The sequence below is a fragment of the Salminus brasiliensis genome, chromosome 1 (genome assembly GCF_030463535.1).
Source record: "Salminus brasiliensis chromosome 1, fSalBra1.hap2, whole genome shotgun sequence".
Classification (NCBI taxonomy): domain Eukaryota; kingdom Metazoa; phylum Chordata; class Actinopteri; order Characiformes; family Bryconidae; genus Salminus; species Salminus brasiliensis.
In genome coordinates, this window is record NC_132878.1 from 25,633,553 (window position 1) to 25,777,731 (window position 144,179).

Sequence of the window (144,179 nt, forward strand, 5' to 3'; positions counted from 1 at the left end):
CTTAATAAAGAACAGAGACAGAGAAAAAAGAAGAAATAACATGAAGCGTCAAAGACCCCCGTGAGCAAGCCAACGGCGACAGTGGCAAGGAAAAACTCCCTCAGAGCTGGAGGAAGAAACCTTGGGAGGAACCAAGACTCACAAGGGGGACCCATCCTCCTCTGGTCAGAACTATTTAAACATTAATGATAAAAATTACCAAACCAGATACAACAGAAAGTTAATAGTGGTGATATTAATAGTGTCAGACAGACACGAGTCCATCTAGGTTTCAGCATGGCCACCAAACAGGCAGCAGCGGCTGGCGGGTGAGCCATGGGTGGTGGCGGGTTGGGGGGGGGCCCGCTGGCCGGACTGGTAGGTGGCAGCTGGTTAGATGCAGGTAGAGGGGACCTCAGCGGGCAATCTTCCTGCAGATCGGGCTGGGTGGCCATTTACTCGGGGAAGGTAAAGAGAGAGAAGTTAGTTCTAAGAGGAATTTTATGGAGTGCAGAGAATGTTGAGAATCAGCATCTGGGTATGTCTGATGACTCCGGCAGGTCTGATTATCACAGCATAATTAAAAGGAGAGAGCCAGAAGGTAACACGGACACGGGCGTACCCTGAGAACACCAGCATCTATCTGCTCCACCGTCAACAAACCTGAGTGATCGCGTGTAAGCAGCGAGACGACAGCTCCAGCATCTCAGTGTACTACAATTCCCTGGGTCCGCGAACCCCTGGACCTGCAGCCCTTATCTAAGAAACATTAATTACCAAAAGCTAAACTAAACATATAAGTTTTCAGCTTAGATTTAAAGATTGAGACTGTGTCTGAGTCCCGAACATTATCTGGAAGGTTATTCCAGAGCTGGGGGGCTTTATAAGAAAAGGCTCTTCCCCCTGCTGAGATTTTCTGAATTTTGGGAACGCGTAAGAGGCCAGCACCCTGAGATCTAAGTAGTCTTGATGGTTCGTAATATACTATAAGATCCTGCAGGTACTCAGGAGCGAGGCCATGTGGGGCTTTATATGTTAATAAAAGAATTTTGTATTCAATACGGAATTTAACTGGGAGCCAATGAAGTGCTGATAGAACTGGACTGATATGGTCAAATTTTCTAGTTTTAGTAAGGACCCTGGCTGCAGCATTTTGCACCAGCTGAAGTTTAACTACTTCACTACTACTGGAGGAACTTTGTCTGAGCTAGGCTTCTCTCCTGTGTGTGTGTGGTGGGGGGGGGGTTGACTGTCTAGGAGACTGTGCAGCATGAGTGGGAGGTGGAACCAGGTGTCTGCAAAGAGCAGCACACACCAGCTGGAACAGCAGCAGATGCTGAGTTTGGGGTAAGAGCTACTCTGCCTCGCTGTGAACCATTCTCTCCCAGCGCTTCTCACTCTTCCCTGAGTACAGTACAGGACAGTCATGTGAAAGTTTGTTTAGCATATCTCCAACTACAAGTAAAAGAAAAGGCTGAGACTGGCAGATCTGAGTATGATTTTAAACTGGCTGTGCGTAAAATGGAGTTCGAGTGTGAGAGGGAAATTAAGTAGCCTGGTGTCTCTACTGTGTCGAAGTCTCACATCCCTCCATTTGATCTAGTGTAGTGTATATACATTGGCTCTGCGGGTATTTATAGATCTAAAGGAATGGTATGGAGTCGAGAGACAATATGGTGAGGCCCATGGGTTAGCCTTAAATGGGAGAGCATGAACCATTCCCAGGCCTAATTTGGTAAAGCCATACATGAACTGAACAAACATAGTATGTGACAATTGATTTACACCCCTCATGGAGCTAAACAGTGACATCCTATATATGGAAATAGTGCAACAATACATGACCTGTAGAAGGGTATAAAATGTGAGATGTTCCTCTGTCTAGGGAGAGAGAGCAGAGGGGCACTGAGAATTGGCAGGCTCTCTCCACACTGTACTTTTGAATAAAATGTTTCATCATTGCAATTGAAAGACAGTGGTCACAAGTCTCCTTTCAAGTCCTTCCAAGAACACCACGACACTAGCCAAGTACATTTCTTTAGTACCCTCATTTAGAGAGACTGAAGTGGACACTTTAAATTGGTTTGGGCTTTATTGTTGCAATGTAACTTACAAGGGAAAGCCCAGGAAGTTTCTTCTGCTTCGTCTCTTATTGACAGTTCACAACAATGACATTATAAACGCAGACGTATTGAGTGCTTATGAACATATTCCAGTGTAATAAAACTTGATAAGTGCAAGTAAAGTTCATGATTTTAATTGTTAAGGGAACTGATTATTTTGGAAGAGTTTAAAAATTGTGTGCCAGATCAGGTTGTGATGTACTGTTACAAATGCATCACAAGCTGCGGTTTTAGCAGATGAATTTGTGTTGACCCATAAGCATTTTCAGAGAAGTTCAGATGTCTGAAAATCAATCAAACAGTCTTTTCATGGTCAATCAAAAGTGACGTTAAAGATGCAGTTATTGCCACAAACCAGGACATGTTGCTGTTAATTGTTTGACTTTGATAAAGAAACAGGAACGACAAAGTAAACAATTCTAATCAGTCAAAGGCTGTTGCATTGGCTGGATCTTTGTCTTTTGAGCAGCTACAGGAAGGCCCACATGATGCCAATTCTGAGGTACACCCATGTTACCAGGGCAGGGTTATTTTGGATGGGAACACTGTCTTTAAATCTATTTGGATCTTAAGAGATACTGGTGCTGCACAATTCTTTAACCTGGCTGATATCCTGTCATTTTCTGCTTAAACCTTTTGCAGATCATATGCTGTGTGCCAAGGTCTCAAAATGGGATATGTTAAAGAACCATTGCATTCTGTTTAGTTGTGTACTGATCTGTGCTCTGGAACGTTTAGAGTCTGCCTGTCTGCTTACTCGTGCTCAGACTCACAAGTTGGAAAAGTTGTCTGAATCATTTCTTTCGGATGATGAACCATCTGTTTTGTGTCTTAAAGGTACCAGAGCAGTTCAAGAGGACAAGTGTGGTAACAGTAATCCCACCTAAGGACACTTAGAATTGGCTGAACTTGTGGAAGCTCAAAAAGCTGATCCTGCCTTAAGTAAATGCCTTGTCATGGTAAATCAGACAGAGGTTTCTGGAAATTCGGTCACATATAGTGCATCCGGAAAGTATTCACAGCGCTTCACTTTTTCCACATTTTGTTAGGTTACAGCCTTATTCCAAATTGTATTAAATTAATCTCTTTCCTCAAAATTCTACACAAAATACCCCATTATGACCATGTGAAAAAAGTTTTCTTGAGAGTTCTGAAAATTTATTAAAAATAAAAAACTAAGAAATCACATTTACGTAAGTATTCACAGCCTTCGCCATGAAGCTCAAAATTGAGCTCAGGTGCATCCTGTTTCCACTGATCATCCTTGAGATGTTTCTACAGCTTAAATGGAGTCCCCCTGTGGTAATTCCAGTTGATTGGACATGATTTGGAAAGGCACACACCTGTCTATATAAGGTCCCACAGTTGACTGCATGTCAGAGCGCAAACACCAAGCATGAAGTCAAAGGAATTGTCTTTAGATCTCCGAGACAAAATAGTCTCGAGGCACAAATCTGGGGAAGGATACAGAAAAATTTCTGCTGCTTTGAAGGTCCCAATGAGCACAGTGGCCTCCATCATCCGTAAATGGAAGAAGTTTGGAACCACCAGGACTCTTCCTAGAGCTGGCCGGCCATCTAAATTGAGCGATCGGGGGAGAAGGGCCTTGGTCAGGGAGGTGACCAAGAACCCGATGGTCACTCTGTCAGAGCTCCAGCGTTCCTCCGTGGAGAGAGAAGAACCTTGCAGAAGGACAACCATCTCTGCAGCAATCCACCAATCAGGCCTGTATGGCAGAGTGGCCAGGCGAAAGCCACTCCTTAGTAAAAGGCACAAGGCAGCCCGTCTGGAATTTGCCAAAAGGCACCTGAAGGACTCTCAGACCATGAGAAACAAAATTCTCTGGTCTGATGAGACAAAGATTGAACTCTTTGGTGTGAATGCCAGGCGTCATGTTTGGAGGAAACCAGGCACTGCTCATCACGAGGCCAATACCATCCCTACAGTCAAGCATGGTGGTGGCAGCATCATGCTATGGGGATGTTTTTCAGCAGCAGGAACTGCCAGACTAGTCAGGATAGAGGGAAGGATGAATGCAGCAATGTACAGAGACATCCTGGATGAAAACCTACTCCATAGCGCTCTTGACCTCAGACTGGGGCGACGGTTCATTTTTCAGCAGGACAACGATTCGAAGCACACAGCCAAGATCTCAAAGGAGTGGCTTCAGGACCACTCTGTGAATGTCCTGGAGTGGCCCAGCCAGAGCCCAGACTTGAATCCGATTGAACATCTCTGGAGAGATCTGAAAATGGCTGTGCACAGACGTCTCCCATCCAACCTGATGGAGCTTCAGAGGTACTGCAAAGAAAAATGGGCAAAACTGCCTAAAGAGAGGTGTGCCAAGCTTGTGGCATCATATTCAAAAAGACTTGAGGCTGTAGTTGCTGCCAAGGGTGGTTCTACAAAGTATTAAGCAAAGGCTGTGAATACTTATGTAAATATGATTTCTTTGTTTTTTAATTTTAATAAATTTTCAGAACTCTCAAGAAAACTTTTTTCACATGGTCATAATGGGGTATTTTGTGTAGAATTTTGAGGAAAGAGATTAATTTAATACAATTTGGAATAAGGCTGTAACCTAACAAAATGTGGAAAAAGTGAAGCGCTGTGAATACTTTCCGGATGCACTGTATCTTCTGGAGAATGACATACTGTTCAGCAAGTGGAATTTTATCATGCTGAAAGCTTAGCATTTTAGAAACTGCATCCAGTTCAGTTCCAGTGGCTATTGTACTACTAAGCTTGATATGCCTTATGTTACTAATGATGGTTTGAATTTCCATGGGCCAGTTCATCTTTGTGATAACTCTCAAGCTTAGATTTCAAGCTCTCAATCAGAGTTACCTTCTAGTTTGTCTCATTTATCAACAGCATGATAGCTTGATTAAGTTGATTTTTGATTTTCATTCCATATTAAGTGATGTTCCTTCACAAACTCCAGTATTTCAACATGATATTAAAGTTACTTCAAGCCGCCCACTTAAACAACCCAAACGTACCCTCTGCCTCACATGGATGATTGCATTGACAATGTGGGTGCAGCATGTTATGTAAGTAAGTTGGATTTCTTAAAGAGGTATCAGCAGATCCCACTGACTCCTGAAGCTTCAGACATTTCAGATTTTGTAACGCTAGACAATTTCCTACAGTACACTGTTTTACAGTTTTGCCTAAAAAATCCCCCCGCCACATTTCAACAGCTCATTAATGCTCTAACTGATAATGTTCCCAATTGCTCTACATATTTAGATAACATCTGATTGGCGCAGTCATGTACAAACACTACACACTTAGTTTGAATGTTTGGCATCAAATTCCCTCACTGTTAAGTTTGCAAAAGCTAAGTCACATATTTGGGGAAACTGGTTGGCAGAGGTCAAGGACATCCTTTAGAGGCCGAGGTAGCCGCTATCATTGATTTTCCTATTCCACGCACTAGACGTGAACTTCTTACATTTTTTGGTACGTCTGGATATTATGGGGCATTTTGTGGGAATTTCTCCTTTGTTGACCAACCACAGCCGTTTCAGCTGAAGACTGCTGGGGGAAGACTGTAGAGATGACTGTATGTGTATTTTTTACTTTTTTTGAGTTGTTGTAGATCACTGGCATCAATGTTATGTCCCTACTGTGATAAAACCTTTAATACTTTTATTAAGTCTGGAAGAACTGCAGGACTCATGAATTATAAAAAAAAATAATGGCTGGCATTAGAGTTCAGTTTTGGTTCAGTTTGCTGGCAGAGTGACAAAGTGAACCCTGCACGGTTTTACATCATTTAATAAATGTTAAACCGTCAATCTGACCATTACAAATGTTAAACTGATCTGAATCAGCAGAGAGAAGCTGCTTAGCATGAGCTTAGTTAGCAGGAGAACAGTCTGCTCACCACATAACTAATTCAGGCCTGGCTGCCAGAAAGCCCACTTCTAAAAGTCTAGACGAGAATGACTCCAGCAGGTGGAGACTAATGATCGAGCGGCTGCTGTTGAAAGGACAGAAAGCTGAATTTAAAGGTTTTTCAGATTTATTTTTAGCTCGACTACAACTTTACCGAGCATCAAACAGCCTAGTGCAGCTGCTATTGGCTAAGTGCCGAGCTAACACAAGTGTTGATGATAAAACTCAGGGCTGAGAGTTGAACGACTGGTAATATTTCACTGTAAATCAACAGGGTTCAAGATAAACTCACACAGCTGCTTGATTTGTTGGATGGAGTGCATTTCATATCAGAGTCATATCAGAGAAATATTTCATCTTTGAAATGTAATTTTTCTCTCAGTTTTTTAGTCCAAGTTTGGAAAGTGTAGCTCTTCTGTAGTTTTTCCACGTTTCTATCAGATCTATAAAACATTAATTTTTGTAGACAGTTTTAAATCTGAGTTTAACTGAATGAAATGAGGACGAGTCTGTAGATCTACCCTCTCCAGATGAAGTAAAGACACTGGAAGAAGAGTGAAGTTCACCAGATGAAAGAAGACTCCATCAGGATGTGAAGGTAACATCTCTGACTCAGTAAAACACTGAGTCAGTGGTGAGATTTCTTCTTCTGGGAGAGTTGATCATCCCACAGCTTCCTTACATGAAGTAGAAGATCTGTTGCTACGACACGTTCTATCAAAGATTAGACACTTTTAATCCTTAGTCCTGTTGTCTGCTTCAATTTGACAGTTCTCTGTGACACTCTGAGCAGCAGGAAAGCAGGAAGTCCCTCCTGCTCAGTTCAGAGAAAACGAAAGTGATCTCAGAGTGCTGCTCTCTCTCAGTCTAGAAGTGCAGGAAAATGGCCGAGGCCAGTATTTCAGTAGATCACGAGCAGTTCAGCTGTCCAGTCTGTCTGGATCTGCTAAAGGATCCAGTGGCTGTTCCCTGTGGACACAGTTTCTGTATGGTGTGTATTAATGGCTGCTGGGATCAGGATGAACAGAGGGGGGTCTACAGCTGCCCCCAGTGCAGAGAGACGTTCACTCCAAGGCCTGTTCTACGCAGGAACAACATGCTGGCTGAAGTGGTGGAGAAACTGAAGAAGACACAACTCCAAGCTGCTTCTCCTGCTCCCCGTTACGCTGGACCTGGAGATGTGGAGTGTGATTTCTGCACCGGGAGAAAACTCAAAGCCATCAAGTCCTGTCTGACGTGTCTGGTCTCCTTTTGTGAAACTCATCTTAAACCTCACTATGAAGTTCCTGGACTGAAGAAGCACAAGCTGGTCAAAGCGTCCACCCAGCTACAAGAGAAGATCTGCTCTCAGCATGATGAAGTGATGAAGATCTACTGTCGTACTGATCAGAGCTCTATCTGCTATTTATGTACAATGGATAAACACAGGGGTCATGATACAGTCCCTGCTGCAGCAGAAAGAAGGGAGAAACAGGTGAGAACTGTACATGTTTATAATGAATAAAGCTAACTGGATTGATCATCTGTAATGAGCTGCTTCTCACTATTCAAACTCTTATTTCTGTTGTTGAAGGGATTGTTTTTTTATTAAAAATGTTCTGGATAAGGAAGTATTCAGTAAACAGGTCAGACCAGTCAGTGAACATGTGACCAGACAACACCCACCTTCCAGCCACACAGTACTCCAGTAACAGTCTTCCAAATAATTTCTGCATGTAGCTTAAAATGTTTCCTAAAGTCTTTCACCATTATAGCAGTATTTTATTCTAATGAAAGGTTTATTCTAACTGAAAAACACACGTCATGCAGAACTAACAATGTTCCATTAAAGGAAACAGCTTTACAATATCATTCACAAACATCATAACATTGAGTTCACAGAATCAGCTAAAAGAGATGCAGAAGAAGCTCCAGCAGAGGATCCAGGAGAAGCAGAAGAAGCTGCAGGAGGTGGAACAGACGGTGAACACTCTTAAGGTGAGTACTGAGCAGAGATTTGATATTTCAGAGCTCAGTCTGGATCTTCTCCTCCTCCTCCTCCAGAGCTGAAAACAGTAGCAGCACCTGGAAGCCTGAACTTAGTCAGTGTTCATAGATACAGAATCACAAGCAGGATCAGAACCCACATAAGCCCATCTATTTGAGATGACTAAATAACTCAGTGGGGTCTCTTCACTGTGTGAGGACAGGAGCTCCCATTACCTGTCTTCTACATTTCAGGTAATGTGGGCTCATTCCTTTAACTCTTTAAGAAACTGCCAGCAGATCCAGATTCCACTCTCCTCTCTAATCACTACAAATCTTCCATATTAGCTCCATAGCAGTCCTGAATAGTGTGTAGTAGCTACTATTTAATAAGCCTTAAGACTCATGACTGAATAATGTGTGTGTAACAGTGCTCTGCACAGGCAGCAGTGGAGGACAGTGAGAGGATCTTTACTGAGCTGATCCGCTGCATTGAGAAAAAGCTCTCTGAGGTAACAGAGCTAATCAGAGCTCAGGAGAAGGCTGAACTGAGTGGAGCTGAAGAACTCATGGAGAAACTGCAGCAGGAGATGGCTGATCTAAAGAGGAGACACACTGAGCTGGAGCAGCTTTCACACACAGAGGATCACCTCCATTTCCTCCAGGTAACACTCACTGATCTACAGAGGAAGCTGCTCCTCATCAAGCTTGTAAAGCTCCTCTCAGCAGAAGTTCATTAAGCTCCACTAAATAAAGCTGTCTGTAATCCCAACTTTCTCTTTAGTCTCATTTGCTCTGATCTCCTTCATCTCTCTTCTCCACCTTCATCTTCCTCCATTGTGTTTCTTCTCTCTGTAGAGTTTCCAGTCTCTCTGTGTCTCTTCTGGATCTGAGGACTCAGCCAGCATCCCTGTCCATCAGCATCCCTCATTTGATGGAGTGAGGAAATCTGTCTCTGAGCTGAAAGAGCGACTAGAGGAATTCTGCAGAGAGGAGTTCAGGAAGATCCCTCCACATGGTAAGAGCAGCTGTCCTGCTGTCAGACATAAGGAGACAAGTCATTTCATTCAGCTCACTGTAGAGAAACTTACCCACTCAGCTTTCTTTACAGTGGTGCTGATGGGAATCAGGGGTCTCCATGACTACAACCCTATTCACTCTGTTCTATTCTATTCTACTCTATTCATTCTGTTGGACTGTTGTGTTTGTGTGTCTCCACAGCTGCAGCAGTTCAGATTTTATCCTCAGAGTCCAAAACCAGAGAAGACTTTCTGCATTGTATGTGTAACACACACACACACACACACACACACACACACACACACACACACAAACAGACACACACACTCTCTTTTTCTTTACCTTACACACACACATGCACACACACACACTTTATCTCTCTCTGTCTCTCTCTCTCTCTTACACACACACACACACACACATACAAACTCTATCTCTCTCTCACACACATACATACACACAAACTTTCTCTCACACACATTCTCTTTTTCTCTAACTTACACACATGCACACAACCTCACACACACTCAAACACACACACACACACACACTTACTCTCTCACTCTCTCTCTCTCTCTCTCTCTCTCTCTCTCTCTCTCTCACACACACACACACACGTTATCTCTCTCTGTCTCTCTCTCTTACACACACACTTTTTCTCTCTCTCTGTCTCTCTCACTCTCTCTCTCTCTCTCACACACACACACACACACACGTTATCTCTCTCTGTCTCTCTCTCTTACACACACACTTTTTCTCTCTCTCTGTCTCTCTCACACACTCTCTCTCTCTCTCTCACACACACACACAAACTCTCTCTCTCTCTCTCTCTCTCTCTCTCACACACACTCTCTCTTTCTCTCACACACACACAGGTAAATTATAGACTGTTGTTCTTTTTTCTGGTGTTTTGTAGATCACTGTCGGCTGACTCTGGATCATAATACAGCATTTAATAACCTCAGACTGTCTGAGAAGAACAGAGTGGTGATGTGGAGTAGAGAAGACCAGTCATACTCTGATCATCCAGAGAGGTTTAACTGCTGGGAACAGGTGCTGTGTAAGGAGAGTGTGTGTGGACGCTGTTACTGGGAGGTTGAGTGGAGTGGGGGGTGTGTGTACATATCAGTCTCAGATAAAGGGATCAGCAAGAAAGGATGGAGTAATGAGTGTGGGTTTGGACACAACAGTCAGTCCTGGAGTCTGGTTTGTTCCTTCTCTCTTTCTTTCCTCCACAACAACATTCAGACTAAGCTCTCAGCTCCACCATCCTCCAGAATAGGAGTGTATGTGGATCACAGTGCAGGAACTCTGTCCTTCTACAGTGTCTCTGACACAATGACCCTCCTACACACACTCCACACCACATTCACTCAGCCGCTCTACGCTGGGTTCTTGGTTGGTTATGGATCAACTGTGAGGTTATGTGATAAGAAGTGATCCTCTACTGAATTGTGGTCACTTTCTAAACAGATTGAGAAAATGAGTCACACTGATTTATTAATGAAGCGTGTTTTTATGAAGATCATTTCCAGACTGTGTAAAAGCTGACACTGGTGTTGGGGAGAGGAGGTAAAAGGGAGTGTGAGAGGTCAGCTCAGATCACTTAAACATTGAGAAATAGCTGATGTAGACGACATGGACAAAAGTATTGGGACACCTGCTCATTCTTTGTTTCTTCTGACTTCAAGGATATTAAAAATGATCTTATCCTGCTTTAGTTGGAGTTACTGTCTGTACTGTCCACGTAGGCTTTATACAAGGACTGAACGTGACTGAAGTGATCTCAGATATGATCTAGATTTTAATACAACACAGTAATATTTCACTGTAAATCAACAGGGTTCAAGATAAACTCACACAACTGCTTGATTTGTTGGATGGAGTGCATTTCCTATCAGAGTCTGAAATATTTTAAATGTAGTTTTTCTCCCAGTTTTCAGTCCAAGTTTGGAAATGTAGGTCTTCTGTAGTTTTTTTTCCCACTTTTTTTTCCACTTTTTCCCACTTTTTCCACTTTTAAATCATTCATTTCTTTAGACAGTTTTAAAGTTGAGTTTAATGAGGACATTTCTGCAGTAAGTCTGTAAATCTACACTCTCCAGATGAAAGAAAGACACTGGAAGAAGAGTAAAGTTCACCAGATGAAAGAAGACGTGTGAAGGTGAAGGTAAGATCTCTGACTCAGTAAAACACTGTTTGTGATGAGATTTCTTCTTCTGGGAGAGTTGATCGTCCCACAGCTTCTGCAGTGCTGCATTATATGAAGTAGAAGATCTGTTGCTACGACATGTTCTATCAAACATTAGACACTTTTAATCCTTAGTCCTGTTGTCTGCTTCCATTTGACAGTTCAGTACAGGTGTGTGTTTAATGACGTGCAGGAACTGTGTTTGGAAAGTGATGTTTTGGGGCTGTTGCTGGGCAACACAGACTTTCAACTCCCTCCACAAATTGTTTTTGGGGTTAAGGTCTGGAAACTGGGTAGGCCACTCCAGGACTATGCTTTTTACAGAGCCACTCCCTTGTTTGTTGGAAGACCCAGCCACATTTCATCTTCAATGCTCTCACTGATGGAAGGAGGTTTTGGTTTAAAATCTCACGATACATGACCCTGTTCATTTTTCCCTTAACACAGATCAGTCGTCCTGTCCCCTTCGCAGAAAAACAGCCCAAAGCACAATGTTTCCACCCCCATCCTTCACAGTAGGTATGGTGTTCTTGGGATGTAACTCAGCATTCTTCTTCCTCCAAACACAGAGCCTGGCACTGCAGCAGTTGGGTCCCTCTCAGCGTAGTGTGTTACTGATGGTAGCCTTTGTTACTTTGGTCCCAGCTCTCTGCAGGTCATTCAACAGGTCCCTCCGTGTAGGTCTGGGATTTTTGTTCACCGTTCTCATGATCATTTTGACCCCAGGGAATGAGATCTTGTGTGAGGCCCCATATTGAGGGAGATTATTAATGGTACAATTGCTCCCACAATTTCCTTACTGGTATCCTTCGACAGCTCTTTGGTCTTTTCTGTTTGTCTGACTTTTTGAGGCTGTGGACAGGTGTAATTTATGCAGATAATGAGGTCAAACAAGAGCCATTAATACAGGTAATGAGTGCAGGACAGAAGAGCTTCTAAAAGAAGTTGTTACAGGTCTGTGAGAGCCAGAAATCTTGCTTGATTGTGGGTGACCAAATACTTATTTCCCACATAATTTACAAATAAATTCTTTAAAAATCCTACAATGTGATTTCCTGGATTGTTTTACTGATTTTGTCTCTCATAGATGAAGTGTACCTATGATGAAAATTACAGACCTCTCTCATCTTTCTAAGTAGGAGAACTTTCACAATCAGTGACTGACTAAATACTGTACCCACTGTACTAAGCTTACCACTGAGCTAAGTTATAAGCAAACATGGTGTCAACTTGCATTTTTATTTTTACTTTTACTTTTATACTTTAAGTAGTTTTGAAACCAGTACTTGAGTAAAAAGCTTAAGTTGATACTTCAACTTAACTCAGTATGGTAGCTTTAGCTCATCATGCTAAAAGACTTAACACGGTGTGTTAAGACCTTTTCAGTGTTCATGCTAATTAATATGACATCAGTTGAAGTGTATAATGTAAATGTTTTTGACAATAGTGTAACATTTTCAGAGGGCAGATACCGAAACCCCTTTACAACATCAAGTTGCACAAACCAACCCACAATCAGCAGAAGTGCATTCAAATAACTTTAGTGTTGCAAATCCTGGACAGTATCTTTTAACTGATACACAATTATAATTGTCACATCCAATTTGCATATCTTTAAATTGATCAATTAAAAAAAATCTATTTCATGATTAACCGTAAAATTCCCTTCTGTTTTCTCTTTCAGTGAAAGCTGCACTCTTTGACCCACAAACTCACACAAACAATCAATAGAGAATGAAGGAATAAATCGAGCAACAACAACAACAAAAAAAACTGAAGTGGACATGTCTACTGTTCTCCACTAGAAGGCGCCATCACTCATCACTTTAATAGTTTAGTAATCTGAATTCACACATAATTAAAAACTGATCTGTCTTTAATTATTAAAAAGTTTGCCTACAAAATATCTACAAAAGTTTGCCTACAGAATATTTACAAAATTTTGTCACTGTCCAAAGAAAAACATGTATCTCCAAAATAATGAATTTACAGAAGGCAAAAATGTGCTTATGGCTGAATGAAAGTCAGTGTAAAATAAAAGTTTAGTCAAGTAATTTAGAGCATTTCTATTAGTCTGTTCATCCAGAATGAACAGGTTCAGACCCAAAGAAAGCTAAAAACAGATAAAAATGGAGATACATGTTTTTCATTGGACAGCAGAGATATACCTTTTGTAGAGGTGTAGGGTTAAAATACTAGATAGATGTTCTACAACTTAATGATCTTCTATTCTATCCATGTCCCCTCATTACACCCTTATACAGCCATTAATGTCTAAACCACTGGCAACAAAAGTGAGTACATCCCTAAATGTCCAAATTGAGCACTGCTTGTCATTTTCCCTCCAAAATGTCATGTGACTTGTTAGTGTTACTTGGTCTCAGGTGTGCACAGGGAGCAGGTGTGTTCAATTTTGTAGTACAGCTCTCACACTCTCTCATACTGGTCACTGAAAGTTCCAACATGGCACCTCATGGCAATGAACTCTCTGAAGATCTTAAAAGATGAATTGTTGCGCTAAATGAAGATGGCCAAGGCTACAAGAAGATTGCCAACACCCTGAAACTGAGCTGCAGCACAGTGGCCAAGATCATCCAGCGTTTTAAAAGAGCAGGGTTTACTCAGAACAGACCTTGCTTTGGTCATCCAAAGAAGCTCAGTGCACGTGCTCAGCATCACATCCAAATGCTGTCTTTGAAAGATAGGCGCAGAAGTGCTGTCAGCATTGCTGCAGAGATTGAAGAGGCGGGGGGGTCAGCCCATCAGTGATCAGACCATACGCCGCACACTACATCAAATTGGTCTGCATGGCTGTCACCCCAGAGGGAAGCCTCTTCTGAAGTCTGTACACAAGAAAGCCCGCAAACAGCTTGCTGAAGACATGTCAACAAAGGACATGGATTACTGAAACCATGTCCTATGGTCTGATGAGACCAAGATTAATTTGTTTGGTTCAGATGGTCTCAAGCATGTGTGATGGCAGTTAGGTGAGGAGTACAAAGATAAGTGTGTCATGCCTACAGTCAAGCATGGTGGTGGGAATGTCATGGTCTGGGGCTGCATGAGTGCAGCAGGTGTTGGGGAGTGGCATTTCATTGAGGGACACATGAACTCCAATATGTACTGTGAAATACTAAAGCAGAGCATGATCCCCTCCCTCCGGAAACTGGGTCGCAGGGCAGTGTTCCAGCATGATAATGACTTCAAACACACCTCTAAGACCTCTCACTTTTGTGATACACTGTATGTACACAGATGGACACAATGTTTTGTTGTTTAGCTGCATCTAAATAGAATACTCCAGTGTTCATTTAATGCCTTGCAGACTGTTTTTTACAAAAACTAATTAGTTTTAAATGCAACGAAAAACAAGTTTATGATGTTTAAATATTGATTTTAATCCTCTGACTATTGCAATCCTGACAGGATCAGGCATTGAGCGAGTCACATACTATAAGGATCTTGGCATTGGCTTGATAAGATAAGATAAGATAAGATAGTCCTTTATTAGTCCCGCAGTGGGGAAATTCCCCACTGAATGACAAACACTCTCATCAAATCTCATAATAATAAACTAGTCAGTAAGTACAGACAGGACTTGGATTCCTTTATTAAAATACGTCTTGTATTTCTATGAATGCCAGAAAAGAGGCAACCTTACTATCAGTCCTGGACAGGGTTGACGTTAATCTGTGCCCATCACATATAGAAACAACAAGGCTACACAAAGTGATTCACAGAAACATACCAGTAGAATTTAACAGAATAAAACAGAATAAAAATGTAAAATTTAAAACCACAAAATCTGATTTTTTGAAAATACATGGGTCCTATATGTAATCAATGTCAAAGTCTCCCCTAAAACTGAAATGTAACATAGTTATGTGACTATTTTAGCGTTTCTTAATTCCATTGAGATGAATTGATTTCAGTTTTATGAAATTAGGTACAGTTTCTGCCATCATAAATAAATATATATAAATACATTATTGTGACCTGCCAGGTTTTCATGTAATTGCTCTCATGTGGTACAGCTGCAGACAAACAGACAGCAGCAGAAGGACAGATTTGCAATTTTGTTGTGACATTAAAAAGTGTGCTTGTGTTTGTCCTTGACTTAATCTTGTGCATGCCGATTTTGTGAGCCATATGCAGCAGCATCAGAGTAAAGACCTTCTTTACACTGATTGATTCATTTTGGTATACAGTGTCAGTTGCGTTTTTTTTTTTTTTTTTTTTTTGTGTTTTCTAAGAATTTAGAAACTGGCAAAAATACATGTGCTGAATCTCTCAGTAATGTACTGATCTTGTCTCAAAACTGCTCCCGCAGTAATGGAAAAGTACAGGAATCCTAAATCATGCTCAGGAATCCTAAATCATGCTTAATTGGCTGTTCTTACCTCAATGGGTTGGGCGTATTTGCATTTCAACCGTTTGTGGTCTACTATGGCTGGGGCACATGGAAAAGTACAGCGAATGTGTACTTAAGTGAATAGATTGGTGTTGGATGCAGCGGTGTGTGGTGCAGTGACAAATTTGTATTACTAGTCCTTTCTAAGATTTACAATTAAAAAAAAAAACAGAATGGTTAAAGAAAAATCTATTCAAATCACATTTTAATGTGTTCAATTTGAATAATCTTAAAGAACTAGTCTTGCTAAAGTATACCTGAGTACATGTAGTAGAGTAGTGAAGTATAGCACTCGTATTTCCTATCACTAGTCGACAAGACCATGGCCCAACACTTCTTCAATGGTCTCCATCATTCTTTTTAAACCTATCACCACAAAAGTCCTGTCCCTTTTGATGTCCTTCAAATGTCCAGAGTTACCACTTAGTGTTGTCTTTCACAAGTTTTCCTTAATTTTAGAGATGATTATTTATTACAATGGTCCTGAATTTCTAATAATAAAATGAAAACAATGCATTATAATCAAACAGCTTTCACAGGTAGCTTGATATGGGTTGTTGAAATGAGTCACAGGAGAGGAATGAAAGTGCAGAGAAAAGGCCAAGACATTAACAAGTAAAAAGTGACAAAAACAAATTCAACCTTTCTATAACTGAAATATAAAACAGGGAAAATATATTTGATTCATAAGAAGGGCAGAAACTTAGCACAATCAACCTGGGGAAAATGTAACATGGATGCTTTAAATTTTTAAATAATAGTTAATTAATAATTTAGGTGTTCATTAACCCTACCAGATCTCCAACAATGTTCTTGAGAAAGTCTGCTTTTTAGAATGTTTAGCTTCTAGCATATTCTAGATAGAAATAAGGGCAAGGTTTGTTCGAGAAGGAAACAGAGCAATGGAAAATTACAAGAACTCACGTCATCATATCGGCTCATCCAAACACACGTTCCTAATTGGCTGTCACACTGATGTTTGAGAAGAAACCAGATTTTTGCATCAATGGAAAAATACAAGAACACCCTTCCAACACCCATCATATGAGCTCATCCTAAAATGTGTTCCTAATTGGCTATTGTAGTGGGCAGTCCTCTTACTGTGTGCCCTATAAATTACCATGTAGTGCACATCACCTCACATTTGGACCAGGAAAAGCGAAGTTGCTTCTTCTTAATCAATACTCAACCAATCGTTGGACACAACAAAGATAGCAATGCCTGAAGAGCTCGACGAACCCTATGCAAGGCATCCAGCTTTTCTGTGGCACAGGCTGAGGGACGTCTTTAACATGCTAAGGGGACAGCGACCCATGCTTAACCGCCTTAGAATTATCTGGCAACTTGTCGCTGCTATTTATCAGTTTGAAATTGAATTTGAAATCCTGCAGTGGCTTATGCTTCTGTTATGGGGGTAGTGTGGGAAACAAATAGCACTAGCCTTCAACCGGAGATGGGCAAAAACAACAGGAAAAACATGGCACAGCCTGATACCACCACATCTTCAACCAAGATGTTTGTGGAAATGTTGACAACAACAAGTTGTTGTGACCTCTAAAGTCCACGTTGCAACTATGTCTTTGGCCCAAATTGTTGTGACCACATCTTCAATCCAAATGGTTACAGGCATGTCCTTTTTTTCCTGCACTTCTTTCAGAAAATGCACCACTTCTCCCATAAATTTGTTACAATGACAAATGCTTTGATATTTACATGTTTATTTCTTTTGTTTGCATTGGAGCAACACAGAAAAGTAGAAAATGCATCTGATATCATTCGTCACAGAACTCCCGAAATGGACTGGACTCCAAAGAAGAGCAAAGAACAAAAATTGTGGAAAAGTATAGGCAAGCTCAAGTCCATCTCAACAGATCTTAGTGTTCCTGTGGCAACTGTGTGCAATGTCATTGAGAGGTTTACAGCACAGGTAGCAAATTTGCACTCATCTGTGGCCAACATACCACATGGAATGATGATACAGAAGACAGGCCAGATGTGGTTGCCAGTTTACAGCCACAGTGTCCACTGTTTGCACTGTCACTGTCACTGTAGGTTTACATGGTGCTGTAGATAACCTCTCTGAACAGGAAAAGTTGCTGAAAGATTGCAATGAAGGGATGTTCAAATGGTAGCTAAAGAATTTCAATCAGATTCTGAACAAATTCAACTTTCAGCTCACATTATCAACTGCCATCTGAATGAAAGGGAGCTACAGAAGAAGACCCAATGTTGACGCTCATAAAAAGCTAGAACTTACCTGAGGGAATCATAATCAAACTTAGATTAATTCAATTAAAATAGAGCTTTTTGCACAGCATAGTACAAGTTACAGAATATGAAATGAGATAGAACATCCCCAGAGTCAAACATGGAATCCATTACCTTGACTTTGAAATCTGAAGACAACCAAAGATTTTCAAAGTGCAACATAGCATCCAGTGTGTGAAGCTGGGTCTTCATCAGAGGTCATGGGTCTTCCAGCAGGACAATGGCCCAAAACTTACTTCAAAAAGCACCCAGAAATGTTTTTAGGAAAAGTGCTGGAGCGATCTAAAGTGGCCAGATCTAAATCATGTAGAAACACCTGTGGAGAGATCTCAAAGCAGCAGTTGGGAATATCACCTTTCAAATCTGAGACCTGGAGCAGATGGCAAATGAAGAGTGGTCCACAGTTCCAGCAGACAGATGTAAGAAACACATTGATGGTTACAAAAAGAGATTGATTTCTGGAGTTCTGTGTGGAATGATATCAGATATCACTTTTTTGCTCTGCTTGCTCGTGTTGTTTTGTGCTTTATGTGTCCAATGCCAACAAAATAAATACACACATGAATACCAAAGAATTTGTAACTGCAACAATGTTTTGTGAGAAGTGGTGCATTTTCTGAAAGTGCGGGGGTGCCAATATTTCTGACCATTGGCGTATGATCACTTTGAGATCCACATCCAAGGCACAGTTTGATGTTACTGTGTCTATAGCACAAATCTTTACCCTATTATATACCATATTATAGTTGTGACCAGTCATAGTAGAACTATCATGTAGGCTTAAAATGTTCCCCCTGCCTGTATTAGGTAGTTTGTTTAACCACATTTACTTTATCCCTCATAGAACTGTCTGCTCTTTAGTTGAACATTTTGTTGAACACAATGTGTAAATTAAAATATGTGGATATTTCCTGAATGCTACTGGAAAGAAGATGGAATGAGCTGTTTCATGTGTCCACTGGCACAGATTGCTACCAAAGTTGATTACCATGAAGCTTGCAAGACTTTCTATCATCAAGCAAATTCAAGGAAAAGTTTGGTTTCGGATTTTCACTATAGAATCACATGGCTCTACATACATGCTCTCACTGGGTGGGGCAGATTTAATTTGTTGTTTGAGAAACTGATATTCATTTTTCCAAAATGCATGTTTTTCTGTGTGTGTGTGTGTGGTTCTTTTGCAGTTTCTCCAGCCCGAACCTAGTGCAGCAGACAACAGACATGAGATAAATCTCCCTGCTGCAGCTGAGGCCACATTTTCTTCCACCTGTGAAAAGGCACATTGCGAGGGACACAATTTGCTAAATGGCCGCTGCAGGTGTTATTGTATCGTCTTGCAGTCCATGGGCCACGGCAGCTGTCATAGTGCAGAGGAAAGTCGACGACTAGTGGTTCTACATATATTACCAGTGGTTAGTGATGGTGGTGCTGGCCCCCAAGGTGAAAGTGACTTTCTCAGCTGGAAAAGAATTATTGTGTTACCTGTTGTGAACTGTTAGCAGAAGGAAAGCTGACACTGACCCCCTTTCGTTCCTTTTCACTTATCCATTAATAAACCCTATGTGAGTCTCTAATATTGTGCTTAAAATAATAATAAAAAAAGTATAAACATAGTATAAAAAATCTGTCTGTCTTAAATCAGATTGACAAACAGTACATCTCAATTTTGTTTATGTGCGGAATGGACCGAGTCCGATTCACAGCAATATGATGTAATCGTCACTTCGGATTGCACAAGAGTCCTCTATGGGAGTCCCCCCTCAGAGCTGTCTGACTTCTCCAGTGTCTTCCCTCCTCACCCTCTAATGACTCTTCTGTTTCTATTTTTCATTTTATAGATATTAGAAAGTGTATGAAGCTTGTTACACCTTTTTCTGTTCTGCTTTTCTCAACATTTCTTCAATAATGTGATAAAATAATATTATTTTTACTCTTTTAACAGGTGGACAACACAGAATCTTTCTCCTGCTAAAGGTTTCAGTTGTCATAAAGCACAAGCCCTGCTTCTTCATTAATGTTCAAGCAGTACCTCACCCACTCACCCAACTACCCTTTCTTCTAACCAGTAGAACAGGATCAGGGCACACCCTGCTGGACTCTGGAGAGTTGTTCACATTTAAGGGATTTCATACAGTATGTCCAATAACCAGTGGACAATAAACATGTGAACTCCTCATCCCCCATGTTCCCCACATTAATACTGTTCACCCACCAAGCACAACTCATATGTTCAGTGCAGTTCAGTGCCATTTGACTTACACAGAGCTTTTACAGTACACCCTGTACCAGAGCTGCTTTAAACATATCTGTATGCAGTCCTGTACCATGTGCCAAAGACAAACGCCCTGAGAGAGCATAAGTAAGAAGCATAAGAAGCACCAAGACTCAAAAGGGGAACCCTTCATCCTGAAGGACAATGCAGTTATGATACATGCAGAACAAGCTCATAAGGACGAATAAAAGAGAGACCAGTAGATAAACAATAGAAAATGATGAAAGAGCCCTCAAATCATATTCTCACATCAATTTAATAAAAACTAAAGAAGGTTAAGTTTACAGATTATTTTACCCAGCGGTCAAATATAAAGAGTAAAAAGTAATGGGTCTAGTATTGATCCTTGTGGAACACCATATTTTACTCTAGTGTGATAGGAGCATTTGTTATTTACATAAACATACTGATGGCGATCATTCATATATGACCTGAACCATGACAAATCTCATATTAATAAATTAATCAGTAAATGCAGACAGAGACCAATGTTATGTCCAATTTTAGGTCGAAAGGTTAAAATTTGCTTTTGGCTTTTTTATCCCCTTATTTTATTTAATCTGTGTATATATATTTGTATTTTATATATTTTTTTGCTTATATTTCTATATTTCTATATTTTCATCCTTTTATATTTTATTTTTTAACTTAAATGTAACTTATTCTATTTTTATTTTTTTTATTTTATTTTTCTTTTGCACTTTTGCACTTTACTTTATTAAGTTAAGGTTTAGTTAAGTTTAAATGTAGATCTTTATTGTATAGCTTTGATGTGGGCAGACTGTCATAAAAGCATTTCACTGCAAGTTATACTGTGTATGACTATGTATGTGACAAATAAAATTTGATTTGATTTGATTTGATTTGATTAATAAAATCTTAACTGTTTTACATCATTTACCATTTATTTTTTATGTAGGGTCTCATTTTTAATTCAAAGAGTAGGTGCTTGGTGATGTGTGTGTGTGTGTGTGTGTGTGTGTGTACATTAAATATATATAATATAAGGCTCTGGCTCATTTTGCCTCACAGCCACCCGTTTGGGAAAAGTGTCTAGTTTAGCAACCCAGAGCTATGCTTTTGCTAATCCACTCACATATTCATGTTCTACATACTGCAATATATGGTATAATATGGCATACAGTGTCAGTTGTGTTGTTTTGGTATTTTCAGTGTTTTGTATGAATTTGAAGAGATTCTGGCAAAAATACATGTGCTGAATCTCTCAGTACTGTACTGATCCTGTCTGAAAACTGATCCTGCAATAATGCAAAAGCAAAGGAATGTCATACGTCATATCGCCCCATACTAAAAACATGCTTGATTGGCTGTTGCTTACCTCACTGGGTTGCACTTATTTGCATTTCACCTGTTAACTGTTTGTGGTCTACTACGGCCCAACACTCACCCACACTGCCACAGTTACTTCTTTTTTATCATAGAAAATGGTTTCCATTGATCATTTCAAACTATTCACCACAAATGTCCTGTCACCTTTGATGTCTTTCAAATGTCCAGGGATACCACTTAATCTTTTCAGTTCAGGAGTCTTTCGAGATTTAAGATTTATTGAATCCTTTTTTTTACTCTGTCAGTGACACTGAAATAAACAGAGAATCAATTGTTGGTGTATTTTTTTTCTATCCATGTAAGTCCTTTAAAATATGGTTGTTTTTTTTTCTGGACAAGAATGAAAGAAGAATTAATTAATTCTGAACTGAAATATTCCTTTAAAATAAATATAGTTCATTGCTGGCTTTGACCCCATTGTGTTATCCTATCCTGTCATTCCAAAGAAGGTTCTCCTGGAAGTCTAACAGTGAAGTTACATGAAAATAAATCTTGACCCTCCAAACACGCACTAATACTACTAAGCAATCATATATTCAGTACAATTCACTTCCATTTTATTGACATTGAGCTTTTTAAAGGCATTGATCAACATTTCAGACTGGACTGAGCTCCACTGACAAAGGTCATATTAGCTCACACTAAAATGAAGACCTCTTTGGCAGTTTTTGGGCAGTACCTTTATCCCCAGCTGCTACATGACCTATATATACATTTAGTGAGGTCCTGATAACATAACTTAGTTGTAGAACAAAGGCCAGAACTAAAAAAAATTATTTCCTCAGCTAATTGTACAATGTGTACACTCGACCCGATTCCCTCTAAATTGCTAAAAGAAATTCTCCCAATTATAATCAGACCTCTTTTAACAATTGTAACTTCATCCCTTAGCCTTGGGCATGTACCCCAAACCCTTAAAATAGCAGTTATAAAACCTTTAATCAAGAAACCAAATCTTGATCCTAGCGTATTATCTAATTATAGACCCATCTCCAACTTAACATTCGTATCTAAGATATTAGAAAAAGCTGTGGCCCAACAACTCTGCTTATACCTGAGTAAAAATTACATGTATGAGAAATTCCAATCTGGATTTAGACCCAATCACAGCACAGAGACAGCCCTAGTGAAGATTACGAATGATCTCCTTCTTGCCTCTGATCAAGGCTACTTATCTTTATTAGTCCTACTAGATGCTGGAGCTGTCGTCTCGCTGCTTACACGCGATCACTCAGGTTTGTTGACGGTGAAGCAGATAGATGCTGGTGTTCTCAGGGTGCGCCCGTGTCCGTGTTACCTTCTGGATCTCTCCTTTTAATTATGCTGTGATAATCAGACCTGCCGGAGTCGTCAGACATACCCTGATGCTGATGCTCAACATTCTCTGCCCTTCATAAAATTCCTCTTAGAACTAACTTTTCTCTTTTTACCTTCTCCGAGTAAATGGCCACCCAGCCCGACCTGCTGGAAGATTGCCCGCTGAGGTCCCCTCTACCTGCGTCTAACCAGCTGCCACCTACCAGTCCGGCCAGCGGGTCCCAACCCAACCCGCCACCACCCATGGCTCACCCGCCTGCTGCTGCTGCCTGTTTGGTGGCCGTGCTGAAACCAAGATGGACTCGTGTCTGTCTGACACTATTAATATCACCACTATTAACTTTCTGTTGTATCTGCTTTGGTAATTTTTATCATTAATGTTTAAATAGTTCTGACCAGAGGAGGATGGGTCCCCCTTGTGAGTCTTGGTTCCTCCCAAGGTTTCTTCCTCCAGCTCTGAGGGAGTTTTTCCTTGCCACTGTCGCCGTTGGCTTGCTCACGGGGGTCTTTGACCCTTCATGTTATTTCTTATTTCTTCTCTGTCTCTGTCCTTTATTAAGTACTAATTATGTAAAGCTGCTTTGTGACGACAACAGTTGTAAAAAGCGCTATACAAATAAATTTGACTTGACTTGACTTGACTTGACTGATAACCTGACTCTGACTTTGACTCTAGACTGCACCTAATGTTAATCAAAAAAGCACCAGATCCACCTATTAAAATGCCTAGTGGATATTAAACCATGCAAAGTGTGATGTATCCACTTATGTTTCTACAGATTAGAATGATATAATGGTAAAAATTGAGAGATTTTACCAAGTTGCATCAGCTCAATGACGTTATAGAGGTGTGGCTTGGAATCAGTCCCCAGGAAGAGTTGTTGCTTGGGAAAACCCCCACCAATAAGACCTGGAGGTGTGGTTTGGAGTGAATATAAATGTCCATGTAGCTGATTTTTTTTTTTAGTTTGATGGGGACATGGACAGCTGCTGGTTTCTAATAATCTCCTTGTGTCTCATTACAGTGTCCCTGGCTCGACCAACACCTGACACAATGAATCTTACAACGATTGAAGATCATGGTGAATCCAACACAGGGGAAGGTTCTCCTGCTCTATCTCAGCAGAGGAGTTGGAGAATGATTGACTGGTTGATGGAACTATGGCCAACAGCTAAGCGCATTAAAATTATTTGTAAGCTTTTGATCGCTCTTTATGAATTTCTAGAAGAATTTGGAATCTGGTACTGAGCAAGACTTGAAAATATGCTTTGGTTCCTGTAGTTAATTAGTTTAGTGCTTTATTTTATATAAATAATGGTAAGTTAGAGTAAACAGCCAAAATACTGAGAAAAAAATAGAGGTTGCCTCCCTGTGCTGCACCTGCTCGACCTGTTGAACAGGGCTGTGGTAAACGAGCCTAACAAAGGCTGAATCACACATGACTCTCCCATCTCAACGATGTTTCTCAACGACTACAATGCCTGGGTCTAGTCGACTACAATGAGATCACACCTACAGACGGTGGATGCCTGACTCTGCGTGTCTGTCGTCGCCTCTTTGCTGACACATCTACGCCACATGTCTAAATCACGAGTCTCAGAGATTGCCAACGGTAGCATGTGGTTCACATGTGGTTTACAACACGTTGTCTACGTCACGAGGAACAAGTGCCTCCACCGTCATTATTCATCGTGCAACACTCGATCCCATCGATTGCCATCGGTAGCAGCGCCACATGTTGTCTACGTCACGAGGAACAAGTGCCTCCACCGTCATCATTCATCGTGCAACACTTATTCACATCGATTGCCATCGGTAGCAGCGTCACATGTTGTCTACGTCATGAGGAACAAGTGCCTCCACCGTCATTATTCATTGTGCAACACTCGATCCCATCGAATGCCACCGGTAGCAGCGCCACATGTTGTCTACAACACATGTTGTCTATGACACATGTTGTCTACGTCATGAGGAACAAGTGGCCCCACCGTCATCATTCATCGTGCAACACTCAATCGGTAAAATGTGGTCAGCTCTGAATCCAGCAACTGCAGCCCCAGAGATTGCCATCGTTAGCAGTGCCACATGTGGTCTACAACACATATTGTTTACATCACATGTGGTTTTCAACACATGTTGTCTACATCACATGTTGTCTACAACACATGTTGTCTATGACACATGTTGTCTACGTCATGAGGAACATGAGGACGGTGCCCCCTCGATCCGTAAAATGTGATCAGCTCTGAATCCAGCAACTGCAGGCCCAGAGATTGCCTTCGATAGCAGTGCCACATGCTGTCTATTAAACCCAGGCTGGAGTCTGATCACAGGTCAAGCTGTGTGCAGCCACTGACTATTGATTTTTCAGTCCTTTTCACATATCCATTAATAAACTCAATTATTCACTTGTGTAAGGCTCTAATAGTGTGCATGACTCAGTATAAAAATCTGTCTGGCTTAAACTATTTTGACGGACACCACACCACACCTGCCTGCTGCTGTACAGATTGGACGAAGATGAGACACATTACGCAGGAAGTAACAGACAATGTTAAGACATTTTGTGCTGAGACCGTGTGAGTCCTCCCTCAGATCTGTCCCACTTCTCCAGCGCCCCCCCCCCCCCCCCCCTTACACCTCACTACACCTTCCAACACCTTTCTATTGTTGATTTTTTTCGATGTTTGGAAACTGTTACGAAAGTGGTCACATCTGTACTGCTCTGCTTTTCTTGACATTTCTGCAATAATGTGATTTCTTCTCCACAAACATTAACAGATCTTTTTTTGTAACTTTTTTAACAGGTGGAGAACCCAGAATCTTTCTCCTGCTAAAGGTTTCAGTTGTCATAAAGCACAAGCCCTGCTTCTTCATTAATTTTCAAGCAGTACCTCACCCACTCACCCAACTACCCTTTGTCCTAACCAGTAGAACAGGATCAGGACACACCCTGCTGGACTCTGGAGAGTTGTTCACATTTAAGGGATTTCATACAGTATGTCCAATAACCAGTGGACAATAAACATGTGAACTCCTCATCCCCCATGTTCCCCACATTAATACTGTTCACCCACCAAGCACAACTCATATGTTCAGTGCAGTTCAGTGCCATTTGACTTACACAGAGCTTTTACAGTACACCCTGTACCAGAGCTGCTTTAAACATATCTGTATGCAGTCCTGTACCATGTGCCAAAGACAAACGCCCTGAGAGAGCATAAGTAAGAAGCATAAGAAGCACCAAGACTCAAAAGGGGAACCCTTCATCCTGAAGGACAATGCAGTTATGATACATGCAGAACAAGCTCATAAGGACGAATAAAAGAGAGACCAGTAGATAAACAATAGAAAATGATGAAAGAGCCCTCAAATCATATTCTCACATCAATTTAATAAAAACTAAAGAAGGTTAAGTTTACAGATTATTTTACCCAGCGGTCAAATATAAAGAGTAAAAAGTAATGGGTCTAGTATTGATCCTTGTGGAACACCATATTTTACTCTAGTGTGATAGGAGCATTTGTTATTTACATAAACATACTGATGGCGATCATTCATATATGACCTGAACCATGACAAATCTCATATTAATAAATTAATCAGTAAATGCAGACAGAGACCAATGTTATGTCCAATTTTAGGTCGAAAGGTTAAAATTTGCTTTTGGCTTTTTTATCCCCTTATTTTATTTAATCTGTGTATATATATTTGTATTTTATATATTTTTTTGCTTATATTTCTATATTTCTATATTTTCATCCTTTTATATTTTATTTTTTAACTTAAATGTAACTTATTCTATTTTTATTTTTTTTATTTTATTTTTCTTTTGCACTTTTGCACTTTACTTTATTAAGTTAAGGTTTAGTTAAGTTTAAATGTAGATCTTTATTGTATAGCTTTGATGTGGGCAGACTGTCATAAAAGCATTTCACTGCAAGTTATACTGTGTATGACTATGTATGTGACAAATAAAATTTGATTTGATTTGATTTGATTAATAAAATCTTAACTGTTTTACATCATTTACCATTTATTTTTTATGTAGGGTCTCATTTTTAATTCAACCTAATTAAACTTTATTTAAATTTATGCTCAGTTGCAATGTATTTCCGAGTGAAAATAAAGGTTGATTGATAGAGTAGGTGCTTGGTGATGTGTGTGTGTGTGTGTGTGTGTGTGTGTGTGTGTGTGTACATTAAATATATATAATATAAGGCTCTGGCTCATTTTGCCTCACAGCCAGCCGTTTGGGAAAAGTGTTTAGTTTAGCAACCCAGAGCTATGCTTTTGCTAATCCACTCACATATTCATGTTCTACATACTGCAATATATGGTATAATATGGCATACAGTGTCAGTTGTGTTGTTTTGGTATTTTCAGTGTTTTGTATGAATTTGAAGAGATTCTGGCAAAAATACATGTGCTGAATCTCTCAGTACTGTACTGATCCTGTCTGAAAACTGATCCTGCAATAATGCAAAAGCAAAGGAATGTCATACATCATATCGCCCCATACTAAAAACATGCTTGATTGGCTGTTGCTTACCTCACTGGGTTGCACTTATTTGCATTTCACCTGTTAACTGTTTGTGGTCTACTACGGCCCAACACTCACCCACACTGCCACAGTTACTTCTTTTTTATCATAGAAAATGGTTTCCATTGATCATTTCAAACTATTCACCACAAATGTCCTGTCACCTTTGATGTCTTTCAAATGTCCAGGGATACCACTTAATCTTTTCAGTTCAGGAGTCTTTCGAGATTCAAGATTTATTGAATCCTTTTTTTTACTTTGTCAGTGACACTGAAATAAACAGAGAATCATTTGTTGGTGTATTTTTTTTCTATCCATGTAAGTCCTTTAAAATATGGTTGTTTTCTTCTGGACAAGAATGAAAGAAGAATTAATTAATTCTGAACTGAAATATTCCTTTAAAATAAATATAGTTCATTGCTGGCTTTGACCCCATTGTGTTATCCTATCCTGTCATTCCAAAGAAGGTTCTCCTGGAAGTCTAACAGTGAAGTTACATGAAAATAAATCTTGACCCTCCAAACACGCACAAATACTACTAAGCAATCATATATTCAGTACAATTCACTTCCATTTTATTGACATTGAGCTTTTTAAAGGCATTGATCAACATTTCAGACTGGACTGAGCTCCACTGACAAAGGCCATATTAGCTCACACTAAAATGAAGACCTGTTTGGCAGTTTTTGGGCAGTACCTTTATCCCCAGCTGCTACATGACCTATATATACATTTAGTGAGGTCCTGATAACATAACTTAGTTGTAGAACAAAGGCTGGAAGCCTTCTACCCACTTCCACAGCCAGAACTAAAAAAAATTATTTCCACAGCTAATTGTACAATGTGTACACTCGACCCGATTCCCTCTAAATTGCTAAAAGAAATTCTCCCAATTATAATCAGACCACTTTTAACAATTGTAAATTCATCCCTTAGCCTTGGGCATGTACCTCAAACCCTTAAAATAGCAGTTATAAAACCTTTAATCAAGAAACCAAATCTTGATCCTAGCGTATTATCTAATTATAGACCCATCTCCAACTTAACATTCGTATCTAAGATATTAGAAAAAGCTGTGGCCCAACAACTCTGCTTATACCTGAGTAAAAATTACATGTATGAGAAATTCCAATCTGGATTTAGACCCAATCACAGCACAGAGACAGCCCTAGTGAAGATTACGAATGATCTCCTTCTTGCCTCTGATCAAGGCTACTTATCTTTATTAGTCCTACTAGACCTTAGTGCAGCCTTTGATACAATAGATCATACTATATTACTAGAAAGATTAGAGAAAATGGTTGGAATCACAGGGACAGCCCTATCATGGTTCCAATCATATCTAACGGGACGCTATCAATTTGTAAAGATAAAAGATTTATCTCAATTTGGCTCAATTTTAGGACCGCTATTATTTACATTATACATTTTACCACTATGCTCAGTTATAAGCAGACATGGCATTAATTTCCATTTCTATGCAGATGACACACAGCTCTATATATCAGCCAAACCTGACGATAAATTTAGACTACAGAAAATGGAGGACTGTGTAAAGGATATAAAATTCTGGATGTCACATAACTTCCTTCTCCTCAACAGTGACAAAACCGAAGTTCTCCTTCTAGGTCCAAAAGACTCTAGAAATAAACTATCAGACTTAATGTTAGACTTGGCCGATGCTTCCATCATTCCTGGTTTAGCAGCTAAAAATCTTGGCGTCACATTTGATTCAGATTTATCATTTGAGCAACATATAGCTAATATTAGTAGAACAGCCTTTATGCAGCTTAGGAACATCTCCAAACTAAGAAACTCCTTATCACTACAAGATGCAGAAAAGCTAGTACATGCTTTTATTACCTCAAGGCTAGATTACTGTAATGCACTACTGTCAGGTTGTTCCAGCAGGAATCTCAATAAACTTCAGCTGCTGCAAAATGCTGCAGCCAGGGTCCTTACTAAAACTAAAAAATTTAACCATATCAGTCCAGTTCTATCAGCACTTCATTGGCTCCCAGTTAAATATCAAATACAAAATTCTTCTATTAACATATAAGGCCCTACATGGCCTCGCTCCTGAGTACCTGCAGGATCTTATAGTATATTACGAACCATCAAGACTACTTGGATCTCAGGGTGCTGGCCTCTTACTCGTTCCCAAAATTCAGAAAACCTCAGCAGGGGGAAGAGCCTTTTCTTATAAAGCCCCCCAACTCTGGAATAACCTTCCAGATAATGTTAGGGACTCAGACACAGTCTCAATCTTTAAATCTAAGCTGAAAACTTATATGTTTAGTTTAGCTTTTGGTAATTAATGTTTCTTAGAAAAGGGCTGCAGGTCCAGGGGTTCGCGGACCCAGGGAATTGTAGTACACTGAGATGCTGGAGCTGTCGTCTCGCTGCTTACACGCGATCACTCAGGTTTGTTGACGGTGAAGCAGATAGATGCTGGTGTTCTCAGGGTGCGCCCGTGTCCGTGTTACCTTCTGGATCTCTCCTTTTAATTATGCTGTGATAATCAGACCTGCCGGAGTCGTCAGACATACCCTGATGCTGATGCTCAACATTCTCTGCCCTCCATAAAATTCCTCTTAGAACTAACTTTTCTCTTTTTACCTTCTTCGAGTAAATGGCCACCCAGCCCGACCTGCTGGAAGATTGCCCGCTGAGGTCCCCTCTACCTGCGTCTAACCAGCTGCCACCTACCAGTCCGGCCAGCGGGTCCCCCCCAACCCGCCACCACCCATGGCTCACCCGCCTGCCGCTGCTGCCTGTTTGGTGGCCGTGCTGAAACCAAGATGGACTCGTGTCTGTCTGACACTATTAATATCACCACTATTAACTTTCTGTTGTATCTGCTTTGGTAATTTTTATCATTAATGTTTAAATAGTGTGGCCAGAGGAGGATGGATCCCCCTTGTGAGTCTTGGTTCCTCCCAAGGTTTCTTCCTCCAGCTCTGAGGGAGTTTTTCCTTGCCACTGTCGCCGTTGGCTTGCTCACGGGGGTCTTTGACGCTTCATGTTATTTCTTCTTTCTTCTCTGTCCCTGTCCTTTATTAAGTACTAATTATGTAAAGCTGCTTTGTGACGACAACAGTTGTAAAAAGCGCTATACAAATAAATTTGACTTGACTTAACTTGACTTGACTGATAACCTGACTCTGACTTTGACTCTAGACTGCACCTAATGTTAATCAAAAAAGCACCAGATCCACCTATTAAAATGCCTAGTGGATATTAAACCATGCTAAGTGTGATGTATCCACTTAAGTTTCTACAGATTAGAATGATATGATGGTAAAAATTGAGAGATTTTACCAAGTTGCATCAGCTCAATGACGTTATAGAGGTGTGGTTTGGAATCAGTCCCCAGGAAGAGTTGTTGCTTGGGAAAACCCCCACCAATAAGATCTGGAGGTGTGGTTTGGAGTGAATATAAATGTCTATGTAGCTGATTTTTTTTTTTAGTTTGATGGGGACATGGACAGCTGCTGGTTTCTAATAATCTCCTTGTGTCTCATTACAGTGTCCCTGGCTCGACCAACACCTGACACAATGAATCTTACAACGATTGAAGATCATGGTGAATCCAACACAGGGGAAGGTTCTCCTGCTTTATCTCAGCAGAGGAGTTGGAGAATGATTGACTGGTTGATGGAACTATGGCCAACAGCTAAGCGCATTAAAATTATTTGTAAGCTTTTGATCGCTCTTTATGAATTTCTAGAAGAATTTGGAATCTGGTACTGAGCAAGACTTGAAAATATGCTTGGGTTCCTGTAGTTAATTAGTTTAGTGCTTTATTTTATATAAATAATGGTAAGTTAGAGTAAACAGCCAAAATACTGAGAAAAAAATAGAGGTTGCCTCCCTGTGCTGCACCTGCTCGACCTGTTGAACAGGGCTGTGGTAAACGAGCCTAACAAAGGCTGAATCACACATGACTCTCCCATCTCAACAATGTTTCTCAACGACTACAATGCCTGGGTCTAGTCGACTACAATGAGATCACACCTACAGACGGTGGATGCCTGACTCTGCGCGTCTGTCGTCGCCTCTTTGCTGACACATCTACGCCACATGTTGTCTAAATCACGAGTCTCAGAGATTGCCAACGGTAGCATGTGGTTCACATGTGGTTTACAACACGTTGTCTACGTCACGAGGAACAAGTGCCTCCACCGTCATTATTCATCGTGCAACACTCGATCCCATCGATTGCCATCGGTAGCAGCACCACATGTTGTCTACGTCACGAGGAACAAGTGCCTCCACCGTCATCATTCATCGTGCAACACTTAATCACATCGATTGCCATCGGTAGCAGCACCACATGTTGTCTACGTCACGAGGAACAAGTGCCTCCACCGTCATCATTCATCGTGCAACACTTAATCACATCGATTGCCATCGGTAGCAGCACCACATGTTGTCTACGTCACGAGGAACAAGTGCCTCCACCGTCATTATTCATCGTGCAACACTCGATCCCATCGATTGCCATCGGTAGCAGCGCCACATGTTGTCTACAACACATGTTGTCTATGACACATGTTGTCTACGTCATGAGGAACAAGTGGCCCCACCGTCATCATTCATCGTGCAACACTCGATCCGTAAAATGTGGTCAGCTCTGAATCCAGCAACTGCAGCCCCAGAGATTGCCATCGTTAGCAGTGCCACATGTGGTCTACAACACATATTGTTTACATCACATGTGGTTTACAACACATGTTGTCTACATCACATGTTGTCTACAACACATGTTGTCTATGACACATGTTGTCTACGTCACGAGGAACAAGTGCCCCCACCGTCATCATTCATCGTGCAACACTCAATCAGTAAAATGTGGTCAGCTCTGAATCCAGCAACTGCAGCCCCAGAGATTGCCATCGTTAGCAGTGCCACATGATGTCTACGTCACATGTTGTCTACATCACATGTGGTCTACAACCTATGCTGTCTACATCACATGTGGTCTACAACACATGTTGTTTACATCACATGTGGTTTACAACACATGTTGTCTACATCACATGTTGTCTACAACACATGTTGTCTATGACACATGTTGTCTACGTCATGAGGAACATGAGGACGGTGCCCCCTCGATCCGTAAAATGTGATCAGCTCTGAATCCAGCAACTGCAGGCCCAGAGATTGCCTTCGATAGCAGTGCCACATGCTGTCTATTAAACCCAGGCTGGAGTCTGATCACAGGTCAAGCTGTGTGCAGCCACCGACTATTGATTTTTCAGTCCTTTTCACATATCCATTAATAAACTCAATTATTCACTTGTGTAAGGCTCTAATAGTGTGCATGACTCAGTATAAAAATCTGTCTGGTTTAAACTATTTTGACGGACACCACACCTGCCTGCTGCTGTACAGATTGGACCAAGATGAGACACATTACGCAGGAAGTAACAGACAATGTTAAGACATTTTGTGCTGAGAGTCCTCCCTCAGATCTGTCCCACTTCTCCAGCGCCCCCCCCCCCTACACCTCACTACACCTTCCAACACCTTTCTATTGTTGACTTTTTTCGATGTTTGGAAACTGTTACGAAAGTGGTCACATCTGTACTGCTCTGCTTCTCTTGACATTTCTGCAATAATGTGATTTCTTCTCCACAAACATTAACAGATCTTTTTTTGTAACTTTTTTAACAGGTGGAGAACCCAGAATCTTTCTCCTGCTAAAGGTTTCAGTTGTCATAAAGCCCTGCTTCTTCATTAATGTTCAAGCAGTACCTCACCCACTCACCCAACTACCCTTTGTCCCAACCAGTAGAACAGGATCAGGACACACCCTGCTGGACTCTGGAGAGTTGTTCACATTTAAGGGAATTCATACAGTATGTCCAATAACCAGTGGACAATGAACATGTGAACTCCTCATACCACATGTTCCCCACATTAATACTGTTCACCCACCAAGCACAACTCATATGTTCAGTGCAGTTCAGTGCCATTTGACTTACACAGAGCTTTTACAGTACACCCTGTACCAGAGCTGCTTTAAACATATCTGTATGCAGTCCTGTACCATGTGCCAAAGACAAACGCCCTGAGAGAGCATAAGTAAGAAGCATGAGAAGCACCAAGACTCAAAAGGAGAACCCTTCATCCTGAAGGACAATGCAGTTATGATACATGTAGAACAAGCTTCTAAGGACGAATAAAAGAGAGACCAGTAAATAAACCATACAAACCATATAAACCATACTCAAATCATATTCTCACATCAATTTAACAAAAACTAAACAAGGTTAAGTTTACAGATTATTTTACCCAGCGGTCAAATATAAAGAGTAAAGAGTAATGGGTCTAGTATTGATCCTTGTGGAGCACCATATTTTACTCTAGTGTGATAGGAGCATTCGTTATTTACATAAACATACTGATGGCGATCATTCAGATATGACCTGGACCAGGTGACGGCAGATCCTTTGATTCCTATGATATTTTCTAACCTATTGAGAAGAATTTCATGATCTATGATGTCAAAGGCAGAACTAAGATCTAGCAGCAGAAGGATGGCAGTGCTGCCCCTATGAAGGGAGGAAAGTAAATCCTTAGTTACTCTTAGTAATGCTGTTTCAGTGATATGGTTTTGTCTAAATCCAGACTGATGGATGTTTATGAATGCTGTTATTATGCAGATAGGTGCACAGCTGCTTAAACCTTCTGCTTAAAAAAGTTTTGGCGACGAAGGGTAGATTAGAAATTGGTCTTTAACTGACAAGGTCACGGGAGTCCATATTAGACTTTTTAATAATGGGATTTATAATTGCCAATTTAAGAGATTTAGGTATGAAGGTCATGCCAAGAGATGCATTAACTATGTCAATTAATGGTTTACCAACCTTTTGCAATGCCTGTTTAAACAACAGTGTTGGTACCGGATCTAACATACATGATGCCGATTTAGATGAGTTAATTATATTGAGCAGGCCTTTTTCTGTAACTGGGCTGTAGGTGTGCTGTGGAGCTGGTGCAGCACTGTGGTTTTGGACAGACATTGGATTTTTAGTCTAATATTCTCTATTTTATCATCAAAGAATTTCATGAAGTCGTTGCAACTAATTTAAGCAGGGATGACTGAGCTAGTTTGTTTTTTACTGTTGGTAAGATTAGTAACAGTATTGAAAAGGAAGTTTGGGTTGTCTTTGTTTTTCTCAATAAGGGCTAAAAATTCAGAGATTTGTTTTTAATTAGGGCACAAGACCATACTGCCACTGAAGTTGGAAGCACTCTAGTTTTGTGTGCCGCCATTTACGTTCATAGCTACGAGCGGTTTGTTTTAACATGCGTGTGAGATGATTATACCACAGAGCTGTCTGTTTTTTTCCTAATTTGTTTTATCCTAATTGGCGCAACACTCTCAACATTAGAGCAAAGGACAGAGTATAAATTTTCAGTCACATGCTCAGTTATGCTAAATAAATTTGGATTCTGACAGCGGTTTATGTCACGATACCAGGCTGGCTTGGACATTGAATGGAACCAGTTTTTAAACAGAGGTGGTAAGATAGAAACAGCAAAAACTCTTTAAAAAGACTGACTGATGATTAGACCAACATTGTTAGAGATGATTAAGTGCTTCTGTTACCTGCTTCTGAACATACATTACATTCTGAAGTACTCGCTTGTTTTTTCCAGTCAGGGCAGAACATCGTCACCTCAGTGGCTCTCCTGACTGGTACTGAGCAAGACTTGAAAATGTGCTCTGGAAAAAAGGAAAAAATGGAAAAAATCTGATCTCTATCCACACAGAACTGAAAACAGAGCTTTTTGGTAAAGCACATTGTTGTACCAATAACAATAACTAACAATGACTGGTATTATCCCAGTGGCATTTCTGAAAGAAGGGCTAGCTTGTACATTTAATGGACCCAGTTTTTAAACAGAGGTGGTGCGATAGAAACAGCAGAACACAGAAAAACCATGCTTCCACATTTTAATTTCTGTACGGATGAGACCAAGATTGATTTACAGTGATGTGATGTAATATTTGCTTCGGATTGCACAACTGCCGGTAAGACTAAAGATGAGTCACATCTTTAGTCTAACTGCTTTTGAAGATCTTACAACTGAGATACATTACACAGCAAGTAACAACATGTCTTAAGACTTTGTGCACTGGGACCATGTGAATTCCCCCTCGGATCTGTCCCACATCTCCAGCGTCTTCCCACCTCACCCCTAGGAAAGTGTATAAAGCTTGTTACACCTTTACTGCTCTGCTTTTCTCAACATTTCTTCAATAATGTGATTTCTTCTTCACAGACATTAAAAGATTATATGTTTTTACTCTTTTAACAGTTGCCCCCAGTTTTATTCTCCCAGTGGCCTTTTTTTTTTTGAAAGACAGCGTGCCCACTTTTTTGTCCATGACTGTAATTAACTTGTGCCTTGTTTTATTGTAATCAATCACAGTGAACAGACAAAATACTGAGACAAACATAGGTAGCCTTCCCGTGCTGGACCCACTGGACCTGTTGTACTGTGATGTGGTAAACAAGACTCCCAAATCCTGAGACACACGGCTGTCCTATGGTCTGAGCTAAGTACATTTGGCTGTAATCAAATCTAAGGCTAAACAGACTACAAGCACATTGACAGCTGACTGAATCCACTCTGACAGACAGTATATCTGCCACACATGATCTCCCAATGATCTCGTTTCCACTTCAAGCTAAATTCAAATGCAAACATACAGAGGGGTGGTAGAGAGGCAGGCATTCAGTGAATTCAACAATCTGCAATTATGAAATATGTGTGTGATGGAAGTTCTAACTGAAAAGGATGGCTGTACAGTGGCTTAGTGGTTAGATTGTTTGCCTCTCAGCACTGGGGTATCATCTTCAAGTCCCTATCTGGGTGGAGTTGCCATGTTCTGTGTTTGTGTGGGATTCCTTTAGGGACTCCAATTTCCTGCCACAGTCCAAAAACATGAAGATTCTGAGAATTGGTTGCTCTTAAAAACATTGCATGTGTGTGAACAGTGCTGCTGAGCAGTACAATAGGTCTAGGTTTACATTAGTGGTGAGACAACTCCCTCTAGTGCTGGAAAAGATAAATAGACTTCATGTCTTTATATATTGAAATTAAGATCACATTATCTTAGGCACAGACCTCACAGATTCGCTTTTTGGGTCCAAAAATATAACCAGTGCTGCTAAATATGAGCTGAACTATCTCAAGCATGCACACATTTATATTAAAATCCAAATCTATTGGTATAATAATAATTCATAATCTTAGTGTAGTATTTTTTTGTGTGAAAAGTGTGCATGTGGTTGTAGTGTTGAGGTTGTCTCTGCATTACACTGGCCCTGCAGGTCATTTCCAACCCATCAGCATCTTCAGCTGTTTCAATACTTGCCCCAGTGTCATGCTCCTGTTCAGTTTACTGCAATACAGATTACTTAACTGGTAAGTTGTTCACCCAGAAGGGAATTCTTTGAGGGATATTTCTTTACAAATTATGGCACTTTTGTATTTTTGTATATATTAATCTTTATATAGTTGACAGAATGACACATTTATCTGGACAGTAAGTCTTTATATGTTAAAAGAAGCATAATATATGCAGATAAAAAATCCATTCTGATTGTTGTCTGTGTGAATTCATTAGCTTAATCATTTCCAACACCCTCTTGGATGAGGACTAGTATTTTCATTCACAATTCAACACCTAACTGATCTAATCAGTCCTTCATTAAAGTAAATCAGATCAGATACTGGTGGATCCAATACTTGGATCCAGTATCCAAGTACTGGGACACCTGCTCATTCTTTCTTCCAAACTCAAGGTTTTATTGCTTTTGTTGGAGTAACTATCTCTACTGTCCAGGGAAGGATATCTACTAGATTTTAGAGCATTGCAGTGAGGATTTGATTGCATTCAATTTAGTGAGGTTAGAATGCTGGATGATCACCACCTTGTCTCCTCTCCAACTCCCCAACCCATCCTAAAAGTATTGGATGGAGCAACATCATCTCAGAGAACACAGTTTTCTCCAGCACTGCTCCACAGTTCAATACAGAGGGTCTTTATGCCCCTCTAGTCCACACCTGGCATTAGGCATTAGGCCAATAGGTTCAAGATTTTCTGCTTCAGAGAGTGACTAAACAGGGACTAAACATGCTGTGCAATGGGTGCAACTTAAAGTAGCTGCATGTGTTTATTAATTAGGGGTGGCTCTAGTTGTCTGTGAGATACATCCTGTAATGCAGACGTCTAGACTGTTAAGCCCTTTATAGAAGCTGTGCGCTGGTGGGTTTGGACATGATATATACCCAGTGACACACAGGTCATTAATAAAATGAACAGATTGTACTGACTCCAATTACATATGTGCACACACATATGCACATACTTACACAGTGGTTTGATAATGAGAAGCACAGAACTGTGCAATGCAGGCGTTCTCCAGGGCCATGCTTGGGAAATAGTGATGAGGGGTTCCCATTCCAAAGTCTACAATAAGTATGTCTGCATTCCTAATTCAGTGGTCCTCAGCAAGCTAGTCTCAGTACTTATGTTCACAGTCTGGGGTCAAGCAGAAGGGCACACTAGGAGTAGCCCTAGCTGCCGAGGGATTATAGCTGACTTCACGCAATATGAACCCATGGGATGGTGGTGGTGGTGTGGTGGGGGAGGGGTCAGATGGGGAGGTTGTTCCTTTTAAACACAGCATTTGAGGGCTTTCCTAGCACATTTGAATGAGAAAACACCTGTGATTCAAATAATAATTTTGAGAAAAATGACTGTGTATGAATCAAAAAACTTGACATCTATACTTTCACAAGTAGCTCTCAAATACTCAGCTTCAGAAATGATGCATCCATAAAATGCAGACATTTTTCATTCCATTCAGGCTGGAAAAGATTTTAATGCCATTGCACATTATACAACAAAATTGAGGAGCAATCAAACAGTGCTTACACATATAATAAATAAAAATATTAAAATATATAAGTCTATCCAAAAACAGTAGTGCAGTCATGATAATTTAACAAAATATACAGATTAAATTAAATACTGTCACAGTGAAATGAGTCCAGTGTTAGTTCTCGTATTGCATTGGGGTAAATGCTGTTATTACGTCTGTTAGTCCAGTCTGTGACCAGGCAAGTGCTTTCCTGATGGCAGCAGGTCAAACAGATAAAGTTGAGGGTGAGACCAGTGTTTTAGTATGTTTGATGCCCTGCTGAGGCAGCAGGAGATGAAAAGATCCTCCAGACTGGGCAGTGACAGCCGATGATCTTCTGTGCTGTGTTGATGACTCTCTGACAAGATCTCCTATCTGTCGCTGAGCAGCTACTGTACCATGTAGAGATGCAATATGTCAGCACACTCTTGATGGCGGAGCGATAGTAGGATACCAGCAGCTTCTCCAGGAGATTTTTCTCTGCCTTCTCTACTACTTCCATGGTGTTGGTGGTCCAGGAGAGATCTTTAGAGATGTGTGTTCCAAGGAATCTGAAAGAAGGGGCTCTTTCCACGAAGTCTCCGTTGATGAATAGTGGTGCAGGGTTGGTACACTTTTTAATGAAATCAATTATTTGTTCCTTTGTTCATCCCTGTAAGTCCAATTACACTTGTTTCATCCACAGACTTTCTAAAACTTACTTACTATACAAATGTATTGCCAATACAATAGGACTCACTGGAGTAGATAATAATAAAGCTATAGGAACCATGCCTTATGCTAGGCGTGGGCTAGAGGGGTACAAAGCCCCCCAGCATTGAGTTGTGAAACAGTGGAACTGTGTTCTCTGGAATAATGGTGCTCCATTCAATACTTGACGAGTTGGAGAGTTGGAGTGAGGTAGGGTGGTGATTATCCAACATCCTGACCTCACTAACAATCTTTATGCTGAATGCAATCAAATCTTTACAGCAATGCTCCAAAATGTAGTAGTGAGCTTTCCCTGGACAGTAGAGACAGTTACTCCAACAAAACCAGGATAAACTATTTTTCAGTACCCTTGATTGTCCCAATACTTTTGTCCATATAGTGTATTTAAACATTGTCTCTCCCTTGTCATGACATAAATAATTGGAATAAATACATAACAAGACAACTATTATTAACAACTAACTATTATTAACCCTTTAACAAAACACATAGTAATTTGGATGATGTAATGATTGTAGTTCCAACATTACAAGAACCCACATACATAGATCAGCTCCAACAAGAAAACCACTGAAGTGGTAACATTGATTATTTTGTAACAGTAGCATCTGTCATATTAGGCAGCAAGTGGACAGTCAGTTTTGAAGGTCAATGAGTTGGAAGCAATACAAGCTGTCAAAACGTTGACTAGGGTTGAATTGTAATGGTTAGATAACTGGGTCAGAACATATCTGAAACATCAAGCAGGTTCAGTACCCACCACAAGTGCTTCAAGACACACAATATTAGTATTTAGTGGTTCTAATGTTATGGCTGGTCAAAGCTACTTATTATTTTAAAATTTAACATTTTTGTTTATTTCATACACAAACACATTTTTTTAATATTTATGTATGTCTTAGAAACGACATAAAAATTTTAAGCTTAGGACTATCATCTAATGGATACTTTGAGAATGTACTTATATACACACATCTTCAAACCTACCTAAGTAAATTCTATCCGTTTCCCTATTTACACCTACACTTTCTAACACATTTTCCCAAAAAGGCCTCACTACCTCTATGTAATACAGCTATAACAGTGTAGGGGTGTCTCATTTTGGGGTCACATTACAATCCTCAGCTCTTCCACAACTACTTTTATTATCGCTGTAATAGTGTTCACACACAGCTCCTTCTCCACCAGCCAGTACAACTTCTTATGTGCCTGACACTTCCAATACTGATGCCTGATTGGTTGTACATCCGGGGTGCCACATACCAGCCCAATTAGCATCTTTACTTTGATTTCAAAGCCTGCGTCCTGGGAAAACATATAGCCTGTTGGCATTTGGCTTGCTGAATAGTGAGAAATGTTTAACAAAAATGTAATATGTATGTCCTTGAAAGTGAGAGCTGGTCAGACTGGTAGGCTGGAGGACCCTGGGCACCATTTTGTTTAGGCTTCAATGCGTGTAAACACCTGGCTCAACTGATTGAGTAATTTATTAATCCAAAACAATTAGTATGGAACAATGCTGGAGAAGTGGGCAGTCATTAACTTGGAGAGATACAATTAGGATTAACTAATAGGATTCATGAAGTACAGAGAATCTGAACATTATCAGAGTGTAGCTAAGAACTCCAGCAGGTCTGACTATAACAGCTTAACTCAAAGGAGAGAGTCAGATGGTAATACAGACATGGGAGCACCCAGAAACACTGGCATCCATCTGCTCAACCGTCTATAAATTTGAGTGATCACATGCATGTGGTAGTGCAGCACCAATAATGTCAATGAACCCCTGGATTTGCAACCTTTATCTAACAATAAAGTTATAACAATAATTACAAAAAACTAAACTAAACGAATAAGTTTTCAGCCTAGACTAGAATATTGAGACTGACTGATTCCTGAACATTATCTGAGCTTTATAAGAAAAGGCTCCTCCCACTGCTGGAGTCTTCTGGATTCTGGGAACTAGTAAGAAGCCGCCACCCTGCCATCTAAATAATTGTGATGGTCCATAATAGGAAATGAGATCTCACAGGTACTCAGGAGCAAGGCAGTTTAGAGCTTTATATGTCAATAGAAGAATTTTATAATCAAAACAGAATAAAATCAGATACTAAATATCATAATATTTTCTGTTCCATGGACAGCATTTTTGAAGTTACTAGGAAACATTTTAAAAACAAATCAACAATATAAGGAATTAAACAACTATTTGTGTGCCATATGTTTTCGTTTGTTTCAAATAAACTGCTGTGATCAATACATTTTGGATGTGTCCAATACAATACAAATTAATAGATATATATGCAACATTTTATTTAATTTCTTTTTAAATAATTGGTCAGAAGGTCACACAAACACTAAAAACATTAAATACATTACAATGTTTTGTTATTTGATGGATCAGGCTTCAAAGTGTTAGGACATAAGCCGTTAACAAGTAAAGTTTGCATTTGCATGATATTGTGGAAATTGTAGTGGATTTAGGAGTATCACTGTGGTGCTGGTTGTTTTGTAGTTTCTTCACTGCTCCAGCTCTGCACCCTCTGCTATTCTCTCTGCCATGAGCGTAGAGAACGGCTAATTGTTTATTCTTGAAAATAAACATTATACAAGGATGGTTAGTGGGCAATGTTGAACAGTTGTACAGTGTGTCTGCGAAAACACATTGAACATGTTGATGTTTACGCACTACATGTTGCATCAGCTACCTCTGGGGGACTATATGACACTTGAAACTTGCTCTACTGTCTGTTCAATATAAATAAAATTTTAAAAAAAAAACTTTTAAAGCATTTTGTTACTTCTTTGTCTGTTGTACCAAACTTGTACCATGGTTACCTTTTTTAAATGACCGGTTCCTTGAAAACAGAAAACATTGACTGCATGTGTGCTCACACTTCTGCATGTAACTCTATACATTATTTTAGTCAAGCTCTAATTTTAGTTTACCACTGGAGCAGGGTGTTACATACAGAGCTCTGTGGTCAGTGCTCTCTATGCATGTTTCGCAGTGCTCTCTGTGTGACATCCGACATGCTTCAATGCAACACCATACCTACTCACACCACAAGAATCCCCAGAACATCACTTCACTCCTAAATCTCTCATGCTTATTCAAATGCCAAGAATATTATTAGCATACACAGCTTGCACATGTACCATTTTCACAGCCTTCTCAATGTGCTACCCTGCATGCTCACATATACATATTTTAGTCTTTATATACAGATTTTATGCAATTAAATTATTAAGCTCGACCCATACTTTATTTCCACTTAATTTATCTTAAATAGTGTATGTGTGTGCACAAAGGCTAGCACGTGTTGGTATGTATAGTATTTATACTATTCTCACTCAACCTATCATTAAAGATACTTTCTGTGAAAGTTCTGATACTAATAGATGTTTCTGGGGGCTCGTCCGGGATCAGGCTTGGAAGCAGGATACAATTGTAGGTTTATTATCAAAGTCTATGGAGTGGGTTGCAGGGATTAACATAGATGGGACATTTATGACAAAGACATAAAAGGAAAGACAGAAAACCAAACAAGGCAAAAACTGATAAGTGCAAGAAAATAAAAGTACAGAAGACGTACAATACAAGTAAGGCTAACACAGTTATTTAAAACACTAAATAGGAACAAGAGCCACTTGGGCGTAATGGCAAGAGGGCTGAACCTTAGAGCAGACTTATGTGTGAAATAAAGTGGCCAGTGAGTGGAACAACGTACATGTTTTTAATAAAGTGGCTAGTGAGTGGAAGTACAAAGTTTGTGTTTCTAATAAAGTGGCCAGTGAATGAATGCACAAGGTGGAAGTTTCTAATAAAATGACCAGTAAGTGGAACAACATAGGTGTTCCTAATGCAGTGGGCAGTGAGTGGAAGCACAACGTCTGTGTTTCTAATAAAGTGGCCAGTTAGTGGAAATACTTTCACTTCTCTAGCCGTACTTTTCAATGTATATATCCTCCTCACTCCCTCTGCCTGTCTCTCTCTCCCCCTCCCTATGTTTCTCTTCCTCTCCGGGTTGTGTAAGTGTCCTTTCGTATCATGTGGCAGGAGTAATAGTGCTGGTGGCGTCGATACAGTCTAATTTAGGGAGAGAAGACCCCGCTCCCACATACACACCTAGTCCAAGTTAGACAGTGTTATGTAACGCTCACACACAGTTAAGATGCTGTGTCACACCCACGTGAGCAAAGCAGAAGTGTGAAAAAAAGCTAGAAAGTCTCCTGCTCCTAGTGACTGGTTTATAACTCAGTATTTAAATGTATAGCCTCCACACTTGTCCTTCAGGACATTCTAAAGACAACCCTGACTTCCACCAACTGCAGCACTGCCTTTTCATTTCTCTGTCAGAATTCCGCAGAAAATGTTGTGTTCCACTGTTTTTTACTTGTGTTTCCTTTGATGATAAGCTGATTAGAAGACTTATGACGTGTTCGAGCAGGGAAAACACTTAACAATGTAAAACTTATCCTATAGATCCTATAGATTTTGCAAGCAGTGTGTTGCAGTAATCCGTACAGAACAATAAACAGACCCCACACACTCCATGGATAGTAATTGTTAGATCAGGTAAGTGGTTATTGGGGGAGGGGAGAGCGAGAGATTGAGAGAGAGAGGGTGAAATGTGGGTGGTGTGAATGTGTTGAGGGTGGGACAGTGACTAATTTAGCAAGCAGCCTGTTAGACTGGGACAAGCAGAGAACAGCTGTGTGTTTGCGTTAGAGAGCATATCATTGATGTGTATCATTGCAGAAAACTTTAAAAGAGAAGGCACACACATTCTTGACATCTGTCACAATACAGCTTCAGGAAACATTTGCTTTTCAAAAGTTCTGTTGGTTCATCAGAATCCACTATGAATTATTTGTCACTATGATGACTATTATTATTATTCAATATCTGAATTGTTTCCACTATCAATTTATGTATTAGCCACCACTTTTTACAATTCATTATTCAGTAACTATCATAAATTGGTAACTACTATAAATTATTCAATGACTATTACAAGTTATTCAGTAATGACTATGAATTATTCACTGTTTACTTTAAATAATTCAGTAACATAACTACTATGGATTATTCAATATGGGCGGTGGGTAGCCATTGCTGTGGCAACTGATGAGCAGAGAGGGTGAAGGGCTTTGCTTAAGGGCCCTGTGGTCCAGTGGCAGCTTGCTGAGCCTAGGCATCAAACCCACAACCCAGTCATCATTGCGCTAACCGCTGAGCCACCACTGCCCCAACCATAAATATTACACCTTATTCAATAAGTACCATGAATGAATCCAATTAGCTTTAATGAAGGTTTAATCATTTAACAGACCCTTAAAGTTAAAAGAATAGTTAGTTTAGCCTATGTAAGTGTGTTACAGCATGGCACTATTTTTTGCTCAGAAAATATAAAGTGAAAATGGATCTGGCGTCTCACTAGGTTGTGAAAGTGAGTCGCCAGAGAAAGGTGAGCTGTGACAGGTGTGTTGGTTTGGTGTAGACTGAAGGTTTCCATGGCAGCTGCAGCAGTGCCAACTGGCCACCACTTTGCCTGGCATACCCCGATTCCCTCCACCCACTTTTCCATCTCTCTCTCTTTCTCTCTCTAAATAGACTTCAGACAAAGAGCTAAACTCTGCAGCAAAATTGAAGTTGTCTGAAGGCTTGGGCATCTATAGGTTTTACACACCGTCCACATTTGAAGGATATCAGAAGAAATTGGTCTACAACTCTACAAATTAATTAGTTCTGTTAGTCTGAAGCTTGCCGTGTGTTCATGTTCTTGTAGCTGGTCATTTTTCCAGCAGCTTTTTTTTCCAACCACCAAATGGAGAGAGAAAGAAAAAACACTGTTCAAATTCACCAGCTGAAGCGTCTCCAGTCTTCAGCTTTGGGCTCCTCTGTATCTCTCTGACATGTTAATGTCTGGTTCATTGTCCTCCAGTAAAGAAACTGGAATGTCTTGTAGTGGGGAACAGGAACCCACCTCCACCCTCCAAGGAAGGGAAGCCTTTCCTATATGAATCAACCTGTATGAATCATCATGTAACATCTCCTTTCCAAAGTGCACACATTCACACACCACTGTGATCAGGGCCAGGTCTGGTGGCCCTAAATGACATCCCAACATACCTGAAGCAAGATCTGCTTGCAACAATGAACAAGTATAAATATATAATTTATATTTATCAAAAAAGGCTTAAAAAAGGTAAAGCAACAAACAGTATAACAACAGGTACAAAAAGATAATAGTATTATATTATCTTAATATTACAACTTACTTAATATTAATATTACAATAACAACCCTACCATCTATATGCCTCAGCAGCCATCCAAATTAATCAGACCAGGATGCGTTTCTGCAGTCTTTAACTGTCCAACTGTGGTGAGCCGGTGCCCACTGCACCCTTAGGTTTCTGTTTTCGACTGACAGAAGTGGAACTTAGGTGGCCCTCTGTTGATGTAGCCCTGCATGCATGCATTCTGAGATGTTTTTCTGATCACCACAACTGTACCACCTATCAGTCTGACCACCAGGCCCCCCACCATCGCCCATGCCAGACCATGACCATGTTAACATGTTAAAACCTCAATGGACTCTTAACTATCTGCTCCTATTAATATTGCCACTATTAACTATCATTACTCTCATTACTCTTACCATGACTATTTTAAGTTATACTACACCATGATTTTATATTATGATTATGGATATGTTGCACACCTGAGCAGTGCAACAGTATAGGTGGTTTGGTGACTTTTTGTCAATAATTTATAAATAGATCTGACCAAAGGAGGATTGGTCCCCCTTGTGAGTCTTGGTTCCTCCCAAGGTTTCTTCCTCCAGTCATGAGTGAGTTTTACCTTGCCACTGTCACCGTTGCCCGCTCACTGGGTTTTTATATGATGTTGATTTCTTGTCTTTTACTAATTACTGATTATGTAAAGCTGCTTTGTGACAACAACAGTTGTAAAAAGTGCTATACAAATACATTTGATTTGATTCGATACAGAGTGGTTATCCAAGTTACTGTAGCCTTTCTGTCAACTCCAACCATGGAATGGATGTATTTTCTTTATTACACCATTTTAAGTGAACTTTTGAGACTGTTGGGCTAAATATTGCAGAAAGTTAGCAGCTCTAGAAATACTCAAACCAGCCGAGAACCAACAATCATCCTACACTCACAATTACTGAGATCACATTTCCCCCCTTTAACTGAAGCTGCTGGTCTGTATCTGCATGATGGTATTCATTGCACTGCTGCCATATGATTGGATAATTGCACAAATGAGTATGTGCACAGGTCTTCCTAAAAAACAGCTTGTTCGGTGCGAAACAACATGCATAATGTAAATAAAATGAAAAGGTAACGCGCAGACGTGCACATGCATACACACTGGTGAAATCAGACGTGCTCCACGAACTTGCACACAGGATCATGTGATAAGCGGCAAGCAGATTCTTTTTTCCATGGCCCTTGACTTGGCATGAGCACTGTTGCTATCCCTGGCATGCATGGCAAAAGTTTCACTCAGCCTTTTTAGCATGGGCCACCCCCTCCCACTCGCACAGCCCGCTGGACAGCTATGTATGGGGAGGAGGAGGGGGGGATTTTAGGGAGAGGGGGATGGCCACAGCTGCCAACCCTTCTAAGATGACGGAAATGTAAATGTAGGGCCCTTACATAAGCTAAAACTGGGCATCAGAGACAGGCCTTGTCCAATCGCAATTCAACAGGCTCTAAAATGGACCAGCCAATGGCTACAGGGGTTAGTGGTATATAAAGCCAGTCTGAACCTTTCTCCACTGGGTGACCCCTATTTCGGCTTTGGTGAACAGGAACTGATCCCAAGGACTGTTGCCTCTTTTGTTGTCCCGTGCACAGGTAAAGAACTCAAACAATTATAATGTATGACCCACATCCCTTGAGGGGAAGAAGACTGTTGCTGATTAGGTGACCTAATGTAAAACCTAATGGAACCATAAGAAAAATAGCTAAGCTAGATCTTGCCAGTGCAATACAAAATCGCATTTAATTTTTTCAACTGATTACAGCCTAGCACATGTGTGCAATTGTTGATTGCTAAATGCATAGAGGCATATTGCTTTCTTAACAACTGAAGTGCTGCACACAAGCCATATCAGCCAGGAGGATATTATTTTGCAGTAAATTGAATGATAAAAAAAAAGTTTATTCTAAAGAGGCTTTTAATAACACTTGGAGACACTGGATTCGACATCAGTGCTTTACACATTCACTTTTGGGCACTGTTGGGAAGGCCAGGTCCACGGTTTGGTGCGCTGATAGTATACATCGCTGGTGACAAGCTCTCTGCTGGACAGTTGCAGATGACTTGCAGTCTGACTGGCAGGAACACTGTCATATGCAACTGTAAAAACGTAGATCTATTTTTATCAAGAGGACAAACCTCTGGTCTGGGATCAAGTATCTGCTGTCCATCCAGCTGCTTTCAGATGCACGTAAAAGCCACAAAACCTGATCTTGAATCAGACAGCTGACAAATATAGACCCAGGAGACTTGCTTCGGCCACCATGGACATGCCTCCATTTGGGACAGATTTCTCCCTGCAGCTATTTTTAATCTCTAGTCATATGCTGGTTGGATTGGAGACACTAGCGCCTGTCTGCTAGTGTCTCCAATGGAAGGACTGGAAACTTCTACTAGATACTAGATACACAGAGCTACGGAAAGTCAGAAATGTTAAACGTGAGGTTTCTGGCACTGCAAAGCTCTTGATTTGATTGCTAGCAGGTAGAACTTTATTTTGGATTCTATATGTGAACTAAATTTGTTCTTGACTAGACAGTAATACACTAGTCAGTGCTTTAAAGCAGTCTACATGCAGTTATGTCACGCATGATGTAAGCAACCTGGCTGGTTGATTATGAGGAATCTGGGAACAAGCTGAAGACCAGGTATCCTCTAAAATGTTATAGCAATGACCTTGCGACTTGAAAATGAATGAAAATCTTCAGGCTACAGAATATGGAACAATGTGCCAGGCAATGTCTTTAGAAGCTTACAGGGAGTGCACTAGTATGCTAATTCAGCTCTTGAACACTATTGAACTATTTCTTCAGGTATTTTTAGTTAAACATTTGTGTCTAGGATTAATTGCATTCTGATGTGTTAGATGGAACACTTGCAAGGCTACGGTGAACATGCATGTGACTGGAATGGGTTGGAAGTAGTCTGGTGGGTGAATCTAAAGGTAATGTGAGGATGGTGGGGGCAGGGGAGCGGCACTTCAAAAATAGCCGACTCTGCATATCAAGCCTGGACTGACCCCTCCCTTTCCTAGCTGTATCAGACATATGATATAACAGCTGAGGTCCCAGAGTCCTGCGGGTCGCTAGGATTGCAAAGGACCTTAGACCTGTGTAATTTTCTGCAGCTGTTGGAGTGGCTGTCCTGCAGGCTTTTAAAATCTCGACTGCAGAAAAACACTACAAAAAATAGAACATTCAGTAGTATGTAGGTTTCCAACAAATGATCTGCATACATGAAGCTGAAATATGTTGTGGGAAAAGGTAAAAGACTTGTCAGTGTTGTCAGTGGATTCCTAGACTGGCCTGCCAGGCACTCTTCGAGTCGACTAAATCCTAGGTGACATAAATTTTTTCGAGCCCTCTACATTTGTTCAAGGATCAAAGGATCAACTCTAATCATGTCTCCATCGCTCTCTTCCTCTCTCCAACTTTTCCTACAGTGTCAGAAACGCAATCATGCCTTTCGGAAACACCCACAACAACTTCAAGCTGAACTACAAGGTCGAGGAAGAATATCCTGACCTTTCTAAGCACAACAACCACATGGCCAAGGTGCTGACCAAGGAGATGTATGCCAAGCTGAGGGACAAGCAGACCCCCACTGGCTTCACTTTGGATGACATCATCCAGACTGGTGTTGACAACCCTGGTGAGAACCAATCGATGGATAAATATGCCAGTCTAGGACAGAACGACTTCCTTCCTTACCTTGAAGTCCTGATTTTAGAGATTTGAATGAATCTGCATTCTGACTGGTGGAATGCCTTCTTCCCCCAGGTCACCCCTTCATCATGACTGTCGGCTGCGTTGCTGGTGATGAGGAATCCTACGAAGTGTTCAAGGACCTCTTTGACCCAGTCATCTCCGACCGCCATGGTGGATACAAAGCCACTGACAAGCACAAGACTGACCTGAACTTCGAGAACCTGAAGGTGCCTCAGCTGTTTCAGATAAATGCAAACTTTTACCAAGCTCATATGCTATTTTATGGTCATTAATTTTTCCGTGATCCCAAACAATAGTCTACAGCTAAAACCTAAATAAGTGGTTTATGTGTTTTTTACAGTTCTAAGGTAAAAGGTAATACGATGAGGTTGACAGGCTCCTGAATTGGAGGCTTAGCATTTTCCTTTAACTCACCTGTTTCAACTTGATAGCTTAACCCAAGCCCATGACTTTAATAGAGCGAACACTAACCTCTGCAGTTCTATGGTCTTCCAGAACCTGGTTTTGCCATCTGTGGACTACAGAACTACCAAAATGAATGCTAGTACGGATCTAGATTGAGTACACTGGTTTTAGTAAAGGACGCTTAAATACATCATTCATGGCTTTTCACAGGGTGGTGATGACCTGGACCCCAACTACGTTCTGAGCAGCCGTGTGCGTACTGGCCGCAGCATTAAGGGATACGCCCTGCCCCCCCACAACACCCGTGGAGAGCGCAGAGCTGTGGAGAAACTGTCCGTTGAGGGTGAGCTGAAGTGTGCACAAACACACACACACATACACACACATGCAGAATTAATGAAATTTCATTAACTACTACAGAAGACTAATAATAACTTTTTTGTCTTTAGCTCTGAACAGCCTGGATGGCGAGTTCAAGGGCAAATACTACCCCCTGAAAGCCATGACCGATGCTGAGCAGGAGCAGCTGATTGCTGACCACTTCCTCTTTGACAAGCCCGTCTCCCCCCTGCTGCTGGCTGCTGGTATGGCCCGTGACTGGCCCGATGCCAGAGGCATCTGGTGAGTGAGAGCAGGGTGCAGGGTAAATTGGTAGATTAGGGGTAAGGTATAGGGTATAGGGTGGATGACTAGTATGATCAAGGGGAAGGTGACAAATATTATTCAATGTAGTGTACTTGATTTCTGGCAAAAAGCATGACTACAAGTAACATTTAGAGAAGAATTCACCCTTCTGTGATCCGAGATGTGGTATGGGACATGTCTCTGTTTTTCCCCTTAACCCTACAGGCACAACGAGAACAAGACCTTCCTGGTCTGGGTGAATGAGGAGGACCATCTCCGTGTCATCTCCATGCAGAAAGGTGGCAACATGAAGGAGGTCTTCAGGCGCTTCTGCGTCGGCCTGAACAAGGTGTGGAGCTCACAAGAAACTACACATTTGCGTTTAAATTGCTAGTGATACTTGTAAGAAAGACATTTTTGTCAAAATCGGCAGATATATCTAGAAACCTACTTTGTTCCAGAAGAATAAAAATTTTTAAGCTGGCCTCATTTATGCTGCTTTTTTTTTTACTATGACCAGATTGAGGAGGTGTTCAAGAAGCACAACCATGGTTTCATGTGGAACGAGCACTTGGGCTTCGTCCTTACCTGCCCCTCCAATCTGGGAACTGGCCTGCGCGGTGGTGTCCACGTCAAACTGCCCAAGCTCAGCCAGCACGCCAAATTTGACGAGATCCTGACCAGACTGCGCCTGCAGAAGCGTGGCACAGGCATGTGCACACACACCATACTTAGAACACTGTCATGTGACACTATTGGTTAATACAACATAGGCTACTGATGGTGATGGTGTGTTTGTATGGTCCTCGACAGCAAAGTTTACAAGTTGTGACATATCACCAGCAAGAATCATTTTTGATAGCACAGCAATGCAGCATATCAAGCTGACATTGGTCCAGTTGCAGATGACCACCTGAATCTGGTAGCATTTGTTGGCATGTTTCAATGTTGACTTGATGGTAACTATCTACCAAGACTATTCATATTTGTCTTATGGCGGCCGGGTGGTGCTCATAAATGTCAAATTTCCTAGTTAACGACCAGGTAGAGTTCTGGCATATCACCGGCAAGAATATTTTCTGCAACTATGCGAAGAGTGTGTGGCTACGGTGGGCACTACCCTGTCACCAAATACCCAACCAAACTGAAATTAACATAATGAAGGCCCTTACAGCTAAAACACAGGCAATACCAACGCAGTAGTGTCTTTGGGCTCCCTCTCTTGAAGCCATCCTGGAGCACGCTCTCCTCATCAGCTCTGGTTGAGGCTTGTTAGGAAAGACCTCAGCGGCCCACATGTAGGCTGGACGGGTATCCCCGCCCAACTGCGCCACAGTAGACAGTATAAAACACAAGGGGTAAAATCTGAAATATAAGTTAAATATAATATTATTATTATCTAGTAGCATGTGAACAAAGTAGAGGAGGCTATTTTCTAACAGATATGCCCTTTGATTAGCTGCTCATGTAACATATTTACCAGTTGGCAAACACAAACAATAATATATAGATGTGAAAACTAGGCCTTTTGAGATGATGAGGACTGGCCAAGCTTTCAAAAACAGTTAATTCTGCCTCCTAATTCTCTCCCTTTGCACTTCTGTCTCTGACCTTGTCTTCTGGTCCTTCTAATCAGGTGGTGTGGACACTGCCTCAGTGGGTGGCGTTTTTGATATCTCCAACGCTGACCGTATCGGTACCTCAGAGGTGGAGCAGGTGCAGTGCGTGGTGGATGGTGTTAAGCTCATGGTTGAGATGGAGAAGAAGCTGGAGAAGGGTGAGGCCATTGACAGCATGATCCCTGCCCAGAAGTAAAGAGGGAACCTTTCCTTTTTTCTTTCTTTTCTTTGTTTTCTTTTCTTCTTCTTCTTTTTTTTTACATCCATCCATCCATCCATCCATCGGGCGATTGGGCAGCATATGGAAGACCATGTTGCATGATGAAAGACTCTGCTTTTTGTTTTTTTCTTTGTCTTTCCCCCTTTTTTGTCCAATGTTCAGTCTGTGACATCTTGGGATCAGATTCCTGGCGCGGGCAGGAAAGCCTAGCGTCGCCGTTTCACCTCAATTTGAACTTTGGTTGTAAAAAGTCAATCAAACTGTGATTCAATAAAAGTGTACCCCATGAAATACACACCCGTGGGTCTTCTCTTTCCTTGGCATGTCTGCTTATCTACAAAAGGCCAGTAAGGCCACGCAATCAGGAGCACAGCTGATTTCCACTTGTTTAATCAGTTGGCCTTAATCTTCAACCCCCCGATTAGTTAGATGGGGTGCTTCTGTTAGATTAGAAAGACAACTGGGTGTTCCCTTAAATCCGCTGCGGATAGGATCGGTGACCCCAGCACTATCGTAGGTATTTCTCTGAAGGAGGTTAAACCAAAGCTTTACTTAACCTTTACTTAGCTCTCTCTGTACTCATTTCATTATGGAAAATCTGTTACTCGAACAGTAGTTTCTTGTGTGACTTTACCATGTTCTTCTGTAATCATTTCTCCATTTTGGAAAAGCACTTCCAGTGCTAACTCTTGTTTTAACTCGTTTCTTGTTGTTTTTGTTGGCAGCACATATGCTAATGGCATTGCTAAAAAATGATGTTTTTTTTCGTCATACAGATTTCAGTCTTTAAAAAGCAAGAAAAATACTGCTTTAAGCAAAAGAGCACTTTCAAATGGTAGCACAAATTTACTTCTACTCAGTATATCAGAGAGAAAAGAGATTCACTTTATATTTCAGACAGAACAAACACATGCCATGCCTGTAGGGCCCTAGCTTACAGTGACTGTGTCGTCTGCCTGCACCGTTTAACAGAGCACTCAATCGTTTTCAGCATTCTTTAGAAATCTTCATTGAGCTTCAGCACAGGCAACAATAGGGTATTTAACATGTCTGGAAGTCCATCTTGGCTTTTGCGTGACCCTGCAGCGCACTGTTTACTCCAAGGAGCTCAGAGGCGAGATCAATAAACAGTAAAATCTGGCAAGTTTGTTCTGCTGCCACTTCTATGTAAACATCAGCAGCATTAGCAAGCATATGTAATCACAAACGTCCTGACATACAGCCCTGCGTCTATGGTTTAGATTAGCTCTCATTTTAGCGATCTCCTTGTTAAAAATGACACATGGTGGGCAGATATGAATATTTTGTAACTTGATGGAGTGGAAACTTTGTTGGTACAGCATTGATGTTTGTTACCAGCTTTAGAAAACATACACCATCGTTGTCCAGTGAAAAACATATTTCTCCAAAAAAAATTTGTTACCTTTTAAAGTAAGTCAATGTAAAATAAGAGCTTTGTCTGAGCTGTTTAGAGCATTTCTATTTGTCCGTTTATCCAGAATTATTTACATTTACACTTATTTAGCTACAGGGTTCAAAAGATGGAAAAATACAGAGATGCATGTTTTTCGTTGGACAGCAGCAGTATGTGAAAGGTCTTATTCAAGCTTTAAAAATAAAGAAAGAATATCGGAATTGACCTTGGCCTTGTCTTATGTTATTTATTTATTTAGTTTTAGATGGAAAAGCCAACACAGTTTAATATGGTATTTTCATTGTGTAACTTTTTTACACAGGCATTTCTTGTTTCTCTGGTGTTATGGCCGGTTTATGTGCCTCTTTTAGACAACTTGTAACACTGTATTTAGTTTAATTACTATGCCTTTACTATATATTGAATAGTTGACAAATTCTATGCTATTCTTCAGCGGCTATAAAAATTGGCTGCAAAGGTTCCATGCTGCATAAGAAGACCACACGGGGGGACAATTTCAACATCAGTGAAGTTTTATTTCTCTCCAGATCTTTTGTTTCCATTTCTCTCGCCTGGCCAGAGGTGCACAGACTTCTGGGAACGAAAAAAAAATCCCAACAAAACAAAACAAGTCCTCTAAGCAAACTGCCTCAGGGGCCACAGATCCGTCCTTCCTTTCTGCCACTGTCTCTGACGTGCTCTCCTGTCATATTGCATATAAGAGTAATGCTTTATGAGAAATACCATGCCATCACACACACACACACACACACACACACACACACACACTAAAGCAGTGCATTGCTTTCAGAGCAACTTCCTGCATCCCTCTCACCTACATCCCCAGTTATAAACACACATTTACCCACCACACACACTCTTATTAACACTTTATATCTGCTTTTGCAATACCTGGAAAACTGGGCCTGCCGCACACACACGCACACACATACACACTCTCTCTATTCTGTGTCAACCTCTCACTCTTCCTTTTTCTTTCTTCCCCTCTCTCTGGGTCATGCATGTCTGCAGGTTACTGTTTGTCTTCACCACACACAGAAGGTTCTGGAGAGCTAGCAGAGTAGTTCTGCACTAGCTAGAAATTAACCTGGAGGTTCTAAGATAAATACTATAGTCATATTATTATTGTCATCATCATCATCATCTTTATCTTCTTCATCTTTATATACAGTCAGGGTCTGACCGATATAAATCATGTGATTCTTTTTTTTTTTCTCTCTCCCAAGATAATTATCCTAGAAAATAAATTAAGTACCTGTGCAAATATCCACAAATTGAAGTGTTCACATTTAAGACATTAGTGCCCTCCGGTGGCAGGATTTGGGTGTTACCCAAAAGAGCCATAGGATGCAGCTGATTCAAGTCAAAGCGAGTGCATGGAGGTCTCAACACACGTCTGAACACGCTTAAACACGCTGCCTGGTTGTCCGGCTGTCAGACAGGGCCTTGACTGGTCCCGCGCTCTTCTTTCACACGTGCTGCTCAGAGTTTGAAATCCGGAAGCGTCTCCACTACAGGAGTCCAATCACAGAGCAGACAAAAACGATGAGACGAGGAGTTTCCCATGATTCTCCCATGAGTTGTTCTTCTTTTTTTTTTCTCCTCTTATTCTTTTCGCACATACTGAATACACGGGAAAACAGACGTGAAAAACAAACAGAATGTGGAAAGATAATAACGGGATGAAGGGACAGAAGGACAGCAGGGGTCATACAGTGTATGCCGTTTAGGTTAAAGGTACAGGGTGAGCTGAGCTGAGCTTGTATCATTTAGGTGTTTATTTCAGGGCATTTTCTTTTAGCATTTCGAACGATGCTGTGATTTTAATCATTTTCACTTTACTATTTTCACTACAGCATTAAAACGAAAAAAGAGGGAAAGGTTTCATTTAAATGATTCTTAATATCGTTTTTTAAACAGGAGTGCAGTATCCATGTTCTAGTCCAGAAACCACTAAAACTATTACTATGTTCTCTGTATCAGTCCTGAAGGATCACAGCACTGCACAATGGAGAGTTGTCCCCGTTCAAACTAGAGGTTGTCTACTTGTCCGTCAGGAGCCTGACGGGTCCCACAAAATCATGGGGTTTGAATGTTAATGAGACCCACAAGCCAAGCTTATGCCTTTCGACAGACCATGGTTTGTTCTGTCGCCTAACGTAACCCATAAACACCAGCTCTTGACAGAAATAGGCATCTGAATGACAAATGAACAACCACTGGTTTAGAGTAACATTGTGGGGCAGGCAATTCTTTCAAAACAGGGCTACAACCAGAGGAAATGAATGTGTCAGAGTTTTTTAAGGAACACTCACATAACTATTCAAGTATCTTTTGATCCTCAACCAATCCTGAAAGACTCAGTTGAAGCACACAGAGCAGGTACCTGTCTACTATCAACAAGAGGTTGTCAAAAAGGTGCAATTTTGCCTTTAAATCAGTCTTTTCTTGACATATGATGGGACAATCTGGAGCCAAAGGTCACCATGTCCAGTGCTTAATGTGAACTAGAGGGGTATAGAGCTCTCCAGCAATGGGCTGTAGAGCAGAGGGACCTGACCTCACTAATGCTCTCTTGCAGGTGAATGCAACCAAATCTTCATAACAATGTTCTTTTATAATCTGGTGTGAAGTCTTTCCAGAACAGTAGAGGCTATTACTACAGGAGTTGGGGACAAATCTCCACGAACACCCTTGATTTCACGAGAGTCGTTAGGAAATAGACAGGGCACTTTTAATTACCGATATCAAATTTTGGCCATAGCCATATCCTCTGTAATGATTCTGGAGTCACATGCTGATATGTAAGGAGAGTGGGTGAATAGAGCAAGTCTGCCTGGCTATTGATCAGCACCATTAGAAAAAAGCGAGAAGACAAGAAATCCCCACCGTGTTTTTGAGGATATTTGATTCCCTAGAAGAAAAAGATGGGCCTAAAATATTTATAAGGGATTATTTCAAGACGTTTTGCTGTGCTGTGGTCTCCCAAGACTGGAAAAGGGAAATGCTTCTGTAGACCACTGGTACAGGAACCTTCATAATACTGATTAGGGCTGCACAATACATTGTTTGTTAATCCTTATTGCAATATTGGCAGTACGGAAAACACAGGCCTAAATTTGCACACGAGCCTCTGAACAATCACAGTGTTTTTACTGTGTGCTCTGAGCATCCCGATGTGTTTTTGTGGGCTTAACCGTGTCACACTACTGATTGGCCAATGTCTTTTTTTTTTGCTGTATATGGCGAAGTATATCACCTATCGCAGTATATAGCACCATCGGGCTGGCTCAAATAATCTGAATTCTCAAAAGTCTGTTGCATTGTTACCTTCAGATAGAACAGTCATTGTTTATATACAGAAACACTGAAATAAATTATAGCTGGTTTAGTTTAAAGCATCACAAGTTCATGCCAGATGTCCGGATCCCCTCGCCTCTGAGCACTGCAAACCACTTTCCTTGTGACCACTGAAGCTAAAAGAGCAGATAACTACTACGAAATGCTACTAAGAAATCACCAGTGTGGAGCATTTTACACCTCTATACACTACTACTATTACTATCTGCCCCTACTGGATATATTCGGATCAACAGTAACGAGCATACTCAAAATTACGGTCAATTACGAAGCGGAAATATTGTTTTTAAGGGCGGTTTTAAGAATATGTAATCAGGAGCTGATTTGGAAACACCACTACAGTATTTCTAGCATGTGAAATTCTGTCTGCGCTGGCCCTAAGTAACATAATCGCAACACTAGCATTATCCATATCATGCAGCCCTAATTCTAACCTTCCATTTTTTGGGCCTCTACCCCATTTGTAAAGCCAAGCACACACTCTATGGTTCCTCCATCAAACCAGTGACACTCCCGGCACATTCACAGACAACTCCAGTGACTTTCCTTCCTGTGCCACGATGCTCAGCTCTACTCGGATTAGTTAACAGGAGGCAGGGTTTTCATTGTACAGATTCTTCTCTAGAGATTTCAATGGAATATGTGGAAAAGGGAAAAATCAGCCAATAACAGTCTGCTTCAGAAGGGGTAAGGAAAGTAGGAGTGGTTTCAGAGTTATAATTATGCCTTTTGCTACTTGAACTGCTATGATACAATAAACAATTCCTGATTTATTCTAAAAGGGTCAGGCAGCTGTATTCACAAAGCCATGTATTACACCAAGCAGGATTTCTCAGTAAACTGCACACTATGAGCTTTAAATAGGGGTCGTCCAATCAGAATGTACCTTTCCTGCTGAGCAAGACTTGACTTTTGGATGAAGTTATCTAGCTAACTGAGACATCTTGCATTAGGTAATACACCCTACTGTTGAACACAAAGGAATCTTGCGTTGATAATGTGTATGTAATGTATATGGGATGATATACTGCTGTGTTGAAGGAATAATCCCGGCATTGCTAATCTAATCATCTTTTACCACAGTCATGTGGATGCATTACTCCGTAGAACACTTGAAACACACTGACAATAGAGGCCACAATAAGTTCCAGTGGGTACTCTGAGCAATTCATATTATTACTGCAGTATGGCAGACAAAGATAAACTGTACTCTGATATTAGTCTGTGATTGGTTGGTTTAACTGACAGTTAAATCTGCTAACCAATGGGACTCCAATTCAGAGGTTCAAAAGGCAGGAGTGGGAGATATGAAGTTGTGAGGTTGGGAGTTTTTTTTTTTTCCAGGGCATTGCTTTCAAGTAGCTAAAGATCTACATGACGTGTGGGACTCGGAGATGGCAAAAACAATGGTGAATCAAAATCAAAGGGAAAAAAAGCCAATAAAAACTTCAAGAAAACTGATAAAATAGGCGTTATGTGGTCAAATAAGAAACAGGAAAACAGAATGGCGATAATAATAGAATTTCATGAGTCGAACAAGAATAAAAAAACTACTCTGGAATTAATCCAGGTCCTGTGGATGAGGTTGCTTCAAGGAAAAGTGTGTGTGTGCATTGACACTGTGTGCCAACGTAGTTTTCAGATATGTGTGTGTGTGTGTGTGTAAGGGCTGCACAATATATCACCTGTTGTCTGTTAACGTGGTACTGGTCTTCACAATACTGATACTGCAGAAAGCTACGATATGACTGCATTTTGTATTCTGTGCTGAGAGCATCCTGACCAACCAAGGATGTCTTTGCGGGAGTTTGGGTGAATCAAGGCATCCACATTATTTAACAAACGGAAATCACTTTGCTGTAAAATAATGAAGGCCAATCACGTCAATGCGTGTTTTTTTTTTAGCTATTGCAAAGGCAAAATGCAATTGCAATATGTACCAAGATAATCTCGATATGGTCTTTTGTCCATATCGTGCAGCCCTAGTGTGTGTGATTGTGTGTGTGTATATCAGGAGAGTGTATCAACTGGAGGAGGGAGCAGAGCGTTTTCAAGTCAACGCAACCAGAGGTGGGCGGGGCCAAGTCTGTTCGTCACGATGACAGCGAGGGGAAGGGGCTGTGTCCTGCTCCGGGCCCCCGCCCCTCAGAGCTCCACCTCTTTGGAGATTTGAGAGGCGATATGTCTAAAAGCGAGCGGCGCCCCCCACAAGCGTGTGTAGCGCACGCCGTTGGTCTCAGCCGAGCCCAGGGTCAGCTGGCACACCTCGGCCTGGAAGGCGACTTTTGATCCCGGCGCCTCATGGCTGCAGCGCAGCAGGAAGGGCCCGGCATGGCTCACCTGGCAGCCGCACCCCCGTGCCGCCTCGCGCACGGCCAGCACCACCTGAGCAGGGGGGCGGGGGGGCCGGGAGGGGCGGAGTCTCACATCCCCCCACCACCCCCCTCCCCCGGGCCAGGGCTCGGCCTCTTTCTGATCCCCAGATAGATGGCCACTGAGGGCGAGAGAGACAAATGAGGCACCTTACTATGCAGAAAATCTAAGCTGTAGATAAACAATTCAAATGGAGTTATTTGTGTAACAATGTCATTAATTACAATTACATTTCCATAAAGCATGGCACAAGCTAATTGTCTTGGCTTTCTCCTATTGATCATGCCATAACAAAAATAGCACAGAGCTGAAATTAAAAAGTTCTGCTTCCAACCACTAGCAGTATGCAGGCCTAGCATACTAGGCCTAGGCTGTTGTTTGGAATGCACTATGTTTAGGGAATGGGCAAGTACATTAAGAGCACAGTTAGGATCGGTAGGCCCTTTTCTTCATCAGAGAAATGAGCAAGTAGCTACACAACTATGTGCTTTCTTGTGTGGAATGAGAATTTCAGACCCTAACCCAATAGGAACCTATGCATGTTGGCCTTTGCAGGAAGGAGGAAATGAGCTGACATGGTCTTGGTTACTTTTAAGGTTTCTTTCTCTAGCTTTGAAAGAATTTTTGCCACTTGCCACAGTCGTCTTGGCTTGCACACTTGTGGTTGTGTGTTTTAATTTTTTTGAGGGGTTCTTTTTGTCTTATTTAGCTATTTAGTGTTATAGCATGAGCTGCACAGAGTGCATAAACGGTGAGACATAAAGAACCTCAAAAGCTAATAAAGCTAGTGGGCTACCTGGAATGGAAAGATAATGTTTTTAACCCCTAACAGATTAAAAATCAATTAGAACTGTGGTTGCATTTTTGTTCCTACCAAAATTCTGTTCTTACCACAAGCACCATGATTCTGTGCTTTATCCTTGCATATCTGTGATTACTGTTATTAATGTTGTTTGATGGTTGTCGTCTTTATTATGTTTGTTGTTGTTGTTTATTGCGGCTGCTCACCCTGAGAACGAAGGTCGGCCGACTCTCTCAGGTTCATTTGTGACCCTGAAAGACAAAAGCATGTTTCAACACGCTGAGCAATTCTACAGCAGGGGTACGACCATGCCACAGGACTCACGCAAAAACAAACCAGATGCAAGACAGCGTCACTGCGGAACGAACTCGGCAGTGCAGCACGGTGCACAAACAACACAAACATACCTAAAGGTAGTGAGGCTGAAATTATGGTAGGCGCTGATCATGCAGTATGGGGATGAGTCACGTTTACTCTAGTCTTACATATATCGTAATCAGTTTTTAATAGGCATACACAATAGCCCTTTTCCGGCTGTATTAGTGAACACAAAAATCAGTTGGACCGGACATTACCAGACTTTATCCTGCCAGCCCACTAGTACACAGTCCGGGTAATGTCTGAATGAACCAATGTGTAAATAGAGCAGGTCATTTTCCAGAGAACTCATAGTGGTCATGCAGTACCTACACAGGCGCCACCCTTTGCCTAAACCACGCGGAACATTTCCTGTAATGATAACACGTCAAGGAAAAGCTGCAAATGTACGCTTCATGTGTAAAATAGCAACTTTGGAAAATGTCCAGACCTGATTCTCTGAGCATTTTCCAGAGTTCATATGTAAAAAGAACGAATCATATTAGAATCACATTTGTTGTACAACGGTAGATTTCCACGATCAGGGTTTGGACGTCGTTGATTACCCAAAGAAGATGTGTGATTTCAGATGTGAAATATGGTAGTTGGCATGCAGGGGAGGGTTCAAACGTACTGTCAGGTCCATAAGTATTTGGACAGTGACAATTTCCATAATTTTGCTGCTCATTTGGGGCTAAGGTCATTTAAGAAAATTCCATTTCTTTGCCTTTAAGATTTCTTGGGTAGCTTTTGATGTGAAGTGCGGTTCTATCCTTACACTAAATCTCTATAAAATTCAGAATTCATCCGGGTACTTCCTGGTCAGTAGTTATTTAATCAACAGACACCAGTGACCCAGTTCCATTGGCAGCCATACATGCCCATGTCATAACAGTGCCTACGTCATGTTTGAGAGATGATGTGGAATGCTTTGGATCATGAGTCCTTGATTGGCAAAAACCTTAAATTAAGTGTCTTGCTTTATTTCAAATTGACTGAGGTGGAGTACAAACGCAAAATTGTGTCACTGTTCAAATATTTATGGTTCTGACTGTAGGTCAGTATGTCATACAGTATCAGAAACCACTGCTTAAGAACTTAATGTGCAGTTAGCTCTATGCTAGTTGGCGGTTTATCATCTTTAGCCTCATTGCGACAGTGGAAAATGAAGAAGCAAACTTCAGACATTACATCAAGCATGTCTTGGCCAATCGACTACATCTGGGGTGAGGAGTCACTTTTTTCTCTGAACTGTCGCTTTAAGAATCCTTGACAGACTTGATGTATATAGTCAAAAAAATCCAACACACACAATCCCTACTGCATGCACAGACATGCATCCAAACAGACCAGATGGCACACACACACCCACAGCCTAAATAAACTATACAAAACCAAGCATAGAGACAGAGAGCAAGAGAGCAGAAGAAGGAGGAGAGGAAGAAAAAGCAGAAGGAGGAAGACAGGGCAGACGGGCGACAGGCGTGGGAACTTACTAACTGTTTTGGATCCCTGCGGAAGAGTGCAACCCGAAACTGACTTATTAGAACCCTGCCTCTTAGAGGGGTCGAGATTGACCCTGAGAGAGAAAGAGAGAGAGAGAGAGAAAAGAGGAAGAATGGAGCAGAGAGAGAGAGAGAGAGAGAAAGAGAGAGAGAGAGAGAGAGAGAGAGAGAGAGAAAAGAGGAAGAATGGAGCAGAGAGAGAGAGAGAGAGAGCAGAAGAAGCAGTAGATCTTTAAGAGGTAAGAGCAGCAGCAATATAAACTAGCACACTATTAATGTTGTTCATTCACTCTGTCTCTCACACACACACACACACACAATTACTAGAGTATCATTACTGCCCTCTACACACAGTTTTAAAGGTGAGTTTAGAGGTTTTTATGTGTGCACATGTGGGTGAGTTAGGTGAGTTTTGTGTGTGTGTGTGCAGGCCTACATGTGAGTGTTTAGAGTGTGTATGCATTTGATTGTGTAGTTGAGCTGAATGTAAATGTGTGTAGTTGAGCTATCTGTGTGTGTATGTATCTGCATGTGAGTTTGTTTAGAGTGTGTGTGTGTGTATGTACCTGCGAGTGAGTTTGGAGGTGAGTTTGGTGAACAGGTTTGACGTGGCTCTGGAGCGCGTGTGTGGCGGCAGGGCAGCCTGTTCGTGGCCCAGTGTGGGCGAGGTGGGCGGCGGGCCGTATGCGGCGGGAACACGCTCCCTCAGCTGGCCACCGTGGAAGGTGCTGCGGATGGTGGAGCCGCGGGTCAGCCTGCAGCGCTCGCCTGAAGATGAGGAGGAGGAGGCTCCGGCTCCCGCAATACTGAGAGTGGAGGGGGAGGTGGGGGGGAGACGGTGGGAGAGAGAGCTACAGAGTGAGAGAGACAGAGAGAGAGATAAGAGAGAGAGTGTAAGTTAGACAGTGACTCTTGTCAAGTTGTATGAAAAACAATTATCCCAAAAATGTCATAAACGCTTTTGCAACAAGGACTAGTCAATATTTAGCTAAAAGTGAAAACCTTTCCTGAACAGGCAATAAAATCAGCAAGCAATAAAATCAGATGAACATAATTGACCACTGAAGGCTGATATCTGAGGTTTGGCTATTGTGTTTAGTATAACGCTAGACTGACACCCATCTCCTCTCAGTAAACACATTTTCAAAATGTCTCTCATTACACCTTTAAAACCATATCCAGGTTTTCACTTGTTTGGTGTACACTAGGGATGTCACGATACATGAAATTTGGTAGGCGGTATCAATGCCACTGAAATTCTATGATTCTTAATACAAATTTCAATACTAGAACAAAAAAATAAACATGTCATAAATCAACTTTATGAAAACCACAGAAATATAGAGCTGAACGATGGAGGAGGCATTTTGAGTAGCCATACCATTTGTAGCTTGAATGTATGTCCATGTTGTTCTAATTGTTGTGAAGTTGTTTTCATAGATTCTTGAACAGCATAAAATTCTTCATTGAACTGTATTTACCAAGATGAGATTGGTGACAGTCTAAGTCCAGTGTTAGTTAGCAATGTTAGCCTAGCATCTCACTTTCTGAACTACAAAATCACACATCAGACACCAAACATGTCTTTTCTGACCGAGTGCATTTGGAGTCAGTGATCAATCATGTTCATTTGATTCTTTACCAAACTATTACTTATTTAATTAAAATAGATTTAATTAAAATATTCTTTCTAGTAACTCAAAGTTCATATACAAAAAAGCACAGCATATGTAAACCTAATGTAAATTAATATTTGAATACTGTTATGAAAAATGAGTAATTTTTTCAACACTGTGATGCATGCAGGTCTGTGTGTGTTACCTGTTCTCCTTCCCATTCTGCAGTAAAGAGTGTCTGTCAGTGCTGGGGCGATCCGTACACACGTACGTGTTCCTGCGGGTCATCGCGCTACCAGGGATGTTGTTCTTCATGTACACACATACAAAAACATGAGCACATCAGGCATACACAGCATACAGTCCTGTGGTCTTGCACACAACTTTAATTTAGATACACACATATGGTAACTACAGTTTTACATAGATCAATTCAGCACAGTCGCTACTTCGGTACACTAGGTAGTGCTGCGCATCTTTTACACTCTAGCCATTCACTCACAACTGCACTAATCAGCAGCTAGCAATAACATTTTTTAGTGTTTTAAAAACTAAGGGCAAAAAGACCCTTAGTTTAGGTAAATAAAATGTGAGGGTCTGTTGCAGTGCATCCTCTCCAGTGTGGAAGTGTCCTAGTAAATCTTTCTTAACACCTATTGCTTTCAATAAAGAGCAGAATGCAGGGATAATACACACTTTTACCTATTCATCTCAATAGTATGCATTTATTCCTATAAAAAAGTAACACTAAAATAAAACATAAAAGCTTCAGTAAAATGTCTGAGCAAGCAAATCCCAATTACAAGGATAGCAGACATTAGCATCTGAACACAAGAGGGATGAGGCCTACTTTTCTTACAGTTTCTTGTTTTGTTTTAGAATGTATTTCTAATTCTACCCCATTTTCTACCCAATTTGAAGGACCAGTTGCCAATGCCCATTCATGTGAACACCCCCTATCACTATCAAACACTAGGAGGATGAAGAAGACTAGCACGTCTCCTCCAACACCTCCAACAGCCATTGTCTCTTTTCAAACTGCTGCTGATGCGGCATCGGTAGGCAGCCAGTGTGTTCGGTGGAAATCGCCAGATCCCCAGCTCCGATACAACAGCTAACAGACGCCTGTGCTGACCAACATCACACAAAAGTAGGTGCCATCAACCCACCCCTGAGACATCAAGGCCAATTGTCCTCTCTTTGATTCTGGCTGCTGATGGCAAGCCATCGTGTTGTTTGATTTGAGTGATGTGTTTTAGGTGTCTTTTGTTATTTATTTTTTTATTTTATTTATCCTAAAAAAAAATTGTTTGTGGGTTAAGACACTGTACTGTAATGGCATGTTTGGTTGGCTCCTGCTCATGATTTAGAATCTGTATCTGGTCTGGTCATTTAGCTATGTTTTCGGCTAATTTCTACTTAATTTCTACTCTCTTCTGTTTTTCTCTTTTTTCTGTCCCTCCCACTATTACAGCCCCCTTCTTACAGTAGTAGCAGTCATGTCCTTGCGGCGCTCAGGGATTTCTGCCTTGTTCGGGTTGTTGGCACTGCTGACCATTGGGCTGGACGGAGGCAGGCTGCGGCTGCCCATCACGCTGCAGCTGGCCTTGCGAGGTGGCATCCGGCTCTCACGCAGCTCACGCTCCCCCCCACTCGTTGGGCTACGCTTAGGATGCATCACCGGCATGCTAGGACCACCTGTAAAAAAACATGCCCCCCCCCATTTTTGAGTAAGCCATGCTTGAATGCAAGACGTGTATAAAGTCATAAAGACACTTAGAAGGAAGACATCAGTTTTTTATTTCAGGTAGAGGCTGTAACATGTGTGAAACTGTGTCATACAGCAGTGAGTCTCTTACAGAAGTCGCTGTGCCGTCGCTGGCGGTGGTAGGTGGAGGCGCTGCGCTGGGTCTTGCTGTGAGAGGAAGAAGAGGAGGATGACGAAGAGGCGGTGGCACCACCCGTAGAGTGTTTGTTTGTTCCGTTGGTGATGGGGCTTGGCCGCACTCTTGGCAACGTCATGCTGCCACTGACACGTGACTCTGCGCCGTCCTGTAACCGTGACAACAAGGAGAGAACGTAGCACAGACAGCTTAGAGTATAGCACAGCTAAAATATGATGGTACAGTAGTAAGGAGTATTTTAAACATGGTCTATGACATCCTTAAAGGAGAAGTTTGGTGATAAATAAGATGAACATGATTAATCACTGACCACCACCGATGCAGTCATCAATTATTTTGATTGGTCAGTGGCAAGATGAAGGTGAAGGAATTCTAAAAGAGGTAATGCACAAGCTTTCGGTCTTAATGACCATGACTGCCGTAGTCTTTCTAAACGACTTTCTCTACAGGCCCTAGACCAGATTATGTCCTGGGCTACCCCCTGCTGTCTGCTCAATGCAGGTGCAAGTCCATTCATGGTTGGGTCTGCCCTGGTTCGGGCTCTTCCGCTGTGTAAAATCAATATTTACCACAATCTAAGCCTTTTGTTATCCTTCCTTTCTGTTTTTGAGATGCCCTTTTCCCGATACTGCCCAGCCTCGTTTTGCACTACCCTGCTGCCTGCTCCGATGCTGTCCTGCTCTGGATCCTTGCATTGATTCATTCACACCACTGTAGATACTGCATAGCTGTGCATGTCTGTTTAACCTGCATGGACTTTCACATTAACACCTAGCATGTGTCCTACACTCACTTTCTTCTATAACACCTGCTGTCACATTAGCCATAGCTCTTCATTATCTCACCCTTTCTGTCCAGTTACTCTTCTTGTTCTGTTATTTGTTCTGCTATCCAGTGTCGACCAGAGGAGGATGGATTTCCCATTTGGAGTCTTGGTGCCTCACAAGGTTTTTTTCCTCTAGATCAGAGGGTTTTCTGTACTTGCCACTTGCTCAAAAGAGGCTTGGGCCCTCTAGTCTCGATAAAGCTGCTTTGTAACAACATTCTATATATAAATAAATCTCAACTGAATTGAATTGAACGTCTCAGAGAGAGGATAGGACTCCTTAAAGGGAGAAAGAAAACTGGGAGGCCACGGCTCATAATGGGTTGCCATGGTGACACCAATATATATTTCTGTGTTTTTCTGTAATCCAGGAAGATTTTGTCCAAATTTCATATTGTTTATTTAATAACTTGGCCAGATATATACATGCAAAATATTGGATAATAGCATCAACCCTACAAATGACCATTTTGAATGGCCTGGTGGTTAACTCCTGAGTTAAATCTGTAGTTCTAAAGCAGGCAAAATAACCAGTCTTCCAAGGCTGCTCACCTAGATGATCTAAATTATTCATTTTGTTTCATATGTATGTGTGGGTGTGGCAGTAAGTGTAAATGTGTTGGCATGTCTGTGCATTACCTGAGTCTTCAGGCCCAGCAGAAGGTAAGTTGCAGTGACTTCGTCATATTTGTGATTGAGTAACGAGTCCTTAATCTCCTCTGAAGTGAAGCCCATCCCAACCATAACCTCTGAAGGGAGAGAAAGAGAGAGGGGCAGAAACTACTTTTACCCACAAATTCAATTGAGCACAAATGGGCACTCATGGGCAAAAACATCTGTTAATATTAAACTTTTTGACACAATGTGAAGCTGACAGTTGTTTTTTTTACATTGTGACAAAAAATTCAAAGCGAAAAACATAACGTGTAATTCAATCCTTTCCACTGAAAATTAAGCCTTCAAAGGCTTATTATTCAGTAACTTCAGGGACTTCTGTGCAAACGGGTGGGGCTATAGCTTAGTATTAGAAGTGTCTAATTAAACATTCTGCCCACAGGGGGGGGGGTGTAACAAATAAAGCTGCTGTTGTCAAACTGTTTGCTACATTTGTAATTGAATTCAGCATTTTAAAAGCCTTTCATAGGTTTAAAGAGTCATATGTCATATGGGATTTTTTTTTGGCTGCAGTTCAAAATATACCTATATATACAGTGAGGAAAATAAGTATGTGAACACCCTGCGACTTTGCAAGTTCTCCCACTTGGAAATCATGGAGGGGTCTGAAATTTTCATCATAGGTGCATGTCCACTGTGAGAGACATAATCTAAAAAAAAAAAATCCAGAAATCACAATGTATGATTTTTTAATAATTTATTTGTGTGTTACTGCTGCAAATCAGTATTTGAACACCTGTGAAAATCAATGTTAATATTTGGTATAGTAGCCTTTGTTTGCAATTACAGAGGTCAAACGTTTCCTGTAGTGTTTCACCAGGTTTGCACACACTGCATCAGGGATTTTGGCCCATTCCTCCACACAGATCTTCTCCAGATCAGCCAGGTTTCTGGGCTGTCGCTGAGAAACACGGAGTTTGAGCTCCCTCCAAAGATTTTCTATAGGGTTTAGGTCTGGAGACTGGCTAGGCCCCTCCAGAACCTTGATATGCTTCTTACGGAGCCACTCCATGGTTATCCTGGCTGTGTGCTTTGGGTCATTGTCATGTTGAAAGACCCAGCCACGACCTATCTTCAATGCTCTAACTGAGTGAAGGAGGTTGTTCCCCAAAATCTCGCAATACATGGCCCTGGTCATCCTCTCCTTAATACAGTGCAGTTGTCCTGTCCCATGTGCAGAAAAACACCCCCAAAGCACGATGCTTCCACCCCCATGCTTCACAGTAGGGATGGTGTTTTTGGGATGTTACTCATCATTCTTCGTCCTCCAACGGCGAGTGGAATTAAGACCAAAAAGTTCTATTTTGGTCTCATCTGACCACAGAACTTTCTCCCATGACTCCTCTGGATCAACCAAATGGTCATGGGCAAACTTAAGATGGGCCTGGACGTGTGCTGATTTAAGCAGGGGAACCTTCCGTGCCATGACTTTAAACTATGACGTCTTAGTGTATTACCCACAGTAACCTTGGAAACAGTGGTGCCAGCTTTCTTCAGGTCATTGACCAGCTCCTCCCGTGTAGTTCTGGGCTGATTCCTTACCTTTCTTAGGATTACTGATACACCACGAGGTGAGATCTTGCATGGAGCCCCAGTTTGAGGGAGATTGACAGTCATGTTTAGCTTCTTCCATTTTATAATAATTGCTTCAACAGTTGATCTTTTTTCACCAAGCTGCTTGGCAATTGCCCTGTAGCTCTTTCCAGCCTTGTGGAGGTCTACAATTTTGTCTCTGGTGTCTTTGGACAGCTCTTTGGTCTTGGCCATGTTAGTAGTTGGAGTCTTACTGATTGTATGGGGTGGACAGGTGTCTGTATGCAGCTAACGACCTCAAACAGGTGCTTCTAATTTAGAATAATAAGTGGAGTGGAGGTGGACTTTTTAGAGGCGTACTAACAGGTCTTTGAGGGCCAGAATTTTTGCTGATTGGCAGGTGTTTAAATACTTATTTGCAGCAGTAACACACAAATAAATTATAAAAAAATCATACATTGTGATTTCAGGATTTTTTTTTTAGATTATGTCTCTCACAGTGGACATGCACCTAAGATGAAAATTTCAGACCCCTCCATGATTTCTAAGTGGGAGAACTTGCAAAGTCGCAGGGTGTTCAAATACTTATTTTCCTCACTGTATATAAGTGGTGATGGTGCAAATGAACTGAAACCAGACGTGAAGTGAACATATTAAACATATTCTGCCTGATGCAAACCAAGCATAGACTGTAGGGCTTGCAGATAATAATCAATGTATTTACATATCTGACATGATCCATCAAATCTTTTCAGCTCTTGTGTTTGTCTTGAGTATTTTGTCATTTCAAGAACTCCACGCTGGTCATTTTGATGAGGTATCGTTTAATAAGCTCATTAAGCTTCAGTGGCCTAATGGAAAGTCTAGGTCTAGTTTAGATTGCAATTTTGTTCTGAGGTGTAAATATGTACATGTTAAATCAGCAAACAAACAGAAAAGGTGCTGTGATATTTGCAGAGAAGTGTTACCTGTAGAAGATTTGTTCACTTATTTTCTACCATTTAAAATATGTCCTTTTTACCAAGCAAGATTTCTCCATTTAGAGTTCGAACACATTATCTGGATAACTGATAAATCTGCAAAATATCCCCAGAGCTGTCAAACCTTTCGCATACAACTGAATATGACAACTGACAATCATTTTATTATGCAGAACACTGCTTAACTACTGAATTGTGTCTCGTTTTTCTATCGTATAAAACTATTTTGATTGATGCCAGTTTGATTGGAATGTTTAGCTCCTCAAAATTAGTACTGATGACAACATTTTGATATCAGTCAAGCTATCAGCTGCAGTATCAGTAACAGGCTGTTAGATGCCTCTTTTGAGAGCTCACCGATGCGGCTGGGGTCGCTGTAGTCCTCAACTGGTTCCACGTGAGGCTTTAGCTCTTCACTCTCAAACCCTGCATTCATCCATTTATCCTTCATCACTTGCTGTGGAAGCACAGAGTGGAAAGAGATTATTACCACAAATACTTGCCTAGAGGTCAGACAATATGGCTGGATGTGGCTTTGGAACAATAGGAAATGCACTGGTTCAGTTCACATGTCTTCTTGAAATATTAAAAAAAACAAAAAACCCTAAGTATTAAAAGTTTAATTAGTTAAAAAATATTATAACATATAAAATATACTGTAACCTTCACACATGTCATATTATGTTTTTTTCACAATGTTTGTATAAATGTAAGTCAAATGTATATTATTTAAGACACTGTAATGATGTAAAACTGACAGTCAGTAGTATTATGTTTTAGTAGTCAATAGTATTATTTAAATCAAATTAAGATCTAAAATAAGTTACATAAAAGTTACATAAAAATGAGAGCATAAAATTGTATCGTTTATATGATCATTTATGATGATATTTAAAGCCTTAGGATCTATATTGGAATAGGCATCAAAATGTCTGTATCGATCAAGCTCTAGTAAAGGGATAGTGTAGGTTTCATGACACAAGAAGACCCTGTGGTGACCAGTCTGATATTAGGAACAGACATAACTTCTGTGGCACCTGACCTGAGAATAAGGGTAGGGAAGTAAAGGCAAAGAAGCTTGGTGTGTGTCTGGTGTACCTCCAGGGTGCAGCGCTTGCTGGGGTTAAGCACCAGAAACCTGCGCAGAATCCCCTCACAGTCAGTTGACATGTAGAAGGGAACACGATATTTTCCCCTTAACACACGCTCACGCAGCTCCTACAACACACACACACACACGCATACACATAACACATGAACACATAAAAAAATCACAAATCATTATCAATAGAAAACTGTGAAAATTTAAATAAAGAAGTGAGGAGAAAACAACTGAAGTGAGTAGGGACCTACAATTAGGGAATTAGGGATTAGGGAACTAAAGGTGTGAGTAGGGAACATTGAAAGTTAATAGTGAACTACTGAAATGACTGAAATGATCGGGAGCTACTGAAATTACTAGGTAGCTACTAAAGTGAACAGGGAGATACTGAATTGAGTAAGGAGCTACTGAAGTGAGTAGGGAGACACTAAAGTGAGCAAGGATCTTCTGTGTAGGGAACTCAAGAAGTGAGTAGGGAGTTAAAGTAAATAACAAACTACTGAAGTGAGTAAGCAGCTACTGAAGTGTGTCGGGACTACTGAAGTGTGTCGGGGACTACTGAAGTGAGTAGGGGGGCTACTGAAATGTGTAGGAGACTACAAGCAGCAAAATGAAAGAAGTGAAGCGCACCTTCAGATTTTGCCCGTCAAATGGGAGAGACCCACTGACCAGCGTGTAGAGTATGACCCCCAGACTCCAGATGTCCACTTCGGGCCCGTCGTACTTCTTCCCCTGGAAAAGCTCGGGGGCAGCGTATGGGGGGCTGCCGCAGAACGTGTCCAGTTTGTTCCCCAATGTGAACTCATTGCTGAACCCAAAATCTGCTATCTTAATGTTCGCATCAGCGTCCAGTAACAGGTTCTCCGCCTAGATGGGGGAGAGAGAGAGAGAGAGAGAGAGAGAGAGGGAGAGAGAGAAAGAGAGAGAGAGATAAGGGACAGAAAAAGACAAGAGAGCAAGAGATACAGAGAAAGAAAGACAGAGTGAGAGAGAGAGAAACAGAGCGGGGGAGAGGGAGGGGGGAGAGAGAGAAGGGTGACCAAAGCAAAGTTTTAGGTGAATCCAGAGTTAAAAGCTGGGGTCAGAGTTGTTGTGTGTGAGTGATAGAGAGAGAGAGAAAGAGAGAGAGAGAGAGAGAGAGAGAGAGAGAGAGAGATTAGAGAAGAAGGAGAAAGGAAGGGGAGCGGAGAGTGATGGAGATGGGGAAATAGAGTGTGTTTATATGGATGATGGAACGGTCAGTGTAATAGTCCAGGGATTATGGTGCCTGTTGTGTTTACAGGTTGTAAATGAAAGCGCCAGTAAAAACACTTGGCTTTGAGATGTTCTCCAGCTTACCTTCAGGTCCCTGTGGACTATATTCTTCTGGTGACAGTAATGAACAGCGGAGACAATCTGCAGAGACATACAAACAATGAACAAATAAACTCAACCAAAAAGTGGAAGAATTAATACTGATTCTGTTATTTAATGTATTTAATTATTAATATCAATAATTAATCAATTATACTACTAATAATAAAATATTCCCAACATGATTTAACTTGACTCAACACTGAAGCTATGAACTGGAGAAGCATTTGCCAATAGGATAAGACTCGTTGGAGCATATAATCATGAACCTAAAAGCACTGTGCCTAATGCCTAATGCCCCCCCCCCCCCCCCCCCCCCAGCATTGAGCTGTGGAGCAATGGAACTTTGGAATATTTCCATACTCTGGAATGATGGTTGGTGCTCCAGCCAATACTTTTGCAATGAGTTAGGGAGTTGGGGATGAGGTAGGGTGGTGACTATTCAGTGACAACGCTCGTGTTAATCAAATGCAATCAAATTTTCACAGCAATGCTCCAGAATCTAGTAGAATGTCTTTACTGGACTGTTTAGACAGAAATTGTGGATAACCTCCATCCATATTCTAATCACCCACTTGATTTCAGAAGAAACAATGCATGAGCAGGTGTCCAATACTTTAGTCCATATTGTGTATATTGTCTAACTGTCTAAAGTGTCTAGTTTTTTGATGCTCTTCTACTTGAACTACAGTTAAACTGTTTATTAGGGCTGGGATTCCCGAAGCACCTTAGCACAAAGCCGATTCTCAAATGGTCAAGCGGGCATCACGTTGAGCACTCACTCCACTGGTAAATGCCAAGTGCACACTACACGATTTTCGCCCACAATCTGCAGTAGATTGGTAGAAAGCATGAGCTCCTCCCTGACTGGGCAACAACATACAACAGACAATGAGAGACAAAGCCCACAGAACGTCCAATCAGAACATCAGACATGGCGAAGGGTTTTTGGAGAATGGACGAGTGAATATCGACAGAGGCTGACGCTCCTCACCGCTGTGGTGGCCTTGTTCTCCTCAGCGCTGGAGGGCTGTAGAGCTGGAAGGAGCTTCAATCCCTTTAGAGCTGACGATATTCACAATAGTCTAAGGTAGCCATGTGGTGATGCTTATTAGGATAACAGTGAAATACTGTCATTTTGCCCAGTTCTAAACTATGAACTGCACTTTGAGAAACCAACAGATTGCACTGCCCAACACTGGGGGTCTTTAGAACCTTCTAGGCCATGCTTGGCACTGGGCATGGTGAACCTAGGCTCATGTGCAGCTGCTCAACAATGTTCCGTTCTACTATCGGTCAGTGCTTTTCTATGGAGATTATTCAAGCTGACACAACTCAATACTCATGTCAACATCACTTGAATGTAGCAGATATAATAAAAGGGTGTGTCCACAAACGTTTGGACATTCAGTCATTGTAATCTGTTTCACTGTGCACTTGTACCTGGATGGAATGAAAGCAAAGTAGCTTATGACATGATTCTGGGACTCACCTGTCTAAATTTGGCTCTCGCCTCGATCTCCTTCATCCTCCCATGAGACACCAGGTAATCAAACACTTCACCTGAAAACACATTTATTTCAACACACATGCTAACATGTTTTCAGCAGGCTACAGCTTCATAATGGCAATTAACATGCATACGTTATGACGTTAGGTGCATTTTACAAAATATGCATGTCTTAAAATATATATAGCATGTATATAAAAAAGATTTTGACCTGTAATATTAAACTATTCATTTGCAGATGACTTTAACATACTAGCCCTTTGTGCCCTAAAGGAGTTCATATAACAGGAAGCTGTAAACAATTTAGATGAGCAGATAATTACAGGAGCTTGTTTCTCAAATATTCTTTATTAAATATATGCTTTCATGCTTACACATGCTTACTATTATGATGCTCATCTCTAAATGTTTACACTATGAAGAAAAGGGCATGGTGAAAAGAAACAGATTTGACAGCGTACCTCCACTAGCGTACTCCATGACCAGGTAAAGGGTCTTCTCTGTCTCAATCACCTCAAACAATTGCACTGAAAAAAACACACAACACCTTATATTTACCAAACAAATCAACAAAAACAGCCATCAACCATAACTTTACAATAAAATACCAAATGTCAGTTTCATATATGTTAATGTCAGATAGAAAAGGTGCACGTATTTGTCACTGTACAGCGACATGTGTCCTCCGCATTTAACCCATCTGTGGTAGTGAACACACACACACACACACACTAGGGGCTAGGGGCAGTGAGTACACACACACCCAGAGCAGTGGGCAGCCAACTCCAGCGCCCGGGGCGCGGAGAGGGTAAAGGGCCCAAAAGAGGTAGCTTGCCAAGCCCGGGAATCAAACCCTGTTATCGATAACCCAACGCTCTAACCGCTGAGCCACCACTGCCCCATGACATCACGTAGAAAGGTATACTGTACGGATGAATGCATAGAAGGATTGGATGGATGGATGAAGGGATGTAGGGATGGATGGATGGATGGACAGCCCGATAGATATATAGATCTATTGACAGATACACAGTATGGGTAGATGAACTGATGGATGACTAGGTGGATGAATTAATGGATGGACGGATAGATGGATAAATAGACAGAACATTCCAACAGTGAATATACAGATTCCATATAAGGCAATGACAGATATAATGTATAGAAAGATCGAAGGATAGGTGGATGGATGAATGGAGGGAGATATAGATGATACATAGACAGACAGATATACTGTATGGGTTGATGGATGGATGGGTGGATGAACAGTTGGATGGGTGGGGGAATGGAGGGGTGGGTGAATGTTTGGCTACATAGATAGTCCAATAGACATATAGATTTATGGATGGATGGATAAATGGATAGATAGACAGACCAACTTTTATACAGATGAAGAAAGACAGATATAGTGTATAGCTGGACAGATAAATAAATGGATGAATGGATACCCAACCCAGAAGATATTTATAGGTACACATCTCTCTATCTAGAAGATAGAAACAGACAGACAGAAAGACAGACAGACTGGCAGATGTATAGATGAAGATAAATGAACTGGACCGCAGGATGTTTTTATGATGTGTTGCTAAGCTGAAAGAGGACTAAGTGTTCAATACTCCAGTGCTGATCTCACTGCCAGCTGGACGGGATTCCTTTTTATAAGTGTGTGTGGGTGTGTGTGTGAAAGTATAGTTAGAAGTGAGTGAGTCTGTGCACCAGCATGTCAGTTATACAGTATGCTTATGTACCAAATATAGTCTGTGAATGCATGTGTGTGTGTGTGTGTGTGTTACCTATATTGGGGTGGCGAAGAGCCTTCATGATCCGCACCTCTCGAAATAGCTGCGAAAAAGTACAGGAAGAAGATGAAAACCAAACACATAGGCTAACAGAATGTAAGGATAATCGCTGCACTCTAAAATCTGGTGTGCTGCACTGATCCAGTACACTGGATATACTGGACTGGACTCTGGACACTGATTCTGACCTCATTAAACAGATCAGATATCGGTCAGACGTGACTGACCCACACTCCATTTATGAGTCATGGTTATACAGTTATCATAGTAGTGCATCATTCTGTACTGTATTCCACATGCTTTGTAAATAGATTAGGGGTCCCCAGACCTTTTTTCTTATCGACCCTCAGGGTGAGGCAGTGTTTGCCTCATGACCCACAAATTGTTTCCCACTATTGCGTAAGGTTGGGCAGTATAACAGTAATAATTTAATGTATTTTGTGAAGTGAACTACTATAGGATAAAATGACAAAATCCTGCATCTAATAACGGGGTCCACATCATACTTTGCCCCCACTGGCAACAATATTGGTATTTCGATATTTCAAAATTGGGGCAGTATTTCAAAATTACAACAATGCATCATGAGGTGAATTTTATGTTCTGTGTCTAGTACACTGACACATAAGCTCACCCCTCATTTGCATGTAAGAGGGCCACAGGGTATGGTCTGGGAGCTCACTGATTGGTCCAATCACACTCACAAAACAGGTGGTGAAAAAAAAACACACCCGACTATTCACTCCATTCAAATGCACACAGGTGCTCTTAAACACAAGGCTTTATCCTCAAAACTTTAAATCCGAGCCTCAGTTAGCTGGAACTCTGTCTGAGTAGTGGTGTTTAGCCTGCCAGCCAACTCATCTAAGCCTAACTAGCAGTAGCGTCAACAGCAGTGCATACAGAGTAATGGTTCAACATCAATTAAATGATTGATTTACAATTATGCACAGTGTTCACTCAGTCTGTGAACCTGTGAGCAACTAAACCTTGTATTTGATAATTTTCCTGTTTCAGAATAACACAGGATTGGAGATTGTACAGAAGCCACAGAAACATAGAACCATCTGTGCTACTTGCACAACTTACGCTACTCTCTGCCCCTGGTAATGACATGGTATGGCAGTATGTAAGAAGTGGATATCAGCACCCAAGCCTAATAGGAAGGCGTAGTAGGAGAAGGCGGGGGACCCACTTATATTGAAGCTCGATAGCGCTGCTGTCCAACGAAAAACTTGTATCTCCATTTTTGTCCGTTTTTACCCTGTAGCTGCTTCTGTACACAGTGTAAATAATTCTGGGTGAATGGACCAATAGAAATCCTCTAAATTACTGGTATAAACTCTTAATTTAATCAATTTTTTTCATTGGACAGTGCCAATATACTCTTGCCGTGCATAAAGTTCTGGTGCTGCTGCTCAGTACTCATTTGAATGTTAGGATCACTTTGGCTGATTTTGATTGTACGCCACTGATAAATAAACATAACAACAGTCCTAAATCATGTGATGTGAGAACAGAAGGGCAACTGGGTGATTAAAAAAAGGATTTTACAAATTTAATTACAATTTCACAATTTTGCACAAAGGCTCCATTCACCCATATGCACTGGTCTGTACTGTGTTGTGTTGTCTGTCCGCACTTGTTTGTTTGTGTTGCACTTGTGTCTTGTATGCACTGTCTATGTTGCACCATGGTCCTGGAGGAACGTTGTTTCGTTTCACTGTGTACTCTGTATGTAGCTGAAATGACAATAAACCCACTTGACTTGACTTGACTTGACTTGCATTTTGGACTCTCCCACAAGCGCCCTCTAGTGTTTGACCAACCTGGAACAGGTCCGGCAGCATCCAGGATGAATGTGTTAATAAACAGGGCTTGATAGTAGCGTTTGTTTTGAGAATTAATCATCAAGATCTCAGTAACATCTCCTGATACACTGTGATGTGTAAAATCTTGACCCACATAACGTAATGAGCATCATACTGTGAGCTGATTAGCAGCAAGTCCCCCAACACACACACACACACACACACACACACACACACACACACACATACAGTCACAGTCTGAATAAAAAAACACTCCCCCATCTTTTCCTCTCTCTCTTGCCTTTAGCAGGACCCTATAGATCTGAACTGTTGCTATGGAAACCTCAGCGAGGAGCCTAATGCCTGGCCCAGCTCAGTCGTGGAGGATTATGGGATACCTGCACAGCTGCCAAGACGGCAATCCACAAACACGGAGCTACCGCAGATTAGGCCCGTCACAAACACTAGCATCTTTAGTGTTGTTCATTTTAAGCAACTGTGCTGAACCTTTTTGTTTGTGCTAAATGATGTCTGGATTATTTATGTGGGATTAATACTACATATACATGAACATTATGGACATAAACGGATCATGTACTGATTATTGACTAAAATGATGATAATATCTATGAACAATGTCACAACATTACGTCAAAGCTGGGGTTAGCCGTAACAGGCTGTGGGGTGAGCTTTAATAGTCACTAGTCTTGTGAACTGATATCAACATAATTCCTCTTCCAATGTAGAATAGAATTCCTCATTGCTCGAAGCAGACACATCAAAACACACTATATGGTCAAACGTATTGGGACACCAGCTCATTCATTGTTTCTTCTGAAAAGGGTATTAAAAAAAATAGTTTACCCTGCTTTTGTTGGAGTAACTGTCTCTACTGACTCTACTTTCTACTAGATTTTGACACTGCTAAGAGGAGTTAATTGCATTTAGCAACAAGAGCGTTAGTGAGGTCAGGATGTTGGATTTTGGATAGAGAACAGACACAGATATTACAGAAGCGCTTTGGCCTCCTGTAAACCTAACACTGTCCATTCTTCAGCAAACATCATCCCAAAAGTGAAGTATGGGGATGGTAGAATCCCCTTTTGTAGGGATGCTGCGAAAATCATCACACACTTGGCTCAACCAGTGTAAAGTTGTCAAGTCATTTCTAAGGTGGTTTCTGAGGCTGGCCTACTTACTCTTTGCCATTTTATGTGGGGATTTGGTGAATTATGTACTTGTGCTGTTCGGCGCATATGGTACAAACTCCCAGGGCCCAGTCTTGACCTATTAGACCAGAGTGTGATCACACATTACACTCGGATACACACACCTGATTGACTTTATCAGCTCATTAGCACAATGAGTCAGGGGTGTTTAAGTAGGGAAACCACTGCGCTTTAACATGTGACAGAGCAAACACACGAGTGAAAGAAATGCAGGAAAGCATCCAAAAGCCTCCCCTCCACACACACACAAGATATATGGCCTGGACCAGTGCCAGTGATGATGAATAACTCTGTATATGTACTCCAGCAGCACTGCATTGCTCCCCTGTACAGATGGTCATCAGATTCCTCTGGATTAGAAAGGACGTGCAAATTGTTCCTGCTGGAAGTCATTGCAAACTAATGTGTTCCTTAAGTCAAAGCGCATCATTTGTTAGCAGCTCTTTAAGGAAAAAATGATGAAAAAACAACTTAAAATGATGCTTGCATACTTGGTACAATCACCTTTCTGCTACAATTACAGCTTTGGGTCTCTCAAGCTATGTTTCTATCAGCTTTGCTCACTGGTAGGGGGTGCAGCTGTACTTTATTTTAACTGATTAGTGTGGTGATGTCACCAGTTAGCAGCCAAAACAATTCCACCTTAAATAGTGCAGCAGTTACACAGTTACACATTACAACAGTAGAACGTCACCTCCACATTATTTAAGGTGGAACGGAAAGTTAGGGGAAGAGGAAAATTTAAACGTAGAGTTAGCTTAGAGCCTTGCTGTAACCGCGACACGCGAACTGGGTGACTGGTTATTATTGATGACATGACTGCTGGATGGATTCTGAAGTGCACTGTGAAGAAATCTGTACTTACTGCTCAGATTCAGTCAGATGCTGCACAACATAGGATAGTGCTTCAAAGAACTGATAGAAAATGGGCGAAAATAAAAAACACTGCAAAGTAACTCAAGAGCTTCTTAAAGCAAAGAAATGGAAGGTTCTTAATCAGCTCAAATAAGAATGGGTTTCACTTACTGAAGACAAAAATGAAGACAGAAAGACCCACAAAGCAAGCAGTAACTGAAGGTGGCAGCAGTAAAGATCTGGAAAAGCATCTCAAGAAAGAAAACTCAGCACTTGGTGATGTCCACTGGTTCCAAAAATTAAGACAATCATTGATTGCAAAGGAATCCTTATATGGATATGTTTCATTGTCCAATTACTTTTAAAAATGGAGAGAGACTGTGTAAAAATGTCTGTAGGGTCTAAAAAGGGTCTTGCCATATTTTTGTTAAATCCCCTGAAGGATCTTGAGGTTGTAAACAAGAGAACAAATACTTATGGATCTGCCCGTACATATGAAAGATATGTATGACTCCACATGTATGACTACAAACGTGTATCTGCTAGAGTAAATGCTTCTACATGTGTGTATTTGAGTGTGTGTGCAGCACGTGTGGTGGGTGTGTGTTATCTAGGGCTCAGATTGAGACACCGTGGGGGACTCTAGGCCTGTGGAGGACCACAGCTGTCGACCTTTCTCCTCCAACACACACACACACACACACACACACACACACAGACTCACAGAGGGACTGCTATCATGCATTACAAATAGAGTAAATGTGCATAAACAAATGCTGTATTTGAAGAACATGCTGCCTTATGAAAACTGCTGAGTACTGACCCAGGATCAGGTGTTATCTTCTAGGCTGCAATGATAATCAGTATATAGACATAGGGGAGCTCTGTTGACATTTAGCGTGTCAATAAAGCCTAATTTATGCTCCGGATGAAAAGTTCTGAGCTTGGCTGTGATCAGACAGAAGATGCATGGCTCGCTTTTTAAAAGCATTTAGGATTTGGCAGCGGTGCATGTTGTCGCCATGCCAACCACCCAGGTGAGCTGTTTGCATCCTGGAAAAAGAAAGCAGCGCTGACGTGCAACAACAAACGTGCTGGGGAAGCTACTATACTATATGGGCCGCTAACTTTTAACGAAGGGTTTACAGTTGTGTCCATATATATATATATATATATAAGACAAAGGATCCCAAGGAATATCCACATTTTTTCACATGACTATGTACTTTAACTGTCTTTAAGGTTGATGTATCTAAACAACCCTTTAAATAACTGTAACGGAGAAGTCGATTACATTGGGCTTGTGGTGGTAGTTGAGGTGGAATACTTTTAGGAAATACTGTTATGATTATTGTTATTTGATTAGAAAAATGTGTTTTTTTTTCATTTTTTAATATGTAGTGTTCATGCAGAAACATATACACTAAATGGACGAATGTATTGGGACATCTGCTCATCACTTGTTTCTTTCTAAAATATTTAAATTATTATAATTATTATATAATTATTATTATTATTAAATAATGATCCTGCTCTTGTTAAGAGTAACTCTCTCTACTGTCCAGGGAAGGCTTTTGACTAGATTTAGATAGGAACCCTTAAAATGTACCGCAATGGAGAAGTATTATGAGTGAATGTGATATCACAACCATCAAATTCAGCTGTACTGACAGGGGAGAATAAACAATGTGCTGTTTCAGGCTGTCAGGAAGCGAAAAGGGCAGCGCAGCCTCCGAAGGATCTGTACAGTGCATTTTGTCCCACATTTTCTGAGGAATTTAGTTCTTAAGACTTAACAGTCTGTTTCACTTTCCAGGCTTGAATGCTTGTACCATGTTTTGAACGTGGTACAAAACTGGCTAGCCAACCCAGACAGAGCTTATTAATCTGTATTAAAGGCACAGTCACAAAAAATATCAATTAGGGTTACATTCAATATCATATATTATATAAATGGCTTTAGGTAGGCATCGATGAGTGTTTTTGGGGCCGTTAAAACATGCTTTATTTTTTGGAATCAACACCATTTAAAACATTGTGAAACTCAAAGCACCAGCCGGACAGTTGGTGAATTCCCATGTAGAACAGCACCGTGTGGCTCATCCTGGAAGCTGCTTATCCAACTTAACTCCTTCACTGTGGATGTGATTCCTTCAGCTTTCTGTCTGCTGCTGCAGCAGTTTTGGTGGTGGTTGAATGTGGTCAGCACTGTTTGCTGGTTTGTATGGTTAGTGGTGTTTGCTAGATCTGTTGTGTTCTGATACTCACTGTACTGGGCTGAGTGATGTACTCTCAAGGGTGGGCCCGGTTACTGGTGTTGAAAGTCATGTTAGCTCTACACATTCTACAAATATGTGAGTTTGGATCAGACAGCACACAGCGTGGAGTACAACACTGATTCTAACAGGTTTCTATAGCTGTGCACGAGCTGCGTAGTTCCATCTAGCGGCTGAACAAGGAACTGCAGCATCCTGTGAACGAGGAGCCACGGGTGAGGCTGCACCTTTAACTTGCGAATATGACTTGATTAGATCAATTAGAGAAATATTGCATAATTTGTCTGAAAATCAAATTTGTGACTGAGAAGTGGATTACATTGGGCTTGTGATGGGGTGGAATATTGTAAAAAGGCTCTCTCTATGCAGTGTGTAACAGGGTGTTAAGCTCACGTTATTTATAAGGATAGATACGTTGGTGTGATGGGGTTGACATTAATAATTGCTTTAGTATGCAGTGTAAATGCAGAAACAGACACACTACATGAACAAACGTTTTGGGACACCTTGTCATCTATTCTTTTGTTAGAAATCAAGGGTATTAAAAAAAAAGGGTTGTCCTGCCTTTGTTGGTGTGTCTGTCACTAATGTCCCGGGAAGCCTTTCGACTTGATTCTGGAGCATTTCCGTGGGGATCTGATTGCATTCAGTGACAAGTGCATTGATGTCAGGATGTCTCACCTCATCTCCAACTCATCCCAAAGGTACTGCATGAAGCACCATCGTCTTAGTGAGGTCAGGATGTTGGATGATCAGCACCCCACCTCATTCCTATCTCCACCACCGAACCATCATTCCAAAAAACAGTTTCACTACTCCACAGCTCAATGCGGGGGGTTTAATACTCCTCTATCCCATGTCTGACAATATATATATTGCACACAGGTTCATGTTTGTGTGGAAGAAAAGGTGAACTTTGAACAGTTTTTTTAAAAAGACTGAACCCCCTTATTAGCAGATGTTTCTCTTCTGCTGCAAAGCCACTGAGATTTCTGTACAGTGCCCCAACCAGAGCCTCAACATCACTGGACATTGCGTCAAGTTAAGTGTCTCTGTATTGCTATTCTTCTTGCTCTCTCTATCTCTCCATTCTCCCTCCTGTGTTGTCCTAGCTCTGGGCTGTAAGTGGACTGTTCTACACTAAGGAGAAATGACAGTCCGGTCCATTGTCACAAACAGTGTCCAAACGACATGCTGAAAAAAATAACGACTATGTCCAACATCAGCAAATTCATTTGGACGAGAGTGACGCCAGTGAAGGTCTAACAGCAGTCATTTGTGGGTTGTGATTCTCTGTTACCACCTCAAATGACTGATATGACAGTGTTTAATCACTTCAGCAATCTCACTAAACCTTCACGTCTAAAGCTGTCAACACTAATGATGTTCTGCTCCCCGATCCCATCTGAGTTCCTTAACAATGAGTACCTTAACTGATCTAATTTGAACCGAGTACCTTAATGCTCAGTATCAGTCAGTGACAATCTGGGTAGCCTAATATTGGATTTTGGAGCACCTCTGTGAGGATTTAACTGCAATCAGCAAATTCACTGTTCCACTGCTCCAGAGCTTAAATACCTTAACACCCCTCTATAGTGGTGCCAATAGGTTCATGTTTATCTGCTCCAGTCTCTACAGGGATTAGACAAGATGTGTGTCTACAAACTTCTGGACATATAGTGTATTGTAATGCTCAGTATTGGCCACTGCTGATCCAACATACCTAAATACTCAATACTGGGCAATGCTAATCGAATCTAAGTATCTTTATACATCGTTTCGGTCGCTGCCAGTCCAAAAGTATCTTAATACTCAGTATCGTCGGATGCAAATGCAAAATAAGTATTTAAATACTCAATATTGGGTGATACCAATCCAATCTACCCAATTTAATACTCAGTATAAGCTGACCAACTTTAAACTTAGTATCAGCAAATGCCAATCTGATCCGAGTATCTTAATGCTCAATATCGGCCCTTGCCGATCCAATCTAAGTACCTTAACACTCAGTATTAGCCGATGCAATCCGATTCAAGTACCTTAATGCTCAATATCAGCCAATGCCAATCCAATCAGAGTATCTTAATGGTGTAACTTAAAGTACCAGATGTTTTTGTCTAGATAATACGGCTGCAATGTTTGAGAAAGACAAGCTATCAACTACTACTGTGACATTTGTGGATATATATGTTTTGTTTTTAGGCTTTTTTAAAGTAACCATTACATAATATGCACGTTGAGCATGGCTGACCTCCCTGATCTTTCAGCTCCCTTTAGTAGTTTGTATACTACTTGGGTGAAATAATTATTTTCAGGTGAGGCGAACGGGCTATGATTTCCCCAAAGTGCACATATTAGTTGAGCAGCAGCAGAAGATTAACCAACCCATATACCCATCGTTTTACAAAATAAACAAAGGCACAGACAAAATCCAAACTTCAAGATGCTTTACTTTTGTTAATGTACCGTACTTTAGTTTATGTTTATGGATAACAGTCTCACACAGTGTCAGAAACCACATAAGCGAGTATATTAGAGATTAGTGCACATGATTTAAGATGAGCCACTATAGGTGGTGTTATGAAATAACAAACATATTGCCTGAAACCCTCCTCCAAATCTCATGTCCTACAAATGCAATCTCTACCTAGTTCAGGTGCTCATGACGAGTCTTCACAACCCTCTTAAATTCCTTTCAACCTCTCTTTAACTCTGTCAAACCGCTCATTCCTTCTTCCACCTATCAGAGAAGGGGGACTGGCCTCCTAACACAAGAAAAAGCCACCCGAACTCCAGCCCAAAGTTCTCTTCCCTCTCTAGCAGCCCCCTTCCAATCCAATATGCCCCCTTCCAGTTCCAATATGCTAATAGAAAGGTCCTAACTAGCAAAGTTGCCATTATTAGTTTTTTGCCACCATCACCCTGGCCTGCTCATTTGGGGCTATGCCCCAGATCTCTGTAATCCCTCTAAAAACTTTGGGCAAATTTTATTTCTTGCTATACTACTACTGTACTACAGCTGTTAAATCAACAACATCAAATAACAGCCTATGCTCAAATGTGTTTCACCTCTAATGCAGAGTCAGTAACATAAGCACTGACTGGATCAAAACACAGTATTTGTCCACATCACTGCCTCTATTAACTAAAGCTTTCTGTCTGTGCTAACTGGTTCCGGACACCAGGCTATAGATAGCCCAGTGTGTTATAGAGTGCCACTATACAGTGAATGTGTGTGTGTGTGTTCCAGAAGTGGCTGGACTGTAATGCAGGGCACAGATAATCTAGTGTGAGGGAGATGAGTCACATAGCACACAGCCATGAACAGGGACTCGCTGTTCCACACTTGTGTACAATATACCCATACATTATCTCCATCCAGCCATGCATTCTCTTCATATGCCTATATATACACAGGCCTGCATACACAAACAGACCTACCTGTCCTTCAGTCCATCCTGTATGCATACACGCAATTATCCAACTACCCATATATATATATATATATATATATATATATATATATATATGTACATATATGTACCTATATATGTATACATAAAGAGAGAGAGTATTGCCAATAGAATAGGACTCAGGATAAACAGGAACCTATTGGCACAATGCCAGGCTGAGTCAGGCTTAAAACCACTCTGGAGCAATAGAACTGCGTTCTTTGAAATGATGGTGCTTCATCCAATACTTTTAAGATGAGTTGGGAATGAGGTGGACCGGTGATTATCCAACATCCCGACCTTACTAACGCTCTTGTTGCTGAATGCAATCAATCCAATGCTCCAAAATCGAGTAGAAAATCTTCCCTTTGAGAGTAGGGACAGTTACTCTCACAAAAGCAGAATAAACTCTTTTTAATACTCTTGATTTCAGAAGAAACAATGAACGCACAGATGCCTTTTGTTACTTTTGTCCATATAGTGTATGTAAAATCATCAGTCTGACAACAGATCAGGAGAGAGTAACCGAAATTCCACTAAACATCCTAAGATTTAAAACACAATGACACCAATCTGGAGGACGAAGTCCAGAAACTAGTGTAGAAAGTTCATAAAGATAATTTTTTTGTTTTTTTCTGTGATGTTGGATCAGCTAAGCCATCCACAGAGTGCCACACAGCACAGAGCAGCTGCTATTCTGCCTGAATTGTTGCGCTACCAACACAAACTATGACAAAATAAAAATGTGTGTGTGTAAAAGCAAAGTCAAGCGACTACTGTTGGAGTAAGAGAAGGTCATAAGGGGGCCTGTTCTATGTAGATAGGCTTAGTTCAACTCCTACTAGTTACTTAGAAGGTCAAACATGATAGCACAACGTATTCCCTGAGGCCCGAATTAAACGCATTTAGAGGTAAAAGTGTCAAATCTGAGAGCACAAAGTTGAGATGCTGAGTTTAAAATGGCATATGTCCATGGAAACCACGTAGGCATTAGGGCTTCCACAGACTGATCGACTACTCAGTTTGTAGACTGTATTGCTTGGTGATGAACCCTTTGACAACATCAGTTTATCAGAGCAGTGTTGCCAACTCCTCAGCAAGGAAAGTAGCTACTGGCTGTCCTAGAATGACATCATTGCATAATTTGCTAGTACATTTACATTAACGCCATTTAGCTGATGCTCTTATCCAGAGCGACTTACAAGGTAACTCGTATTACAGAGGTGGGCCAATGTAGTGTTAGGAGTCTTGCCCAAGGACTCTTATAGGTGTAGCGCAGCACCCAGACCGTGAACTGAACCCGTCTGCCACGTGGTAAATAATATGAACTTCTTCTGTTGTTCTTTTTTTTTGCCTTTTAAATAGGCCGTCACTTATCAAAGTAACTTCATGACTTTAATGCTTTTGTCCAGACCCACATTACATAAATCATTTTTACATAAATTACATTAATCAGTTTTGTTATGTGTTGTTAAATGTTAGCATATCAAATTTAATCAAAAGACCCATGTTATGTGGGGTGAAACTGCTACTCTACGTTCAACCCTCCTTCTTTTATCTAGGCTCGGGACTGGCAAAAAGTGGCCTTTTCTAAGTTTTCTTTAGTTCCTAACCTAATATACACAAATTGTTCTGGCTCACAGAAAGAGTAGGTTCATTTTGGGTTTCTATGGAATGTTCAGCTGCACATTATCAGGCAGCTTGCGCTCATAGCAAGCCTCATCAGACAACCTCAGACCATATCAGACATACAGGATGAAGTTCAGGGTCTCCAAGGACCTGCTCTGTAAACACAATACGGGGTCAGCGGCGGCTTTGGGCATGCACAGTTCTTTTGCAGTGTGGACATGGAGCTGGTGGACGTGTGGGCCTGCTCTGACTGTGAGACAGAGCGCTGTGAGTGTTGTGGGACGGGGCTCACGGCAGCACCCGCTGTTGAGGACAGTCACTGAATAACATGTGTGTTTACCCCAGAGCCTCCAAACGTCTTCAATAACACCAGAAACAGTCGCTAGATTTGTTGCTAGTTGCTTTTCTTAAAAAAGAAGTCTCTAGAGAGGTCTGAAAAGTTGGCAACACTGCCTCAGAGAAGACAATGGGTGTGGAATCTGGTGGGTCACCGCAGAAAACCAGGGGCGTTGTCTGCCAGGATTTTGTCTGAAGCCGTGCAGCATTCTGTGATCATCAGTGGTATTATAGGTCTCTTTAATGGTAATGTTGACACTTGAGGAACATTTCACTTCCAGTTTGGTTTCTACCTTTATCAACATCAGCATCACAATCTTCAACAATTTCTACATTAAAAATACGACTGGCCACTGCAAAATCAAAAATGTTAGTCTGTAACCATTACAAAAATCCTGGTGGGTCTGTATAATGCAGGTGTTTGTGAACTATTTGGATATGACTGATCTGCTGTGACTGTTAAAAAAGAGAATGTAGGCTGCTTACCTTTTGCAGGCTGGTTGGATTCAACTGGGTTTTGTCAATAATCTTTATTGCAACCTGAAACATAGAAATATTACACATGTGAAGCCGTGCAGTGTGACTAAATCCACAATCCAAAACACTCAAAAGTGTCCGTCTACACCAGCGGGCCTGACCAGATGGAGTGAATAAGATGTGTCCAAAGTTGACCGTTTAGAGTTAGTCATTAGAGCTAATATTTAGTCAGCTAACCCCAGGAGTACAGCACCGTCCTGCTTGTGCCAACAAGCTAAAGATAGATACAGCATCTCTCTAAGATTTGCACATGATTCAGACGATAAGGGCAAAAACACCCACGAAGCACAGAGGCGACTTTTTTCTTCCTCTACTGATTTTAGAGCCTTTTCTCACTACGGCGAATGCTGTGCTTTTACACATAAATAATGAAGGCTTCTCTTTACACCAGTACCGCGTGCTGCGTGCTGTCCGGTGACACAAATCTGTCAGACTGTGAGGGCAGTCAGGCGTGCTCCCTGAAGGGTCTGATTCAGCTATGCTTCTTCTCTTCCCACCTCTCTCTCTACCGATTAACCAACACATCCCCTCTGAACTATCTTTGCTTACATCACAAATTCTAAGAAGTCAGATAACACCCTCAATGATCAAAAACAAATGGTGTCCCTTTATATGAATTACCTTTGACTTTGGTGGAGAAACTGCAGTGTGGGCTCTTCTAAAATCAAAGGTATTAAAAGAATGCATCCTGCTTTTGATGGAGTAAATGTTTTCACTGCCCAGGGAAGACTTTCTACTAGATTTTGGAGCATTGCTGTGAGGATTTGATTGCATTCAGCAACAGTGAGTGTTAGCGAGGTTAGGATGTTAGATGATCACCACCCCACCTCATTACCAACTCCTCAACTCATCCCAAAAGTACTGGATGATGCATCATCTTCATTCCAGAGAACACAGTTTCGCTGCTCCACAGCTCATTGCTGGGCGGCTTATTACCCCTCTAGCCCACACCTGGCATTAGGCATGGAGCCAATAGGTTAATGTTAGGTTAATCTGCTCTAGACAGTCCTATTCTATTGGTAGTGGTCCTCTACAGGCACTAAACAAGCTGTGTGAGTGAATTTGCACATCTGTGTCAGCAACTTCAAGTAGCTGAATGCATTGATTAGAAGGGGTGTCTATTTACAGAGTGTAAATAAAATGCAACTGTAATTCATTATATATAAATCCTAGTGCTAGTGCAAGGCTTATGGTCCTAATCTTTGGAACTCTCTCTTCCTGATGACCCGGGGGATCTTGTTGATCTCTGTACATTTAAGAGACGCTACAATTTCATTTAAAATTTACAGCAAAACAATACTTTTCATGTACATTTCTGCAGATATCAAGACATACATTCAATGATTTCTTTATTTAGAAACCTGGATCAGCATTACAAATATAAATAACACTGATATAAATGTTACAAATGCAGTAAAAATAATTAAATATAGATATTTGAGTGCAGTAGTCCAGTGCCAACTGAACACTCATGAAATATGAGTGTGAAATATCTGTCAAATCTCAACGTCTGTTGATGTTTGTTTCTGCCAATATCAATATGATTCTGCTCTGATTTCACATCTCTAGTAGTATCAGACTTAATGCATAATGTTTAAATCCCAAAGTGAGAAAAATTACCTGTGTGTCATTCAATTTTGTTTGTTATAAGTGTTTCATAGATGTGATAAAAAAAAAAGAGTTCTCACCTCTCGGCCAGTGAGGACGTGGCGGGCCAGTTTCACTTTAGCAAAGTTGCCCTTGCCGATGGTCTTGAGGAGCCGGTAGTTTCCAATGTGCGGCTGATCGTCCGAGCAGGAGGCCATGGAGTTTCGGCAGCGGGCGCCGAGGGAGCGGCTCGACACACTCGTGCCCTTATCCGAACGGCTCGCCGCCAGAGACGCATGCTGCACAGGACAGAATAGGAGTCTGAGTTAGCGCTGAGGTAGTATAATCTAAACTGTAAGAATGGGAATCAGAATTAAAACAAGCTTGAAAGAATGAGAATAAAATCTAAAATTAAAAAATACAAAAAAAACAGGCCTGGATTTATAAATGTTTTCCAAAGAAGATGTCTAATAATGTCTAGACTATTAGAAGTTAGAGCGTGGATAAGGATTATTAGGTGCAGGTAAACATTGTGACAGGAGTGGCAGAAGGCAACACATCCAGCACTCTTGTTTGTGAGTGGAGTTCTGTTAGTGTGAGGTGTGGGAGTCTCATATGAACACAGACTAAATGTAAAAAGAAAGAATCTTCAAATAAAGGCAAGCTCTGATTGATGAATTCCAATGTTAACTTTTACGGAAGAAACTGCTCCATGCAACTGCTACATTTCACACAGACTGTGTCAAAATAAAAGTCACTAATATAAACATACAAAACTAATCTTGAATCCAGAACTTTCAGAAGGTCTACAGACATTTTTTCTCATGAAACTGGTTCCACCAACTGGAAATCAAAAGATGATTGACAGATAAAAACTGTCACTTCCGAATTATGATGTGGGTTAACCTTCAGTTTTGGTCCTGAAGTCTGAGGTCTGACCATTCGAGGCAAGGACTCCACAAGACCACAAGAAGGTGTGGTCCTGTGGTCTCTGACACTAAGACATTAGCAGCAGATCCTTTAAGTCCTATAAGTTGTGGGGTGGGGCCTTCATGGATCACATCAATGAGCCTTTGGTGACCCTGTCACTAGTTTACCGGTTGTCCTTTCTTGAAGCACTTTTGGTAGGTACTGACCACTGAATAGCAGGAACACCCCACAAGACCCCACAAGAAGCTCTGACTCCATCGTCTAGCCATCACAACCCTTACGTTTGCCCATTTTCCTGCTTTTAACACATGACCTTCAAAAAGATTCCACTGCAGATGAAGGCACAATGTTTTGTCAGTGGTACTACAGTTATGGTTGATCAGTGTATTCACAAATTCTGTTTAGCTACTTTCACCATGGACTGTATATATTTTCTTGTGTTTTTTATTGTATTTCACTTAAACTCACTTTCACTTTCACAAAACAGTCATATTTATTATACCACATGTTATTTAAGGATGTACTTATCTTGTATGTGTAACATTCTTGGCAAAATAATGTGATTCTTATTCTGATCATTTACATTTTTTACTGTGTAGCTTATCAATATGTACATTTTAAACCTCACTCATACATTTTTGAACCATTATACTATTTACATTTCCTTACTGACTGAAGACAACATCAAAATACAACAAAACACACCTGAAGATTCATCACTTTAGTATGAAATGTAAAGATTTGATTACTTTAGTCAAAGGCAATTTAGTCAAGGTCCACATGTCTACTCTACTAAAATATGACAGTTAAGATTGTAACTTTAATAAAATGTTTAAACATCATAATTTTGTAGAGCAACAGAAAATGTTCTTTTTGAGAAACAACAGTTTTTTATTCTGAAGTTAAGAAATAAAGCACATTTAAGAAGATTTTATTTCCTAAGACATCTTGGTGGCTCCGACCCCAGAAGGGCTAGAACAGATTGGGACGTTTCATCATTTAGTGTGGGCTATAGCCCTGGAGATTGCATTAGCCAACTACTGGGATACTCTCCCTTCTTCGAGCTTGGGATTTAACAGCACAACAGCAGTAGCTATCAAAAGAATGAACATGTGAGCAATTGGGCTGTAGCTGCAACTCTTCCGACAACACAGTCATGAGGTGGTTTCATAGTTATTTTGTTTGACGTAAGTCCTAAACAAACATAAAAAGCATACAGTATAGTAGATGAGACGGAACAGCCCGTAAACATTCAGATCTACTTATACACTGTATTTTACTCATTTATAGGTCACATCAGCTAGAATAGTTAACATCTAACACAGTAGTTTACGTCTAACCAACATCTGCTTTAAAATGTCTGATACATTCACTAGGAGTAGTTTACACCTTGGCTAACCTCAACTACAGTAGTTTACATCTCTGCTAACATCAACTACAGTATTTTTCATTGTAGCTAACATCTACTAGAGTAGTTTATATCTCTGCTAACATCAACTAGTATAGTTTACATCTCTGCTAAACCCAACTACAGTAGTTTATATCTCTGCTAACATCAACTAGTATAGTTTGAATCTCTGCTAAACTCAACTACAGTAGTTTATATCTCTGCTAACATCAACTAGAGAAGTTTACATCTAGCTAACATTAAGTACAGTAGTTTCAATTTCTGCTAACATCAACTGGAGTAGTTTACATCTCTCATAATCTCAACTACAGTAGTTTATATCTATGCTAACATCAACTAAAGTAATTTACATCTCTGCTAACATCAACTAGAGAAGTTTACATCTAGCTAACATCATAGTCCTCATAGCAGCTCAGCTAACCTCGACTGCAGTAGTTTGCATCTCTGCTAACATCACCTAGAGAATTTTACATCTCAGCTAACCTCAACTACAGTAGTTTACATTGGTGCTAACATTAACTAGAGATGTTTACATCTAGCTTACATCATAGTCCTTAGTAGTTTACATCTCTGCCAACCTCGACTAGAGTAGTTTACATTGTTGCTAACATCAACTATAGAACTTTACATCTCGGCTAAACCCAACTACAGCAGTTTACATTGTTGTGAACATCTACTAGAATAGTTCACATCTCTGCTAACATCACCTAGAGTAGCTTTCATCTCTGCTAACATCACCTAGAGTAGCTTTCATCTCTGCTAACCTAAATTAGAGTAGTTTACATTGGTGATAACATTAACTAGAGATGTTTACATCCTGCTAACCTCAACTACAGTAGTTTCAATTTCTGCTAACATCAACTACAGTAGTTTATATCTCTGATAACATCAACTACAGAGGTTTACATCCTGCTAACATCTGCTAAAGCAGTTTACATCTAGCTAACATCATAGTCCTTATAGCATTTCTGCTAACATCAACTTGGTGTGGACATATTTCAAAGTGTAAAATATCTGCACACTTCAATGCAATACAATATTTACAATGGGCAGCACTGTGATGCACTGAGTTACAGCATGATGTCCAGCTGGCTTGGCTTTCTCTGCATTTCTTAGTAGAGATTGGCTTAAAGCCAGAAAGCGATCAAGTGATCTAGATATTGATCTCTCCCACACAGACTACTGTTTGTGCTAATCGTATTTAAGTATCAGGATAGTATTTAAGAGTGACGTGTTCTATTGATAAAGACAGATATGAGGGCTACATAATTAGCCTGATATGGGAATTGTGGGCCATTTTTCTCTGATATTTTACATGCCAATAAACAAATATGAATATTAGATCAGGATTCAATCTACCTGGGTCAGAATAACAGGGAAATATAACATTTACTTCAGTTAGAAATGCAGTAAAATAGAAATCTAGTGAATAGAAATATAGTATATAGAAATACACAGAAGTGCAGCTATTCAGCATCCAAGCAATCTAAACACCTCAACAACGTCTGGAGGTTAATAAATACATCATCAAATATCAGCTCCAAATATTGGCCAAATCTAATCATGCTCATGTTTTTTAAGCAATTATTCGCTGATGCTAATATGATTCCTATTTCACTGCACATCTCCAAATGCTTGCTCTAATTTGTTACATTAAAGAAAAGAAATGCAGCATGATTCTTTACAATCACACATTTTCTTTTTTTAATTGGGAACATTTCTATTTGTACCTGAAGTCTCCACTTTGTGGGCTAAAATACCTTTAGAAAGTACAACTGCACACTTCCAATTTCTTCAGAGTTGCAATCTAACATTTGCTCTTACTGACACTGACATACTGACACACTGACATAATTAATAAATTAAAATATATTATAAATAATATTAGAATGTATATTATTATTACTATTATAATTATACTATTAAAATTTTTTATATTAGGAAATTGAATGGAGAGCTATACTGAAAGTAAGAGGTGACTGCAACTCAAATTTAAAATACAAAGTATAAAATACAGTTCACGCTCCTAAACAATTCTTCACGTAAGGTTTCGGCTTCATCTTTGCTAGCATCACAGGAGCTATCAAGGAGTTCCCGTGGCTAACAGCTGAGCTTCTATGTTCTATAAAAAAGGCATGCTATTCAGCCACTAAATATTAACGCCCCTTTTTTCTCCCAATTTGGAACTGCCAATTAACCCATCCATTCGTAAAATTTGTTCCTTTCGGCATTACCTACCACTACCAGCCACCGCCTCTTTTCAAACTGACGCCAATGTGGCATTGCCGACATGCTCAGAGGAAAACGCTGGGTCCCCAGCTCCATCACACCAGATAACAGACGCATGTGCCATCCAACATCACTATAAGAGTGAAGAGGGCTGAGAGCGCCATCCACCCACCCGTAGAGACGGCACGGCCAATCGTGTTCTCTCAGACTTGCACATGGTGGCGGATGGCAAAGTGGCACTGGCTCAGAATTTGAAATGATGACGCCTGGGCCATAGTGGCGGCACATTAGATCGCTGAGCCATTCGGAGCCCCAGTTTGTAGGCTTTTTATTTTTCTTCAAGACTGCAGCCATGTCCTCCTGTGGCCACATTCAGCCATTTCTTCAGAAATCACCTCAGATCTCCTCCCTTCTCATTTTGTGTGAACAGAGAGATCACCCCAAATATTTATGAGATCAGTTACCTCGCTAATCCGCCACTGAAAATCCGCCTCCCTCACTGCTATCGTCCATTTTTCCTTCCTATTTATGAGGAATGTCCAGATGGATTGATGTAAAAGCTGCAAGAATTCCAATCTGGCTGTTGCACTGCTGCTTGTATCAGATGTATCAGATTTCAGTGCACATATAAAAGTGGGCCAAATCGGAACTGAAACCGTCAGATTCTGTGTTTTAGCCCTTCACACTACTGCACAGATAACAGGATTTGTGCCACTCACACCTGCCTCACCTGTGTGAATGAAGCCTTAGTGTTTTCCTCCAAGCAAGTTCAGCTGTCCAATGACATTGCATTAGCGTAAGTTTAAAAGAATTGGGCTTAAAGTGACTATGAGGAAGAGCATTGTTCTCACCCTCCCAGCACTGGTAGCATGGTGTGATAGCATGGGGGGAGTCCTAGCTAGTGGGCGCGAACTAAAAATGATGAAACTGTGGAGAAAATAGGGTAGAAATCCAAACAATTGAATCATCTATATAACTTATAGCTTCAGTGCATCACACCTATCAATAAACACACACACATACTCAGCTGTTTAAAGCAATCTGGCTAAATGATGATTGACAAAGTGACGTAGGTTTGGTAGTTAAGGCCTGACGGAGCAGAGAGAGGACGTACCGGAATGCACTGACATGAACAGCACTTTCTGAATTAGACCTAAATGGACAGTGCTTTGTTGTGGATTATACAGGATTGGATCTACATGACTGGCTTTATGACATTAGCATTAAAATAGGACAAAGCATGGGCAGAAATACTTTCACTGGAGATACACAAACACACACACACACAGATGTGTGGATGAAGTCCTCTGTAACAAACAGTGTTCAGCAGGTAAATTACCATGCTGATCGACCCCTGGTTTGACTGTGGCACTATTTAGCATATACACACAGTTAACAGTTAGACAGAAACAGTTGACCATCATAGAGAGGTCAGTGTGTGTGCGTCTCTGTGTTTGAGTGTGTATGTGTAAGTCTCTATGGTAATCCAGGATTAACATCTTCCGTCACTGAGGTTGTAGTTCAGCCCAGTCTGAGATAAAAACAAATCAAATCAAACAAAAATTAACATTTGGAATCCGCACATCCGTGTGTGCGCGTGTGAGATTGTGAGAGTGTATGCGTGCTGGTGTGTAGACATTCATATCTCTGCAACACGGTTTTCGAGGAAGGGTGGCCTCACACTGCATAAGAATACACACACACACATACACATACACAATCCCCTCCATCTGTGCAACACTACACATGATCATGTGATCACAGAATAAAAACTGGGAGAAAGCGAGAAAGGGAGAGGGGGAGAGAGGGAGTTCAGACTGTTAGAAAGGAGGAAGAAAGAGAAGGAAATGATCAGAGAGAAAGAGACAGAGAGAGAGAGACAGAGAGAGAGAGAGAGAGAGAGAGAGAGAGAGAGAGAGAGAGAGAGAGAGAGAGAGAGAGAATCTAATTATCTAATATCTGGCTGAATGTAATTGGATTAAGTGGTCTATGTTTACCGTCCTTACCCACTCGCTCCTGTACTGCTCATACTGCACTCCAGACTCTGCCCTATCACAATGCTAACCCTGCCAGAAAACATACTCAACTAAACCTTAAACCTATGCAACCCCCAAACGTCCAGTCAATACACTGAAAGCCAATGTCCTTACAGGGAAAACATTAAAACCGCCTGAAGTGGGCGACAGAGGATGACTTAGAGCTAGGGGTGCGAGTATTCGTACCAAACTGTAACAGTACGGACCTTCAGTGCAAGTTGTCATAAGGAGAATAGATGATATGCTAAAACTACAGGTGAAGCATTCACGCTGCATACAAGTTTAACATTTGAACTTTTTATATTTTCTAACTTAGAATTTCTCGGTGGGTCGAACATGCTATGTGGAACAAACTTGCAGAACTAAATTATATGATGCTTGATGCATTTGTTGCTTTCCTGTTGTACCGAACCGGAGGTGCAAACTGCTACCGTGTGACCTATCTCAGGGCATTTGTGAACAGGATTGAATAGTAGTCTATTGTAGAGCTGGACCATTTAGTGTTTGTGGGGCCGATCGCCTCTCAGCGTGATAATTCGATTACCGTTACCGTTCGAGGGTGGGACATGGATGCCACGTTAACCATTCGAGGCAAACTTGCTAACGCATGATTGTGCAGAACTTTTGTAATGTTCCTGCATCATCTCTCAAGATGAAATGTTCTTTACTTTACTTTTTGGAATCAAACACATGGAAACACAACGGAAAACGGCTGCTTAGCTAGCGCTAAAACTCCACCACTTTGGACGCAAGTCTTTTAGCTCTTTGACTGCTGCTGCTGTACTTTTGGTAGTGGTTAAATGTGGTCTGCACTGCTGGTGTGGTTAGCTGTGCAGTGTTCTGATACTCACTGTACTGGGCTGAGGTGTCCGGTTACTGGTAAAAATCTTTACTCTTCTTTAGTTTTACACATTCAACCAATATTTGAGTTTGAGTCAGATACAACACTGTCTTTACTGGGCTTGTTTGGCCATGCAGTCAATAACCTAGAAAATTACTATGACATATCTATAACATATAATACTAATACATACATTATATATTTGACCTCATTTGACAGCATTAGCTAGTGCTATCTAGCGACAGACTTGTTCTCAGTAATGTGCTTGAGCAGATCTCCACATTGGGGGAAGCTTCCCCCACTAACACCACAATATCGTTGACCTTACTCCACTCACAGTGAAACCAGCAAGCTGATTGTCTATTTTTGTTGAAGGGTCGGGACTTCATGCATAAACGGACACCATCTTAAGCATTATGAGAACTCCCATTCATAACGTCATTGCAACAAGTCAGTTGGTGAATTTTTTTCCCGCCAAGATAGTCCACTATCAACTCTGAGTGGCATTATCGAAAAGTGAAAGTGTTTAGAGCCACAGCAACTCAGCCACGAAGTGGCAGACCACGTAAAGTAGCTGAGGCACATAATGAATAAGGTCTCTAAACACGCTGCTGACTCAATAACTGCAGATTTTCAAACCTGCTGTTAGAGCTGAAAAAGAGGGGGTCTAACTCTATATTAATGCCTATGAAGTAAGAATGGAATGTCAAAAGCTCCTGTAGGTGTAATGTGTAGATGTCCCAATACTGTTGTTCATTTAGTGTACATGTTTTGTCAAATATAGTCATACACACAAATAAAAGATTTACACTCCCATTCGGTTGAATAGGATTTCTGTTAGTATTCCGTAAAGCTTGTCCAACCTGGCAACAGTATTTGCAAAAGAACGCATTTGAAGGCAAAGTATGAACAGATCAATTCAGAGGAGCGTCTGAGTATCAGACAGAGTGTTCGAGAATGTTTAGGACTAAGCCCTGCAGAGTGTCCAAGTCATAATCTCTATATACTACACTGCACCACCTCAGTGGCTTGCTGGCTCTAACACACCTGATTCAGCACATGAAGGGCCTGCTAAGCTAATGAGGTGACTCCTGGGGGGGGGGGGGAGGTTTACAGCAGAGCTGCATTTGGGAACCACCACCACACTCCTCTACTAATTCACCAGCTACGCCACCAAATGCTGCAGCCCTGGAAAATTATCACCATCATCACCATTCCAGATAAATAAGCACTGTTAAACTAATCAGGCAAAAGACTTTCAAATAGTTCCAGTTTTTGTTTTTAACAATGTTCTGGATTACTTGAGCTATCTGCCCCATTTTATTAACAAAAGGCCTTGAATCTTTACACAAACGCTAATAATCCCAGCTTTTTTTGGAGTGAAAGAAACATAAAGAGAGCATCAGGGATATTCCAGTATGCATTAATTACTGATATTACATTGGTGAAATTACAATATACAGATATATTTGTGATTTTACAATAAGTATTCAAAGGTGATTTTAAAGCAAGTAATGATATCAAGTAATAATATTATAGGATGTATTAAGTGGTGACATTACAATATGTATTTAGTGGTGATATTACAGTTTGTATTCACTGGTAATATTACAGTATGCATTCACTGGTGATATTACAGTATGCATTCACTGGTGATACTACAGTTTGCATTCAGTAGTGATATTACCGAATGTATTCATTGGTGATATTACCGGATGTATTCATTGGTGATATTACTGTATGTATTCACTGGTGATATTACAGTTTGTATTCACTGGTGATATTACAGTTTGTATTCAGTGGTGGAATTACAGTATGTATTCACTGGCAATATTGCAGTATGTATTCACTGGTAATATTACAGTATGTATTCACTGGTGATATTACAGTACATTGCTAATATTATAGTATGTATTTACTGGTGATATTAGTTTGTATTCAGTGGTGATGTTACAGTATGTATTCATAGGCAATACTATAGTTTGTACTCAGTGGTGATATTACAGCATGTATTCACTGGTGATTACTGCAGGCTGTATTCAGTGGTGATATTACAGTATGTATTCACTGGTGATACTACAGTTTGTATTCAATTGTGATATTACAGTATGTGTTCACTGGTGATTTTGGCATGTTTATGCATGTGATATGTATGTGTATGTATGTATGCATTTAAAATATATACGTGTAGTATGTGAGCATAGAGGGGACCTTGGAGGGGAGTGGGTCTGGGACGCCAGACTTCACTGTTGAGCCTTCCAGAGGTGTCACAGGCTTAATTCAGCCAACGCTGACGAAGGTCGGTGCCTACCTGATGACCCCTGTGAAGAGCTTGCGAGGTAGTGGGTAACCCCAATTATTGGGTGCCAGATTTTTTTGTCTTGCAGCCTGCATTATTTTTCCTGTCACAGTGGTGTTAACACAGCTAATATACACTGGTAATATTACAGTATGTATTGAATGGTGATCTCACAGTTCATATTTGCTGGTGCTATTACAGTATGTGTTTACTGGTGACACTACAGTTAGTATGTACTGTCAATGGTTCTGCATGTATTCATGATGCTATTACAATATGTTTAATTGATAATTAGTGACACCACATTTTGTATTCAGTGGTGATTTTGCAGTATGGATAGTATGGATGTTACAGGCACAGGCATTTTACAGTTACATGCATTTTTAGTGATGCTACAAGAGAACGTAGCACTAAAAATAATGTGTAGGTACAGTTGCATTTGCTACTAAACCTTTTGAATGTAATATGCACATTCTGTCCAGCATTCCAACATGCATGAACACACTGAAATTATTCATTTGTTTGTTTATTTACTTATGTGTTTATTTACTTAGCCAGTTATCGTGGCTAATGAGCTTTGCCAGTCCAGCAAAATCCAGGCCCATGATGATGGTATGGGGGGGGGGGGGTGACTGAATGTGACGTCATTCCGTATAAGAACTGAGGCGTTGTTTTTCCCCCCACTCCACCCGTATTCCGATAAAAACGACGACAAACCAAACCCGATCTAGAACGGCGGACAGCTTAAGTTATCCAATCCTCGAGCAGGAGAGGCGGGTGAGGGCGCTCTAGAACCCCGGGCGGATAAGATTTCCCGCGGCCAATCCAGCGAGGCAAGGGAGAGCGCGACTACCCAATCCCAGCGCAGCAGGGCGGATCATGACGGAATACAGGCGTGAAAGAATCCAAGCAAAATAAATAACGCCTCGGTGGCGGCGCAGAGCGCATGCGTAGCAGCAGCAACGGCGGCGGCGTCAGGAGCCGCTGCGCTGATCTCTACACTATGCGGATGGATGGCTGCTCTACCTCCGTCGTTTACACGTTCAAGGGGAAAAACGGTCGGTTGCGTTTTGGCCAACGCTACCCCGGCGAACGTTACTGTATAACTACCCCCTCCCTGCACAATCCCCCCACCCACCTCGATACCGTCCTGCATTTAGCCAGATGAGAGAGCCAGGGCCTGCTAACAGGGAAAAAAAATGAAGAAAGAGACCACATACACACACACAAAATGGAAAATGCATGCAAATAAAAGGATGCAACGGTGCATGGGTGCATGCAAAATGCACACACGGTTTGCAAATAAACACTGCAACGAATGCACGTGAGAGCCGGCTAAAAATGCTTTAATAAGCACGCATATCATAATGCATACGAAATGAATGGCGGTTGACTTACGTGATCCGAGCTCCGGTCAGTGGCCGACGGCAAAGCTGACCGCGAGGACATTTTTTAATTATTTATTTATTTTCCCTGAGATTCCAAACGAATAACGAGAGAAATGTTGTTGTTTTTTCTCCTGCGTTTTTTTGTACGTTTAATCTCCTTCTCGCGCACACAGCATCAGACGGAGGGCCGTGGTGGTGTTGATGGTGTTTGTGGTGGTAGTGGTGGTGGTGCTGCTGCTGCTGCAATTGAGCCGCGCGCTAACCACAACCCTCGGGCCCCCGTGCTGCTGCTGCTGCTGCTGCTGCTGCTACTGCTGCTGCAATCGCGCGCGCTAACCGGCCACGCCGCGCCCGCCTGGGGAAGCCCCGCGCGCCCTCATGGCGGCACGTCTCTGCGGATCTCGCGCACAGAGGATGCTCGGTCAAGGCAGCCGCGTCTTCATCGTCGTCGTATTCGTGGTGGTGGTGCTGTTGGTGGCGGCGGTGGTGGTGGTCGTCGTCGTCGTCGTCGTTCCCGTTCCCGTCGTCCTCCCGGCGCGCGTGCACACACGAGCAGTGATCTAGAAGCGGACCGGCGGCGCGCGCGCCAGCGCTAACAAACGGCGAGGATGCTGCTGCAGCTGCCCTCCGCCTCGAGCCTCATGTCCGCGAGAGAAAACAAACACAACCCCCCTAGCAGCAGCGGCAGCCCCCACCTCCCATAGCAAATCATGAATCTCTACACTCCGCGGTGCCTCGCGCTAGCTCTCTCTCTCTCTCTCTCTCGCTTTCTCCGTGTATGTGTGTGTGTATGTGTGTGTTAGAGAGAGAGAGAGAGATAGAACACAACGGAAGCTTGGACCGGATGACGAAAACCTGAACGGTTCGCGTGCTAAAGCCCTCCTTCCCCACCTCTCCTCCTCCTCCTCCCTCACTCCGTTATTCCAGCTGCAGGTTCCGCGAGGTGCGCCAACCACTGCTCGCCCGTGTGAGATTAAAAGGCCCTGAATTCACGTGCAGTATTAGAGAACTGTCAGTGTATGAACACCTCACTATAACCGGTGTGACAGACAAATGTCCACATCCACCCATATCATATATTTAATTTCATTTTTTAAAATAAATTATTTGTGATTATTTTTACACTCTTGAATTTTACATCGTTGTCTCTACCATACGTTTTTTACAGCACTAAAATGATCAGACCAACACAAGTTCAGTAAAGAACAGTACATAGAAAAAATGATGGGTTAAAACAACCTGATTTAGTTCATTTTCACAGCCGAGGCCTGGGTTATACAAACCGGATTCCAAAAAAGTTGGGACACTAAACAAATTGTGAATAAAAACTGAATGCAATGATGTGAGATGGCAAATGTCAATATTTTATTCGTAATAGAACATTCAAGATTCAAGATTCAAGATTCAAAGCTTTATTGTCATATGCACAGTAAGGAAACTAGTTTCCCTGTACAATGAAATTCTTACTTTGCTGCCCACATTGGATGTCATAGAATAAAAAGTATAAATATAAATAGACAAATAACAAGGATCAAAAATTAAACATGCAGAGAATATATAAAATAAAATATAAAATGTAAACAATTTAGAATTATACAGGCATAGATGACAGATCAAAAGTTTAATCTGAGTAAATGTAACAAGGCATCCCCCCTTCTTCTTACAACACTCAACAGACGTCTGGGTACAGAGGAGACCAGTTTCTCAGGTTTAGAAATAGGAACGCTCTCCCATTCATGTCTAATACAGGCCTCTAACTGTTCAATCGTCTTGGGCCTTCTTTGTCGCACCTTCCTCTTTATGATGCGCCAAATGTTCTCTATAGGTGAAAGATCTGGACTGCAGGCTGGCCATTTCAGTACCCGGATCCTTCTCCTACGTAGCCATGATGTTGTGATTGCTGCAGAATGTGGTCTGGCATTATCTTGTTGAAAAATGCAAGGTCTTCCCTGAAAGAGATGACGTCTAGATGGGAGCATATGTTGTTCTAGAACCTGAACATAGTTCTCTGCATTAATGGTGCCTTTCCAGACATGCAAGCTGCCCATGCCACAAGCACTTATGCAACCCCATACCATCAGTGATGCAGGCTTCTGAACGGAGCGTTGACAACTTGGGTTATCCTTGTCCTCTCTGGTCCGGATGACATGGCGTCCCAGTGTTCCATAAAGAACTTCAAATCGTGACTCATCTGACCACAGAACAGTCTTCCATTTTGCCACACTCCATTTTAAAAGACCCCTGGCCCAGTGCAAACGTCTGAGCTTTTGGAGCTTGCTTAGAAATGGCTTCCTCTTTGCACTGTAGAGTTTCAGCTGGCAACGGCTTATGGCACGGTGGATTGTTATCACTGACAATGATTTCTAGAAGTATTCCTGAGCCCATTCTGTTATTTCCTTGACAGTGGCATTCCTGTTTGAGGTGCAGTGACGTTTAAGGGCCCGGAGATCATGAGCATCCAGTAGAGTTTTACGGCCTTGACCCTTATACACAGCGATTGTTCCAGATTCTCTGAATCTTTTGATGATGTTAAGCACGGTTGATGATGATAACTTAAAAGTCTTTGCTATTTTACGCTGGGTAACACCATTCTGGTATTGCTGCACTATCTTTCTGCGCAACAATGGTGGAATTGGTGATCCTCTTACCATCGCGGCTTCAGAGAGACACTGACACTCTGAGAAGCTCTTTTTATACCCAATCATGTTGTCAATTGACCTAATTAGTGTTAATTGGTCTTCCAGCTGTTCGTTATATGCTCAATTTCCTTTTTCCAGACACTTATTGCTAGTTGTCCCAACTTTTTTGGGATTTGTTGACGCCATGAAATTTTGAATCAACATATTTCTCCTTTAAAATGTTACATTTACTCAGATTAAACTTTTGATCTGTCATCTATGTTCTATTACGAATAAAATATTGACATTTGCCATCATACATGTTAAGTCAGCCACCAGCTCTTTTCAAACTGCTCTTTTTCATCACCGCATCACTAGGCAGCCAACACGCTCATACATCGGCCAACTGATGCATATGCCGGCCATCATCACCTTGAGAGGGCATGGCTCTCTCAGGCTCCGGGATTTGAAGTCACCATGCTCGGGTCACTAGGCTGCACAATAACTCCCTAAAAATGAACCAATGTGTTAATAGCCCTTCCTGATTAACAAATCAAACCCAAATAGGGCTTTAGACTGGTAAACTTTTAATGCATTTTTACATAATTTGTTAATGTAAAAAAAGTACTTTGATTGTAGATAATATAAAAAAATTGTTACAGAATTACAGAAGCTCCAAGTGGCTCTGCAGACTGAGACACTGACATTATGTCCTGAGGATTGTGACTTCGAATCCCAGGTCATGCTGTTTTGCCATCGCAGCCGGAGCCTGAGAGAGCACAATTGGTCATGCTATCAGTCGTACTTGTAAATGTAGGTAATGTTGTTCTGATTCCCATGCAGGCCCAGGCAAACACATGGGCGGTCCAAAAAAATTCCACTAGTGTTCTTCTGATTTAGTTCAGAAAGTCTAGTCTATTTACTTTAAAATGCTAGTAAAATCCATGCATTGTTTTAGGATGTGCATAATGCTGCATGAATGATTTTACTATTTATAATATTGTTCAGTTTGTAGTTCTATAGATGCAAACTATAGTCCATGTGTTTCCCTAAATACTGGTACAAGTCAATCATTCACAGCAGTGCTGCTGGAGTGCTTAAACACTCACAAAACACTTTGAGCCACTCCTTCCTAGTTGGTCCATCTTGTAGATGTAAAATCATCAGTGGTCACAGGATGCTGCCCACAGGACGCTGCTGGCTGGATATTTCAGGTGGGTAGACTATTCTCAGTCCAGCAGCACTGCTCTGTCTGATCTATTCATAACATCGCAACACACTCTACCAACCATGTTATTGTTGCTATAGTGCTGAGAATGAGTGCTGACCCACCACCCAAATAATACCTGATCTGTGGTGGTCCTGACCATGGGAGAACAGAGTGAAAGGAGGCTAACAAAGCATGCAGGGAAACAGATTGTCTACAGTCTGTAATTATAAACCTACAAGGTCATAGTAAGTGGAGCTGATAAAATGGACAATAAGGGTAGAAACAAGGAACTGGTGTTAATGTTATGCCTGATTGGTGTAACTCATATCAAATGAAAGTCACTCTGAAGCCGGATAGGTAGATGGCGCTCTTTCCTCTTGTCCAGCACAGGTGTCTGCTAGCTGGTGCAGTGGAGCTGGGGACCTGGCACTTTCTTCTGAGCGTGTCAGCTACATATATCAGTGCAGTCCTTACCCTCCTTGTGTCTGGAGCATTGCTAGTGCTAGAAGGAGTTACAAACAGGTGGTCAAATGGCCAAAAAAAAACATTGTGGGGTATTTTGGGACAAGTTTCTGGCAAATACATGGATGGCTATCTGACTACTTTAATTTAAGCAGCTTAAGCAGCTGCCAGGTGCACATAGACCATGAAGTGTGTTGTGCACAAAAACATGAGCAAATGTCCAACTACTATCGAGTTCATAATAAACCTTAACCCAAGTGAAACATTCTCCCATCCTATTCACCCTTCTGCAACCGTACTAAGACATTCCAATGCCATAACTCTCTTGAGAAGTTCTACTACTCCACATGCACCATTTTCCCTCAACTCTCTTCAGTAATTTCTCATGTCTCATGTAATTTACCCTTTCCCATCCTTTTCCTACTGGAAAGTTATACCACCACCATACCGCCATATTCCGTCTTACTCTGCATGAATTGTGAATTCAGCCTCAAATTGTTGTTATAATGCAAGTGTGTTGGCTGCCGGTCTAAGTAGTTTTAGTTGGTGGTTAACAGAGTGAACCCTGTGTCACTCAACAACCCAGTATGAATGTCCTCTGTTTAACTATATGACAATAATGCAGACTTGAAAAGTCTAAACATAAAAAAATAAACATGCTGAGTATTACAAAAACATCCATGCACCCATACATCTATCCATCCATCCATCCATCCATTATTCCTGGTTAGGGTTGTGGTGAGTCTGGAGCCTACCTAGAATTATTACAAGGCAGAAATACGTCCTGGACAGGGCCAATTTACCATGTGTATTTGGGAGGTGGGAGAAAATCAAAGCACCTGGAAAAATGGCCACAAGGAGAACACACTGCAGACAGTGGACAGAGTGAGGATCTTTCATGGTAAAACATTCAAACAAAATTCTAATAAAAAGTCACAGAACATCCAGGTGTGTACTGTATAGTTGTATATAGCTGTATAGTGTATAATGTAAAGTTGGTGGGTATATGGCATTTCGGTACATGGAACTGACATATTCTGAGCGTTAAAAATGGTTGTGTCCTCCATCAAAAGCAATTCCGGCACCAAAATAGAGCTGTAAACCTTGCGCAAAGCCTGAAACTGCAATGTTATACTTGATGTATTATGTTTATGGTCCTAAACTATACACACACCCTGCCCACTAGCAAAAGCCTTAGACAAAGCCAGTGAAATGGTGAAACATCACAGCAACTTCAGGAGAATACGGTACGAAGGGGAGCTCATGCAGTGGGGAAAAAAAGCATTTAGTCAGCCACTGATTGTGCAAGTTCTCCTACTTAGAAAGATAAGAGAGGTCTGTAATTTTCTTCATAGGTACACTTCAGCTATGAAAGACAAAATCCTGGAAATCACATTGTAGGATTTTAAAGAATTTATTTGTAAATTATGGTGGAAAATAAGTATTTGGTTGATAAAAATAAAAAGTTCAACTCAATACTTTGTAACATGACCTTTGTTGGCCAGGTCAAACGTTTCCTGTAAGTCTTCACCAGGTTTGCACACACTGTAGCTGGTATTTTGGCCCATTCCTCCATGCAGATCTCCTCTAGAGCAGTGATGTTTTGGGGCTGTCGCTGGGCAACACTTCACCTCTCTACACAACTTTTCTATGGGGTTGAGGTCTAAAGACTGGCTAAGCCACTCCAGGACCTTGAAATGCTTTTTACAGAGCCACTCCTTCATTGCCGGAGCAGTGTGTTTGGGGTCATTGTCATGCTGGAAGACCTAGCCACGTTTCATCTTCAATGCTCTCACTGATGGAATCAGAATCAGAATCAGAATCTCTTTATTTCACCAAGTATGTTACACATACAAGGAATTTGTCTTGGTGAGAGCAACACGTATGACAAGTAACAAAAAAACACAGAACACAGTCTTAAACTAAAGGAAAATGACACTAAACAATAAATAGGGTAGGGGATAAATTAAAAAAGTAAAAAGTACTAAAGGTAATAAAGTGCTGAAAATATATTTACAGAAAAGAACATCTGTACAGGTGTGCAAATAGTCATAGTGCAACTAGGCAGAGTGCAAAATAGCTGTTCAGTCCGGTTTGGTACAGTTCAGTTGTATGTTTTGAGGTTTACAGTGGGAGGTGTCCACTGTGATTGAGGAGTGCTACAGCTCTGGGGAAGAAGCTGTTAGCATGACGTGTTGTGCTGGTTTTGATGGACCGCAGTCTTCTACCCGAGGGGAGTGTCTGGAAGAGGAGGTGTCCAGGATGTGAGGGGTCAGATGTAATCTTGCCAGCCCGCTTCCTCACCCTGCTGGTGTAGATCTGCTGAAGTGATGGCAGGTTACATCCGATGATCCTCTCTGCTGTCCTGATGATGTGCTGGAGTTTGGCTCTTTCTTGTGAGGTGGAGGAACTAAACCAGATAGTTATGGAGGCTGTGATAATGGACTCGATGATCGCTGTGTAGAACTGGATCATCAGGGTCTGTGGCAGGTTGAATTTCTTGAGCTGTCTCAAGAAGAACATTCTTTGTTGAGCTTTCTTGATGATGGAGATGGTGTTTTTCTCCCATTTCAAGTCTCTGGAAATGGTGGTGCCCAGGAACTTGAGTGACTCCACTATTGATACTGCAGTGTTGTTGATGTGGAGGGGGGGAAGGGTGGGTGGATTGCGTCGGAAGTCCACCACCATCTCTACAGTCTTTTCTGTGTTTAGCAGCAGGTGGTTGTTGCTGCACCAGGACACCAGCTGCTCAATTTCCTTTCTGTAAGCAGACTCATCCCCGTTGGCTATGAGGCCCACCAGAGTGGAGTCATCTGCAAATTTCAGGATCTTTACAGCTGGATCTTTGGAGACACAGTCATTAGTGTAGAGGCTGAAGAGAAGGGGTGAAAGAACACAACCCTGAGGGACTCCAGTACTGAGTGTCCGGAGGTCTGAAGTGTGCTTCCCCAGCCGCACCTGCTGTCTCCTGTCTGTCAGAAAATCCACGATCCACCGACACATGGAGTCTGGCACTGACAGCTGGGAGAGTTTGGCCTGAAGAAGCTGCGGCACAACAGTGTTAAAGGCCAAGCTAAAGTCCACAAACAAAACCCTAGCATAGTTTCCATGGCTGTCGAGATGTTGCAGGATAAAGTGCAGGGTCAGGTTGACCACATCATCGACAGACCTGTTTGCTCGGTACGCAAACTGCAAGGGGTCCAGCAGGGGATCTGTGATGGACTTCAGGTGGACTAGGATCAGGCGTTCAAAGACCTTCATGACTACAGAGGTCAGGGCGACAGGCCTGTAGTCATTCAGTCCGGTGATGGTGGATTTCTTGGGAACTGGAATGATGGTGGAGGTTTTGAAGCAGGCTGGAACAGAGCAAAGTTCCAGTGATCTGTTAAAAATGTCTGTAAACACTGGAGCTAGTTGGTCACAGCAGTGTTTTAGGGTGGATGGAGAGACTGAGACTGAGAAGGAGGTTTTGGATTAAAATCTCACTATACATGGGCCCGTTCATTCTTCCCTTAACATGGATCAGTCGTCCTGTCCCCTTTGCAGAAAAACAGCCCAAAGCATGATGTTTCCACCCCCATGCTTCACAGAAGGTATGGTGTTTTTGGGATGCAACTCATCATTCTTCTTCCTCTAGTTCTATTTTGGTTTCATCTGACCACATGATATTCTCCCAATCCTCTTCTGGATCATCCATATGCTCTCCGGCAAACTTCAGACGGACCTGGACAAGTACTGGCTTAAGCAGGGGGACATGCCTGGCACTGCAGCAGTTGAGTCCTTCTCGGCGTAGTGTGTTACTGATGGTAGCCTTTGTTACTTTGGTCCCAGCTCAGGTCATTCATCAGGTCCCTCCATGTAGTTCTGGGATTTTTGTTCACCGTTCTCATGATCATTTTGACCCCACGGGATGAGGGAGATTATCAATGGTCTTGTATGTCTTCCATATTCTTCGATATTCTGCTCCCACAGTTGATTTATTCACACCAACCTTGCCTATTGTAGATTCACTCTTCCCAGGACTAACCACCAGTCAGAAGGGAAAGTGAGAGCGAGTGGGAGCAAGGATAAAAGCTAACCAGCTACAATCTTTACTGTTTGCTAACAGCACATCATGCTGAGAGGATACAATGAGAGGACACAAGGAGACTATCCAGTAAGACTCTGGAATAATTAAAAGTGTTACAGTAATTGCTTCTGTCACAGTGTTAAAATAATGCTAGAAACATATTGTCGCTGTCAGAACAAAAAACTTGTTCCATTTTTGTCCTTTTTTTAAATTTCTGGAATAATTTTAATTTGACATGTTGTCTGTTAGATCATGTCAAAATTTCATGATGAATGGACCAATAGAAATGTTCCAAAATGACTTGGAATATATATATTTTTACATTGACTTCCATTATTCTTATATATATTTCCATTTCCATTAGAAAATAAGGTTTTGTTGTGCATTTGTTCTGCTGCTTCTGCGTTGGTGCTGAATATGTGCACAAGATTTATTTTTTTTTTATTTAACTTTTTTTCATTGTCCTAATGGCTCTTATCTCATTAAAATGTACAGCACATACATGTTAACATACAGTGACAACTCATTAAAAACATAAATATGTTACAATAAGCAAGCTCAAAAAGTTCATATGAGTACAAAAAAAACTAGGCTTTACGTCCACAGCTTAATTGTTTAACATCAGTCTAACTTCCAGATGAATCTGTTTATAGTGAACTGAAATACAACTGTAAACTCACTGTCCATGGCAAAGGGCTATCTAGCAGTTACCCAAATTTTCAGAAATATGTTCAGCAAGATGCTAAAAATCACATAGCTAGTTTGCATAAACTAATCAACGATAAGTCCAAATATTTGTGCACACCCCTTCTAATGAATGCATTCGTCTACTTTAAAGTCATACTATGTAGCACTAGCATTTGTACCTTTAAATAACAGCTTCATCATGTTAAAAGCGACTTCATGCTGACGCTCTAATGACTGTACTAGGGAGAATAGTGTCCAGAAAAACGTGTCCTTTAATGCTGGCTCACAGCGTGAGTCCCACTTCCCGACTGCAGGGGGAGCCCAGTTAATATGAAACACCAATTTTCCTTAGTATTGCTGTATGTTGCACCCAGATGACACAGATGTGCAGCTCCACACACACAGCTTGTGTAGTCCCTGTAGAGAAGCGTTGCTAATAGAATAAGACTCTCTGGAGGAGATAAACTATTGGCACCATGCCTAATGCTAGGCGTGGTCTAGAGGGAGTTTGAAGCCCCCAGCATGTGTTCTCTGGAATGATGGTGCTCCATCCAATACTTTTGGGAAGAGGTGGATTGGTGATCATCCAACGTCCTGATCCTACCAATGCTCTTGTCGCTGAATGCAATCAAATCCTCAGCGGTGTTCCAACATCTATTAGAAAGCCTTCCCTAGAAAGTAGAGACAGATACTTTAACAAAAGCAGGATAAAATATTTTAAGCAGGTGTCCCAATACTTTTGTTAATGAAGTGTACATCTGATGAGTGAAAAAAATATGACTAGCTGGCTGTCCGATTGCAGCAGAGTAAATTGTAAATTAGAATCCAAAATGAGGATATCTGTTTAGTCTTTATGTTTGTATTTATTGTGAAAGTTGGCAAGTTATTTCAAAATAAACAAATTTAATGTGGAGGTCAGAATGGTGTAATCCCACTGGCCGCCGCTAGATGGAAACCACTATCCAGAGCCAGAGTTTTAGAGAGTGATTCCAAAGTCCCAGTGTTAACTGTGAGGACTTTAGACCAGTGGTTTAAAGAACCACATAAAGCTGTATCTCTCAGTACTGTTTATTTTTTACACTGTTTAATACTTAAAAAAATGTATTCACTGAAAATAATTTACATAATAATTTACAACTAATTATCATAAGTCCTTGATGATGGCTGAATGGTGTGCTTTCCCTAGGTAGATTTTCTTTGGAGGGGTGAGGGACAGCGGTCATTGTCCCAGCTAATCCAGCTAATACGCTTTTACCCTATCATGATATGCAACACTAGTAAAGCTGTGTACACATCAACGAGAATGCAAGATTCACAACACTGAATGCAACACTGCCCCTTCACTATAAAGCATGCATAAAGCATAGTTATGGCCACTGCAGGCATTAATCATTTTTCATACTTCATGTCTGACATTTTGGCACAGCTCATTTGAACCTTTCTAGCAAAATAGCAATACAAATGACACATTTACAGAACACTGTTGATGATGCCCCTTTAAAATTGGCTTTTGGTTTTGTTAAAGGATTTAAGCAGGGGTTTGGATTTGGTGAACAAGTGGGCTAGCCAACATAGGTAGGCGTATGTAAGTCCCTTGTGCGGTTAGAACAGCTCTGACCCATCAAGGCATGGGCTCCACAAGACCTCTGAAGGTGTCCTGTAGTATTTGGTGCCAAAACAATACCAGTAGATCCTGTAAGTTGCAAGTCTTTATAATCACATCAGTGAGATCGGACATGCGGTTTTACACACACCTCAGTTTATATCACAATACCTACATTTAGAGTTTTATTAATATTCAACCCTAATGAGAGACTGTAACACACACCTTAGTTTATATCACAATGCCTACATTTAGAGTGTTATTAATATTCAACCCTAATGAGAGACTGTAACACACCTCAGATTATATCACAATACCTGCATTTAGAATGTTATTAATATTCAACCCTAATGAGAGACTGTAACACACATCTCTGTGTATATCACAATACCTAGAGACTATCACAATACCTAGAGACTGTAACACACCTCAGTTTATATCCCAATACCTACATTTAGCATGTTATTAATATTCAACCCTAATTAGAGGCACCTCATTTTATATCACACCTCATTTTATATCACAATACCTACATTTAGAGTGTTATTAATATTCAATCCTAATGACAGACCGTAACTCACACCTCAGTTTATATCACAATACCTACAATTTAGAGTGTTATTAATATTAACCCTAATGAAGGACTGTAACACACACCTCAGTGTATATCACAATACCTACATTTAGAGTGTTATTAATATTAACCCTAATGACAGACCATAACTCACACCTCAGTTTATATCACAATACCTACATTTAGAGTGTTATTAATATTAACCCTAATGACAGACCGTAACTCACACCTCAGTTTATATCACAATACCTACATTTAGAGTGTTATTAATATTAACCCTAATGACAGACCATAACTCACACCTCAGTTTATATCACAATACCTACATTTAGAGTGTTATTAATATTAACCCTAATGACAGACCGTAACTCACACCTCAGTTTATATCACAATACCTACATTTAGAGTGTTATTAATATTAACCCTAATGACAGACCGTAACTCACACCTCAGTTTATATCACAATACCTAAATTTAGAGTGTTATTAATATTCAACCCTAATGAGAGACTGTAACACACATCTGTAACACACCTCGGTTTATAGCACAATACCTACATTTAGAGTGTTATTAATATTCAACCCTAATGACAGACCGTAACTCACACCTCAGTGTATATCACAATACCTACATTTAGAATGTTATTAATATTCAACTTTAATGAGATACTGTAACACACACCTCAGTTTATATCACAATACCTGCATTTAGAATGTTATTAATATTCAACTCTAATGAGAGACCTTAACTCACACCTCAGATTATATCACAATACCCACATTTAGAGTGTTATTAATATTCAACCCTAATGAGAGACTGTAGCTCACACCTCAGTTTATATCACAATACCTACATTTAGAGTGTTATTAATATTAACCCTAATGACAGACCATAACTCACACCTCAGTTTATATCACAGTACCTACGTTTAGAGTGTTATTAATATTCAACCCTAATGAGAGACCGTAACTCACACCTCAGATTATATCACAATACATAAATTTAGAGTGTTATTAATATTCAAGCCTAATGAGAGACTGTAACACACACCTCAGTTTATATCACAATACCTACAATTTAGAGTGTTATTAATATTCAACCCTAATGAGAGACTGTAACACACACCTCAGTGTATATCACAATACCTAAATTTAGAGTGTTATTAATATTAACCCTAATGACAGACCATAACTCACACCTCAGTTTATATCACAATACCTACATTTAGAGTGTTATTAATATTAACCCTAATGACAGACCATAACTCACACCTCAGTTTATATCACAATACCTACATTTAGAGTTATTAATATTAACCCTAATGACAGACCGTAACTCACACCTCAGTTTATATCACAATACCTACATTTAGAGTGATATTAATATTCAACCCTAATGAGAGACTGTAACACACACCTCAGTTTATATCACAATACCTACATTTAGAGTGTTATTAATATTCAATTAATATTTAATATTTCAGTTCGACTAACTGGAGCAGCATTTCACCACTAGGGGTTAAAATCTCATCAGGATACAATCCAATCCAAAATTAAGTGATTACCTGGATCAGGTGTACTGGGAGCAGGGCAAACGTTAAAAAGGGCAGGGCCAGGGTTGAGAAATACTATTGTTGCAAGATCCCGAAAACACAGACGTCTGAATTTAGTAGGTAATTTAAGTACGTTTTGAAGCGAGTCACTGAGGAAATGCTTCAGTTCAGTGTCGAATGCTATAAAAATGAATGGAGGAGTAGTTTAGTCTATTTGCTAAGTTTTTGCCAAGTCCCAGTTCCAGTTGTAAAGAACACATAAACTGCCAGCTCCTCAGTTTAAACAAAACCAACATATTTGGTTTGAGGAAAAGACTGTGTAAATATGATGTTTTGCCAAACTATCATATTAATCTGTTTAAACTGGGTGTGGAAAATCCATGTTTGCTGCGGCATCAACTCACGCCAAGCTCTCCAGCACGCAGAATGACGAACAGCATCCGGAGGCACCATTGGTACATATGTGCTGCGGGTAGGCCAGGACCCTGTTGTGTTTCTGTGCCTGTTTGTGTTTGGATGGCGTGTGTGTGTCTGTGTGTGTATAGGTGGGTCTGTTGTCTTGAGTTTGCCCCGTGTCAGACCTTTGCCGCCCCTTGCCTTTTCCTGCGACGCCTCTTCCTGATTGGCCGGTCCGGTGGAGCGGGGCTCCATTTGCGTAAACAGGCGGCGCTGGGCATTGCGGAGGGTCACAGGTCACGCCTCCCGCTGCTGTGCGTCAGCCCCCTGCTCTATTGTTTCCCTCACTCTCTCTCTCGCTCATTCTCCGAATCCTCCCCTCAGCGGTCAGGCTAAAGCGCTTCCCGCCCCACACTGCCCAGGAGACGTAAATTATCTGATCTTCAGCGCCACAGACGTGTTCTTGGCCCAGGCTGAGTGAACAGAAGGTACATTTCGTGGCACGTGTGCTTGTTTGTTTGCTGGAAGACGCACACATGTGCACTCGCATGGTGTTTGAGGGCCAAAGCTCACATACACAAAATATACTGTGTGTATTTGTATACAATATATAATGCATATGTATACAGTCACAGAGCAGTTCATTACACCATACTGATATCAGGCAGGGCCTTCATTTGCTCAGCCTAGATTCCACAATCTAGATTTTTCAGGATCTCGTTTCTGCTGTGAATCGCTTGTTGTACCACATCCTAAGGAAGTTCTATTGGACTCAGATCCAGTGACTGGGAAGGCCACTGAAGAACGCAATGAACACAATGTCATGTTCATGAAATCAGCCTAAGAGACTTGCTTTGTGACATGGTGCATTACCATGCTGGAAGTGGCCATCAAAAGATGGGTAAATTATGGCCATGAAGGGATACACACGGTCAGCAACAGTACTCAAATAGTCTGTAGCATTCAAGCGATGATTGATTGATTTTAACAGGCGCAAAGTGTGCCAAGATAACCTTTCCCACATTACAGCACCTTCACCTGCCTGCACTGTTGACACAAGGGTAGATTGGGTCCATGGATTCATGCTGTTGGAGCCATCTCGGAACCTACCATCTGTGTTCCCCAGTAGAAATAGAGACTGATCAGACCAGGCTACATTTTTCTTCAGTCTTCAGATGTCCATTTTGCTAAACCTGCGTCCTCAGCAGCCTCTGCTTTTTTGTTCTTGGCTGAGAGAAGTGATAACCGATAAATTCACTGCTGTTGTAGACCATCCGACAATAGTTCAGAGTGGTTACTTGAGTTTCAACCAGGGGTTCTTTAAAGGCTCTTTAGTAAAGAAAATGGTTCGTGACAACGCAAAGGATCTGATAGCAGCCAGCCAGAGATGCTCAACAATGGCCCATTGGCACAATAGTCAGTTTGGTAGGGCTGTCCCGATAACACAATAATCACAATATTGCGCTGTTAACAAGCGAACCACAGGGAATAGCAAGCAACCGCCACACCACTGTGGTCATGTTTTCTCCGTTTTGTAAGATGGAGACGACAGTGAGTGCTCTGGTCACAAAACCCAACGCAGCTTCAGCAGTTTAGACGAGGCACTATGTGAACTTTGTGAGACGAAGCCTGCCCATTGAGCGTCAGCTATAGAGGAGTCATGTCAATGAGTGGAAGAATCTACGCACTCAAAGAGATGCTGGTATTGAAAGACAGAGCGAATCAGAAAATGAGAAAACAGGCAGAGGCCAGATATAAAAGGCAGACAATATGGGGCACAAGAGTCTAAACATAATAAGGTTGATACACAAAACGAAGCAAACAAACACACAGGACATAGACAGGGGGAGGTCGGCAATGCGGTGTAAAGAGTCGTTGCATGAGGAGAGCATAAGCAGCGGAGTTGATGAGCTTCAAGGGCGGATTCTAAAACTTGGTTATGTGAGTACATTGAGTACATATACAATGAGTGACGGTAAAACCACATATTTCTAATAAAGTGTCCAGTGAGTTGAAACACAAGGCAGGTGTTTCTAATAAAGTGTCTAGTGACTGGAAACACAAGGTAGGTGTTTCTAATAAAGTGGCCAGTGATTGGAAACACAAGGTAAGTGTTTCTAATAAAGTGTCCAGTGAGTTGAAACACAAGGCAGGTGTTTCTAATAAAGTGTCTAGTGATTGGAAACACAAGGTAAGAGTTTCTAATAAAGTGTCCAGTGATTGGAAACACAAGGTAGGTGTTTCTAATAAAGTGTCTAGTGATTGGAAACACAAGGTAGGTGTTTCTAATAAAGTGTCCGGTGATTGGAAGCACAAAGTAGGTGTTTCTAATAAAGTGTCCAGTGATTGGAAACACAAGGTAAGAGTTTCTAATAAAGTGGCCAATGAGTGGGAACACAAGGCAGGTGTTTCTAATAAAGTGGCCAATGATTGGAAACACAAGGCAGGTGTTTCTAATAAAGTGGCCAATGATTGGAAACACAAGGTAGGTGTTTCTAATAAAGTGGCCAATGATTGGAAACACAAGGTAGGTGTTTCTAATAAAGTGGCCAATGATTGGAAACACAAGGCAGGTGTTTCTAATAAAGTGGCCAATGATTGGAAACACAAGGCAGGTGTTTCTAATAAAGTAGTCATTGACTGGAAGTACAAGGTAGTGTACAAATTAAGTGGCCAGTGAGTGAGAACACAAAGTAGGTGTTTCTAATAAGGTGGCCAGTAAGTGAAAGTACAAGGCAGTTAAGCCACCCTAAATTACAGCAAGGTTAATTCTTTGACTGTGACAGCTCTACAGTTTGGTGTACACAAACTGCAACCGGCTGATAAATGGTGAGGCCGAGTAAAAACATGTAAATTCAAACTCAAAGTATTAAGTGGCCAGACTGCTGTCATCCGTCTGAATGCAGGATGGACAGAGCAAACGTTGGAGCGTTATTCTGTCAGTGTGTAGAAGGAAACTCAGCCACATCCTCACTGAAGTGATGTGACCTTCTGAAGTCACAGCGTTGTGTCATGGGGATCGTAAACACACATCAAACGAGCTGGAAAGAAGTCGGAAAAGCTCTACTAAACGGCACGAGACCGTAACTGGCCATAAACATCATAGGCCAGCTAATCTGCGGATGTTCTGAGCTAAGTAGAATGACCAAAACAAAAAGCAGACCATGATACAAGATACACAGTCAGACATACAGTACTGTACTTATTATGAACTTATTGTTTCTGGACAGATACCATAGTAAGTCTCCTCCATCATTTCGACCTGCATCAGTGGTCAGTTTCTAACCACTGAGCCACTCTTGGTTGGATATTTTTAACTGTTGGACCTAACAGCCCACCCTAACAGTGACACTGACGTGCTGAGAACAGTCCATCACCCCCGTATATCTGGACAACAACAACCTGGTAAAAACTGACCAATGATGGATGGAGTAGAGGGGGAGAATATACTGTGCAGCAGGAAATATATTAATAGGCATCGGTCCCTAACTGCACACCTATACTCTTAAAAAGTTCTTCAAGGGTTCTTCAGCAAAGGCAATGGTTCTTTAGAGAACTATGACAACTAAAAGAACCATCTGAAAATACAACTTAAATTCTTCAAAGTTTCTTCAAATACAAGATTTTAAGAATGTTGTAGCCACAAGGTAGGTGTTTCTAATAAAGTGGCCAGTGAGTGAAAGTAAAGGGCAGGGATTTCTAATAAAATGGCCAGTGAGTGGAAACACAAGGTAGGTGTTTCTAATAAAGTGGCCAGTGAATGGAAGTATAAGGTAGGTGTTTCAAATAAAGTGTTCAGTGAGTGGAAACACAAAAGAGGTGTTTCTAATAAAGAGACCAATGAGCAGTAACACAAGGTAGGTGTTTCTAATCAGGTGGCCAGTGATTGGAAACACAAGGTAGGTGTTTCTAATAAAGTGGCCACGGTAGGTGTTCTAATAAAGTGGCCAGTAGGTGGAAACACAAGGCAGGTGTTTCTAATAAAGTGGCCAGTAAGTGGAAACACAATGTAGGTGTTCTAATAAAGTGGCCAGTGTTTGGAAAAACAAGGTAGGTGTTTCTAATAAAGTGGCCAATGAGCAGGAACACAAGGTAGGTGTTTCTAATTAAGTGTCCAGTGATTGTGAACACAAGGTAGGCATTTCTAATTAAGTGGCCAATGAGTGGGAACACAAGGTAGGTGTTTCTAATAAAGTGGCCAATGAGTGGGAACACAAGGTAGGTGTTTCTAATTAAGTTCAGTTAGTGAACAACAGGCTCTAATTAATTACATATTACGTCGTACATAGGCCGTTTCCTAAAGAGCAGCCTAAACACTCTCATCTTCGGGTGTATTCAGCTTTTTTGCAGTTTTAGACACTAAACATGCCCTGGCTGATCGGCTATGTGTAGGGCGTGTGTGGGGGTGCCGAGTAACTGCAATGTTTTGATGACGTATCCTATTAATCGTGCACTTCACATGTATTTGTGACACCTGCTGGGTCGTGGCCTGTTCTGTGTGAAGACTGCACTGGATAATGATGGTGGGATGTTTTCCAGGACGTTTGAGAAGCGCTGATGACGCGTGCCTTGCTTCCGCCTATAGAACGGCGGTTTGGAGGCCAAACGCTTCACACAAACACTGGTGTTTTTCTTGCGCTCTGTACAGAGCCGCAAGCAAAAGGGAGGAAACACAGATTTACAGAAAAAAGAGGAGTGGAGAGATGGTGTGTGTGTGTGTGTGTGTGTGTGTGTGTGTGTGTTTGAGAAATGGAACCACTGTCCTCAGTGCACTGGGGAGGGAGGGGTGACATCTCAGATTAATGTGATTGCATGTTGACATTAAAACAATGGAGCTCAATAGAGCACACTTTGCAATGTGTGGTGAGGAATTGTGTGTGTTATGGGCTGAGGTCAAAGGCTGTATGTGTGTGTGTGTGTGTGTGTGTGTGTGTGTGTGTATATGCTGTATGTGTGTAGCACTTTGCTAGAAAGACCTGTTCACTAAATCAGCCAACCATGTGGCAGCAGTGCAATGCATGGAATCATGCCGACACAGGCTGGCAGATTCAGGTAATGTTCACATCCACCATCACAATGGGGGGTGATCTCTGTGATTTTGAGTGTGACATGACTGCTGGTGCCTGAAGGGCTGGTTTGGGTAGTTCTAGGACTGTTGATCTCCTGGGAACCAGCTCTGCAGACGGCAACATTGTCGTTTCTTTTGTTGATTAGAAAGGTCAATGGAGAGTGTCCAGAGAGGTCAGCGCTCACAGAAAGGCTACTGTAACTCAGATAATCACTCTGTTCAATTGTGGTGAGCAGACAATCATTTTAGAATGTACAATACATCATATCTTGAGGTGAATGGCGTACAACAGCAAAAGACCATGTTCTCTCAGCCAAGAACAGAAAGCTTAGGCTGCAGTGGGCACAGCCTCACCAGAACTGGACAGTAAAAAAGGTAGCCTGGTCTGATGAATCTGGATTTCAGCTGGAGAATAAAGATCAGCGTCAGAGTTTGGTGCCAACGACTTGAATCCATGGACCCAACCTGTCTTGTGTCAACAGTCCTGGCATGTGGATGTGGTGAAATGTTATGGGGGATGATGTTTTTAATTGGAGCGCTTTAGGTGTTTCCTGTTAAATACTGATTATATGTGTGTTTAAGTGTATACATGTGTGTATATATATATATATATATATATATATATATATATATGTGTGTGTGTGTGTGTGTGTGTGTGTGTGTGTGTGTGTATATATGTCTCTCTGTGTTTGTGTTCTCTTATTAAGGATGTCCGTCTGTCCACCCTGTACACATAAGATATACCACACACACACACACACTCAAGCACTTACAAAAGCACACAAACACTCTCTCCATGGCTCTATGAATAGGTGTGTTGTGCATTTTAGAGTATTTTTTCCTGAGCTGAGCTGTTTCTGAGTGTGTGAGAGGGCTATTTATACTCTTCAGTGCTATTATGGAAAAAAAAACTTAAAAAAAAAATCTCCAACCTCACCCAGAGCATGGGAAACCTGTCTGCTCTCTGTTTGGAAGTGTGTGTGTGTGTGTGTGTGTGTGTGTGTGTGTGTGTGTGTGTGTGTGTGCGTGTGTGTGAGGGAACTCTCCTTACGACTGCGGTACTTTCCTTTTTTCCTGGTTTGCAGAGGGCTCATGTGAACATGTTGTTGTTTGAAAGGCAATGAACAACACGACCTATTATGTGTGGCCATGTGGGTGTATCTTTGTTTTTATACACTTTAAGGACAAAAATGTTTAGATTTTTTGGTAAAAATGAAGCAGAAAAACACATCTAGACACTTTTCTATATACATTTCTATACAATATATATGTAATATTCACTTTAATAGAGTCATTTTCATAACTAGAGGTTTTTGAATTATAAACACATTGTATTAATAAAATTATTTAGAATTTTAGAATATATATATGTATATATGTATAACTGTACGGCTGTAATAAAGCATACATGAGCTTGTTATTTCACAGTGTTTCTGGTATTTCAGGATAATACACAACCTTGAGTGTTCTACTCTTTTATACAACAGTTAATGTAAATGTATAAATCAGTCAAGCAGTGAATGTACCATTTAATGTTTTAATGTTATCATTTCCTTCCGCCAAATTATAATTCCTTAACAAGCATCTTGTTATGTCGCAGTAATTAACTCCACTCACTCACAGCCTGCAATTCCTTCTCCATCTGAGAAGACCATATACCCTGTCTGGACTGGTCAATCTGGAAAAAAAGGTCAGGCACTCTAATATTCAGTTGGACCACCTTTAGCTTTAATTACTGCACACATTCGCTGTGGCATCGTTTCCACAAGCTTCTGCAATGTCACAACATTTATTTGCATTAATTTTTCCCCAAGATCTTGTATTGATGATGGGAGATTTTAGACAGGAGTCTTCCCCAGCACATCCCAAATATTCGCAATGGGGTTCAGGTCTGGACTCTGTGGTGGCCAATCCACCGGTGAAAATGATGTCTCATGCTCCCTGATCCACTCTTTCACAGTTTGAGCCCAATTAATCCTGGCATTGTCATCTTGGAATATGCCCGTGCCTTTAGGGAGGGAAAAAAGCATTAATGCAATAACCTGGTCATTAATTATTCTTCAGGTAGTCAGCTGACCCCATTCTTTGGGCACATAATGTGGCTGAACCTAGACCTGCCCAACTGCAGCAACCCCAGATCAAAGCACTGCTCCCACAGGCTTGTATGGTTTCTCTAAGACTGTAAGAGAAGATCAGCTCAATGCCAAAAATGAAAGGGTCGAAGACGAGCTCGTTCACAATCAGCTAGTTAGATTTTGTTAACTTTTTATACATTCCTTTGGCGTCAATGCATTTCCCGTAGAAGCTGAGCGTCTATTCACTTTAACGGGGCTGCATGGAAGGTTTTTTTTTATTGCTTTGAAACTCGCCAGTCATTGGATAAATGCTATAATTTTGCCCTGCCCCCAGACGCTGAACATCTCTGGGAGTGACTGGAGCTGTGGGTGGGTCTGGACATGGAGCTTCTGCCAGATGATTGGAAGATCAGTTGAAAGGCTGTATCCCGTTTTGATTGACAGCTATTTTGAGATCTAAACCATCACTTAATCACCGGGAGTCCAATCACGGATTTTGCGAGTGAAGTCGAAAGACAAACTGTGACTGTGACATAGTATTTCCTAGTTTCAGTTTAACATAATTTCAACATTTGCTTGTTCGAGTTTAAATTGTTTGTTAGTTCATTCAATCCACCATTCATACTGTTGGCTAGGTCGGAGTGAACTAGCCAGCTAGCAAAGTTCACACGATGGCAGGCAATGCTAATACTGTCAACCCAATTTTGGCAAAGCCATTTGATAGTCTTCCTTCTGAGGAGAAAGTCAGAATTAAACAGCAGTGCAGATCAACATCTTAGATTGATTTGGTGCAAACATTAGGGAAGGTAACAGGCCTTTTTAGCTCTCCTTGTATGACAAAGTTAACTGCCTCTCTGGAAGTGCTGTGACAAAGAGGAAGTACTGTTGGCCATGTCTCTTGATGAAATCATCTCAGGGATCATGTCTTGTCTGGTCAAAATTTGGGTTTGGGGATCTGTCTAACATTGACCGGGCATATAAAAGGCATAAAAAGTGCAATGAACATATGAGTGCATGTGTAAAGTTAAGTTGCCTGGGCAGGGTCAGGGTTGAACATGCAATTACTGAAAGTGACAAAACATAATGAAACAGTCAAACAAAACAGGGCCTTCCTAAACTGCCTTATTGATGTGACTTCCTTGCTTGGTCGGCAGAAGCGAACATTTAAAGGTAAAGGTGCACGTATTTGTCACTGTACAGTGAAATGTGTCCTCTGCATTTAACCCATTGGTGGTAGTGAACACACACACACTAGTGAACTAGGGGCAGTGAGTACACACACACCCAGAGCGGTGGGCAGCCAACTCCAGCACCCGGGGAGCAGAGAGGGTAAAGGGCCTTGCTCAAGGGCCCAACAGTGGCAGCTTGCCAAGCCCAGGAATCTAACCTACAACCCTGTTATCGATAGCCCGGCACTCTAACCGCTGAGCCACCCCTTTTTAGGGGGCATAATGAGTGTAGTGAATAATCCAACAAGGGGAATTACACAGAGTTCACAGAAACATTATCTAAATATGTCTCTGTCCCGGCCACACAATTCCAGTCATCAGCTGTGTTTTCTGGCATGTCTCATTCTATCCAAAACGACTTCATCTCTGCTCTTTCTGCCACTGTTTCTGATGAGAGCAGAGATGAAATTCAGGCTGCTCCCTTTTTTGGATGGCAGGTGGATGCAACAACTGATATTGCTTACTGTCCCCAACTTTCTATCATTGTTCACTATGCTGATAGTGCAGATAAAATTCAGGAGTGCTTTATTGGGTTTTTGATGTTTCAGAGGATGAGATGCTCAGTCTGTTATTGAAGTACTAAATGAAAACATGCAGGGCTACAATTTTAGGGATAAACCTGTGGCACAGACATACGATGGGGCTGCTGTCATTGCTTCAGCCCTCAATGGTCTGCAGGCCAATATGAAGGCAGTTGCCCCCAGTACAAGACTTAATCTGGTGCTGTCACAGGGGGCTAAATGCAGAATATTTTTTGCATTACTCTCTGGGTTTGCCACATTTTTTCTCCAAATCCACAAAGAGGACATCTTTTCTTGAGTCTGCAGGCTGTTCAAGGTTGCCCAGAAACACCCCTACTCTATGGAATTTCACATCATGGATAATGAGCACTGTGGCAAACAACTATAATGGCCTCCTGCAGACTTTTTCTAACATCATTGCCGACAAAACACTAGATGATGACACAGTGGATTGTGCCAAGGGTTTTCTAATGGAACAGGAGGATTTTGAATTTGTGTTCATGTTGTATACATATGAACAAATCTTCTCAGAGACTGATGTGGTCTTTGATATCGTCCAGCAGAGGGCCGCGGATGTTCTCTACTGCAAGAAAATAATTGAGTCTCTTCATGCTTTTGTTCAGAGGGGGCTTTCCAAGCTGTTTATGCCAAAGCAGCAGGTTTCACCTCAGACCCACGAGACAAGCCCATGAGAAAGCACCGTCTATCCCAATTACAGGATCCCCAACAGCGCTCCAGAAATCTGTACATGGCCATCCTTAATAATCTCATTGAGCAGAGTCCCCAAATTTCAACTTAGGAGAGTTTGCGCTTCTTAGAATTAGTCAATCCAGGGGAGTTTGATGACATGAGAGAAGTGTTTTCAGAGGAGGCATTGTGGCCAATACTTTGATACAGGCAGATTTGGACAGTGCAATGCCACAGCTGTACAAGCTGTTATCATTAGTGGCAACAATTGGAGCTACATCTGCGGGTGTAGAAAGAAGCTTCCCCTGTTTAAAAAAGCTGTTACACCCGCAACACAATGGGCCAAGGCCGTCTAAGCAGCCTAGCTCTGCTGGCCATTGAGAGGACACTGGTCCAGTCCCTTGAAAAGACGCCTACTTGGTACGATAGGATCACAGGCAATTTTCATAAAAGGGCACGGAGGGCAGAATTTTTGTTTAAACAAACTGAGAAATTGTATGATGTAAGCCGACAATGAGCTTCCCCTTTTTGAAAGACCAGCAGCCGCCACAGCTTCTTACCCTGATGCGCCCATTAATCTGGAACAGGGTAAATCTGGACTCATCAGACCACATGACCTTCCTCCATCAGTCCAATCTCCAGAGTCCAATCTTTATGCTCCCTAGCATATTGAAGATGTTTTTGCTGGTTAGCCTCGCTGACAAGTGGTTTTCTGAAGGCTACACAGCTGTTTAGTCCCAATCCCTCTGCATTATGTGTGTGGAAATGCTCTTACTTTCACTATTAAACACTATATTTCTGAGTTCTACTGTTGTTTTTCTACCATTTAATTTCACCAAACGTTTAAGTGATCGCCGATCACGATCATTCAAGATTTGATTTTTTTCCGCCCACATTCCTTCCTCAAAGATGATATTTCCCCACTGTCCTTCCACTTTTTAATAATGTGTTGGACAGTTCTTAACCTGGTTTTAGTAATTTCAACAATCTCCTTAGATGTTTTCTCTGCTTGATGCATGCCTTTAATTTTAAATATTCTGAAAAAAAAAGAAAAACACTCTAACAGGTTGGCCAAGAAAAACAACGGCGGTTGACATCACCAACAACCTCTATGGGGCAGGGGTGAAGGTATCACAATCCACAGTTCAAACAGAGCAGAAATATAGAGATTACACCAAAAGATTAAAATTCCAGGTTAGAATTCACAAAGACAGATATTGGCCTCAAAAATCCTGAAAGGTTTTATGGACTGATTTCTAGACTGAAGATTAAGCTCTACCAAAGCGATAGAAAGGCCAAAGTGTGAAGAAAGAAAGAATCTGCCCATGATCCAAAATATATGAGTTTAAATTAGGTCAAGCATAGTGTAGGTAGTGTCAGGGATTAGGCTTGCAAGGCTGCTTCTGAACAGGTCCACTATGATGTTACACATGATGGTGGCAGCAGAATGAATTCCAAAATCTACAGAAACCAATTTACACTGAAGTGCATCCAATCTAATTGGGGGGACAAACAAAGAAATGATCATGTGTAAAAACATGGAAGGTTTTAGATTGGCCAAGTCAATCATCATACCTTGACTCAGCTCTGCCCTTTATTCACATCCTGAAGAGGAGACTGAAGGAAGAAACCCCAAACACAAACAACAAGTAAAAGAAACCTCAGGAAAAGCCTGGAAAAGCATTGCGAAAGAAAAATGCCTGGTGGTCAGTGAGTCACCATCTTGATCCTAAAAGATAAGGGAAGATAATAAGCTATTATGTGGTCCATGAGTGTATCTTTGTTTTCATTCAGAAGAAAAGATTTTTCTTTATTTCTTTATTTATTAAAGAAAAGAGTACAAACAACAACTAAAAGAAGTGGAAAAAGCCTGAAAAATACATAAACCTACCCACCACCTCTTTTCGAAACTCACCAGGCAGCCAACATGCTCGTGGGGAAAGCGCTGGGTCCACAGCTCCACCACGCCAGCTAACAGACGCCTGTCCTGGCCAGCCTTGCTTTAAGAGTCATTAAGAGACTGAGACAGCATGGCACGTTGTGCTCTCTCCGACTCTGGCTGCTGATGGCCAATACTTTTTGGCAAGGATTGTATACAGTCTGGGGCATGTCATTACACACATTTTTATGCTTATGTCTGGCCACCTCTGTTCAAATAACATTTTGTGGATTCTGTAAGTGATAATCACTTGTTTTGACACAATGGGAATCGTGCAGTTCTTTTACACTGTGTCAGAATTTCATGACCAGTAGAATTGCTCCAAATTGTCTTGGAAAATCTTTTTGCTTTGACTTCCATGGAAAGTTAAGAAGGTTTTTACTTTCTCCTGAAGGCTGTTTATTACGTGTGTTGGACGTGTAGTCCACGTCTAAACTAAATTAACTAAATGACTGCCAGGAGATAAGATCTGTCTGCTAAGGAAAACACTTAATATGAACTTTCTGTTGAAGCAAGATGCCGATGAACTGAAGTTCATGGTTTGAACTGCAGTAAGAGCTTGGACACACCTACTTTACTGTTTTTCCCACAAAAGTGTTAAACAAAACAAATCACCTTCTGTTTTAGAAGATAAGTATTAAAGGTAAAGGTGCACGTATTTGTCACTGTACACTGTACAGCGAAATGTGTCCTCCGCATTTAACCCATCTGGTAGTGAACACACACATGTGTTAGGGGCAGTGAGTACACACACACACACCCAGAGCGGTGGGCAGCCAACTCCAGCGCCCGGGGAGCAGAGAGGGTAAAGGGCCTTGCTCAAGGGCCCAACAGTGGCAGCTTGCCAAGCCCGGGAATCGAACCCACAACCCTGTTATCGATATCCCGGCGCTCTAACCGCTGAGCCACCACTGCCCCTACAGCCACCACTGCCCCTACGGGGCCTCCTTTCCCTTAAATCACCTTGGCATGAGTGAAGCCTGGTTTGGCTGCTAAAAACTACTTGTTAAATGTTTTGTTATGGAAACAAATGCAGCGATTTTGTTGTGGGAAAAAAATGTGTACATATGCGTCAACTTTGCAGTTTATATGATAGTACAGTCATTGTCATTGTTGTCTCATAAATGTACGTCACGGAAAAGAGTGTATTGTGGAGATTATATTTAGTGTTTGTGTTTGTGTGTGTCAGTGTTAAGCCACTGTCTGCCAGGTTGGCTAAAGTGCGGGATGTACCGTCATAAATAAAGCACTTTGTTTATCCACGCTCAGAGACATAAACTGTGTGTGTGTGTTGTTCTCACGACTATTGAAACGTCAAAATTGTTTACCTACAGGAAAGGCCCTGTCAGTCGCCCCGATGACTGTTTACAAAGTCTGTGACATCATCAGACGTATTTATAACCACTGCCAGTGTCTTAAAGAAGCCAGAGGAAGACAGGTACGACAATGGAAAATAAACGGATATGATTATTACTTAACTACAGACAAAGAAATATTTACACAATCGCACAACTATCTCACCCTTGCTGGGTTGCACAAAGTGATTAATATCCACTAGGAAAGCAAAAGGTTGAATCAGTGGCTGCTCACCTTCCTGCATGTCCCACCTCCAGGAAACACATTTTAAAAAGATCAGGAGGAAAAGGTTCATCGTCCAAGTTCTGCAAAGCTCCCAGATCACTCTGGAGAGCTATTCACGCCTGTCAGTAGCAACTGATTTAATAGTTATATAATGGTTTAAACATCTAACATGTAAAGTATATTTCATTTCTATATATCTATATATATATAGATTCTATATATTATATAGACAAGCCTGCTATCACAGCATCTTGATTGAAACTGAAGATAGGCCCGACATCTGATGTTACTGTATATTGAGGAAAATTTGAGACTTTAAATTATAGAGGTTGACCTGATATGTTACTTGATGATGTCTTGATGGAGTTTGGGGATAGACCTGATACACTATATGGACAAAAATAATTGGACACAACTCTTAATCATTGAATTCAGGTGTTTCTTTCAGTCTCACTCAGTCCCACAGGTCTCTAAATTTAAGCACCTAGCTGAGCAGTCTGCCTTTCCACACATTAGTGAAAGAATGGGTGGTTCTAAAGAGTTTACTGAATTTCAGTGTGGCTCTGTAATGGATGCCACCATTACAAGAAGTCAGTTGGTGAAATTTCGTTCTTTTCCAGATATTCCACCATCAACCATAAACGGTGTTTCTGAAAAGTGGAAGTGTTTAGGAACCACAGCAATGAAGTGTCTGACCACGTAGAGTAACAGAGTGGGGTTGCCAAGTGCTGAGGAGCATAGTGCATAAAAGTCTCCAACACTCTGCTGGCTCAAAAACTGCAGACATCCAAACCTCCAATCCAAAACAGGGGGGGGGGCAACTCCATATTAATGTCCATGGGTTTAGAATAGAATATCATAAAAGTTCCTGTAGGTGTAATGTGTAGGTGTCCCAATAATTTTGTCCATATAGTGTATTTTTGATATATTGGTTGGATTCTAGTAATGATCAATATATTGATAGAATTTAAAGATAAATCTCATTATAAAATAGGAAGATGGGCTTGATATCTTGACATTGGAATTTTGAGGAAATTTACAGATTGGCCTGACATCTTGATGTCTTGACAGAATTTAAGGATATTAAATTGCATTTATAAAATTAGGGTAAAAGTGTTACCAGTGTTAAATCAACACTGCCTTCACATTCCATGAAGCATCACAATAGCAGGATGATGCCAAAATCCAATACAGGCTTCATCAAGATAGGCCTGATATTTTGACAGAATGTAGAATATTTAGATATCTTAAGAGATTCAACTTTTATGGTGGCTGATATTTTGATCTTTTTTGGAATTTGGAAATTAGTCTCATATTTTGATAATACCTTAGAACTGCCTAACATTTCATAAGAACTAAAGGGATAGGCATAATAATGATAATTTTACAATAACATTTGAAGATTGCATGCCATGACAGAATTTGGGGACTAATTTCTTGATATCCTGGTCGAATTTAGAGATTGCTTGATATCTTGATATTGTCATGATGGAATTTAGCATCAGTCTGCTATCATGCTATCATGGTGATGATGTTCATGACTATGGAGGCAGATCTATATTCTGATGATATCCCACTATAATTTGAAGATTAGCCAGATATTTTCATGAAATGTTGAGTGCAACTGAGGGGAAAAGGTTTTGCAGTGTCATTGCTGGGTCACTGACTGCCAAGTTGGATGAAGGGCAGGATATACAGTCATAAATATGATACTCTGTTTATTTACATCATCTAGAGTCATATAAACTGCCAGGTTGATTGGACCAGATTGGCCAAAGAGCACAGAGAATCCAAAAGCATTTATTATTTCAGTTTATTGCAGGAAATGAGTTCCTTTAGTACCACCACCACCACCCTCTTTGTATTTGTTAGAGCAGAGTTACATTTTGCTCAGTGTAATATGAAGAAAAGAAAAAAAAATACATGGTGTTTATATATATATATATATATATATATATATATATATATATATATATATATATATATATATATATAATTAGGCTATGAAGTCTACATCTTTGTTCTTTTTAATCTTTACAGCTCTTTATTACTTTAGTAATATATTATTCTTTATTCTATGTTTATTGTAATTGTATCTAAGTGTAATACTTTTTAACAGTCTGTGTGTTTGTTACATGCCATGCTTGTGTTGCTCTCACCAAGTAAAAAAATCTTTGTATGTGTAACATACTTGGTGAAATAAAGACACCATAGGGTATAATAATGCATTATAGCCAAGTCATTATGAACACATCTCAACTGTAAACTACTGTATTAACAAGAAACATGATGTAGGCAGCAGTACTATGCATGCTAGCTGCTAGGTTTTTGGCAATGTGTGTTTTTTTATATCCTGTGTGTCTGGGAAACCAATCACCGTTTTGAGTGAACAAAAGATCAGCACATTAAAGGACAAACAGAAAGGGAAAGAAAGAAAGCGAGAGTGCGTGAGTGAGTGAGTGAGTAAGTGAGTGAGAGAGAGAGTGCTAATGAACAGCGGCAGATGCTGAATGTTCTCCCTAGACTTTCCCTGTGTGGAGGTGCTGATGGTTCCCTCTCAGCGTTCAGTAATGAGAGGAAGCCTGGAACTTGCTTCTGGGAATTCCATTTCGGCCTTCCGAGATTTCACAATTTCCCCCGTTCCGCCAGGCCTTACTGATTGGGAGCGTCTGATGAATCAATTACCTACAATGCTCCCAGTGGCGGAAGACCTTACAAGATGGCTGGGCTTGATGTTTAGGAATGAGGGGCCACAGCCAACTTAAAGAAAACACTCAGGCATATACAGTACGTCCACTGCTGACCTGGACACAGTGCTAGATCGAGAAAGTCTGGCTCTTAATGCATTTTTTTAAAGCATTTCTTCTCCTTCTTGTCTGCATGCTCAACAGATTAAACACAGACTGCTGCTCAATTAACAACAGATCTTTTTTTATTGTTGATACACTACAAACACTACCATTAATACGTTTATAATCTCTGTCAGTACCAGCTACCAGTTTCAATTTGATTTTAAATTGTGTTTTAGATTAGATTTAAATTGGATTTTAATCTCTATAAAGGGAATCTCTATAAATCTCTATAAAGAGTCTCTATAAAGTAATACATGCTTAAAACATCAATTTCACTAGATATTTTAAATTTGATTTCAAATTTGATTTGAAAATAATGTAAAATAAAATATCAAAATATCAAAGCATTTTTGCTGCTGATACATGCATAATATGGTGTCATGTTTGATTTGAGTACTTGAAATGGACATAGAAATAACTTGAATCTGACAAACGAAATAATAAATAAAAAATCTATGAAAATGAACAAAGACATTAATTTTGAACCATGTTTCAACAGAATTATTTTAAAAATTAAACTCATTAAACAGGCCTGGACATAAATGAAAATAATGTGACCAAAGGGACATGTTAAATCAAGGTGTGTCTACTAATTAGCATCACAGGTGTCTACAATCTTGTAATCAGTCAGTTGGCTTATATATAGGGCTACAGGTAGTCACTGTGCTGTTTGGTGACATGGTGTGTACCACACTCAACATGGACCAGAGGAAGCGAAGGAAAGAGTCTCAGGAGATTAGAAAGAAAATTATAGACAAGCATGTTAAAGGTAAAGGTTATAAGACCATCTCCAAGCAGCTTGATGTTCCTGTAACTACAGTTGCACATATTATTCAGAAATTTAAGATCCACTGTAGTCAACCTCGCTGGATGTGGCCACAGGAGGGAAATTGATGACAAGTCAAAGAAATGGATAATATGAATGGTAACAATAGAGCCCAGAAAAACTTATAAAGAGATTAAAGGTAAACTTCAAGCTCAAGAAACATCAGTGTCAGATCGCACCATTTGTCATTGTTTGAGCCAAAGTGGACTTCATGGGAGATGAGCAAGGAGGACACCTTTGTTGAAAACGAATCATAAAAAGCCAGACTGGAATTTGCCAACCTACATGTTGACAAGCCCCAAAGCTTCTGGAAGAATGTCCTATGGACAGATGAGACAAAAATGGAATGTTTTGCCAAGGCACATGAGCTCTATGTTCACAGACAGAAAAATTAAGCATATCAAGAAAAGAATACTGTCCCTACTGTGAAACAGGGAGGAGGCTCTGTTCTGTTCTGGGGCTGCTTTGCTGCATCTGGCACAGGGTGTCTTGAATCTGTGCAGGGTACAAAGAAATCTCAAGACTATCAAGGGATTCTAGAGAGAAATGTGCTGCCCAGTGTCAAAAAGCTTAGTCTCAGTCGCAGGTCTTGCAACAGAAAAATGACCCAAAACACAGCTACAAAAAACCCCAAGAATGGCTAAAAGAAAAACATTGTACTATTCTGAAGTGGCCTTCTATGAGCCCTGACCTAAATCCTATTGAGCATCTTTGGAAGGAGCTGAAACATGCTGTCTGGAAAAGCCTGAGACAAACCTGAGACAACTGGAGCAGTTTGCTCATGAGGAGTGGGCCAAAATACCTGCTGAGAGGTGCAGAAGTTTCATTGACAGCTACAGGAATTGTTTGATTGCAGTGATTGCCTCAAAAGGTTGTGAAACAAAATATTAAGTTATGTGTACCGTAATTTTTGTCCAGGCCTGTTTCATGAGTTTATTTTTTTTAATAATTCTGTTGAAGCATGGTTGACTAGCAATGTCTAACTTTCATTGGTTAATTTTCATTGCATTTTTATTTATTATTACGTCTGTCAGATTCAAGTTATTTCTGTTTTCATTGTGGGTTTTTCTTTCATTAACCAAGGGGTACCAACAATTTGGTCCACGTGTGTATTTCTTGATTTTGGAGTATTGAGCTGTGAAGATTTTATTGATTTCGGTAACAAGAACATTCGTGAGGTCAGGATGTTGGGTGACCTCCATCCCACCTCATCTCCCCAACTCATCCCAAAAGTATTGGATGGAGCACCATCAATCCAAAAAACAGTTCCACTGCTCCACAGCTCAATGCTGGGGGGCTTTATACCTCTCTGTACATCTGTGTCAGCAGTGGCTGCAACTTAAAGCAGCTGAATGCTTTCATTCGAAGGGGTGTCCACATACAATTTGACATATAGTGTATCTTGATGAAATGTTGGTATAAGCCAGTAAATATGTGTGTATGCTTGTTTTAAGTGTGTGCATGTGCATATGTGTGTGTGTGTGTGTGCTATTCTCGGACAACGCGCTTTGTTGAACATGAAAGCGGATTGCTGTGTGAGAGAGGAAATGGCTGCCTGCGCTGGTTTGTAAACTTGGCTCTAATCGAAGGATCCGTTTGGCACCTCACAACACAACAGGAAACGCCCATTTACTCCCCGAAAAACCCTTTCACCCCCCCAAAAAACCCTTTCACCCCGAAAAGAGCTGTCCCAAAGACCCCTACACAGGCCCTTTCACCCAATAAGCCTTGTTTATCCAAAAAGCCCAGCTGATTCAAAACATCCCAATCCTTCAAAACATCCCCTTGATTCAAAACACAGTTCATCCAAAGAATGCTGCTGCCTCCTATATAAAATAATCAATATAAGACATGTTGTTTACACAAAACAATCCTTTTCCTAATAATAAGAGAACAAATGAACACACAAGTCAAATAAAAAAACTTAACCACAAGCTCTGTTGTTTAGTTTATTATACCCAGTCAATGGGATTTTTATTTTCATTCTGATATTCTTAAAGATCATCACATTTATCTCAGACAACTTCCGTCCATCTTTTAGTCAACTGTCACTGTAAGGAAATGTACATAGATACTGTAAAAGATATTGTGTAAAAAGTATTGAAAAGATATTACAGTTCCAGACCAGCAAGAATTATATGTATACTAATATTGAGACAAAAATTTTCATAAAGTAGATATTTAATGCTAACCTTATTCTGCTTTCAGGCCTGCAGCCTCTTTGTATAGGACTATCTGAAGTACTCAGCTTCTTTATCTCACTTCTAAACAATATTTGTGCATTTTCTTGAAGAGCCACTTCAACTGTTCCACTTCACAGCATTTCTCCTTGAGTGGATAATAAATCTAACTTCCCCAGATTGTAGAATCTTGGATGATGGATGAAGTTTTGCTATGACTGAGGTTTGGAAGACCCTGCCAGAAACCTTACCCTTCAAGCTTTAGCATCCCACACACACTACCGCTCATAAGCTTAGAATCACTGTTAGTGAAATCAAATCAGTGCCGCAGCAAATACATGTATATTGTCATTTTTTACATTTGATTTCAAATCTAATGTTCAATTATGTTTAAAATCTGATTTTCAAAAAAAAATAACTGTAGACACATTAAATCAATTATTATTTTTTTTAATCTGAGCTAATTTCACATTGTTTGAAATCTGGTTCAAATCTGATTTCAAATATTGTTTCATATCTGATTTCACATTTGGTTTCAAATCTAATTAAAAATTAATTAGATATTAGATTAAGATTTTTTGGGACGCTTTTTTTTGTTTGAAATTGCAGAGCAAATGCACTCAATCCTGGTCCTGGAGATCTAACACGCTGGAGAGTTCAGGTACAACCCACCTGGCTCTAAGATGCATATGCTAAGGGAAAAGCTAAACTTTACAGAATGGTAGATCACCAGCTATGAGCACCCCGGCTGTAGAGAGTTGTGTTTTGTGTTTTGTTCTTTTCCTGAATCTATGCGAAACTTGGCTGAAATTTACGACAAGCAGGTGAAGCTGCAAATGTGTATTTATTTAATTTTGTGTTACACTTTATGTAGTAGTAATGTCCGTATGAGATCTTAGGACTGAAGGCTTATACAATTTTAAACAAGAAACTTGAAGAAAATTTCAAATGAAGAAATCTTTGAGCATGAAGTTAATAAAATAATAAATTTAATATCCAGAATGCCTTCAGAATGTATTTCCAAAGTGGTGATTAAATCCTGAGGCAGATTACAAGACCATCACTATAATAATATGCAGTACTATAAATATGTAATGGAAGTGGATTATTTACATATCATTTGCTTTCCGAATTTACCAAACCATTTAAAATATATATAATATATTAAAACAAATCTAAAAGTAACTTCTAGCATCCTATTTTTAGTATTTCAGTCTGTTACGTGATTCCAACCTTTGAACGATAGTGTACATAATGCACTTACAACTACCCTTCCTTGAATCTGCTACCGCTAACCTGTACTGACTGTTCTTTCCTGAAACCTCCCTCCTTCCCAAATACTGATTACTTCCACCTTTTCATTTTTTTCTCGAGACAGAAGGAGGGGGCGTTGACATCAAGTCACAGCTAGATGCCACTCCATAACACCTCTTCTTTTCTCCCATGACCGCCCTCTACTGTTACTCCACTCCAATCTTCTGGACACATCAGTAATAAACTCAAAACCCAAGAATTTCTGGAGCTGGTTTTGAACTCGGCACAATAAGACATTCCAAACACACTACCATGAAAATCATGAAAGCATCCCCTGAAAGGGTTTCGGACAATGTCCGTGAAACATGTCTGTACCTTGTGCTGTGTTCCTCACATACATGCTCACAAAGATTAGCATTACATGACATAGAAACATTAACATGATGCTTACGCTAATCAGCCCGTGGACAGCAGCACCAAGCCATCAGCTCGCTAATGCAAGGAAGGGACTACTCACACACACACAGGCTGTTGCTTTATCATAGCAGGAACCTATAAGCACTTTTATCAAAGTAAGCGTTCACTTTTTAGATATTATTTCCCAGCAGTCTTAACAACAAAATATGCGTAGGCGCTGATGAGGTTAACTGGGATGAGACCCTGCCTCGTTTCACCAGTGCACCCCATTGTTTAGATGGACTTGGGGTGGTGCTTTGTCTCCATTAGCTGTGACAGTCACAGGGACTGATGACTTGGCAGTCAGAAAGTCTACTTCCTGTTAGCTGTGTTAATAATGGAGAGTACTTCCTGTTTGAGTCCTGCATGTCTCAAAAAAAAAAAGGGGGGGGGGAGGGGGTGCGTTTGTGTCTCTTTTCGTCTTTTTTGCTTTGCCAGATTTTCAGTCTTCCGTCACATTCCTTGACTGTGCATTTCTTCAGAGGTTGCTAGGATGTTAATGCTCAAAGAAAGACACTGCATGTTATTGCTCATATAAAAGCTATGAGGATGCTGTTCTTTGTTGACATTTGTGTGAACAGGCTCTTTAGTTCCAGGTTAAATTGTCAAATTTGTGAACTGGTTGACTTTTGTAGTACGTTGATTATGCAGGAGGTGGCTGGTTGCTAATGTATTGACTTGTTCACTGGTGTGATTGACTTGTATATAATATTGACTGATTACTGACTGATTCATGTAATATGTTGACTAGTTATCAGTTAAATTATGCTGACTGCTTACAAGTGCTATGACTTTTTCCTTCTGAAATTAATGGATGTAACATGTTTACAGGTTACTGGCTGACTTGTGTAGCATGATTACTGGCTGACTTGTAACATGTTTACTGGTTACTGGCTGATTTCTGTAACATGTCAACTTTACCGGCTGTGTAACATATTGACTTGCTACTGGCTTACTTGTGTAACATATTGACTTGTTACTGGCTGACTTATGTAACATATTTGCTTGTTACTGGCTGACTTGTGTAACATATTTGCTTGTTACTGGCTAACTTCTATTACAATGGCTTGTTACTGGCTGACTTGTGTCACATTGACTTTGCTGGCTAACTTGTGTAACATGTTGGCTTGTTACTGGCTGATTTGTGTGACATGTTTACTGGTTACTGGTGAAACATTGACTGGTTGATTTCTGTAACATGTCAACTTTACTGTTACATTGACTTTACTGATTGATTGCTTAGAATGTTTACTTGCATAACATTTTGAACATTACTGGTTGACTTGTGTAATGAGTTGACAGGTTACTAGTTAACTTGCATTGTATATTTTGTTGTGTAAGTTGCATAACTTATCGATTGATTATCGATCCTCTTGTGTAATGTATTGACTGGTTTCTCATCTGTAACGTCTTGAGTGGTTACTGGTTGACCTGTGTAACATGCTGACTTGTTGGTTCCAGACTGACTCATGTAAGATGTTGACTTGTTCACTGGTTACTGGCTGACTTGTACAACATGTTGACTGGCATCGTCTTCTTTGTGGTTTGCGCTCCTTTTGGTGTGTCTCCTGTGGGGTCGAGCGCTGGACACCCACGATGACACTGTCAGTGCAAAACGGATCAGAACAAGTCCCAGACAGGGCATGTCTGTTGCCACAGCAATCTCGGAGAACAGAGCGTGGTCCCTGGGCATATCGGTGTTGGTTTCAAAGTCCCGGACGACAGCAAGAATCTCCTGACGCTCAGCTTGCTGGACCATGCCCCTCACATTCAACACAGCGGAAACGTGCTTCCTCCTGGGAGAGAGAAGGGGAGAATATGAGAGACAGAGTGAGATAGAGAGAAAAAGATAGAGACAAAGATTGGGAAGAGGAAAGAGACGCAAATAAGACACAGAATCTCAGACAGAAACAGACTGAACTAATGAAGAGGCAAGAGACTAAACAAATTTCAATTGTTAATGTGGATTCCATAAACAGACTGAGGCTACCACTCTACCATGTGTTTCAGGACAAGAAGTGCTGACTTCCTGTTTTTTGTTGATCTATGCCAAACGAAGAGCTCCTCAATTGTTGTCCTCAATTTGATTATACAAGCCAGTGGTGTCACATTGCATTCCAGGAGGCCAACAGTGGGGCTTAGTGTTTTCCCTACTTAATGGGATGTTCAGACAAAAATTTAGTTTTTTTACAATTGCCTTCCCCCCCTCCAAATAATATGCTGGGTGCCTTGTTTTACACTGGAGCTACCCAGAGGCTTATGTAGGTAATGTAGCTAATAAGTAATAGAAGCTTCTACTTGCCAATTATCATGGTGCAAACCGGCTACCTAAAACATCCCACACTCACTTCAAACCATGTGGAGTTGTCCACTTGCTTCTGTGGTGTCTGAGACTGTGTACTGTTATCTACATGGTTGGGGTAGTCTGACCACATTGGTTTTGAGCTGTGTTTAAGATTTATATCCTGCTATAAGAGAAATCGCCTTAGCACCTTGAACTACCGTCAATGTTCCCTGTGCCACTGGCTGCAACACAAGCTAATAACAAGAAGATATCATAAGATTAGCACACACGGTTAGATCTCAACTTGGCCTCCAATGTTCCTGTTAACTGCCACTTTTTAACTACGTTACAGCGGCTACTTAAAAATGCTTTGATATTTATAGATTTCCCTGCTTTGTAGTCATCAAGTATTGTAGTTTTCAGAGCCCATACTTATAAATACCTTTATATAGGTAGAGGTATTTTTAAAGCGAATTGAAGTTTCCATCATTTGGCTTTTCCTAATGAAGATTGTGAGCACCAGCACAAGCTAATTAACGTCTGAGACCTTGGTAAAAATCTATGTGGGAGCTCAAATCTCCTGGGTTGGCCAAACTTGATGTTATTTATGACAAATATTGAACAAAACAATTCACTGATATTCTTTAAAAAGCTGGAAATGTCTTTTGGAGAGCAGTTCATCTTCTACTCACTTGACTTTCTACAGTAACGGATATTTTGACCAGGCATGCCACTGTCTGTAATTTCCTTCGGAATAAATAAAGTTCTATGTGTGTATCTGTACTGGGTGTAAATACAGGAGGGTTTTGTGAGTTGGTTGGAGACAGAGTTCAGCTGACCCAGTCCGTCAACAACAGGAAACTGCGGCAAAGTAGGGGTCTAGGGATGAGTTTGATCTCTTTAATCTGCAGTGACAGCAAAGAGAGTCTGTTCACCAGTAATCTCTAGTATCTCTCCCTCTCTCTCTCTCTCTCTCTCTCTCTCTCGCTGTGTGTGTCTGTGTGTGTGTGTGTGTGTGTGTGTGTGTTAAGAGTGTGGCACCAGTTAGTTTCCTGCGACCATGCAAGAACAGGAAGTAGTCCACAGCTACTTCCTGACTGCTGAGCCGGGTTGTGCGTCAGCAGCCAGGAGCACTGCCAGCCAGAAAATACACAGACACACTCACACACACACACACTCTGTCAGAATAGCCGGTTAGACAGATTTATGACCTATGTCAATCAAACTCTCGTCATATCCACAATGAAGATCAACAGAAACTTACTTTAGTGTTAAAAAAAAACATAAAATAAGAACAGGGTATATATATATATGCTGATTTGTGTTTGTGGATTAGGCTGATTTAGTGATGTGTGGTTGTGGTTTAGGCTGATATAGTGATGTGTGGTTGTGGTTTAGGCTGATTTAGTGATGTGTGGTTGTGATTTAGTGATGTGTGGTTGTGGTTTAGGCTGATTTAGTGATGTGTGGTTGTGGTTTAGTGATGTGTGGTTGTGGTTTAGGCTGATTGAGTGATGTGTGGTTGTGGTTTAGTGATGTGTGGTTGTGGTTTAGGCTCATTTAGTGATGTGTGTTGTGGTTTAGGCTGATTTAATGATGTGTGGTTGTGGTTTAGGCTGATTTAGTGATGTGTGTTGTGGTTTAGGCTGATTTTGTGATGTGTGTTGTGATTTAGGCTGATTTAGTGATGTGTGGTTGTGATTTAGTGATGTGTGGTTGTGATTTAGTGATGTGTGGTTGTGGTTAAGGCTGATTTAGTGATGTGTGTTGTGGTTTACGCTGATTTAGTGATGTGTGTTTGTGATTTAGGCTGATTTAGTGATGTGTGGTTGTGGTTTAGGCTGATTTAGTGATGTGTGTTTGTGGTTTAGTGATGTATGTTTGTGTTTAGGCTGATTTAGTGATGTGTGGTTGTGATTTAGTGATGTGTGGTTGTGATTTAGGCTGATTTAGTGATGTGTGGTTGTGGTTTAGGCTGATTTAATGATGTGTGGTTGTGGTTTAGTGATGTGTGTTTGTGTTTAGGCTGATTTAGTGATGTGTGGTTGTGATTTAGTGATGTGTGGTTGTGATTTAGTGATGTGTGTTTGTGGTTTAGGCTGATTTAGTGATGTGTGGTTGTGGTTTAGGCTGATTTAATGATGTGTGGTTGTGATTTAGTGATGTGTGTTTGTGGTTTAGGCTGATTTAGTGATGTGTGGTTGTGGTTTAGGCTGAGGTTTAGGCTGATTTAGTGATGTGTGGTTGTGGTTTAGGCTGATTTAGTGACGTGTGGTTGTGGTTTAGGCTGATTTAGTGATGTGTGGTTGTGGTTTAGGCTGAGGTTTAGGCTGATTTAGTGATGTGTGTTTGTGGTTTAGGCTGATTTAGTGATGTGTGGTTGTGATTTAGTGATGTGTGTTTGTGGTTAGGCTGATTTAGTGATGTGTGGTTGTGGTTTAGGCTGATTTAGTGATGTGTGGTTGTGATTTATTGATGTGTGTTTGTGGTTAGGCTGATTAAGTGATGTGTGGTTGTGATTTAGTGATGTGTATTTGTGGTTTAGGTTGATTTAGTGATGTGTGGTTGTGATTTAGTGATGTGTATTTGTGGTTTAGGGTGATTTAGTGATGTGTGGTTGTGATTTAGTGAAGTGTGTTGTGATTTAGTGATGTGTGGTTGTGGTTTAGGCTCATTTAGTGATGTATGTTTGTGATTTAGGCTGATTTAGTGATGTGTGTTTGTGATTTAGGCTGATTTAGTGATGTGTGTTTGTGGTTTAGGCTGATTTAGTGATGTGTGTTTGTGGTTTAGGCTGATTTAGTGATGTGTGGTTGTGGTTTAAGCTGATTTAATGATGTGTGTTTGTGTTTAGGCTGATTTAGTGATGTGTGGTTGTGATTTAGTGATGTGTGGTTGTGATTTAGTGATGTGTGGTTGTGGTTAGGCTGATTTAGTGATGTGTGGTTGTGGTTTAGGCTGATTTAGTGATGTGTGGTTGTGATTTAGTGATGTGTGTTTGTGGTTAGGCTGATTAAGTGATGTGTGGTTGTGATTTAGTGATGTGTGTTTGTGGTTTAAGCTGATTTAGTGATGTGTGTTTGTGGTTTAAGCTGATTTAGTGATGTGTTTTTGTGTTTTAGGCTGATTAAGTAATGTGTGTTTCCTATTTTTTTCATTATTTTTAATACTTGGTCATGTTTCCATATTTATTCCCATTTTTACAATCTTTTGTTAATTTAATAATAATAATAATAATAATAATAATAATAATAATAATATTGTATATGGTTATTATTATTTTCATTAGTTTTTAGTAGTCATACTAGTAGTAGTGACAGTATTAGTATATAACACAGGACTAGCTCAGCACCCATGTGGGCCTGTGCTGACCCTGTTGGTCCACCTAAAGCTCTGTAACACACACACACATACATACCCACACAGGGGAAGCTGGCATGGAGACTTTCCACATAGGTCTGAGTGCAGGGGAACTATTTTCAGCGAGACATTCTGACATTCTTAAGAGTTCAGGAAGGTGAAGTGTTTTGAAAAATAGCATGTGTGTTCTAAGGCAGGAAAGGGCAGGGTCAGGAGGTTTACTTATTCATGAATGGAGAGTGTCTGTGATGGACAGAGTTCTGACCCACGCGCTTCCGTCCAGCAGCTCTGCATTTCAGACAGACGTTATGTAAAATGATGAAATGTTGGGTGTTAAAGGGGTGAAGTGGAGATAACACCTGAAAAATGTGCACCCCCCCTTCCTGCCTTATTCTGTGCCCGACATCCTGTCCTGAATGCATGTGTGAGTGTGCGTAAGTGTACTTTTGTGGAAAGTGCAAGTGTGTGCATTTGTTTGACTGTACAATAGCCACTATGTGTATGCGTGCATCCATGGGTGTCAGTCAGAATTTAGTCTAAATTTGGTCAGAGGCTTTGCAGAAAGAAGGTTTTGCTCAGCGCCTGCTCTGAATGCGTCCAACCAGTGTCAACTGGCTAAATCAAACAAATCTGTCGAAGAGAACTAGCAACCAATCATAAGCTGACTGCAAGTGATAAGAGTGTGCAGTAATGAGAAAATCAAAAGCTTTGCACTGATGTTCCACCTCAACAGAAATACTGCAGTAAAGGCAGCCATCTTTCATCAAAAGCAAAAAAAATACAATTACAAGGGGAAACTGATCCATGAGATGGAGAACAGGAAGCTGTATGAACATCCCTCAGTGTGTACATCAGCAGCCCTGATTTTGCCAATATCTTTTTAAATCATTTTATTACATCAATTATGGCTTCCCCATACAGCCAGGTGCCAGGTGCTTTGAGCTACTCCTAAAGGACACACTCTATACAGCATTTGCTGACCAGCTGAGATATTCAGAAACATCACTGAAAGTAAAAGAAGTATGTGCACCGAGGCAGTAGAGTAATATTACAGCATTTTATACAAATCTGACTTAGGTTACCCAGGTTACACATTTCTCTGTCCATTTTAACTGCAGAGTTACATACTGCAGTTTCTGGCGTGTCGAGTGCAGAGACGCTATTCTCACTGCTACAAGTCAGTGGAGCATCAACATGATTTTGAAGATGTTATTTTAAGGTAAAAGGCTGCATAGTGTTTAAGATTAAAGCTTAAAATAAAGTCTTCAACCTCTTTCATCTCATTTACATAAAACTAGGATTTTATGGGACAAATCGCAGTGCTTCTTCTACACCAGAGGTTCTCTTAGAGGTTCTTTTAGCTCCAGCTCAACTCAAAAAATTTGATTGGTCTGGGTTGGCTCTGATAGCTGTCTTGAGAAAATTGTTCTGTTCTTTATCATTGCTCCAAATGAGCTTTTTGGTGACTGTTTCTTTAAAAATACAAGTATATTTACCTATCTGTCTATTTGCATATCGCTGCTGTCAAGCAAAAAACTTTTTTCTATTTTCACTGTTTTTCACTTTTTGACATAATGTGAATCTGGCAGTTGTTCTTTACATTGTGTCAAAATGACATGATAAACGGACCAATAGAAATCCTTCAAAATGCCTAGAATACAGTTTTTTTTACTTTGACTTTCATTGAAGGAATTTTCATAGAAAGTTGCCAGGTTGCAATTTTTTGCATGACAGCGACGATATGTTTGCATGTAAGAATTCCGTACCGTAAATCTGGAAACTCTTTGACCAGCACTCCCACCTCCATCTGAATGGAGGGCGTGTCCTCCAGGAGGATGATGTCAGCCAAGTGACCAATCACATTGTCCAGCCACGAACAGGTAGATTCCTGATAGAACGAGAGAGAGAGAGAGAGAGAGAGAGAGAGAGAGTAAGAAAGAGAGAGTCAGATGCCTTATATAGTTTATAAACTAAATGAGTCTCAACAGTTCTCACTATCTACTATCACCTATCAACTGTCATTGTGCAATTTTCTACACATATTTCTCCAGGCTGGATGTTGAAAAAGCCATTATTCTACCTCGATGGTCAGTGTCCAATACTGACCTCTAGCATAGAGTCTTTCAGCTGACCAGAGGAGTTTCACACCAGACTTAACTATAAATATCCCCCCCCCACACACACACACACACACACTCCGACATACCAACACACACAGTCCAACATACACACACTAAATATCCTCAATATCCTCTAAGGAATTAAAAGCTCGTTTTCTTCATTTCCACGGAAACGGTCAGTGCGAAGGAAAGCCTTCAAAGACAGCAGGCAGGAAGTGGCCGAGCGGCCGACTTCCTGTTTTCAGTTAAGATGATGGATGGGTGATTTAAGTGGAACAGAGGACAGATAACAACCACATCACACACACACACACACACACACACACACACACTCATTAAACAGCTGAGAATCTCTATGAGGATGTGAAAACATGTCTTAGGGTGTCACTTTCCCTGATCTCAGGTGTATCTGAACTGATTACTCTGAGCATTCATTCATTACAGTCAAACAACAGTTGTTTTTTAGCTCCATATTTACCTGCTATCACTGCAGCAGAGTGCTCTGCGAGTGTTTTAGACAATTCTGGGTCATACAAGGCCCAGTCAAGGCTCTTTTGGCTCTGACAAGTGTACTGTGACCCAAAACTGGCCTGGCTGTAGCAGCCATATTTGAATTCTGAGCTACATGCTTCCTACATACAGTCTAACCTAGCACACACTTCTATTTTACCCCAAACTTGCCCAACTGTAACCAGCTGCGGCTGTGTTATGGCACCAGACTTAAACAGAGTCATTGCTGTCGTTTCACAGTGGTATGTGGGCCGGATGAAAGTACAGGTGTAGAATTGGGTCTTGTTTCTTATTGGTGTAGCGCAGCATAGTCACCCAGACTGGGAATCAAACCCTGGTCTCCCACATGGTGTAATAGCTCACTGGCAGCTAGTGGTTTTATCTCCTGCGCCACACCAACCCACACCAAAACAAAGGCTCTCAAGTGGCACAGCAAACCTTGTGTTGATCCCATCATTGAGAGATTGTCAGTTTAATACCAGTAGATGCCACGGCCATCAATGGCCGGGAGTCCCAGAGAACACGGGGGAGTCCTAGTCAGTGAGTAGGAATTGGATATGACAGGGGATTTGTTTTTAAATATTATCTATCATATACATCTAACAGAATAACAATATATTTAAACCCTTTCCAGCAACCCATTCAAACAAAAGTCAATCACTTATCAGTCATAACATTAACACTGACAGGTAAAGTCAAAAACATCTACATGCATATATCTGGGATCTACATATTATGCAGCAAGTGAACAGTCAGAGACATCATGCAACAAGTCAAAAGTACATCAGTTCTGTGATGCTGGATCTGTAGCTGACAAGCTAAAAAATGAGCTAGCATTAGCTAGTAGCATATTAACAGTTATGAAATTGTAACATTTGAAGCAAAATGTGCAGATTATAGAAATTAGATGGATTTACCCCATTTATGTACCTTAATTTTAACACATCTACATGTACACAGAGGTCTGTATGTTCATTTGTGATTCTCCTCATCATGGGTTGTAGTTTTGGGTTATGGGAGTGGATAAGAACTAAAGAAAGCAACCCTGCAGTACAAAGGATTTTCCAGCTGTCCATGCAGTATACAGTGTGTGTATGTGTGTGAATATGTGTACCAGGTCTTTGAAGAGTGCTTTGAGCTGTTTGGCCTCGTCCTGCAGGCGGAACGCCAGCCTCTTCCTCATTTTGAGCGACGTGCAGATGACCCGCCCCCTCATGATGGCGCGAACGTACTCCACCATCACCCGCCTGTGCACCTCATTCACCAGTGTCTAGAAATCAAGCAGTCATCACTCCATCAGTCAATCAGTGAATCAACCAATCTATTAGTCAATCAATTTCTCCACAATTCTGTTCAGATGGACGACTGTTTAAACAGTACACTCATTATACCAGCTGTGACTGGAGGAACAATTTACACAATAGTGGAATATAGAGAACAAGAGAAGATCAACATATAAGATGCATTTCACCTCATTGGCTAAAACTGCTAAAACACATTTGTACACCTCAATTTTCCACCCTTTCTTTATCCGTTAAAGCTAGAATACACAGACTAGACAAACACAAACAAACCTGAACATTCGGATGTGTCTGTCCTGTGCTGTCCTTTTGGGAATGTTCAGTAAGATAAGAATCTTCAAATCAGTTCAGATTCTCAATTCTAGATCACTACATTCTATATTTTCCCAACAGTCAAACACAGGCATGGCCATCAACCAAACGTTTGAGTCCTGGTGGACAAACTTTTCGAATGAAAAAAGCTATTTTTGTTACTGTGCCTTTAAGACCAATAAATGCAAATAAACTCTGCTCTGATTGGCTTCCATGTCATATGCCTTATTAAAAAATGCAGTCCAGACTAAAAGAACTTCAATATTAATGGGTGGGGCTCTGAATTTTTGGTATTATGTAAATTGAATTAGTTAATGCTTGGTTCTTGTGACATCACTTATAATGTGTGTGTGTGTGTGTGTGTGTACCTGATATGGAGGGCAGTCCATTCTGCGGAATTTTTTAAAGTGCTGTTTGATGGAGGCCTCAATGCTCTCGTAGGCCTCAGTGTTATTCAGCCATTTCTTCCTCAGCAGCTTATCGAAGAAGGGCTGCAGGGCAGAGGAAACACATCTGCATTAAATGTGTGTGTGGGCTTGTCTGAACACTCACTGATCACTGGTCACTTTATTTCATTCAAG

The 144,179-nt window shown here is 40.9% G+C and overlaps 4 protein-coding genes across 11 annotated transcripts in view; 2 read left to right on the forward strand and 2 right to left on the reverse strand.

The window, feature by feature from the left end:
- Positions 1 to 4,737: 4,737 nt before the first annotated feature.
- On the forward strand, positions 4,738 to 13,085 carry LOC140552030 (tripartite motif-containing protein 16-like). Of its 7 annotated transcripts, none has more exons than XM_072675966.1 (8): positions 4,738 to 7,479; positions 7,887 to 7,982; positions 8,402 to 8,635; positions 8,829 to 8,988; positions 9,192 to 9,248; positions 9,907 to 10,043; positions 11,096 to 11,160; positions 11,629 to 13,085. In XM_072675966.1, the coding sequence occupies exons 1-7, from the start codon at positions 6,889 to 6,891 to the stop codon at positions 11,150 to 11,152; spliced, it is 1,332 nt and encodes a 443-aa protein (XP_072532067.1). In that variant the 5' UTR covers positions 4,738 to 6,888; the 3' UTR covers positions 11,153 to 11,160; positions 11,629 to 13,085. The 7 variants fall into 7 exon arrangements, 4 of the variants coding, with proteins under 4 accessions (XP_072532067.1, XP_072532075.1, XP_072532057.1 ...); XM_072675974.1 differs by having other exon boundaries at positions 12,866 to 13,085; XR_011979297.1 differs by having other exon boundaries at positions 9,907 to 11,700; positions 12,866 to 13,085.
- A 35,676-nt stretch (positions 13,086 to 48,761) lies between these two features.
- Positions 48,762 to 51,875, forward strand: ckma (creatine kinase, muscle a). Its single transcript, XM_072694219.1, has 7 exons — positions 48,762 to 48,954; positions 49,083 to 49,237; positions 49,647 to 49,779; positions 49,886 to 50,057; positions 50,286 to 50,409; positions 50,581 to 50,770; positions 51,697 to 51,875. Exons 1-7 carry the CDS (start codon positions 48,762 to 48,764, stop codon positions 51,873 to 51,875), a joined length of 1,146 nt encoding a protein of 381 aa, XP_072550320.1.
- Positions 51,876 to 53,828: 1,953 nt separating this feature from the next.
- On the reverse strand, positions 53,829 to 100,693 carry mark4a (MAP/microtubule affinity-regulating kinase 4a). 2 transcript variants are annotated; one of them, XM_072676051.1, is made up of 18 exons: positions 99,883 to 100,692; positions 88,843 to 89,040; positions 87,104 to 87,157; positions 75,024 to 75,072; positions 73,692 to 73,757; positions 73,213 to 73,283; positions 71,706 to 71,762; positions 70,998 to 71,234; positions 70,364 to 70,483; positions 69,623 to 69,722; positions 66,717 to 66,826; positions 65,207 to 65,399; positions 64,834 to 65,045; positions 63,553 to 63,656; positions 62,298 to 62,582; positions 61,723 to 61,805; positions 60,076 to 60,120; positions 59,035 to 59,188 (listed from the first exon to the last, which is right to left on the reverse strand). In XM_072676051.1, the coding sequence occupies exons 1-18, from the start codon at positions 99,931 to 99,933 to the stop codon at positions 59,118 to 59,120; spliced, it is 2,106 nt and encodes a 701-aa protein (XP_072532152.1). In that variant the 5' UTR covers positions 99,934 to 100,692; the 3' UTR covers positions 59,035 to 59,117. The 2 variants fall into 2 exon arrangements, with proteins under 2 accessions (XP_072532144.1, XP_072532152.1); XM_072676043.1 differs by lacking the exon at positions 61,723 to 61,805 and having other exon boundaries at positions 53,829 to 59,188; positions 99,883 to 100,693.
- Positions 100,694 to 131,761: 31,068 nt separating this feature from the next.
- Positions 131,762 to 144,179, reverse strand: part of exoc3l2a (exocyst complex component 3-like 2a) — a 31,189-nt gene continuing 18,771 nt past the window's right edge. The window contains exons 10-13 of the mRNA XM_072675987.1: positions 143,967 to 144,089; positions 143,100 to 143,255; positions 141,122 to 141,243; positions 131,762 to 135,507 (exon numbers count right to left, since the gene is read on the reverse strand). Of these exons, the coding sequence (XP_072532088.1) occupies positions 135,207 to 135,507; positions 141,122 to 141,243; positions 143,100 to 143,255; positions 143,967 to 144,089 (702 nt within the window). The 3' untranslated portion in view covers positions 131,762 to 135,206. The remainder of the gene's footprint in view (positions 135,508 to 141,121; positions 141,244 to 143,099; positions 143,256 to 143,966; positions 144,090 to 144,179) is intronic.

Coding starts and splice junctions, on each gene's coding strand:
- LOC140552030 (XM_072675934.1), top strand. CDS start 6,889: ATGGCCGAGGCCAGTATTTCAGTAGATCACGAGCAGTTCAGCTGTCCA. Junction 7,480..7,886: donor CAGAAAGAAGGGAGAAACAG/GTGAGAACTGTA, acceptor TTGAGTTCACAG/AATCAGCTAAAAGAGATGCA. Junction 7,983..8,401: donor AGACGGTGAACACTCTTAAG/GTGAGTACTGAG, acceptor TGTGTGTAACAG/TGCTCTGCACAGGCAGCAGT.
- ckma (XM_072694219.1), top strand. CDS start 48,762: ATGCCTTTCGGAAACACCCACAACAACTTCAAGCTGAACTACAAGGTC. Junction 49,238..49,646: donor TGAACTTCGAGAACCTGAAG/GTGCCTCAGCTG, acceptor GGCTTTTCACAG/GGTGGTGATGACCTGGACCC. Junction 50,410..50,580: donor TCTGCGTCGGCCTGAACAAG/GTGTGGAGCTCA, acceptor TACTATGACCAG/ATTGAGGAGGTGTTCAAGAA.
- mark4a (XM_072676043.1), bottom strand. CDS start 99,933: ATGTCCTCGCGGTCAGCTTTGCCGTCGGCCACTGACCGGAGCTCGGAT. Junction 73,284..73,691: donor CATGGAGTACGCTAGTGGAG/GTACGCTGTCAA, acceptor ATGTGTTTTCAG/GTGAAGTGTTTGATTACCTG. Junction 71,235..71,705: donor TAGTCCACAGGGACCTGAAG/GTAAGCTGGAGA, acceptor TCCCCCATCTAG/GCGGAGAACCTGTTACTGGA.